A 144179-nucleotide genomic window follows, 5' to 3' on the forward strand; every position below is an offset into this window, starting at 1 on the left:
CAAAAAAAGATGAAGTTGAAGTTTTCTCATACCTGGATATCGACACTTAGTTGATGAATCTTTGAGCACCTAGACTTGTGAGTGACAGAAGGATGAGATGAGAGAGAAAAAAGATTTCTTGACTTAACTCTCAGGATTCAATAAGGAAAGTCTTAATATTTTTCCTTAGAAGGAATTAAGTTTGAAAAAGGAAGGAAAATAATTCTTTAAGGAAACAAAACTAAAACTGGAAGTAAACTATCTAATATACGCGGGAATGTGAACAACTGTTGCTGGGCCGGGTTAGCTCGAAAATTTAAAGCTGGGGCTGACTCATTTGATGGCATTTTTGATGGCCCATCAAAAATTAGACGGAGCTTCAAAATTCCTATCAGCCTTTACAGAATGATGTTTTAGTTTATTGCTTTGACGCTATTTCTCACGGCTTGTCATACTTGTGACAACCCATCAAAATTAGCATCGACTTTCTCAGGCTGACTGCAACTAGTTCAACTCCTTTGTACACTCTTAGCTACAAAAATTAAAAACCTAGTGCAATAAAATTAAAACATTAGGTTGCCTCCCAAATAATGCCTGATTTAATGTCATGGCACGACTAGGTTATATTGACTACTCAGACTTTGTCAAGATACCGCATCACTACCTCATTACCATCTTCCTGGAATACATCAACAACCGAGAAGATATTTATTTCTTCCAACTGCTTCATAGGAGGATGCATTTTGAATTTGGCCTCCATTTTTCCATACCTGAACTTTAGCTCATTGAGCTCCATATCAACCAATACTCTTCTCGTGGCTAATAGTGGTCTACCCAAGATAATGGGTACCTCAAAATCAACATCACAATCTAATATCATAAAGTCTGCTGATAGAATAAAATCATCCACCTTTACCTAAACATCATGAAATATACCAACTGGTAGTTTCACCGATCTGTCTGCCATCATAAGACGTATCGTCGTGGGGGTAGTTTCTCCCAATGCAAGCTTCTTGTAGATATCAAGCGGCATCAGATTAATACTTGCTCCTAAGTCACATAAAGCTTTGGTAAACTTCATGGACCCAACTGTGCAGAGTATGGTAAATGCTTCAAGGTTAGGCTTTTTCTGCACTAAGGATTGTGAAGAAACAACACTACAGTGGTGGATGGTATCCACTGGCTCACAGCTTACCTTTCGCTTCTTTGTCAACAATTCCTTCATAAATTTAGCATAGTTTGGAATTTGCTCAAGTGCCTCCATCAATGGCACATTCACTGTCAGTTGTTTCATTATTTCCATGAACTTGCTAAATTTTTTGTTATCTAATTTTTTCTTCAATCTCTAAGGAAAGGGAGGTGATGGTCTTGGCATTTCTTCCAATACCACTTCTCCTTTCTCTTCGACTTCTTTTTTTCAAAATATCAACTAACCCATCCAGCTTCTCAGACTCTACTAGATTTCTTCCTTCTGGTTCATCAACATTTTCCTCATTTTCCATAGCTTTGCCCATAGAAGGGCCAGGTAACATCTTACCACTCCGGGTTGTAATCGCCAAACAAGAGCCATCAGTCCATGGGTTCTAAACCATATCACTAAGTAAAGTGACACCTTTTCTTTGGTTCAAAGTAGCCAAAAGTTGGCTCATATGTTGTTCCCATTGCTTAATAGAAACAGATTGTGAGCTAACCAACTGACTGAGGATAGAAAATTTGCTTTTCATATTAGTTACCACTGAGTTGGTCACTTCAACTCCCTTCAACATCTTTTCCATCATGTTCTCCATGGTCATCTCACTAGAACTAGTAGATGCAGCATCCTGACTTCCAGGAGGAACATACAAACCACTTCTATCATTATTGTTTTGCCAATGTCCCTGCTTCCTATCTTTATAATCAGGCTTGTCATAGAAAGTCCGACCTTGGTTCCCTTGACTATCGCCTTAGAAACCCTCTTAATTACTCACATAGGTTGCCTTCGCATCTGCACCTGTAGAAGTAGTACCTTGAGATTCCACAACTTTTACCATTTCAGTCTTGCCGAATAGCAAGTGCTTGGCCAGCAAGTCCATCTGCGTCTTCAAATGGGCCATGTAATGATCTCGCTCATCCCTTCTATGTTGCTTCACAGTAATACTACCAGAAATAGGTAGGATAGCTACCATAGAATCTCTAGTGTGCTAAGCTCGACTCTGCTTGGTCATTCTATTCAGCATGTCAGCAGCATCTAGGAAAGAGAGGTCAATGAATGAACCACCTACAATGTTGTCAACAATAGGCTTTATCACAGAGTTAAAGGATCTGTATCAAGTCTCCATCAAGTGCAAGTCTTTCATATTATGGTTTGAAAATTATGCAAGCGTCTTCTTAAATCTTTTCCATGTCTCATACAATGCTTTAGTCGGAAGCTATCTGAAGTTGCTAATTTTGTCCCTCAATTGTACCCTTCTGGAGGGTGGAAAGAATCATTCTAGAAATGTATCTTTCAGCTGTCTCCATTTGATTATAGAATCGAGCTCTAACTCATTTAACCACATTGTTGCCTCCCCAGACAAAGACAAAGAAAATAATCTCAATCTGATCATATTTTGGCTTACTCCCGGATTGTCAAAAGGTTTGCAGATAGTGATGATGTTCACCAAGTGCATGTTTGGATCGTCTCTGGGTAAGCCTCCAAATAACCCCTTTAGATTCAGGAGTTGGATCATCGTACTTGTTATGTTAAATTTTTCTCCTGATGCCAACGGTGGAGGAATGTTAGCACCTATTGCACCAGCTCCGTCCATTCCTTCATCATCTTTATCAACCTCATATTGCATAGGCTGTTGCCTATATCTCCCTCAAATTAGATGATTTCTATTGACGTTTTGCTCCACTGGTGTAGCAACTTGCTCAGCTCGCCTTGGGTTTTGAGGATTTAGAAGTTCCTCATCACCCAAGTCTTCAACATGGTAACGTGCTTGTTGACCCAAATTTTGCATGTTCACCTGAGCCCTAGCCATAGCAGCTAGTTTTTCTGCTTCCTGTTGTTCAGCCATTCTACCTATCAGTTGAGGTTCCAAATTAATTGGTAATAGTTATTCTCTAAAACTTCTTGTGTTTGGCATAAACAACACAGTACCTGCAATAAACAAAAAAAACATATAAACGTAAATCAAGGAAACTTAACTATCAGCAAATTTTTGCGCACAAACTTTTAGTCTACAACCGTATTCCCCGGCAACGACATCATTTTTGATAACGCTCAAATTACACTCTTGAGTGGGTGTAAGCGATCGTTGTCAATATAAAACCCAACTAGGTTAGGGTCGAATCCCACAGGGAATAGGGTGTGAACTTCGATTTGTTTACGAAAGACTTTACTGGCTATTTCCAAAAGATAGGGGTTTAAGTTCACAGTGTGTTAAATATCACTTTCAGTACTTTAGTCTTTGTAATCAAGATAAATGGGAAACCAAAGCTATGTTCACCAAGGGTTTTGGGAATTGACTGATACTAGGTAATGCTAGAGATTCCCAAAATGAGTAGAACAACAAAATATCCCTGATGGTTATACTGTCTGACTTATCTCTCGACCTCACCAGATAATTTATTATCTAATTCTCTCAAACCTAGATAACTTATCTATTTCGAATAGGATGTTATCTCAGGTAGATTAATCTAGTTACGACATTAATCATTAAATAGAAGATTGGTAGCTTCTGAGTCCCTATTGATAATTCACGTCCCCTAGTCTATTTCTCCGTTAGAAGCAAATAAAACCTAAGGCATAATATAATGTTTGCAACCACTAGATTTCAGTTCAAACAACAAAATTTCAAGATGTTCTACTACAATTTGAATCCGTTAATCACCTAGCATCATATCAAACCCTAATCCATGTATCCCATAACCCCAGCTAATGGAATTAGCCGCTCATGATTTAATGAATAAACTCACAAGTTGAATTCGTAATGATAAGGATAACTTACGATTAGATGGAAAACAATAAGTAGTTTCTTCTATTGAATCACCATGTAGAAACCCAAAAATAGTTGATAAAAACAAGAAGAATAATTGATGTAAGAGAGCAATGTTACGTGCCTCTCTTGTCTGATAGCTAACAACAAATCCTCCTCAATAAAACCCCAAAACAAGTCTTTAAATATTAAATCCTAAATAAGGAAATAAAATTAAAGTTTTAGTTTTCTCTTCGGTTTAGATGAAGATGCTTTTGACAGCGTGTCAGATTCCTGATGACATGTGTGAGATGTCGTCAAAGGTTCCGTTGAATTTTTATCTTCTGCCTCTTTAGACGACAATCCTGAGAGTGTGTCATAATCCTGACGGCACGTGAAAACTGTTGTCACATCTTCACTGGGAATCAACATACTCTATCTCTAGTTGATAGAGATTTTGATGCCATGTCCCATATTTAATAGCCCTTCCAAATCACCATCACATTACCTTTCAACTCTTCAGGTTCTGTCTAAGCTTGACGGCAACTTTGACGCCCTATCCCATGTATGACGGTGCTTTAGAATTAATGTTAGCTATACTTCAGCTTATTTATATCATATGTCATCCAATTTATTCTTCTTTCCTTTGGTTTCCTTCCCGATCACTTATGTTTGCATTAACACACTAAAAGCAATCAAAAACAATGAAAGTTGCTTAAGACTTCACAATTATTCAGAGTTAAAAGCTTCAAATATGTTAGCATCGGCTCACACATCAATACTCTATCTTAGAATAGTCATATTCACAAAACTTTAGATAGTATGACTGGGTGGAAAGATAGGGAAATCGTACAAACTTAACCACCTAACTGCTAAACAAAATTCTTGGCTTATCGGACTAACTCATACTAAAAACTTATACTCAACTGGAGCATATTTTAACACTCTTTTTATAAAGTTCTACTGACTTTAGGGAGCAAGGAAATCTTGGCATGATCTGAATGAGACATCTAAATAAGAAATCACAACATGGCTAAAATTCTGTAATATGGGCACTAATAACTCTTACCTACTAAGGTCTGAGCTGGACTGAATTGTCCCACTATGTTCAAGCCTACTCAAATCTCCGAAATGCATTTAGACACTTACACATCAACATGACATTTAAGCCTATCTTCATAACTATAGCCTCACGTAAAACCAGCATACCATAATCTTTTCTTAACATGAAACATCTACTCTCTCCATTCTGAGTAACTGCTCATCACTACATTATTTCATAAGGAGTTCACTGAAGGTTAAAACATGAGGACCTGAAGCATGAATGGTAATATACCAAACTTGACACTTAACTGAGGCCAGAGTTACAAAAGACAGAGAAGCTCCTGGATCAAATAAGGCATGACTATGTAAATAGAAGATCTGTAACATGCCAGTGACCGCATTAGGAGTACTTTCCTAATCTTGTCTGGACGGAAGTGCATAAACCCTGTTTGGGCGTTGCCCACTAGTGGCACTGGAAGTGGTACCATACTGATTTGGGAGACCCGATTGAGCTAAAGGACGACTATGATAATTTCGTTGACCAGTCTTATGACATTCTCAAATTGTGTGGCTTGAATCACCACATCCAAAATATACATCACTGCCAGCCTTACACATACCCTGATGATTTCTACCATATTTCTGGCAAAGTGGGTGGGTATGAATTCTTTTCATGCTACCTTGAGACTTAGAGTCTGACGTGCTATCTCGACTGACATTTCTAAACTTTGGCACTGGAGCACTAGATACAGAAGGATTTGGGGCTGAGATTTTCTGATAGAATTGGAACCGATTACCACCCTCTGACCTTGGCCTAAATCCACTTGTTCTGACTCTCTTATTCTTTCTATCTTTCTTCCTACACTTCTCCCCTTACTTTGTTGAGTATGAACCCCAAGCCTAGATAGAACAATATCCTATAGATTTTTTTGAGCAACTACTGAATTGGCTAAAGTAGTAAAGGAAGCTCTGAATTCTACATGGGAGACATTTTTATCCAGGGGATCTTCCTGAACGGGTTGAGGTGCTGACTAATTTCTAGTTCTTCTTCTGTTAGTCCTTTTAGGAGGCATGTTCAATAACAAGAAGGAAGAAAAGGATTAGACTAATAGTTTAACTTGAGCTTATGCTCATTCACACGACATGAACACTGAAAGAAGGGAAACTTTTTCCTAAAAACATCTCATAGGCTCCTAGCCATACGTGTGGCGTGCTACTCACACATGTACAAAACTCTATTTGAAGCGGCTTTTAGACACCCTAGGATTCTATTAAACCATAGGCTCTGATACCAAGTTTGTAATGCCCTAAGTTTGTACCCTGGATACTATACAGTGCTTACGACCTCGAAGGACCACGCTAACCCATGACTGATATCTGCTGTGAGCACTGAATAATAATAATGACATAATACAGAAAATAGGCTAAAATGCCATAAGGTTTAAAATTCAAAAATATCGATAAATATAACATCTGTTAAAAAAATCTAAAAACTAAACACTGTCTGAACTGGTCTAGTCTAAAAAGCCTTTAACTAAACTATCTGAATGCGGAGTTAATGGGACAAGCCCCTAACTAACTCCAACTACTAAAATACTAAATAAAAATATGTCCTCAATAGATGAGGACTCACTACTAACTCTGACACTATTGGCTGAATTTGAATTTGCCTATTCGTGGTCAGGAACTTGGGCATCTGAACCTATGATATGAGACATCATAGCACAAAGAAAAGGTATGTGTTAGTACTTTGAATGTAGTGATATGCTAGATGAGGTAAGGCTGAATGCAAGAGTTTAAATGTATAAATAATAATTAACTGAAATGATATAGAGTAACTGAACATGAGAGTACATGGATAACTGAAATTGCTATAAATACCGAGTATGCAATACTGTGCATATACATATATGATAACTAAGCTTTTTTGAAGCTACACACTGAGTTCTGATACTTATTAACTGTATCTGACAATCCTAATTTTGTAGAACTAAACTGTGAAGACTGAAACTAAAACTGAAACTATGGGAGGTAATCATCCAACCGATATGCCCCTCTCTGAACTGATTGGGGTCCAACTTGTAACCCCACCTGAAAGGGTGCTAATACCGTTCCACGGGTACTAATATTGGAAAACCAGGATACCAAGCCCAACTGACGGGCGACACCTAGGTGAAGCCAAGCCTAATCTAACGGGTGACCCCTGGGAGGTATTCAAGCCTAGTCTGATGGGTGACTCCTCATCCTTCACTGGCTACACAATTCTTGAGTATAGGGACTTCTACTAACTACTCTGCCTCTTTGAAGAGAAAGTCTTCATAACTGCACTCGCTCAGTGCTAAATCCTACTCCCAACTGAAAGACACTAAACTGAGTATACCAAATTGGATTGGACTGATACTGAGTTTTCTTGAGTTCTGTAATTGATTGAGTTCTACTACTACTGGTCATGACATGACAGATAGTATTCCTTAACTGACACTGTCTTTAGGTAAACAGCTAGATTGTCGAGTATTAAATACCCCCAAGACTTGATAGCATGAAAGTAAGACATAACATGATCTTGAAAACCATAACAATGTTCACTTGTCATTATTCATTCATAGAGACATTTCATCAAACACTTGTAGGACATAAGCTTGTACATATACTAGCATGTCATGATTGCATCATTTAATTCACATGGACATTCTATCAAACATTTGAGGAGCACAACTTAATGCATATAATCAGGGATAACATATAAACATGACAACTACAATGCCCAAACTTGAAATTTCATAGGTTTAATATGCAATTTATATAATTCCCCCTAAATACTATTTTATTTTCTTGAATCTTATCATAATCATGGATTGAAAACCAAATTAACATCATAGATGCATTAATCACTTTGTAATTCAAAGGTTTATCAAGATAATCACATATTCATCACACATGCTATTCAATTTCATGAAACTTGCACTTAAATCATGGATTGAAACCCAACTAATATAATGAACATGAATTTAATCTAATTCAAACATGGGATCCATAAATCTGAGATCTTGTATGTTTATAAAAGGATTCTTGGACTCTATCGGTGAAAGGAATCCATAGATAAACACCTAACATACCTTAGAAGAAGAGTTCTTGGAGTTTCTTGGAGGATTTCTTGAGGATTGACCTTGATTCTTGAACTAGGGTTTTTCGACTTTTTGAGAGAATTTTTTATTCTTGAGAGAAACTGAGGAAATAATAAGCTAATAGATTATTTAGGGGTTTAGTTTCGTGTTTAGACTGATTAGGGCCATGGAAAAAGACCCAATTACCCCTAGAAAAGATATAAAATTCATCACTAAAAAACTCGATGGCACCTGGCGCAATACACCACTATCGGTCCAAGCCACTGGAAATTATTTGAAAAGGATGACTGGGAAATTGACCTTTGGTGCGACCCGGTAAAATCGCGAAGCACCACTGGAAATTTACAATTATGAAAATGACTGGTGGTGCGATGTGGTACAATCTCATTTCCACACTGGATGAGACCTGGAAGTTTGGCGTGATGCAGTGCAATCACGTTGGCTCACTGGTTTCTGACAATTGCCATTTGGCATGCCTCCGCGATGCGCTGAAGTGCCAGTTGGCACAATACTTTACTAAAATGGCTCTAATTCTTCACCCGGGTATCGGATTTGGGAAAATTTATATTATTGGAAAACTGACTAAATTTCTTACGCATTGGCATGCTCTAAACTAAAAAATACTAAGTATTTCAAAAATTTTAAATAGGATAACACATGGACTGAGAGTTAATTTAAGATAGGGAAATATGGGGTATTACATAGTAATACATGGGTGTACCCTAATGCCCATATTTACCCCTTGACGATGTGCGATGAGGGTACACCCGACAAAAGTTAGAAATGTAAGATCGACTTGGAAAAGACAGTATGCAGTGAGCCTGATTCTCATAGGCCAACCAACATGGGACCTCTTGAGGAGATTAGAGTAAATATTGCAACCATCAAAGAACTTGTGTCTAGTTTGCCCAAAGGACCAGGAGAGCCTTTTACCACTCATCATTCTTATGTGTCATGTACCAATTATGAGAAGTACAAGGAGGAATAAAAAATTAAGAAGATACCATTGATAAGCTTGAAAAGGCCTACTCCTCTTTAGTGGAGTCACATCGAGACCTTTGGATCATGCATGAAAAATGGTTACAAGGGAGAAGAAGAAGGACAAGTTCTTTATCTGGGTATGGAAGGGTTTGAAGGGCCTATGGAAGGTTCTAAGGCCCCGATATAGACTTCCTTATTCTTAGGTGGATAGTGATGATGATTCCCCAGCCTAGTGGTCAGATCTTGAGGAAGAGGGTGGTGATGTAGAGTCCAACAGTGATAGCAGCCCTTGATGCAGTTTCAGGGAGCACCCTTATCTCTTTTACCCTTTATTATTTATGCAGTGAGGACACTGCTATCTTTTCAGTAGGGGATGTATCCTTATTCTTATTCATTTAATTTGGGCCTGTATTATTGATATTTCTGCATACTTTTCTGCTCTTTTGGATAATTCTTATCTTTATTTTTGGGTTGTAATAATCGGGCACTCTGATGGTGCCTATATTTGCATAGATTAGCTATTTTGTTCTGGGTTTGTTACTTTATTTTAATTCTATTGTTAATATATTTCTAACCATAGGTGCAGGTGAAGTGAAGTACCCATAGCACCGAGTCCGTAGAATGCAAGGAAAGTTTGAGTACCTGTAGCATTGATAATTTGGGATTGCATCCACAGGTGAAGTCTGAGTAACCATATGGTGGGTCGCCCGTACTATGATTTTCAAAGTGAGACAATAGCTTAAGTGGTTACCATGATTAAAAAATTATGTGTGGTGCGAATACAAAATCCAACAACCCCATTCATCTAAAATTTTTGTAAAATTCAAAGGCATGGACGTGGGCAACTTTGTGAAAAATTTTTTCCCTCTCTCTATGATTTTGAAAAGTTGACTTTGAAAAAATAGTGAATACTCCATCTTTTGTCTCGAGACGGTAGAAAAATTGAACCCCCTGACAATATTCGCATGCTATGTATGTGAGGTTAATTTCTTCATCTTGTGTGTACTTGTACCATCTGGAACTATCCCCATTAGTCTTTCAAAGCTAAATTTTGATTGTGTTTTGTTGGTAAAATGATCATAGGCCATATTTCAATTTTGGAAGCCCACTCTAGACTAAAAAGCCTACCTATGCTTAATTATCCTTAGTACCCACTTTGAGCCTTTGGACCTTTTTTTGGCAAACTCATTACAACTCGTGACCCATCCTTTTTATCTCTCTTGTGAACCAAACCCTCCTTGAACTTAAAAAAGTAATTTGAGGCTAAAAGCCTAAGTTAGAAGTGGTAAAGGTTGATGGAAGAAAGTGTAAGGCCACAAAGTTATTAGTGAAATGCCTTATGATCTTGAACCGTAAAAATAAATAAATAGAAAATGAATGAGTCCATCAAAGGAATGAAGTGCACGTAAGTGGAAAGAAAAAGAAATAAAAGAAAAGTGGTGTAAAAATAAAGCTATTAGTAGGCATAGAAAAGGAAAGAAATTAAAGAAGAGTGGCCCTTATCCAAAAAGGAGGATTGAAAAAGTGTGATGTGAATGTTCAAGGAGGGGTGTAGCCATGTTATTCCCAAATGATATCCTACCCCAACCCTAAACCTACATTACAAGCACAAAAATCCCTTTGCGATTCCCAAACAAGTGTGGTCATTGTAGTGGTGATTGAAAATAGGGGAAAGCTTATGGGATGGTACTTGTTAACATGGATAATTTCTTGAGAGAGTGAGTGTTTGCACTTAAAATTCCTTGTTGCATGCTTGGTGACTAGGTGTGTGATTTTTCCTTACTTGTGAGGAGGCATGTGAACTAGTTGGGGTGGTTGATTTTGTCATCTTTCGCACAATGAGATAATTGGAAGTATTGTATGATTGTAGTCAACATGGGAGTCATTTCTAGAGTATTAGTAGTTGTTACATGGTTGCACCCTAAAGTATATTACATCCTTCACGATTTTATTTTATGATGAGGGAAGTCGTTAAAATCCTATTTTCCTATGTGTGAAAAGCTTTTGGTGGTAGAAATTAAGTTTGAGTCATCATGATCATTGAGTGATAGAATAAGGGCATACATATGAAATTGTCTCATAATAAGGGGTACCGTTGCTTGAGGACAAACAAGGTCTTAAGTTAGGGGTGTTGATGAGTGGTGATTTTACCACTCATTCTCAATAAGAATTTGCTTACATTACCTTATTTTGAATGAATAAATGAGGAATACTCATGAGTAAATACGATAATATCCACTCTTTGCAGGCATAGAGTTGATAAGACCAAAGTATGGATTAGAGCTGAAAATGATAAAAAGATAGTAAAGAAGAGTACAGCTGAAGACCTGGACTACATCAAACTCAGTTACCATACAGTGGTCCTCAATCCATAGTCGCGGTCAGTCAAGACAATCATCATAATACAATCGTGACACAAAATCACAGTTGCATGGAGGCGGTCGCAGATAGACATGCGTGATCACAGTTCAGCGGGAATATGCCTAGGGGCATATATGTAAAAATACTTAGCTGAATCCCAAATCATATATAAGCAAAAACCCTTTCTTCTTTAAGCATTGCTTACCTCATAAGATATCTTTGAATTCAGGACTTGAAACCCTAATTGGGCAAGTGTATAATTAACTTTGGAGGCTAAATTTCTTAGAATTTTTGTAAAGATTGAATGCTTTGGATAATCCTTATGGTATATCTCTCTTTACATTCTTCATGAGTTGCTAAATAATTTAGGCTTGGGATTATGTTGAACTAGAGTGTAATTGTGCGTGGGTATTTTTGTGTTTACATAGATTTTAGTTATTGAGTGTGGATTCCACCACTGCTTGAGCTTATGGGTTGGAATTTGATGGGTGAAAACCCTAAATCTCCAAATGGGTTTTATGGGTGAAAACCCCAAACTCTAGAAAACCTTTATCATCCTCAAAAGAGGGATGAATATGAATATTAGGTAACCCGTAACATCCTTGAAAGAGGGTTATAGGGGGACAAGGAAATGGAGGACAATTGAAACTATGGTTTACTACCTTTTACAATCTTTGAAATAAGTGTATTGGGAGTATAAATCATATCAAGAGCATCATCCTAGAAATAAGGATGCTTGATTGAGGTCTTGGGTGATTATGAAAATTTGTACACTTGTTAGGTGCTCGAAAGAGACAAAGAGTATAATTGTTGTGGTTTTGTTAAAAGATTGACCCCAAAGATCTTCAACCTAGCCTATCCTTTAGTTAACAACTAAATTTCATTATAAACCAATTTTAACCCACATGTATTACCTCTAGGCAGACATAATCCCAATATTTTCCCTCAAATCTTGAATTCTAATTAAAAGTTTCACTCACCAAGTTCTTGTTAAAGTTTGTTGTGAAGAGTTTCCAAAGAAATTCCCCTCATTTTGTTTTACATGTCATTTTTATTAGCATTTCGGGTAACCTCATAGTAATTTGAACACCCATAAGGTTTGAAGTCTATAATTCGCTCCTTGAGATTCGACCCCAATTCAAATTGGGTTACTTGAAAATAACCGTCTCACGCCTCAATTATGGTAGTGAGTTGAGCGTTATCAGTTGCCCATTTCCTTCTATATTATTTTTGTCTAGTCTTTCGCTTCGAGATAGATTGTATTAATAGTTTTAAAACAAGGTTTATATTTATAGTAGCTCTTTTACTAGCTTTACCAGGTCGTGGTATGGTTTATCTTTATCACTGACTTTCTCTTGTTTTCACTTTATAGCCTTGGTTATATATGATTTGAGTGTCTATTTCTACCCTTTAAGGTATTATCCACCAAGCTAACCCATTGCAATTAGCTCTGGGTTAGGATTCGGCTTACCCACTGGCAGGATTTAGTAGGTGCCATCATGACTCATAAATTAGATCATGATAAATTTGTATCAAAGCCTAGGTTTTACCAATATTATTGGTACAAGAGCAAGTGTCTATTAGAGTCCTGCAGATCAGAAAGATGACACCCATTTTTTTTCTTTAGGAGGCTATGGGACATTCTTAGGAGTTCTTCACTTCTTTCACTCATTTCGTGCTAAGTTTCTGAGTTGGTTTCTATCATATTTCTTTGGTTTCACTCTTTCGCAGATGGCTAGGACACGTGCTACTACTATAAGAAACAATGGTCCTGAGACCAGGCCTAGGGATTCTGTCATTGTTTGCGGATGACCTAGAGGTCATAGACAACCTCAAGATGTGTTCCCAGCTAGGGGCCAGGATAGGGGGACCTTCACTAGACCTTATTTTCGCTCTGAGTTAGAAGTTCTTCTACCCCAGCCAGCGGTGGTCCATGGACTAGCCGAGGATCCATTGGGGTTTATTTCTTCTTTAGTGCTTAGGGATGCTTTGGTTCAGCTTTTAGGGTTGGTTGGTAATACACTATTTGATGATGCACAGTGTACAAATTAGAGTGGCACTGAGGCGAGGGTGCAACCTATAGCTGTTGCTTCTAGAGTTGAGGTCCCTCTTGCATCGATAGTTGCTCTACTGGTAGTTACTTAACTAGTTATTTCCTAGCCTACTATGTCTGCTAAAGATAAAAATATGTTAGGTAGATTGTTTAGGTTGGATCCGTATAGGTTTTCTGGTGCACCAAATGAGGAAGCATATGAGTTTCTGATTGCTTGTGAGGATAGGCTTCGTAATTTGGGCCTAGTTAAGAATTTCAATATGGACTACACTACATTTTAGTTGGACATAGCTGCTCGACATTGGTGGAGAAGTCATATTGATTCCAGGATAGCTGAATCTTCTCTTTTGACATGGGCTTAATTCTCCGAGATCTTCTTTGAGAAGTAGATGCCTAGTAGCCTTAGGGATCATTTGAGAGATCGGTTCTTAAGGTTGGAGTAGGTATCCATGACGGCTGTGGAGTATGAGGTTCATTCCATGAGTTGTCTTGGAATGCTATGTCTATTTTGGGTACTGAGTATGAGAGGGTTTATTGCTTTGTTTGTGGATTAAGACTTCCCCTTCCTATGTTTACTCAAAGTTTAGTTGATGTGAGTAGGTCTTTTACTGAGGTTTCTCATCATGCTCAGGTGATGAAGGAGATGCATTATGAGGCTCAAGGGTGTAGCGATAAGTGGCTTAGATATCAGGGTAGTTTCAATGGGAGTTGTAATCTCTCAATTCAGAGGCAGTGGTTTCTAGGGTAGGTACCCTCCACATTAGTCATATCAGCCTCAGAGTCAGCCTAGCAGACCTATTCAAGAATCACTCTAGATTACTAATAGATATCAATCTTATGTTAGTGACTACCCAGGTTAGGGTAGCAGTCAGTCTTCGAGGAGTTCATCTTTTAGTTATTCTAGTTGTGGTGGATATTCTGGATCAGTTGGAGATTCTAGTTCTTGTTCAACATAGGCAACATGGTATAGTTGTTGAGCCTGTGGTCATTATTCACGAGTGTCATAGCCACGGGGTGATTATTATTTCAGCTCAGAGTGTTCCCCCATTAGAGCAGTTCATCCCTCAGTTAAAGGTGCTATGCATTGTTGTAGAGGTGGTCATCAGGGTACTCAATGGTTCTTAGATGGGTAGATAGGAGATCGTATAGGAGCCCAACTATCACGACCCAAGTCAGGACCCCAGCCACGATGAGCATCCCAAACCACATAGGCCCAGACGCCCTTATCTATCTGGTACCTCATGAATACCATTCATAAAAATAAAGAAAATATACAGAACATAAACAAACAGAATCATGGTTATGTTCTGAGTTCAATCTAATATTTTGAAAATAAGTAAATCCTCAATTTGACAACATCTGTTCCAATCTGTGAAATCTTTACTACAAAGAAAATTAACAAACTCTCTGAATCTAGGACAAGGCCCCCAGTGGACCTAAGACAAAGTAAATAACAAATATCTGGAAAGAAATAGGCCTTCCACAATAAAGAATCACAAAATTCACACTTCACTTCTATCAGAAAAATTCTACGGCTTAGCAGGACCTCTAGACTGAGCCTCAGACCCTGAAATATAAGGGGTCAATACAATTGTACTGGTATGAAGAGCAATCCAAAATAATGTGTATGACATCATACATGAAATAGTTAAAACACATGGGCAATTTCAATGATCTTAAAAACAATTTTGACAGTGCAGTTCTAATCTTTGCATTACTTCTGAGTTTGGTGGTACACACTAAAAGTCTACAACTCCACGGGCTATATAGAGTCTGCCCTTAACTCGGTAGACAAGCACCCAACCTAATTTTACCGCAAGAGTTGGCGTGTCTGAGTCTGATATGCCATTGAGCACTAAGCCAAAGTATAATCCCTCTAGGGGACATAATAACGCGTATCAGCAAGACACAATTTTAGGCAATGAGTTTTTTGAATTTGTGCCTTCTTTGGGTAACCACCTAACATCTCTTCATGCCCAATTTTAGCCTTTTCTAAACCTGCATCTTTCGAAAATTCAAAATTTGTATGTTTGAGTAAAACTTGATTTCTGTGCCTGTTATGGCATTGTCTGTTTTGGTATCGTCATACCAAGACTTGAAAGTCATATTTCTAAGCCATAAAATATTATGTCATAATCTTTTCATTCAAAACATAAAATTTGGACCACCATATCATTCAAGCAGTTCAAGAGAATTCATACATCAAAATATATGTCAAAATATGCAAAGAATCTTTCTTTTCAACATTTCAACAAACATGTGGTGGTCATGTATTTTTGACAATCCACGCAATTCTTTCATTATATGTCTTCAAAATTTAGTAACGTGTAAAACACCCTCTCTTTAATTCAAAACCATAATTAAGTCAAAAACAAAATCAATACATTTATATCATGCTCTCAACAATGCATCTCGAATATATCATATCTTACAAGAACAAGAAGTTTGCAAATAAGAGAGGGATTTCTAATATATCATGCTCTCGATTCATCATTCAAATTATCTAAACACAAACATATATATATACTTATATATGGTTATACACCAAGTTTGGGGGAAAGGCCTCAATACCAAAAAAATAATGTCATTAAAGAATTCATAAAGCAACATGGTAATATAAATTCTAAAACCCCTTCAAAATTCATGATTTAACAATGTTTAAATGTTTTTTAAACAATTTTCTTATTCCCATGTAGTTTATGAAAACCCCACGTACCTTTTATTACTTAATTAAAGAGTAGAACTTGATTTGTTCATTGAAAATCTTGAACTTAGAGGTTGGTTCTTGATTCCTTATTCTTGGGAAAAATCTAAATTTTGATGTTATGGATGAATAAGGAGTTATGTGCTTTGATTTGATGTAATTAGGTGTTAAAAGGGTGGAAAAGACCCAAAAATTCCTTTAAAAATGACTTTAGATCGCTAAATGGAGGTGTGGGATGGTTTGCACAATGAACCACCACCCTGGGGATGGACCGTCCCTCAAACCATAGCTTTGTGGCCAGAAAATGGACTTGCTGCCTCAGTTCTGACGGTTTGGGCGATGTTTCATCACTGGTGCGACCGTTCATCAGCCTTTCCATTGCACTTTGGCAGTTCGGATAGCTTACTGTAAAATGGCCATAACTTTTTATCATGATATTGAATTTAGGCAAAATTGGTGGAGTTGGAAAGAGAACTCAAATACCTTTCATTTGATATATAGTAGGACCTCTAATTTGTTATATACAAAAAGTTATGGTCGATTAAAGATGACCCAAGTTTAAACGCTCACCAAAACTCAACTGATAGGAAGGCTTTCAGCTCGTCCTTGAGTTAAGGGACCTCAATGATCGCAATTCATACTCAAATAGATTCCCACACTATATAATTGATTAATACACTACATTCATATTAGATATATTGCTTTTGGATCCTTTACGTGTAGAAATAATGGTTTACGTCCTACCCCAAAATACAGGGTGTTACATTATCCCCCCCTTGGGATCTTTCATCCCCGAATGATGACCCGGGACACATCAAGCATGATTTCAAGAGCTAAATAAAAGAAAAGGAGTAGTATAGGAATTATACCTTCTAAATCATCATCCATGGTCTAAAAAAGAGTCGGGTACCTCGCACGCATATCTTCTTCTGACTCCCAAGTAGTCTCCTCGGCCTTTTGATTTCTCCACATCACCTTGACTGAAGCTATTTCCTTACTCCTCTACTTTCTAACTTGGCGATCCAAGATTCCAATGGATTTCTCCTTGTATTACAAGTGTTCTTTCACATTGATCTCCTCTACAGGAAACACTAGGGAATGATCTCCAATACACTTCTTTAACACGGACACATGAAATACGAGATGAACAAAAGCCAGACTTGTGGGCAACTCTAAATCATAAGCGACCCCACCTATCCTTCTAATAATTTGATATGGTCCTATGTAGTGAGGACTCAACTTTCCTTTCTTCCCGAATGGCATGATTTCTTTCATAAGGGAAACTTTTAAAAACATCCAATCACCAACCTCAAATTCTATCTCTCTTCTTCTAATATCAGCATAGGATTTCTGGAGACTTTAGGCTATCTTGAGTTATTCTCTGATGATTTTCACTTCTCCATTGCCTGATGAACAAGATCAAGCCTAAACAACCGTGTTTTACCTACTTCATACCACCCAATCGGTGACCTACATCATCTCCCATAAAGTGCCTCAAAAGGAGACATCTTAATGCTGGCATGGTAGCTATTATTGTAGGCAAACTCTATCAATGGCAATTGATCTACCTAACTACCTTTGAAGTCAATTACACAAGCTCTCAACATGTCCTTAAAGATCCGAATGGTGCGTTTAGCTTGCCCATCCGTCTGAGGGTGGAATGCAGTACTCAGGTTCACTTGGGTACCTAAACCCCTCTAAAAAGATCTCCAAAACTGTGAAGAGAATTGTGTTCCTTGATCAGTTATAATGGATACCGATTCCCCATGCAAATTAACTATTTCCACAATGTACTGCTTGGCATAATCATCTCCCGAATAGTTAGTCTTCACAGGCAAAAAGTGAGCTGACTTTGTCAGTCGATCCACAATTACCCAAATAGAATCATATTGGTTTGTGGACCTTAAAATCCCCATGATGAAATCCATGTTGACCATCTCCCACTTTCACATGGGCAGGGCTATCTTTTGAGAAGTACCACCTGGTCTTAAATGTTCCACTTTAACTTGCTGGCAATTCAAACACTTGGAAACAAAATTAGCCACATCACGTTTCATATTATTCCACCAATATATATCTTTAAGATTATGGTACAATTTAGTAGAGCCTGGGTGAACAACATACCTCGAAGTATGAGCCTCGTCAAGAATTATTTTTTGCAATCCATCCATATTTTTCACACATAGCCTACCCTGATATCTTAAAATCCCATCACCACCAATTTCAAAAGACATCACCTTCTGTTGACCCATATCTTTCTTAATCTACATCAAGATGGGATCCTCAACCTGCTTCTCCTTAACTTCTGTACATAGGGAAGATTTAGCTATTTTATGTACAACTACCCATCCATCTTCGAAATCCAGAAGTCGCACCCCTAGATTTGTAAGCCGGCGAATATCTTTCACCATCTCACTTTTTACTTCCTCAACATGAGAAAGACTACCCATAGATAATCTGCTGAGGGTATCGGCCACCACATTCGGCTTGCTTGGATGATATTGCAGTCTTATGTCATAATCCTTTAATAGTTTCAGCCACCACCTTTGCTTAAGATGCAATTCTTTCTATGAGAAAACATACTGTAAAATTTTGTGGTCAGTGAAAATATCAACATGTACTCAGTGTAGATAATGATGTCAGATTTTAAGTGCAAACACCATAACCACTAACTCCAAGTCATGGGTGGGGTAGTTTCACTCTTACACCTTCAACTGCCTAGATACATAAGCTACCACCTTACTATGCTGCATGAGTATACTTCCAAGTCCCACTCGGAATGCATCACAATACATAACAAAACCCTCTGTACCCTCAGGAAGGGTCAAAATAGGTACAATAGTCAACTTTTCCTTCAATTTTTCAAAGCTATTCTCACAAGAGTCAGACCACACAAATTTTACCTGTTTCTGAGTCAACCTGGTAAGTGGAGAAGCTATCAAAGAAAAACTCTTTACTAACCTTCTGTAATATCACGCCAAACCTAAGAAGCTCCGAATATCAGTTAGAGTCGTGGGTCTGGTCTATTTTCTCACTACCTCAATCTTTGGGGGTCAACTTTAATCCCATCACTAGACACAAAATGCCCTAAGAAAGCAATAGCATTAAGACAGAATTCACACTTGGAAAATTTTGCATATAAATTATGGTCTTTGAGGGTCTAAAGGATGATTCGGAGGTGGCTGGCATGATCTTCCTCATTACTGGAGTAAACTAATATGCATCGATGAAAACTATGACAAACATGTCTAGAAACTAATGGAACACCCTATTCATAAGGTCCATGAAGGCAGCATGGGTGTTAGTCAATCCGAAGGACATGAATAAGAATTTATAATGGCCATATCGGGTTCGAAAAGCTATTTTGGGAATATCAACCTCCCTAACCTTCAATAGATGGTACCCCGAATAAAGGTCTATCTTTGAGAAATACTTTTCACCCTAAAGTTGGTCAAAGAGATCATCAATTCTAGGAAGAGAGTATTTGTTCTTAACAGTGACCTTATTCAGTTAATGGTAGTCTATACATATACAGAGGGAATCATCTTTCTTATGCACGAAGAGCCTAGGTGCACCCAAGGGAGAACTACTGGGACAGATAAAGCCCTTGTCAAGAAGATCTTTTAATTGTTCTTTCAAATCTTTCTATTCTGCAGGAGCCATTATATATGGAGAGATAGAAATAGGATGAGTGTATGGAAATAAGTCAATGCCAAAATCTATCTCCCCATCAGGTGGTATCCTTGGGAGATCATCAGGAAAAATTTCCAGAAATTCATTAACTACAGAGAGAGAATGGAGAGAAAGACTTTCAGTATTATAATATTTTACTCAAATCAGATGATACAAACAACCTTTAGATATAAGTTTACGAGATCTGAGATAAGAGATGGATTTCCCCTTAGGTGCTAAAGAATACCCCTCCTACTCTATCACTGGTTTATTCGAAAAGGAGAAAGTGACTTTTTGGGTCCTATAATCTAGAATGGCATTGCACGAATGGAGCCAATCCATCCCTAAAATAGCATCAAAATTAACTATATCCAGCTCTACAAGGTCTACCACAGTATGACGATTATAGATAGACATAACACAATTTCTGTATACCTTTCTAGCCACAATAGAGTTATCAACAGGAGTAGAAACAGAGAAGGGTTCTAGAATATTTTTGGGCTCAAAGACAAAACTGACTGCCATATATGGGGTCATATAAGACAAAGTAGACTCAGGATCAAGTAACACATATACAGAATGAGAGAAGATTTGCAACATACCCATAACTACATGTAGTGAGGCCTCTGTCTCCTGGTGGTTGGACAAGGTATATAACCAGTTATGATCACTTTCGGTAGCTGAAGTAGTGGCTTTGGGATACGGTGGTGGCACAGAAGATTTTCCTGGCACTTAGCACCATAAAGTTCCTTTTAGTGGAAGGATAATCTCTCTAGAAATAGCCCAACTAGCCACATACATAGCATACTAACGTGCCCAGCTGGCACTTTCCTGTATGATGCTTACCTTAAGTCTCACACAGTGGAAAGGTCCGATACAACTTAGACACACTACCCTGGGACTGAGTACCTTGCGCTTTGGATCTATGGTGAGGCTAAAAACTTTTCGATCACCAGTAAACTGGGGGTCAAGGTATTGGAACATTGGCTGCAGACTGAGCATTGCCCCAAAACTTTTTCTTCTGCCACTTGTTACCCCAATTACTACCCTGCAGCTGATTGTTGTTATGGTCTATTGTCCTGGCCTTCTTGGCTTGTCTGTCCTTCTCCCTTACTTCAGCAACCCTCTTTTTATACTCCTTAACCTGCTGCATGTGAATCTATAATCTGGATAAGTCCAAATCCCTGTTCAGCATTGCCCCTTTGAACTCCAACACCAAGTTATCCGAAAAGCCAGATGCAAACTTCCTCATACGGGTCCTTATATTTCCTGTCAATGTCGGAGCACAATGAGATAGTTGATTGAATTTTAGGTTGTACTCCTTGACGTTCACCTTCCCCTGCTTCAAATTCATGAACTTTTCAGCCTTGGACTCCCTCAACTTCTGGGGAAAGAATTGGTCTAGGAAGGCTTCCACAAATTTTCCCCATACAGAGGGCTTAGAACTATCCCCCCTTGAATCTTTTCACTTATTGTACCACTAATTTGCTACCTCCTTCAGTTGATAAGTTGCTAGTTCAACTCCTTCTACTTTATCAACATGCATCACTCAAAAGATTTTCTCCATCTCATTTATAAAATCTTGTGTTCCTCTTCTACCTTTGTACCAGTAAACTTAGGTAGGTTCAGCCTCATAAACTAACTCACCCATGTAGTCTCAGATGTACCAGATTCATACCCAACATCCTTCGATCGTCGAGCCTATGAATCCACCAACATGCGATTATATTAATTAAATGTCTGAACTCAACATTCGATATCTCTCTCTGGGAAGGTTGGGTGTGGTTAGTTATAGATAAGGGAGCCCTAGGTTCCCTGGGTAGACTGGTTTGAATAGGAGGGATTCTCAGAGCAGCAACATTTTCCTAAGTAGGAGCCCTGTTACCTGTTCTCATCCCATGGGTGGGGCGGACATCTTCAGTTTGGGAATTCTGTTCATTAAAGTAACGTGGAGGTATGATAGCTTTTCTGAAATACAAGAGACCATTGATTAGAGAACATTCAGACTCTATAGAACGAACTAAATCACAAGGAAGGAAGACATTCCTAAATGCCTAGTAGCCTCCTGCCTTTTAGCATGACACACTACACATCCATAAACAAGACTCTACCCGATGCGATTTCATAAACATCCTGGGACCATGAACCGTGCTCTGATACCAAGTTTGTCACAACTCAAGTCAAAACCCTAGCAGCAATGAGCATCCCGAACCACATAGGCCCGGCACCCCTATCTGAGTTCAATCTAATATTTTAAAAATAAGTAAATCATTAATTTGACAACATCTGTTCCAGTTTGCAAAATCTCTAATACAAAGAAAATTAACAAACTATCTGAATATGGGACAAGGCCTTCAGTGGACCTAAACTAAAGTAAATAACAAATGTCTAGAAATAAATAGGCCTTCTAGAATAAAAAAAGGCTCACCAACTGCACACTTCACTTCTATCTGAATAATTCTACGGCTTAACAGGACCTCTAGACTGAGCGTCAGACCCTGAAATATAGGGGGTCAATATAATTGTACTGGTATGTTAAGCAATCCAAAATAATGTATATATATAACATAAATGATAGCAAGTCTAAAACATCATGCATGAAATTGTTAAAACACATGGGCAATTTCAATGATCTTAAAAATAATTTTGACAGTGTAGTTCTAATCTTTGGATTACTTCTGAGTTAGGTGGTACACCCTAAAAGTATACAACCCCACGGGCTATATGGAGTGCGCCCTTAACTCGGCAAATAAGCCCACAATCCAAGTTTTCCGCAAGAGTTGGAGTGTCTGAGTCTAATACGCCACAGGGCACTAGGCCAGCGTATAATCCCTCTGGGGGACATAATAATCTATATCAACAAAACACAGATCAGGCAATGAGTTTTTTGAACTCGTTCCTTCTTAGGGTAACCACCTAACATCTCTTCATGCCTAATTTTAGCCTTTTCTGAACATACATCTTTCTAAAATTCAAAATCTATCGGTCTGAGTAAAATCTGATTTCTATTTTATTCTGTGCCTATTATGGCATTGTCTGTTTTGGTAACGTCATACCAAGACTTGTAATTCGCATTTCTAAGCCATAAAACATTATATTATAATCTCTTCATTCAAAACATAAAATTTGGACCACCATATCATTCAAGCAGTTCAAGAGAATTCATACATCAAAATATGCAAAGAATCTTTCTTTTCAACATTTCAACAAATATGTGACGGTCATGTATTTTTAACAAACCATGAAATTCTTTCATTATATGTCTTTAACATTTAGCAATGTGTAAAACTTCCTCTCTTCAATTCAAAACCATAATTAATTCATAAATAAGATCAGGACATTTGTATCATGCTCCCAACAATGCATCTCAAATAAATCATATTTTACAAGAACAAGAAGTTTGCAACCAAGAGAGGGATTTCTAATAGATTATGCTCTCGATTCATTATTCAAATTTATAAAAATACATACATATATAAATATATACTTGTACATGATTATAAATCAAGTTTGGGGGAAAGGCCTCAAGACCAAAATAATAATGTCATTAAAGAATTCATAAAGCAACATGGTAATATAAATTCTAAAAACCCTTCAAAATTCATGATTTCACAATGTTTAAATGTTTTTGAAACAATTTTGTTATGCCCATGTAGTTTAGAAAAACCCCACGTACCTTAGATACTTAATTAAAAAGTAGAACTTGATTTATTCCTTAAAAATCTTGAACTTAGTGGTTGGTTCTTCGTTCTTTGTTCTAGGGAAAACCCCTAATATTGATTTTATGGATTAATGAGGTGTTATATGCTTTGATTTGATGTAATTATGTGTTAAAAAGGGTGAAAAAGACCTAAAAATCTCTTTAAAAATGGCTTTAGATCGCTAAACGGAGGTACAGGATGGTTTGACCGATGAACCGTCACCCTGGGGATAGAACATCCCTCAAACCCTCACTTTATGGCCAGAAAATGGGTTCACTAGCTTAGTTGTGACGGTTTAGGCGGCGGTTCATTGCTGGCACGATGGTTCGTCGGCCTTCTCATCGCACTTTGGCAGTTTAGATAGTTTACTATAAAATGACCACCAATTTTTACCTCGATATTGGAATTATTAAAAATTAAAGGCATTGGAAAGAAGACTCAAATACCTTTCATTTGATATATAGTATGCCCTCTAATTCATTATATTAAAAAAGTTATGGTTGATTGAAGTTGACCTAAGTTTAAACGCTCACCAAAACTCAATCGATAGGAAGGATTTCAATTCGTCCTTGAGTGAAGGTACCTCTATGATCTCAATTTATGCTCAACTAGATTTCCATACTATATAATTTATTAACACACTATATTCACACTAGATCTATGGCGTTGGGATCTTTTACGCATAGAAATAACGGTTTACGCCCTAGCTTAAAATGTGGGGTGTTACACCATCTAGGTGAAAGGTGTGGTCAGTTGTATGTAGTACCTACTAGAATCGAGGCTGAGTCTTTAGCTATTGTTGTTATAGGTACAATTTTGGTATGCCATCAATCTACCTTTTTTTTATTTGACCTAGGATCTACTTATTCTTATGTGTCTGCTTATTTTGCTCCATAGTTAGAGTTATCTTAGGATTTATTATCTGTGCCCTTATGTGTATCTACTCTCATGGGTTATTCTTTAGTAATGGATTAGGTGTTCAGATCCTGTGTTGTAACTGTCAGAGATGTTCATACTCATGCTTATATTATTATATTGGATATGGTAGATTTTGATGTGATTTTGGGCATGGATTGTTTATCTCACTATTATGCGGTCATGGATTATTTTTCAAAGATCATCACCTTAGCCATGCTTGATATATCCCCAATCATGTGGCAGGGAGCTGTTAGTCGCGAGCCTATATGAATTATTTTTTATATGCATGCTAGGAGGCTTATTCCAAGTCTTATCTCACTTATATTCATGATGTTAGTGCGGAGAGTCCTTTACTTGACTCTGTTCATATAGTCTATAAGTTTTATGGTGTTTTCTCTATTGATTTGCCTTATATACCTCCTGTCCATGAGATTGAGTTTGTTATTAATCTTAAGCCTGGCATTCGAGCTATTTCTATAGAAACTTACCGTATGGATCCTGCCAAACTTAAAGGTCTAAATTCTTACCTTTGGGATCTTCTTATTAAGGGTTTTAATAGACCTATTGTTTCTTCTTAGGGAGCTCCTTTATTGTTTGTTAATAAGAAAGATGGCTCCATACGGATATGTATTGATTATAGGCAGCTTAATAAGGTGACAATGAAGAACCATTATCCTATGCCTCACATTGATGACTTGTTTGACCAGCTTTAAGGCACAATGGTGTTTTCTAAGATCGGTCTAAGGTCTGGTTACCATTAGGTGAGGATTCGAGCTGAGTATATCCCAAAGACAACCTTTAGGACCCGTTATGATTATTATAAGTTCCTCGTGATGTATTTTGGGTTGACTAGTGCCCAACCTTATTTATGGATTTGATGAACAGAGTGTTCATATCTTATTTGGATTCTTACGTAATTGTGTTCATCGACGACATCCTTGTATATTCGAGGAGTAAAGAGGAGCAAACACAATATTTAGGGATTGTGCTCTAGACTTTGAGAGAACATGTACTCTTTTCCAAATTCTCTAAGTGTGTTTTTGGCTTGAGTTGATGATATTCCTAGGGTATGTGGTATCTAAGAATGGGATTATGGTAGACCCAATAAAGATTAAGGCTATTCGTGATTGGGATTGACCTACATCTCTGATCGAGGTTCCTAGAATTATTAGTTTGGATGGTTATTATAGACGATTCATTAAGGGTTTGATTACTATTTCAGCACCTATGACTAGGTTGACTTGGAAGGCGGTTCCTTTTTAGTGGTCCGAGGAGTGTGAGTCTTGCTTTGGTAAGCTCAAGAAGTTTCTCATTCAGCTCCTATCTTAGATCTTTCTTTTAGGGTGAGGGATTCACCATGTATTGTGATGCTTTTGGTGTTAGTTTGGGTTATGTATTAATTTAATAGAGTCGTTTTATTTCCTATGCTTCAAGGCAGCTAAAGATGCACGAGCGCAACTACTTCACTCATGATTTGGAGTTAGCGGTGGTAATTTTCATGCTTAAGATTTGGAGGCATTATCTCTATGGTATGCATTGTGAAATTTTCACCAATCATTGTAGTTTTCAACATCTTATGACCTAGAGATAGCTTAATTCTAGGTAACATAGATAGATAGAGTTGCTTAAGGATTATGATATCTCTATCTTGTATCATCTAGGCAAGAAGAATATGGTAGAAAATGCCTTGAGTTAGAAAGTTGTGAGTATAAGTAGTTTGGCTTGTATTTTAGTTTCTCAGAGGACGTTTGCACGAGATATTCAATCTGTAGCCAACTTGATGGTTTGCCTTGATATTTTAGACCCTAGAAGGATTTTTGCTAGTATTGAGATGAGGGTCCTCACTATTTAAGGTGATTTGGGATCGTTAGTTTGAGGATAGTAGTTTGAGGATAGTAGACTTTGCATCCTCCATGATTAGGTGTTAAGTGGTGAGTCCAAGAGGGCTACCATAGATTTTAAGGGTGTTTTGAGATTTGATAGCTATATCTATGCTCTAAGAGTTGAGTATTTGATTTATTCCATTCTATGCAAGGCTCATAGCTCTAGATATTCTATTTATCTGGGTACAACTACTATGTATAGAGATTTGAGACATCATTAATGGTGGAGTGGTATGAAGAAAGATGTGGTAGACTTTATAGCTTGTTGTCTTTATTGTCAGTAGGTGAAGGCTGAGCATCAATGATCGGGTGGTTTAATTCATAGGTTGTGCATTCTCGAGCTGAAATAGGTTAAGATCACCATAGACTTTGTTAATGGTTTACCTCACACTTCTTATGGTTCTAATTATATTTGGGTCATTGCGGATCGATTGACCAATTCGGCATATTTCATACCTATTTAGATATCTTTCAATGTTGAGTGGTTAGCTGGTATCTATGTACGTGAGATAGTCTGGTTGCATGGTGAGCCTATATCTATTATTTTTAAACTGAGGTTCTGTGTTCAATTTAAGCTTTTAGAGGGCTTTTTAGGAGGAGTTGGGTACTTAGGTGGATCTTAGTACAACCTTCTATCCGCAGACCAATGGCCAATCAGAGCGGGCTATTTAGGTTCTCGAAGATATGCTTTAAGCTTGTGTTATAGATTTTTGAGGTCAGTGGGAGCACCACTTAGCCTTGATAGAGTTTGCATATAATAACAGTTATAATTCGAGTATTGATAGTGGCTTTGAAAATACGATTTTCATTAGTGGGACCCATATGAGATTTTGAGTTTTTTGTACCTGAAGGACTATAGTGCGATATAAGTATCATCGTTCTCATGTTAATGCTTAGAATATGATTCTTATAGCATAGCACTTTGTAGAAGCTTCTTGAAAGGGGAAATTGGTGATTTAGCAGAATCTTCGAGCTTTCTTCAACGTCCAGGTAGGCTAGATTTTTTCTTTTCATAGATTGAGCTAATTCATAGTATGATTATTATATTATATTAGATTTGGGATGGGCTTTGGGTGTTGGTGATGGAATTTGCAATACTTGGATTGGTTGGACCATTTAGGCCATTTGAAAATCGTAATTTAGGCATAATTGGCATAGTTGCTCATATTTTAAGAAAACTTATATTTTAGGGTTGATTTTAACTTAGTTTACATGTAAAAGTGGATTTTAAATACCTTAGCCTAGTCCAGCATAGAAGTTGCCTTGTAATGGATTTGGGGATTTAAAAGGGGTCCTTGACCCACCTTAGGCCAAGATTTGTGTTAGCTATTAGAAACCTTTTATACGCTTATTATACGTCTTGAAAATGCTTATTGAGGTAATATTTAGAAACTTGGGCATTTGTTGGTTATGATGGGTTGACAATGAGAGTCTATGCTCTTGATTATACTAGTGATCGTGCTCATGAATTATGTTAGTGATTATGCTTATTATTATACTAGTGATTATGCCTATGGATTATATTAGTGATTATGCTATTTTTTATGATAGTGATGATGTAATTGCCAGTTCGAGTCCGGAGGATGATTATGTTATTGGTTATATAATTATCGATTCGAGTCCAGATATTGATGATGATATTAATGATGTATTATATCTGGTTCAAGTCCGGGAGATGATTATAACATTGCTTATATATATATACACACACACACCTGATTTGAGTTCGAACGATGATTATGTTATTGATTACATACTTATCAGTTTGAGTCGAACTATTACTATGATATTGATCATGATATTAATAATATGTCATTGAGGACTTTGGGGTATAATAATTGAGAATAGAGATATTGGCTAAGTCTAAAAGCGATAAAATGATTATAATGAGGAATGATATGGATGGATTCTAGTTGTACCTTGGGATTAGAAAATGATGGTGCTTCATTTTATGCTTTACTTGATTGTACCCTCCCGACTTACGGGGGCCTGCATTGGATTGTTTACTTTTCCGCACTTATTGACTTATGAGGGCCAATTTTGTAGTTAAAATTACATGTGTTTTCTTCTTTGTGTTATGCTATTATTTCGATTATTTACTTATTCATGTACAACGATGTTAGAGTTATATCAGGTTCGCTTCCTTCCTTGACTTATTTTGTTACCCTGTATTTTATCATATTTATATCATGATTTAGCTCAGTTGGCTGATGATTCCTATTGAGTACCCGTGGTTTTGCTACCCATACTATACTTCTATACCTTTTTGGTGCAGATATGAGTACTAGCTGCCCTCGGATTTTTCTTCTATCTTATTTATGTCTAGTCTTTTTCATCAAAATAAATTGTATTGACTATTTTAGAATTTTGGTTGTATTTATAGTAGTTCTTGTACTTGCTCTACCATGTCTTGGGATGGTTATCTGTATTATTGACTTTCTCTTATTTTCTTTCTATTGCGTTGTTTAGATATGAGTTGAATGTCTATTTCTCCCCTTTGGGGTATTTTCCACCAAGCTAACCCATTGCAATTAGCTTCGGGTTAGGGTTTGCCTTATCTACTGGCATGATTTAGTAGATGCCATCATGACTCGTAAATCAAATCGTGACAGTGTCACATAAAATGAGACAAAAAAATATTTACTTATTTGGCTATATTGTGGTTGTGGTGTTTCCACGTATGGCAGATGTGCAACATCAAATGAATTTATGGTTCAAATTTTTGATAAGTTCATGCTTGTTTTCATCGAGTATATCTTTTTGATAGTAATTTATCTGTCCCAATTTATGTGAACCTTTTTTTTAGTTCGTCTAAAAAAATGTCACCTTTTATATTAAAAATAATTTAACTTATTTTGTAAATTTTATATCGAGTATAAGAATATCAAATAAATTAAAATGAAGGAAATATAATTTTGTATAATATAAAAATATGCAAGGCTAATACATTATATTATTTATAATAAATGAAAAATATTGTATAGTTTTATATTAAGTACTGAAAAATAAAAACTTTTGCAAGAGGAAAAAAGGTACAATATAAATATAAATTAAAAAATATACTATAATATAGTAAATGCAATTTGTTGAACTAAATGGTAGTATGTTTTAAGAAGTAAGTAGTACAAAGTAAACCTGAGTAAGCAAGGAGCAAGATGACAAAATTGAATAAAACATCATTTTGTGGGACCCACATTTACTGCCGAAATGTGGGCTATGAGGATGATGTAAATTTGTCATTCCCACTTATAATACGTAGTAATTTTTTATCATTATGTTTTCGTATCCAAAATGTTATCATATACATCTTGTATACTCTTTTCTTTACAATGCATATACAGATTATACACATCTTTATCAGTACTCACTGTAACCATTGTAATCCTCCGAGCCTATTTTTCTATACAATTTATTTTTAATAAATGTATACTTAGTTTATAATGTATACATACTAGTTATAGACATATTATACATGTTCTAGGATTATTCTTGAAGGCAAAAACCGAAGATGAAAACCATCACTATCACAATAATAAAGCTAGTAATTGCACTCTTTCTCCTTAGCTTCATCATCTCCGAGAGCTTAAGATAGATTACAAAGAACAATAACAAAGTTGAACAGAGATCTATCAATGGTAAAGGATCATCGTCCTTTCACGCATTCCAGCCAATCCAAAAGAACTGGCTAGTAACGATGGAAAAAATAAAGTAAAAAAGGAATAGGGGAGAGAGTGCATCAAAATTTGAATGGATGAGATAATGTTGTTTTTGGTCTTTTATTCAAAAATTCTGCGTAGAACACTACAAAGGACAACGGTCATCATTTAAAAGTTTGTGCATATGAAGAAAAATAGAATGAGAGATGAAGAAGATTGAGAGAAGAAAATTAGAATGAGAGATGAAGAAGAAGACTGAGAGTTTAGAGGAGAGAAGGGTGAGAGATTTAGGAGAATGAGGGATGAGGTGTGGGGTTCTGTCATGAGAAAATATGGAGAGAAGGATAACCATTTAAGGTTGTTTTTATCTAAAAATTACATATATACACAAGGTAACTATTACTTATTACATAAAATCCCTTATTTGAAAAGAAATTACAAAAATTCCATTTTAATTACATGGTATCCCTACTTTTATTACTTTCTCTCTCTTCTCCCTCATACATCCCAATACTTTCATCTTTTGCTCCTTTTTTACTCCGATTTTTTCTCCATTATTGCAATCTTTATTGCACGCTTAATTTTAAGCTACGTGATTTGGAAGGTTTCAATTTTGTCAGTTATCAAGCATCCTCATCACCTTCTTCATTAATTTTGAGGTTTTTTTTTCAACTTTACCAAATCTCAAAATCCGTTTTGATTTTTTTTTGGATGCATATATGTATTAATCAAATTATCTGCTTTTGCAATATCATGCCAGTGTGATAGTTGAATTTTTTTTGTCTTTTTTCATATCTTACAAGTCAGATCTTTGATTTTTTTTATTCTTAGTTGCAAGTTTTTAATCAACAAAGTATAATTTTTGTAATGGAGTCTAGTCCAAGCTTTAGTTTAGGACTTAGTTAGATAGTCAAGAACAAACTATTCTCATTGTTGGTTTTGTTACTAGAATTTTTGATTATGAAGAACTCAATTTTGTTGAGAATCGATCTAAGCACCGAGACAATCCAGTAAGCATGAAGAAATTGTGGGAAGTTGCCCGTTCAAGTTCAAGCAAGTCAGCTTCAAAATCATCAAGTAAGAAGAAAATCCATGATTTAGGACGACCACGTCTACCAAAGGTATAGTTTTTATATTACTTTATTTTCTTCAGTAAATGAGTAATTATATGTTGATAAATATATTGTGGGACTGTACAGTATGAGAAGAATTATATTATACATTAACAAGTTTATATTACATATAAGATGTCTTTTATGTATGAGGTTTCATTATACATCTTTAAATTATCAATTATGTATAAGGTTATGTTATTATGGAATTATACAGAATGAGAAGCATCTTTCAAGATGTATAATGAAATCTCATACATAAAAGTCTTTTATGTATGAGGTTTCATTATACATCTTGAAAGTATCAATTATGTATAAGGTGTCTTTTATGTATGAGTTTTCATTATACATCTTGAAAGATATTCTTTAAAATATGTATAAGGTGCTAATATAATTTGCATAATGTTTCATTACACATTAAGCAAGATTACTTTATAACATGTGTAAGGTGTACACCTACATGTGAAAATGTTGTATCATGTTATCTTTAATAACAATATAAGTTTGTAGCAATATTTTTAGCCTGAGTTTGTGTAATGCCCCGAGATCCTATCCCGAGACGTCACACAGTTCTTATGGACCTGAAGGACCACAAGCTAATCCTTTACTAATATTTGTACCTGTACACTGCATAATATCTAAAATAAATATGAAAACTGGCCATAAGGTTCAATATATCTGCACATACTCAAAACTGAAAACTGAATACTAATATATCAACATCCGTTTGAAAAACCTCTAAACTGTCTAAACTGTGGAGTTGATGGTACATGTCCCTAACTAACTCCGTCAACAAAAAATATAAACAAAAGCTGATGCAATAATAGTAAACTGAGATTCATCCTCAAAAGAAGAGGACTCACTGCTACTGCTGCTGATCGGGACTAAATTGATGGGGATACTCTGGATCCTGTGCCTCTGAACCTATGGTGTCAAATAAAACACCATAGTGCAAATGCTTCAGTACAAAAATGTACCGAGTATGTAAATGAGGTAAGGCTAAATTCAAGGGCTTATGCATGAACATAACTTAACTGAATAATAAGCAAGAGCTGGATTAGCGTACATAAAGAATCTGTAATTACTGAACATACTGCGCATACTGTCACTGAGCATACTAGGAGTAACTCTGGTAACTGGTACTAAATATACTAAATTCTGAAATTTCTGGACAAACTGAGACTACGAGTATCTGAAGCTTCTGAAACTGATAACAACCCTAGCTAAACGGTTGTCTCCGAATCTACTAATAATAAGAATGATTGACTGAAATTGAGATCAACCCTATCTAGCAGGTAGTCTCTGAATTTGTGGATAATAATACTACTTGATAACTGATTTTGAGATCTGATAACTAATTTTGAGATCGGCCTATCTAGCAGCGGATCTTCAAATTTGCAGGTAATCATACTTGATGGCTTGTATCTAACAACCTTGTATTTTGTACATGAGCTGAGCTCTTTCTTGAAGTCTGAGACTGATTCTGAAACTGAGACTGTGGGAAGTAGTCTTCTAACTGACATGCCCCGTCTAGCTAAGTTGGAAGGGTGTCAGTACCGCACCACTGGTAAAGACAACTTTATTTGACCCTCATCTATAAGGTACTCAAATAAGAACGGTGGAGCCCTCATCTAATAGGTCAAGCCACCTCATCTACCCTCAACTAGCAGGTATGATGTCTCAACCTACGCTGGCTACGTAGTTTGAGAGTGCAAGAATTGCTTCTAAGAATCACACCCTTTACTAGTAGGTGAGTTCCCATCCTTGAACTCACTCGATGCTGAATCCTACTCCCAATTAAAAGACACTAATCTGATTCTTAACTGAACTTAGTCTGAGCTGAATCTGATACTGATCATGTTTCTCAAGAGATCTGACTGAGTTACGCTGAGATTACTTAGTTCCATATCTGATGGAAAAAAGGTATCGAATCATGGTATCTGACTGATGATACAGAGCTTGAATAGATTACTCAAATCCCTTCTGAGATTAGAATTGAATCATTTGAATACTATTAGATCTGAGCTAATTTACAGGACTGAGGCTAGATTACTAGCGATACAGTGATTATAGAGATTTCTGAGATTACAGAGTTTTTTTATAGTCTGCACTTGTTTGAGGATACAGAGTTCTATAGTTCACTGAGTTCTGAGAATCGTGGCTCGATTGGAATTATCGCACAACTGAAACTGGCTCTAGACAACAGCTCTATTATTGGGTATAAATACCCCCAGGACTCGTAACATAAAAGTGAAACATAATCATGCTTGCATCATCACGATCATCCATTCATCATCAAAATCATTCATTTATCAGCACAAGCATTCAAGAATTTCTCCAAGTAATTGGGAGTCATAACATCCTTTCCCCCTCAAAAATCCTTAAGGTATCGCATCAAGCGTTTAAGAAACATAGTCCTCTATTCAGCATCACAATAACCAAAGGGTCGCTTTAAGCATCTTAGAATAATAATCATATAATAACATAGGGAAAACATGCTATTAGATCTTACTCCAATCAAAAAGATTTTTACCTCAACTATTTCATACCTATATCAGTCTTGACATATGTTTGGGTATCACATGGCTTAGAGAAACTTCATACTATCATGTCATAACTTACTTGCTAACCACTTGGCATGTATTAAAAACTTAGCATATGTCAAAGGGCACATAATTGGGGAATTTACTACTATCACATCTCCACTTGTTTACTAAGGTCCTTCAACAAACACTAGACATGCATATGTTCACACTTATTTGGGGATTTCACACTATCATCGTACAATTCATTAACTAGGGTATTTCATGACACTCATAGTTCTCAAAGTCTTATACATGGAGGGGAGTGCATATAATAACAAGCCGTATGTCCATCGACCTAGCTTCACGAATATTTCATCAACAACTATAACACATAACAATATCTTAGAAGTCATTATTTTCATAAGGGTGTAGCATGCATTTGTCATTAGATCACAATTTAACTACAATGCCTGATTTCTAGTCTTTTAGATATTTTATCAAACACCTCACATGCACAACTTAGGCATAAGTATAATAACCCAACTACTCATCATGAAAAACCAAATTTACATGTTTCCAACTCATATATTATCATAGATTCATAAAAACCACATAAATATCCCATCTTGGAGATCATTCAACATCAACAACAAGTACATAATCCATTTACCACACAAATACCACATGCTAAGGCCAAGACTTGATTCTTGTAGACAAACATGAATCACAACTCACAAGAATCATTAAAAATTTATAAACATAAATCTTGGAGATTTAGAAAAGGGTACTTGAGCTTCTTGAATTAAAGGGACCCAAGAATCGACATCTACATACCTTGGAAAAACTTCTTTCTTAAACGTTCTTAGAGATATTCTTGATTTCTTGACTTCTCTTGATTTTTCATGAAGAAGAAATAAGAGTTTTGATCTTGGAAATAAACCCTAATTTGATGTTTTGGATGAAGGAGAAGTTATGAACTTTGATTTGGGGTGATTGTGTATTAAATAGGGTGAAAATTGACCCAAAAATCCCTTTAAAATGGTGCTTTAGCGCTGTCTCAGACAATTCTGATGGTCAGAGTGACGAACCGTCACTCTGATGACTAACCGTCATTCCCACCATCACTTGTGGTCTATAAAAGGGCCTTAATTCTTCAGTTTTGATGGTCAAAGTGACGGGCCATCACTGACTTGACGGTCCGTCAGTTTGTCCGTCACTCCTGGACAGCTTGGATAGCTCTCAGTAAAACGACCATAACTTATTACTCTAATATCGGATTTTGATGAAATTAGTATAGTTGAAAATATAATTCAATTATATAACTTTTGGTAGGTCATGATATCAAAAATTCTTTGTATAATGGGAGATATTCTCGTTTGAAGTTGACTATGGTAATGTCTTTCTCAAGAATTCAATCGGTAAGGGATGTTTTGATATGTCTAATAGCTAGGACATATTTAAGGCCTTAATACGCATCAAACTTGATCATAAAACTACCCAACTCACTAAGATTTATTTAACATGAGCTTGAATCATGGTTCTACTATCGGTTGGAATTCTCGGGGTATTACAATTTGTGTTTGCTATTATTGTCTCAGGGAATGAACTATCGTATGACAAGGTTTTGTCTCACCCATTGCATATTTATAGCACGTGTAACCAAAAATTCAAAGAAGACATAAAGAATTATTTTGGAGAAGAAATTATTGGGGCATTTAGAAATATAATCTTTGGGGTATTTCTCAACATGCCTCAGTGCAATTGGATAGGGCAAATAGCCAAATGCCTTCTGATGCTAGAAATCCAGCAGGATAAACATGATGAGATTTATGTTTATTTATAGGGTAAAATCTTAAAATTTTCTATGCTTGAGTTTGCCATTATTACCGGTCTTAAATGTACTGGTAATATTGATGAATATATGTACAGTTCATCGCCTAAATCAGCTTTGATGTTGAAGTATTTTCTCAACGCTAAAGCCAAAATAACTAAGCAAATCTTGATTCAACGCATGAAGATGGGGAATTTTGATAACTCTCAAGATGCATTGAGCATTGCAATACTTTACTTTGTACATATATTTTTGTTAATATCGTGAATCACCTATTAGTTTAGCGCACTTTCAGATGGTTGAGGATGATCGTTATAGGCATTTTTCATGGGAAAAGATTACATTTGAGAAGTTGATGAACTTATGGTGACAGTATTTCTTTATCGCAAAATAACTACAGTCCTTGAGTGGAATGCCACACGTTTTCAATATTTGAATGTTTGAGTGTTGCTCTGAAGTCGATAAGAAAATTGCGCTCCTCCAGAGAAATAGCATTCAAAATTGTCTGTAGAGTATGTGAGGCCTAAATATGAGTTCTTTATGGATGGAATATTCAGCAAGGTTGATGTATAACCTTTTCTTTATTTTTTTATTTCATTTTCTTGAAGTTCTAATACTTTTATATGGATTTTCACTTTAACAATTTGATTACAAAAATTTACAACCTACAACTGAAGAAGTTCAAAGGTTGAATTTTTCATTCACAGAGGATTTTGAGATATGTGATCGACTTCCAACACCTGATGCTGCCACATTTGCTGATCGTAAGCTAAAAAATGTGGCTGGTGATTTTGATGATTTCAGCACTATACCACCGAGGGAAATCTTGATTAAGGCAGGATTATGTTTAGGTTTATCACCTAAACAAGTATCTAAGATAAGAAAAACAGTGATGTTTGAGGAAGACAGTGCAGGGGTGAAAGATGATGAAGGTTCTACACGTGCTTATTCAGTAGGTGATGTACCGATGTCTTTTTCAAAAAATCAAGATGCACTAATAGACAAGACATCATTCCAATTTTAACATGATCAGCAAGGATAATTTGCTGCATCTCTGGAGCTTGAGCAAGTCAAGAATTTTGCTTCATCTTCCTCAATTCATCACGGGACTTCTAAGTTGAATTCAGACTTAAAAGAGATAAAGTCTTACATCAAGTACTATGTAAGTTAACTTTCTTATTGATATATTTGTTTTAAAATATAGTGTGGTTACTAATATTTTAATTTTGTGTACGTACTAAGATTGATAAAAATATTGCTGACCTGATAACAGTAATATCAAATATACCAGCTGAGGTTGTTAAAGTTTTGAAGAAAGAAGAAAATAAAGAATCACCGGTATATCCATTTTTATACATTTATTTTTTAATTAGTGTTGTAAAATATTCATAAAATCATCCTATTATTTTATATAGAAAGAGAAAATTGATGATAAGGAACAAGATGGCAAAGAAGAAATGAAAAAACATGACAGTCCAATCACAGTGGAGATACTGATATTTTTTATAAATACATGTGTTTGTTAGTATAAGTTTGTGTTTTTGCCATTGGTAAATATTTTTTTTCGTTCTTAAACAGAATGAAGATGAAGTCAAGGGTCAACTAAGTGACACCCTAATTGATGGTCCTATGGAAATTCAAAATGTGGACATAGATCTAAAAGGATGTGTTAATGAAAATACTGAATGTCTAAGAACAAATAATGTTCAAAGCCAATAGAAGGTATTTTGAATTTATTTTTTCATATTTGAATGGGAGAACTGATATGTATAGGAGAATTATGTCTATATTAGAATTATAGAACTTTATTTGTTTTGTATTTTGATCTTATATAATAGGTTTTAGAACTAATTATACGTATTTATTTTATTTAAGACACCTGCTTAATCAGATAAATGTTAGGTATTAATTATTTTAAGTAGCTATTCATAGTTTACTCCTATGTATGAAACATCTTATACATATATAAGTTATGTATAAAAAACTCAATAAATACATTTGTTATGTGTTACAGGGAATTTCTGATGCTTTCTAAATATTTGTAAATTTAAATATTAAGTTTGTGAGATTTGCAACTGTTTAAAACATAGTATGTGTTTGCAATTACATATAATTATATATTTTATGTATTGGTATTTGATGTTTTTAAGTACCAATTATTTACTATACATTTTGAATATTTTGAATTTAAAATGAAAAAAAGATTCATATCATAAGAATTTACATTTGTAAAGTAACTATGAGAAATTTTCTTGTTATATATTTTTCATCTAAGATTCTTTGCACTCCATTTATCACCACATAACACATTAATGTATATATATGTAGGATAGTGTAACGATAACAGATTTAGTTTAAAATATTGTTGATGCACTCTTCTTTCATACCAAATACAGTGATCGAGAGCCAATGAACTCTTCTCGACAGTCAGTTTCTACCTGATTTTCCAGATTATCAAATTCGAGAATGTGATTCCATGAAAGAATGAGTAAAAAGGAATTGAAAGGAGCCCAAGATTTTCAGGTCACTGTACCTAATGAAATTTGGTTTAATCTCAAAGGGAGAGGGTAGTTCAGATAATGAAGAGAAGCAGAAGTATGCATTCGATAGTTGTACCTTTTCACAAGAGTTGCCTATGAATTAATGTTGGATTACTCGAAATGAATTGCGAAAAGGTTATTGAATTATCATGCTGGCAAGTATGAAATTTGAAACCTTTTTTTTTGTAAAATAATAAATAGTATGTCAACAAAATTATATGTAATATTTATACATTGTTACTGCTACAGAAAACAGACCGACAATCACTATTTGAAAAATTATTCCGGCCTAGGTTATCCAGAGTGGAACTCCATCGTTGCACATAGTCAGTCAAAGAATTGATTCTACATGATGTCACAATCAAGCACATGCTAGAACGATGAGGTAATTTAAACTAACTTTCATTCGATATTATAGATAAGTATCCTAGACATAATGTTGTTCGACTGTAAATGTCTTTTTTTTTGCAGTGTAAATTATATATATGATGATAAATATTAAACATAATGGACAATGTATTTAAATTTCCTCATACAATAATGTGAAAATATTTTTACTTAAATCTAACAATCGAATCAACTTGTATCATTCATAAAAATAAAAGTATAATACTCTCTCTTACATATAACACATGTTATTGTTGGAGTGTAAATCATACATATAACACTTACATCATATATAGAAAGTAAAGTATAATACATTATCATACATTATTGTAACATGTATAATATTGTGACAGTTAACTGGAACATTTGCATCATACTTAGGATGTAAAGTATAATACACTCTCATGCATATATAACATGTTGTTGTTGGAGTGTAAGATCATACATATAATACTGACATTATACATACAAAGAAATGTATAATACATACTTATACATATAGTATATTCTAGAACGACTAGGAAATTAAACTAAATTCCGACTAGGAAAATAAACATATTACAAAGTACTATATAAAACCTCCTCCTACATTAATTTTTTCAATCATTGCAAATTATCCAACTTTTTTTTAATATGTTATTTTGGGTCTGTCATGCATATGGTAGTGTTTTGTATCATTATTTTTTTTTAATCTCTTTTCTTTTTGTATATATAGCATTTAGATGTGATCTTTTACAATTTGAGAAAGAAATCGAAACTGCAGCTTAATGAAAATTATAGATATACAACAACAAGTTGCTTCTTCAAAATGTATATAGAGAAAATATATTATAGATATTATCTGGATGCTTCATATATTCAGACCTCTATGCAAGAATACTATGCAGAATCATATGTTGTGGCTAGAAATGAAGAATTAATTACCAACACGATTAATAAATTTTGTATTCCTGCGGGTTTTCCATGACATATGGTTGATGAGGTTTATATTCCAGTTAATTGTTACGAAGGATTTCACTGGGTGTTGGTTGTAATTTTGTTGAAGGAGAAAGTGATACATTTCTATGACTCATTATTAGGTACAAGAAAAAGGGACACATCAAAATAAATACACAAGTTGGAAGTGATGCTGCCTACTTACTTGTCAGACAGTGAATTTTTTTAAAAGACAGAACGTACTGACTGGGCAACACTGAATACGTACAAAGATAAGCTTGGTCAGTGCACTCAATTTTTCAATAAAAAACCATTTGATGTTCACTATTTGCAAAACATAGCACATCAAGCATCTGCTAGTATGTAAGCGCATTTGGTTTCTACTATTTATATGTATAAACATGGATTAACTTCTGAATGGCTTGTTAAATCATATTTTTTTCATTTCAGGGACTGTGACATTTTTGTTGCTGCATATGCAGAAATCCTAAGTGAAGGACTAGAAGTGCATTCATGAGATTTTGACACACAAGCTCAATGTGCACACTATGCCTCTTTACTATGGAATTATGGAGTAACCAAGGCAATGAAAGGATACACAAGTGATAATGGTGATCCTCCGTGTTCAAGAAATTTTTATCTCCAATCGATTGATGAAAGTGCAATAGTTACTTTAGAGTAGCACAGTTTTTTAATCATTTTGCATTGAGATATTTAATTCTTGTTTTAGTAATGGATGTTAAATAATTACATCACTTGTTAGTTTTTGTTGTTGGTTTGGATTTTAATTTTTAGTGATCTCTTGAAACTTCTTATACATACATAAGTTATGTATTGTTAGAAGCATTGTTTACTAGGTTCATGTTTTTTTATTTTCACTAAGTGTATTGCAATGACGTAAAATCTGTTGAATTGATTTTTTTCAAACGTTACAATATTATTTATACATTGCAATAACTAAAAGACACTACATTATACATTTAATTTTAAATTTTTTTATAATATTATTATAAAATTAAATTTATATAAATAAATTGTTTAATTAAACCTTATACATAAATGTGTATAAATACTATCTAAGTTTGCAGACATTAAACAGTCATTTATATCTGTATACAAACAATTTTACTTTAAACTGTCAGTTCTATCTAATGTATAACAAATTATTAAACACTAAATGTTAAAAGTTTATACATTAAAAGCATAATACATTAAATATGTCTTTATACATAAGTATGTTCGATAATATTTTGATATTTTACTAACTATATAATATACTAACATTGTACGTTTCTTATGTCGTCATACATTGAACTACAAGTATAATAAACCCTCATATTATTTATTTTATAACGTAAAGTAGGAAACAACAGTATAATACATAAATCACTTATGTGTTAACCAACTTAGACATATTTATGTAACATAAATATGAATAAATACTTTACCAAATGTATAATCAGATGCCGAAAAATAATGTATAATAATATTATACATTACGCAAAGATTTATAAATTAAAATACATGTATAGAAAAATCTCATATAAATAGTTTGATAACACAATGTACGAAACAATAGTATAACATATAAATCATTTATGTATGATCAAACTTACACTTAAGTGAGTAACATAATTAAATATAAATACTTCACCAACCTTTTTTATCAAATTCCTCACATTGGATAACTTTATAATTTATTTAACTAACCTTAGAATGCGATATGATTATACATTACATATGCGATTATAAACATAGTTTCCTTTCATCAAATTTAAATGATTACTGACTGTAAAATGTAATAACAGTACATATTCATTTATGTCACTATACAATTGTGGAGCATCAATCTTATACATTAAATATATAATACATTATACATGTGTATACATAGATACATTTGATCAAATTTTGATATTATACCGATTATATAATATAATAACATTAAACGTTTCTTATATCTTCATACATTGAACTAATATATAATAAAACCTCACACTCTTTGTTTTACAACGTAAAGTATGAAACAAGAGTATATATAATATATAAATCATTTATGTGTTAACCAAATTATACATATTTACGAAATATAATTAAAAATAAATACTTCACCAAAAAATTTAATCAGATTCCGAATAATATAATGTAATAAAATTATACATTACTTATAGGTTCATAAATTAAAATATATCTATAAAAAAATCACATACAAATAGTTTAATAACACAATGTACGTATAACATATAAATCATTTATGTATGGTACAACTTATACATATGTGCGCAACATATTTAAATATAAATACGTCACTAACCTTTTATCAGATTCCACACATTAGATAGCTTTATAATTTATTTAACTAACATTAGAATGCGATATGATAATACATTACATATGTAATTATAAACATATTTTCCTTTCATCAAATTTAAACAATTAATGGTTGTATAATGTAATAACATTACATATTCATTTATGTCATTATACAGTTGTGTAGCATCAATCTTATATATGTTTAAGATAAAAATCACTTATCTATAACTTATGTTAAACATTCACACAACAAAAATTTTCGTACCATAAAATAACAATACTCACAATCGGATAATTCAAAACACGAACTGACAATCTCAAATTATAATTAAGAACTGAACTTGAATTAACCTTAAAGCTAGTTCAACAATTATCCAGATTATCTGAATAAATAAAGTAAAATGTTTTGTCAAACGAAACCAAATTAAAGGGTCATCACTTCGATAATCAAATTTTCTTTGAAAAAAAATCGCAGGTGTGTTGGTTGTGACTTGAACGTCCGCATTTATCGCAACAATTTAAGTTTGAAAAAAGTGATTCACTTGATTTCAAATTCCTTTCTTTTTTTGTTCTACCCAGAGGTCTTCTGTATTTGGGTGGTACTACTACTTCATCTTCTACAAATTCAGGAACATTTCAATCCTTCATGTCTGTCATTGAAACTATAAAAAATTCATACGTCTTATAATGATTTTTGGCCACTAGAATTTCGAGTAGTAAGGACCATAATCTTCTATATTTTAAATCTTCAATACAACAATTGTGTGGGGACAGAGAATTTTATTAATTTGATAACGGCCACAATTACACGTGCCATCTTCAATATCAACAATATACCTCTTTCTGGATTCATGTACATAGTAAAAATGACTTACAACTGCCTTAACCTGTTAGACACATGATTTAATACTTATGGTAAAATAAAAATTAATAATTAATTAAAAATTTTTTTATTTTCATAAATATTCAAATGTATACTGTCATTCGTAAAGCCTTAACCCCTTAAGGGTCAGAATGTCTTCAAATCTTCTTCCTAATGTTGTGTTGGTATATAATGCAATTTTGTTGTTCTTACAATCTCATGCCCCAAATAAAATTCTAAAATAGAAATTTCTCTAGCCTCTACCAAGCTACCATTAATACATTCGTCTATATTAGAGGTCATCATTCTACCTCTATTAACAGGTGAGTGACACCGAGATCATTTTTCATATCCAGCTTCTTCCAGATACTCCTGAACACTATGATTAATATTAGAAATCTTTGACATAATATAATCAAAATCTTTTTTCCTATATGCTTTAGCCATAGAATAATAAAGGTCACTAAGTCTATCTTTGCTTTTTCTAATATGTGTGCAAATATTTTTTCATAAATGCAAAATACATGCTAGATGCGAGACATTAGGATACACAATGCTCAAATCTTTTATGATACTCTTGTTTCGATCCGATACAACAGACATGTTATCCCCTTTGCCAAATGCTACCCTAAAATAATGAATAAACTAAGTTCACGCACTGTCATTCTCAGAATCCACAACCCCGTAAGCTAATGGCAGAATACAACCTAATTTTCCATAAAAATACATCAATAATAACCTAATAAATTATTTGAATGTATTCCATATACATAACAGAGTAATGCCAAAACACATCCGAAATATAGACTTATGCAAATGCTAAAATATTTAATAAAAGAGAATAATACTACCTGGACAATTAATTGTGCTTGCTGATAGAAAGGTTCCTTTGTATGGTCTTCTTAAATGGACACCATCAATAACTACAACAGGCCGGCAAACCTGGAAACCCCTTATCATGGGATTTAAGACAATAAATAAGTATTTAAACTCATTATCCGATGCCTTATGCATCCTAATGTGCGAGTCTGGATACACTTTTTTAGCATATAAATCTATCGCGACATTTTTCGATATCCACCAGCTAGACATTCCTTCTCTTTTGCGCGCCGCCTTTATGTCATTAATATCAACTCTATACATGCCTTCATCTCTTCAATTATGTCTGTCGGTGTGTGTATTCTCTTGTGATTAACTAATTTTGGTGCTGTAAATTCACTCACAAAATTTATTGTAGCAACCAGATTTTCAATACTCTATCACTAAGACGGAAAGTATGTTCCAAATCAAATCAACAAATCTGAAAAATATCCAATTCATTCATACAAGACACCTTGAGTACCCATTTGGATTCTTTGTTACGACAGTGCAGGACATAGCTGCATAAAAAATAATCAGGAAAATAATGTATGATGATATAGTTATCATGTCAAAAGTTTTCATCATACATAAGTCCATATGTATGAGGAGTCAGTATACAATAATAATCTAGAATTTTTCACATTTTAATGTATAACATCATCCAATACAATAGTACTTACAATAGCCGCAGTACCACATACCAACATAAAATTCTTTGATAACTATAACAATCAAATTTTTCATATTTATTCAACGTATAATGTACTACAATACATATTAGAAAAAATTAATAAACTAACCAAATAAAATACGAAAACTGTAATTTCTGTTAATGTTTTGTTAAGTTATAAAGAAACTATACAGATTCAAGAACTGTAAATCTAATATTAGTTCATACCTTTGTTTGTCATATTATTTAGCTTTGGTGTTGAAGCCATTCGCTAATGCATATTTTGGCATTACCGCAATCAGAGTTTGTTTATCCTTATAAAACTGATTTACCTTTATTTCTATGTTCTTGCAATTAGTTATGAAGTTTTTCACTTCCAATTTTGGAATGTATAACGAATACTGATTTTGTGTTTCAACCACCGTTAATGCAAAAGCATCAGATTTAGTTCCTTCAACACAAAGAACAACACCGATTTTACGATTAAAATTAATCTCCTTATTGGACTTGTCAAACGTTGTAATACACAACAGATAATTAACAAATCTTGAAAAACTTTTATTCAACTCAATGTCCACTCTTACTCTATTATCATTCCTTATAGTAATTGGAGAGGAATAACCTTTAACAATGTACTTTACTTCAATTTTTTACGACATTCATCGATATTCAATTCCGTAGCAATCGTCGAAATCAATTTCAAGAATGTTATACTTTTTGAAACTATAATTCCATCACTTTTGTATTGCTCATAAAGAGTTTCAGACTGCCAAGAACGGGAATGCCGCAAAAATATAGCGATGTTCATATTAATTTCGGACAAAAGAAGAAAGAAGATGTCTACTAGTTTTTTTGCAGTTTGTATTCCAAATCCTAATTCCAAAAAAAAAAAATTGTGCTGATGTTTGAATTTGAATTTCAGTTACTATTTTTAAACATCCACAAAATCAAAAAATCAATTAATGCCGTAGATTAAGTAATATAATAATAGTATTTGATATTTCTTTTCATAAATATACGCCAAATGGTTTCATCATACTTTGGAGCAACATATGAGGATGAACAACATGTATATATGTGTTTTACAAAACCAGGAAAGAGAAAGTGCATCCGGTCTATTATGTAATTAATTTCATTAAGGAAGAGATTTATGTTGTTTATACTATTTTTATAAGCGAGAAGAAGGGAAAATCTAAAAATTTGCTACAGGGTTTTGAGGTACTAAAATTTAAAAATATAACAGGGCCCGAGTCTAATGGTTCAAAGTAGGGTTATTTCTTTAATTGACAGTCACACCATGCATGTCTTTTTTCCTATTTAAAATTCGACAACAAAATATAAAATACATGTAAATATGGGCAAAGCAGAGCTAACTAATGGACATGATATTGTTAAACTTAAATAAAGTAATCACTTAAGGGGGAAGGATAGACCAAATCCTTAACGGTGAAAGATTTAACTCCAAACCAACTACATTCTTATTGACCACTATTCTTTTTGATCTTTTCTTCTTTTCTATCTCACACACTTATTCTCTCTACTAGAAGCAAAGGTGGATCTAGGTATGAGGTTAGGGGTGCCACGACATCTGTATACTTCAGTTGAAACTTTATCCATATATATGTGTGTGCATGAGCATGCGTGAATAACCGAACTATCTTTGACCTAATTGGCCGAGCTATGACCAATGGTATGTCAGCACTACTTTAGCTGGAGCTACACCTCCGCTACCAAACTCGTCATGTCATCTACTTAATTTGCATTTGAATTAACTCCATTAAACCAAAACAAAAATAAAAAATAAAAATAAAATATATATTGCTGGATTTTAAGTATTTTAATATTAATTTTATAATATTATAATGTTTTATATTGCAGACTGTGTCAGAAATCTATTCTCTTAGAGGAATTGTACACTTACTCTTAGGGGTCGTTTCGTGTGAGGTACTAAAATATATAATCTTGGGATAAAATAATAGTTCCGAAATAAAATTTTTAATATGTTGTTTGGTTAACAATATTCGGGCTAACTTATTCCGAAACTAATAAATAGTATCAGGAGAAGTTATCCCACACATATGATGGTATAATGATCCCAACATAATTTATCCTTTGAATAAAACTATAAAATGAAAAAATTATCCCCAAATTCTTTGATTGTCACTTTTCATTATACAAACATACACACACACATACACACAGACGCACGCACACACACAGAGATATATCTATATCTATATCTATCTATATCTATCTATCTATCTATCTGTCTGTCTGTCTGTCTGTCTGTCTGTCTCTCTCTCTCTCTCTCTATATATATATATTTACGTTACTACTATATATAAGAGAGAATGTGAGATTTTGGTAGTGCTCACATCAATTTTTTAATCTATTTTATCCCTAATTTAAATTTTAATTACTCTACAAATGTTCATTCATTTTGATAAATTGAAATAATTATATGAGCTTATTAAATGCTACAAAAGTGATGAGTCATGGAAAAATCATAGTGACACCATAAAAACTATTTATACAATCAAATTTAAAATTGATGCAAGGGTTTATTGTCTTTCTATTTTGTAGAAATGTTTATTAATCTTACTTTAGATTTTCATTTTTCCTAACAAATTTATCATGGACAAGTAATTAGTATCTTGACATTCGTTTTCTAACTTAGTACATGCTTAATTATTAAATAAAAAATAATTTTTTATATATAGCTAAAATTATTTGAAAATTTAAGTTTTTTAAAAAGTATAATTTAACTCCCAAATACGACACTAAATAATGAAAAATGAGAGTAAATTGTTTTTCACATTTTTGGATGATAAATTATTTTAACAAAAAATGGGATTATCAATATTTTATAAAATCTAGGACAAAATAAGTAATTTAACATGAAATATTAAAGCTTCATACACGTTTAAGAAATATTAACATAAATTTCTTAACATGTGTTTTTAGAAAAAAGAGACTGCTAAAGTTAAAAAAAAAATTAGTAACTTTTCAATTTTTTTTGTATGGTTTAATATGAAGGAAAATAATTAAGCTAAATAAGGTGAAGGGTATTTTTGTAAACAAACTATCAATTCTTAAAAAAAAAATGCAATGCATATTATTTTTAATACCACAAACCAAACAACTACTAAAAAATAATATCATGATAATTAATCATAGGACAACTAATCCTAATATAACTAATCCCAACATTTTGTTTCCAACCAAACAACCCCTTAATTCATTACATTTGCCGCATTGGGAAATAACCTACTTGTTTTTCATTGTTGAGCATCACTTGTACTTTATTGTCATTATGTTAGTAATGGTAAATTGTCATAATGTTAGTAATGGTTTAAGCAAATTACAATAGTAATTGTGGAACATTTGATTCCTTGACTGTGACAAATGAACTTTGACCATTATTTTTTATTGAAATTCATGTAACTTCTCATTTTTAATACAAATTTATTTGTGGAACATTTGATTCCTTGACTGTGACAAATGAACTTTGACCATTATTTTTTTTATTGAAATTCATGTAACTTCTCATTTTTAATTCATTCATTATTTTTTGTAACTCTAGTAACTTATTTCACATTTATCTTCCCACTACTTCTTCCTATTCATTGTAAGGAAGAGTTTCTTACCTATAAATAGTGGTGATCTTGATTATTTTTTAAGTATAAAAAAATATTTGATTATTTTTTAAGTATAAAAAAATATTAAGTGCATAAAATTAATAAAAAGTGAGTTTATTTAGTTGAAGGGAGGTGTTTTTTTTATGAAAATTTGAACTCAACTTCTGATGAAAATATTTACTGCGGTGGATTTGAATTTCCTTAAAAAGAATGAGACATCTTACCTCAACCAAGAAGAAGATACTCAATTTTATTTATTATTATATTTTCAATTATAATTATTATAATATTTCACCATCATATATTAAGTATCGCATCCAAAATAACAAAAAGTCGAAGGATGTTAATGAAAAAGGCGGTATGTACCACCCATGCAGCGATGGATCGAATCTTCTTTACAACGCAACTACTTTTGGCTTGTTGGAATGGGCGCTCTCTTTCATTTTTTGTTTGTTTCATTGATTCTTCTTTACTTCCATTCTTTATATTTTGCTTCCTAGAATGGGCGTTCTCTCTTTCATTTTTTGCCTTTTTCATTGATCTTCTTTATATTTTGATTCTCGTTTAGGTGGCACCAACAAGATCCAGCTAAGGTAAGGAAGTGTCGCGGCTGCTCCGTTCCGCTGTGCTGCGGTCTCATGAACTGAACTTCATTGCCTTCCCGCGCGCAAAGCGAATGGGCGCTGTGCCGTTGCTTAATTTCGGGGTGGGGAGCAAAGAGAGACCAGAAGAATGATTCATTTGGATCGACGAGCTTTTTCAGCCCAAAACTCAGAATCAATGTTATGTCTGTCTATCCATGAACATCTATTCTATCTATATATCTAGGGGATCTCTCTATACATATACATTTTTTTTATGGAATGATATGATCGGCTAGCCGTAGCCGCATATCAGCTACGCTCAATGCGGAATTTCTGTTGGATCAGATCTTTGGGAAGCTTTTGGACCTAGCGAAAAGGGCTCTTCTTTACAGCGCAAATACTTTTGGCTTGCTATTTTTCTTGCTGGAATGGGCGCTTTCTTTGATTTTTTGTATTTTTTTATTGATTCTTCTTTACTTCTATTCTTCATATTCTTTATATTTTGCTTCCTGGAATGGGTGCTTTCTCTTTCATTTTTTGCCTTTTTTCATTGACCTTCTTTACTTCTACTCTTTATTGATTCAAACTGATTTTTTTATTGATTTAATTAATTTTTGACTTCTTTTATTTCCACATTCACTAAGGCTGCATTTATTTTTTTTAAAGATTCAGACGTCTGAATTGAATGCACGTCTGAATGATTAAGATGTTGTCTCTATATCTGAAAACTGAATTATTAAGATTGTTTGTTTTTTAACATCTGAATGTACAAAAAAAAAATTATTTGTATAGATAATAAAATAAAAATACAATTCAAATAAGAAACTAATTATATATCAGAAAAGTATGTAATTTAATACAACAAAATTATTATTTGATTGAAAAAAAAATATTTATGCTTGTTAGTGATAGTGGAGATGGTTTATAGTGGTAGTTACGATGACAATAATTGATGTTGGTTATTAGTAATGTTAGTGGTGATAGTTGTGATGGTTGGTATTGTAGTGACTGTTATGATGGTGGCGATTGATAGTGGTGATGGTGGTTGTGATGTGACGCTACTTGATGTTAATAATTGAAGGTGTTGATTGTGATGGCTAAAAAATGAATGAATGATGGTTGACAATGTGTTGGTGCTAGTTGGAGATATTGTTAGTTATGATGGTGGAGATAGTTGTTAGTAGAGATAAATTATAGTGATGATAGTGATTGAAGTGATGGTAGAGGTGGCCGCCGAAGAATGTGTGGAGGTTGTGATGTATTAATGGTAGTTAGTGGTGGTGCTAGTATTGATAGATGAGTTGGTCGATAGTAGAGATTGACCAGTAGTGGTTGATGATGGTGGTGTTGTTGACGGCGGTGGTGGCGTCAAATATAATTAAAATAATAGAGGTAGTAGGTGTGGTAGCAGTTGACAGTAGTGGTTGGTAGCGATATTTGTTATCGATGGTGGTTGTGATGGTGGAGGTGGTTGGTGGTGGTTGACAATGATGGCGGTGACAGAGTTGGTGACTGATGATTATGACTAGAGTGACGATGAATATTATCCAACACCAGAACACTTCTTCAGACCTATTAAGACTTGATTCTAGATCTGAATGATTAATACCTGTTCAAACCTATTCAGAGCTAAAATCTTAATAAAAAACAAATGCACTTAATGGTCTGAAGTCTGAACCATTCAGATTCAGACCTTCATTAAGTGCAAACAAATGATCCCTAAGTACTATTAATCTCTTGATTTCACTAAGTACTACTAATCTCTTGATACACGTGTTTTGTGCGTATCCCATAATAATGCATTTCCAATTTTAAATGTCACATAAGTATTGATAAACCTATATTTAAATAATAATTTTTTTAAAAAATTATTTAATTTTTATCAATGATGATATTAATATGTTAGTTTTTTAGATTTAAAAGTTATTTTGATCTTTCACCGGCCTTTGCCTTAGGTGAAGATAATTGAGTTGAGGCTGCAATTCTTGGTCTTTGAGTACATAAATACAATGAAATATGAACATAACAATATTAGATGATTTATACAAGTTGAGTTTTTGATGTCTAATTTTTTTCTCAATTTTAGAGGATAAGGCCTCTTATCCTACCACAAAAATGGACTCCTTAAGTACATAACTTTTAATTCCAGATTATCTAAATGAGCACATTACTAAATATGCATATTCAATCTTTTGTCAATAGTCCTCGAACTTGGCTTTTAAAATCAAACACCCTCTTAACTTTAAAGCATAATCATTCTTCCCCATTTATCCTAATTAAATTTTCAAAATGCCTATTTTACCTATGTATCTACCTTTTGTTTTTCTAAAAATACTTTTATATCACAATTTTGTTTTTTTAATCTATATAACATATTTTCTATAAATAGATTTTATTTTTTGATAAAAAAAAAGATAAAAGTGAGAAATGCTAATTAAGTAAATAAATTAATGATGTTCTAATAAATTAAATGAGAAAAGTAAAAAAAATAATTTTATTAATAACAATAAACAAAAATCTAATATCTATTTATATAAATTAAAATAATAGGTAATTATAACTTTACAAATACATTTTAATGCAGGTAATACAAAATAATTATAAAAATAGAGGTATATTTATTACATCTAGAGAGTAAGAGGGAATTAAGAATATGCATCTATGTGTGTGTAATTACATATATACATACATACTTAATGCATGTAATATAAAAAAGGAAAAGTTAAGTGGAGTAGAAACATCAAGTCATAATATATGTGTGTAAGATAAAGTGAGAAATGCTAATTAAGCATATAAATTAATGATGTTCTAATAAATTAAATGACCAAAGTAAATTTTTTATTTATTATTATTAATAATAATAATAAAAAATCTAAAATCTATTTATATAAATTAAAATAATAGGTAATTGTAACTTTACAAATATATTTCAGTACAGATAATACAAAATAATTATAAAAATAAAGGTATATTTATAACAACTACAGAATAAGAGAGAATTAAGAATATGCATATATGTGTGTGTATGTATATATTTATATTACATATATACATACATACTTAATGCATTTAATATAAAAAAAGAAAAAGTTAAGTGGAGTAGAAAACATCAAGTCATAATATACATGTGTGTGTAATTACATGTATACATACATACTTAATGCATATATTATATATATAAAAAAAGTTAAGTGGACTAGAAAACATCAAGTCATAATATATATGTGTGTGTAATTACATGTATACATACATATTTAATGCATGTAATATAAAAAAGGAAAAGTTAAGCGGAGTAGAAAACATCAAGCTAGGTGTAGCTAATATTTAAAATAATTAACATTTGCAGCTAATGAATAGATTAAGAGCTAAATATACATTTTTTTTGTATTTATTTATTTCGTGGTTCATATACAAATCACTAATTTTAGGAGTACGGGGGGGGGGGGGGGGGTGGAGCTCATATACGTTTGCATTGTATACAAAGTGAATTTCGAGGCTCATATGCAAATCTTTAAAAGTTTGTGTTTGTATTCAAAACGAATTTCGGTGCTTACATGCAGTTTTCTAAAGCGAATTTGTATTTATATATACAATCTATAATTTATTTTAGCTACTAAACTGTAGCTATGTTCTGTAATTAGCAACTTTAGTTATTGTGCCTCATTTATAACTTAAATGCTAGCTATTTATAAAATTTGCCATATGAATATCAATCATAAAAAATACCATTAGATTTTATGATATATATATATATATATATAAATTATTTTACTAAATAATGTTAATGAATTTAGGAAAAAGGGTCAAAAATAATTCTTTACCTTAGTATGTTGACTAAATTTAATCTTTGTTATATTTTAGAGTCAAATATATCTTGTCGTTGACAAAGTATACAAATATACCCCTCTTTTTAACGATAGTCCAGCATGGCATGTCAAATGGATGAGCTGGATGACACGTGACATGCCACCTATCTTTTACATCTTAGATTTTTTACTTTTTGTTTTCTTTTCTTCCTTTCCCTCCTTTACAGTACCTTTTGTTTTCTTGACCCAATCAATTTCACATTTTCTACAATAGACACATCACGCAAAATCATCATTCTTTAACCACATAAAAAGAAAAAGTCAAAGTCTTTGGATTTGACAAAGTGATACAAGTTAACTCGGTATCGAACTTTCAAGGACTATAATCCAAGGTGGACACGAAGGTACCTAAGCCATGGTCATCCATAGGAGACACGTATATGTTTGGGGAACCCTTTTTGAGCTCTCAAGATGTTAATACAATGTGTGGAGGATAACTTAGAGCCGAGAGCTGAATTCATCCCAAAACCTCAATAAGCAAGCCCAAGCACTACAAACATTCCCATTACATTGAAGAAGTTAGATGTGTTCCAATCCATATATATACCATTTAAGGAGTATTTTTGTAATAACCCGTATTTCTCTAGCTAAAATTAACTCTCAGTCCATGAGTTATCTAATGTAAAAATTTTGAAATACGTAGTATTTTTCAGTTTAGAGACTGCCATTGCGTAAGAAATTCAATTAGCTTTCTAACGATATAAATCGCCCAAATTCGATACCCGGGTGAAGAGTTAGAGTCATTTTAGTGAAATAGTGTATCACCTGGTACTTTAGTACGTCGTAGAGGCATCCAAATGGCAATTGTCACATTCCAGTGAGCCAACGCAATACCACCGCATTGCGCCACCAACCAATTTTCCAATTGTCACTTTTCTAGTATTGCTCTGTGATAGTGATACATCGTACCAAGGCATAGATTTCCATCCAGTGAGGCACCGCAATGGCGCCGCATCACGCCACCAACCCATTTCCCAGTTATCCACTTTCCAGTGAGCCGGCGCGATTATATCGCGTCGCTCCAGGGTCAAAACTTGGGATTTACAGCTTTCGTTATTTAATTTTAGGGGCTTGTTAGTCAATTCTCAAAACCCCTAATCAACCTAAACACAAGATTTATACCCTAAATAACCTAATATCTCATTATTCACTCACTTTTCTCAAGATTTAAAACACTCTCTCAAGAGGCAAAAACCCTAGCTTCAAGAATCAAGGTCAATCCTCAAGACATCCTCCAAGAATCTTTAATAAATCTTCTTCTCAGGTATTTTAGGTGTTCATTCATGGGTTCCTTTCACCCATGAATTCCAAGAACCCATTTTAAACATACAAGATCTCAGATTCATGATTTTCATGTTTGAATTAGATTGAATTCATGTTCATAATACTAGTTAGGTTTCAATCCATGATTTAATTGTAAGTTTCATAAAAATTGAATAACGTGTGTGATGAATATGTGATTATCTTGATAAACCCTTGAATTTATAAATGTATTAATGTATCATGATGTTCATGTGTTGGCTATTATCATGTAATTAATCCATGCTCCCTAAGTGTTTGCTAAATTGACTATGTGAAGTAAATTGTGGAATCTTAACATGTTATTAAGTGGTCCCAATCATGTACAAGCTTATGCCCTACAAGTGTTTGATGAAATACTTATGTGCATGGACTAGTGAAAGCATGGCATGTTATTATGTGATCCCATTCATGCACAAGTTCATGTATATAAAATGTTTGACAAAATGTCTGAATGAGTGCATTATTAGAAAGCAAGTATGGTTATGCCTTTATGATCATGTTATACCTTTTTTATGCTATCGAGTCTTGGAGGTATTTAATACCCAATAATCTAGTTGTTTACCCAGAGCCAGTGTCAGTTGCAGAATAGTATCAGTCATATCACGATCAGTAGAATTTAGTCAACTATAAAACTCATTAGGACTCAATCAGTTACAGAACTTAGGAAAACTCTAAAAACTCAGTATCAGTCCAGTTCAGTTTCGTATACTCAGTTCAATGTCTTTCAGTTGGGAGTAGGATTTATCACTGAGCGAGTGCAGAGGTGATGCCTTTCTCGTCAGAGAGGCAGAGTCTTTAGTAGTAGTCCCTGTACTCCAGAACTACGTAGCCAGCGTAGGATGAAGAGTCACTCATCAGACTAGGATTGACTACCTCCCAGGGGTCACCTATTAGATTTGTCTTGGCTCCGCCCAGGTGTCACCCATCAGTTAGGCTTGGCATTCTGGTCTTCTAGTGTTAGTACCCGTGGCACGGTATTAGCACCCTTCCAATTAGGGTCATAGGTTGGACCCCTATCAGCTCAGATTTGGGGCATATTAGTTAGATGATTACCTCTCATAGTCTCATTTTCAGTCTCAGATTATAATTTAATTTATTTTTACAAAATCAGGACTGTCAGATACAGTCAATTAGTATCAGTAAATCAGTTATCAGTACTTCAGATATCAGTTACTCAGTTATCAAAACTCAGTACTTAGCTTCTAAAAATCTCAGATACTGTATATATTTATGTATTTCTACAGTATTGCATACTTAGTAATTTCAGTAGTATCAGTTACTCACGTACTCTTACATTCAGTTACTCTATATCATTCAGTCTGTTATTATTCATGCATATGAACACTTGCATTCAGTCTTACCTCATCTAGAATACTAGTACATTCCACGTACTGATGCATACTCTTTCTTTGCATTATGATGTCTTATATTATAGGTTTGGATGCTCAGGTTCACATCGCACTTAGATAGATCCAGTCAATAGTTGCAAATTTAGTAGTGAGTTCTCTTTTATTGAGGATGTGCTTTTATTTTAGTATTTCATTTTATTAGTAGTTCAGCAGTTGGAGTTAGTTGGGGGCTTATCCCATCAAATCCATATTCAGATAATTCAGTTAGAGGCTCTCAGACTAGACTAATTCAGACAGTGTTTAGTTTTCAGATGTTTCTACCAGATGTTATTATTTATCAGTATTTAGATTTTGAACCTATGCTAATTCAGCTTAATTTCATATTTATTTTAGTATTATTTTTCAGTGCTTACACTAGATATCAGTCATGGGTTAGCTTGTGGTCCCTCGGGACTGTAAGCATCGTGTGACATCCAGGGTGTACTCTCGGGGTTTTACAAACTTGGTATCAGAGCTTAAAGTTCAACAGATTCCTAGGGAGTCTAAAATCCACATCTAGTAGAGTCTTGTACATGGGTATGTAGCGCGCCACACTTATGGACAGGAGGTTATGAGATGTTTTTAGGAAAAGTTTCCCTTTTTTTAGTGTTCATGTCGTGTGAGCGAGCATAATATCAATTTAAACTCTTAGTCTAATCTTTTTATTCCTTCTGTTTCCAGAACATACCTCCCAAAAGGACTAACAAAAGAAGAACTGGAAATCAGTCAGCACCTTAGCCCATTCAGGCAGATCCCCTGGATGAGCATGTGTCCCATGCAGAATTCAGAGCTGGCTTCACTAATTTAGCCAATTTAGTAGTTTCTAAGAACAATCTATAGGCTTTTGTCCTATTTAGTCTTGGTTCTCATACTCAGAAGAGCAAGGGGAGAAGCGTAGGAAGAAAGATAAAAAGAATAAAAGAGTCAGAATAAGTGGTTTTAGTCCATGGTTAGAGGGTGGTAATCGATTCTAGCTTCTTTAGAAATTCTCAGCCCCAAATCGTTCTGTAGCTAGTGCTCCAGTGCCAAATTTTAGAAATATCAGTTGAGATAGCACGTCAGACTCTAAGTCTCAGGGTAGCATAAAAAGAGGTCGTACCCACCCACTTTGCCAGAAATGTGGTAGAAATCATTAGGGTGTGTGTAAGGTTGGCAGTGATGTATGTTTTGGATGTGGCGAGTCAGGCCACAAAGTTCAAGAATGTCCTAAGGCTGGTCCATGAAGTCAGTAAAATCGTCCTTTAGCTCAGTCCAGTCACCCAAATTAGTAGGGTGCCATTTCTAGTGATGCCAGTGGGCAACGCCCAAATAGGCTTTATGCACTTCAGTCCAGAAAAGATCAGGAAAGTTCTCCTGATGTGGTTACTGGTATGTTACAAATCTTCTATTTATATATTTATGCCTTATTAGATCCAGGAGCTTCCCTGTCTTGTGTAACTCCTTGCATAGCAGTTAACTTTAATTCAGACTAGAAATCTTAACAGAACCTTTCTTAGTGCTTACCTCAGTAGGTAAATCTATTCTATCCAGATGAGTATACAGAAATTTCTCAATTACAGTATTTCAAAAAATCCCTTTAGTTGAGTTCAGTAATAGAGTCATTCCATTTCAATTTCTTGATGAACCAGTCCTTGAATGAAGGGGTAATACCTCAATTTTAGATGATTTAAGGTTGAATCTTTTAAGATTAAGATAGTAGAAAGAACAGTTAAGAATTCTAAGATAGTTAGTGTTGAGGTTACCATATGATGATTGTTGGGGCAATAGAAAGTTAAGAATTTTGGTGTCAGAAGGAAGTACTAGTAGTGGACCTTATATTATCAGGTGTAGTCCTTCAGGATGAGTTTAGTATTTATGAGTATTATTGTATCTCGGGCACTACTGTAAAGTAGTTTCAGTTCAATTTAAAATTTATTAAGAGGTTCACAGCCTTAGAATAATAACTTTAAGCTAAGGATGGATGGTAGAACAAGTAACCAAGTTGGACTTTTCAATTTTAGTAGTAATGTCAGTATGTGTAGAAAAACAACAGGAGAGATTGATTCCTAACCTGTCCTTACCTCAGTGCAAAGTTTTGCACTTTAGCTATCACGATATCCACTTATGCCTTACATGTCAGCTCTATGATCATAGTTCCTATTCGTGCATATTATCAAAAATCATGTACTTTTACAGTTTCTAGTATAAGGAGTTCCAATTTTCTCAATGTTATGAATTATGTTCAATTAATACAGAAACTCCAAACTCAGGTCCTGCAGCTCATGACTCATTTACTCATGTCTTACAGTGTGCTCAATTTCCATGACTTATGCTATACTCCTAATGATCAGATAAATTCAGATTTATGTTATGTATATCCTCAGTCTAGGTATCTTGATAAATCTATGATGTTTATATTCTATTTGTCAGGCCTCAGTTAAGTGTCAAGTTCAGTATAGTGTCCATTCATGCTTCAGGTCCTCATCTTTAGCTTTTAGTAAACTCTCCTTATTAAATGATGTAGTGATAAACAGTTGCTTAGAAAGGAGAGAGTAGATGTTTCATCTTAAGAAAAGATTATTGCATTCTAAGCTAGTTAGTGTTGAGGTTGCTATATAATGATTGTTGGGGCAATAGAAAGCTAAGAATTTTGGTGTCAGAAGGAAGTACTAGTAGTGGACCTTATATTATCAGGTGTAGTCCTTCAGGATGAGTTTAGTGTTTATGAGTATTATTGTATCTTGGGCGCTAGTATAAAGTGGTTTCGATTCAATTTAAAATTTATTAAGAGGTTCACAGCCTTAGAATAACAGCTTTAAGCTAAGGGGGGATGGTAGAACAAGTAACCAAGTCGGAATTTCCGATTTTAGTAGTAATGTCAGTATGTGTAGAAAAACAACGGGAGAGGTTGATTACCAACCCATCCTACCCCAGTGCAAATTTTTGTACTTTAGCTATCACGATATTTACTCATGCCTTACATGTCAGCTCTATGATCATAGTTCCTGTTCGTGCACATTATAAAAAATCATGTACATTTACAGTTTCTAGTATAAGGAGTTCCAGTTTGCTCAGTGTTATGAACCATGTTCAATTAATACAGAAACTCCAAACTCAGGTCATGCAACTCATGACTTATTTACTCATGCCTTACAGTGTGCTCAGTTTTCATGACTTATGTTATACTCCTAATGATCAGATAAATTCAAATTTATGTCATGTATATCCTCAGTCTAGGTATCTTGATAAATCCATTATGTTTATATTCTATTTGTCAGGCCTCAGTTAAGTGTCAAGTTTAGTATAGTGTCCATTCATGCTTCAGGTCCTCATGTTTAACCTTCAGTAAACTCTCCTTATTATATGATGTAGTGACAAGCAGTTGCTTAGAAAGGAGAGAGTAGATGTTTCATGTTAAGGAAAGATTGTTGCATTCTAGTTTTACACGAGGTTGTGGTTATAAAGATAGGCTTACATGTCAAGTTAATGTGTAAGTGGATAAATGCATTTCGCAGATTTGAATAGGCTTTAACATAGTAGGAGAATTCAGTCTAGCTCAAACCTCAGTAGGTAAATTTATTAGTGTACATATTACAGAATTCTAGCCATGTTGTGAATTCTCATTTAGATGTCTTATTCAAACCATGCCAAGATTTTCTTGCTCCCTAAAGTCAGTAGAACTTTATAGAAAGAGTGTCAAGGAATGCTCTAGATAAGTATAAGTTTTCAGTATGAGTTAGTCTGTAAAGCCAGAAATTCAGTTTAACAGTCAGGAAAACAAGTTCGTACAATTTTCCTATCTTTCCACCCAGTCGTACTATCCGAAGTTTTGTAAATATAGTTATTCCAAGATAGAACATCTTAGTACTTACGAATTCATCCCAGTTCAAGTATCATGCCTCAGTTTTAGATCCTATATATTCAGTCATGAATCAATTCATAGGTGCCTGTGCATTATCTCAGTTTTCCTCAGTATCTCAGCCAATTCAGCATTCTTCAAGGGATATAATGTCCCAAGGGGGAGATGCACTATAAACCCTAAGCTTTCATATCCTAAACCTTCCATTCTCTCTTTATGTAACAATATCCAGTTTAAAGTAATAGTTAATCATAAGTCGACTCTCTCATTCTAATCTTAGCCATATGACCATTCCTATGGCATGACATGTATTCAAGAAAATCAATTCAGTTCACAATATTCAGTTCATGTATCATGTTTCAGACTCAGTCATGTTCTCATATTCCCGTTCATGCATGTTCAGTAAATGATCTTAGATTCATCAGTATTCTCAGCTTAAGGTGACAATCTTCCTTAGCTTTACTCAATTCCATGTCCAGTTACAGTTATAAACTTGGTATCCATTACTATTACATATTCAGTCATGCATTCATGAATCAGTTCAACCATGTACTCATGCATCAGATATGCATGCTCTATATGAAAACTCAGCTTATCAGTAGCTTCAGTCATGTATTCCATGCATCAGATATGCATGTTTAGTATAAGGACTCAGCGTATCAGTAGTTTCAATCAGGTAGTCATGCTTCAATCATGCATGTTCAAAGTGTAAACTCAGTCTATCAGTGTTCCTCAGCATAATCAGTCTTATTCGAGGACGAATGTTCCCAAGGGGGAGATATTGTAATACCCCATATTTACCTAGCTGAAATTAACTCTCAGTCCATGAGTTATCCAATCTAAATGTTTTGAAATACCTAGTATTTTTCAGTTTAGAGCCTTCCATTGCGTAGAAAATTAAATTAACTTTCCAATGAGATAAAATTCACCCAAATTAGATACCTGGGTGAAGAGTTAGAGTCATCTTAGTGAAATAGTGTACCACCTAGTACTTCAGAACATCGTGGAGGCAGTCTAAATGACAATTGTCATTTTTCAGTAAGCCAGCGAGATACCACCGCGTCGCGCCACCAACCAATTTCCCAATTATTAATTTTCTAGTGTTGCTCTACTATAATGGCGCATCATGCCAAGGCCCAATTTCCCATCTAGTGATGCACCGCAATGGCGCCGCATTGTGCCACCAGCCCAGTTTCCAGCTGTCCACTTTCCAGTGAGCCGGCACAATTGTACATCGTCGCGCTGGGGTGAAAAATTGGAATTTCCAGCTTTCGTTATTTAATTCCGAGGCTGTTTGGTCAATTCTCAAAACCCCTAATCATCCTAAACACGGGATTTATACCCTAAATAACCTAATATCCCATTATTCACTCACTTTTCTTAATATTTAAAATATTCTCTCTCAAGAGGCAAAAACCCTAGCTTCAAGAATCAAGGTCAATCCTCAAGAAATCCTTCAAGAACTCTTCTTCTCAGGTATGTTAGGTGTTCATTCATGGGTTCATCTCACCCATGAATTCCAAGAACCCTTTTTAAACATACAAGATCTCAAATTCATGATTTTCATTTTTGAATTAGATTAAATTCATGAGCATGATATTAGTTGGGTTGCAATCCATGATTTAATTGTAAGTTTCATGACAATTGAATAACATTTGTGATGAATATGTGATTATCTTGATAAACCATTGAATTTACAAATTGATTAATGTATCATGATTTTCATGTGTTGGCCATTATCATGTAAATAATCCATGCTCCCTAAGTGTTTGGTAAATTGACTATGTAAAGTAAATAGTGGAATCATGACATGTTATTAGGTGGTTCCAATCATGTACAACCTTATGCCCTAAAAGTGTTTGATGAAATGCTTATGTGCATTGACTAGTGAAAGCATGACATACTATTATGTGATCCCATTCATGAATAAGTACATACATATCAAATGTTTGACAAAATGTCTAAATGAGTGCATTGTTAGCAAGAAAGTATTGCTATACCTTTATGATCATGTTATATCTTTCTTTTTATGCTATCGAGTCCTGGGGGTATTTAATACCTGACAATCTAGCTGTTTACCTAAAGCCAATGTCAGTTACAAAATAGTATCAGTCATGTCACGATCAGTAGAATTCTTTCAGCTATAGAACTCATAGGACTCTGTCAGTTACAGAACTCAGGAAAACTCAAAAAATCAGTATCAGTTCAGTCTAGTTCCATATACTTAGTTCACTATCTTTCAGTTGGGAGTAGAATTTAGCACCGAGCGAGTGTAGGGATAAAGACTTCCCCATCAGAGAGGCAGAGTCATTAGTAGCAGTCCTTTTACTCCAGAACTGCATAGCCAACGCAGGATGAGAAATCACTCATCAGACTAGGCTTGACTACCTCCCAGGGGTCACCCGTTAGATTAGGCTTGGCTCCGCCCAGGTATCACCCGTCAGTTAGGTTGGGCATTCTGGTTTTCTAGTATTAGTACCCGTGGAAGAGTATTAGCACCTTTCCAACTGGGGTCATAGGTTGGACCCCTATCAGCTCAGATTTGTGGTATTTCGGTAAGATGATTACCTTCTACAGTCTCAGTTTAGAATTCAATTCAATTTTACAGAATCAAGACTGTTAGAAACAGTCAATCAGTAACAGTAAATAAGTTATCAGTAACTTCAGATATTAGTTACTTAATTATCAGAACTCAATACTTAGCTTCAGAAAAGCTCAGATACAATATATATTTATGTATGTCCACAATATGGCATACTCAGTGATTTTAGTAGTATCAGTTACTCACGTACTCTTACATTCAGTTACTCTATATCATTCAGTCAATTACTGTTCATGCATATGAGCCCTTGCATTCATCCTTACCTCATCTAGCATACCAGTAAATTCCACATAGTGAAATATACTATTTCTTTGTACTATGATGTCTTATACCATAGGTTCAGACGCTCAGGTTTTCGACTGCCCTTAGACAGATCTAGTTAGCAGTCGCTGATTTAGTAGTGACTCCTTATCTATCGAGGATGTGTTTTTATTTTAGTATTTCAGTTTATCAGTAATTTTACAGTTAGAGTTGGTGGGGGCTTGTCCCATTAACTCCATATTCAGACAGTTCAGTTAGAGACTTTCAGACTAGACCAGTTCAGGCAGTGTTTAGTTTTTAGATGTTTCTACTAGATGTTATTATTTATCAGTATTTAGATTTTGAACCTTTTGGCAATTCAGCTTAATTCCACATTTATTTTAGTATTATTATTCAGTGCTCATAGCAGATATCAGTCATGAGTTAGTTTGTGGTCCCTTGGGACTGTAAGCACCGTGTGATGCCCAGGGTGTACTCTCAAGACATTATAGTTTTAGAGTGCCCAAATTATACGATAAGGATCAAGAGGCCTTGGAGGGGTCAAATGAGCATAAAACGGGGCTAAAAACCCATTAGTGAGGACCTACAACCCATATATTCCTCATGTGTGCCTAAGTGACCTACTTGAACAGGTCAAAATAGTAACATCGGCTCCCAAGGTATGCCCAAGATATGCCCCATCTGCATAAATAGATGCGAAAGCAGGTAGAATTGTGTGTTTGGTTGATTTGGGTCACTTTTGAATCCACTTATGTACTAAATAGACCAAGGCTATAAATACAAGCTATCATAGGTTATTTCCTTAGTTTTTTAGATGTTGATCAACAGTTTTGAGAGCTTGGAAAAACTTATGTTGAATTTCATTTAGAAACAGTGGTTGTAAGGATATTTTGATTTCTTTTCGGTCAATGTAAAAGGCTGGTGATTGTTGATAATCGAATTAAGAGTTTTTGTGTTTAATATCATTTAGAAACAGTGGTTGTAAGGATATTTTGATTTCTTTTCGGTCAATGTAAAAGGCTGGTGATTGTTGATAATCGAATTAAGAGTTTTTGTGTTTAATATACTCTATATTTCTTAATTATCTTATCTTCTTTGTGTCTATATTTCTATCCTTATCAATTATCATTGATCTTTCATTTTCTATAATTAAATTCTCGTTAGCTTGAATCATATCATTTGGTATCAGAGCCGAGCTTAGAATTATCCTCACGATTTGAGTCTTGGGTTTGTTATCTTAAAAATCACAAAAAGAAAAAGTATTGTTCACAGTTTGGTCATCCTTGAAATTTTGAGTTTTTGATTTTTGAGTCTTTTTGAGTTTCCAGTATTAGAATCTTGTTCCCTAGTACTATTAGAGTCAGAATCTAAAAGTCAAGCTTATATCTGAGTGATTTACCATTGTTGGAGCTTGAGTTGAAGAAAATTAGAAGTGGATTATCAAATCTCAATTTGTTGGTTGAGCTTTTCAGCTTAAAAATATTTGGGCTATGTTTGGGAGTTTGAAGTGAGCTTGGGAATCAAATTTCATTATATTCCGAGTTCGTTTGCTCAAGGGTCAAATTTTGAATGTTCTTGTATTCTTCATAATCTTCATCTTATTGAAGAAGAATATTCAAATAGGGTTAGTTTGATCCAAAAGAAGTGAAAGAATCTTGTTGTACTTGTTTATACTAAGGAATATTCCAATCTTCCAAAAGGAGAGAGGATAAAGTTAGTATCAAAAGGGAATATTCAAAAGAAGAAGGGACAAAAATAGAGTACAAAGGGGGGGGGGCACTAATAATTCAAAGGCTTCTAGAGCTTGAAGAATTCTATTTAGAATGTCATGACCTGATTTATGATCATGATGACACCTACTGATTCCCCCCATTAAGTAAGCCAATACCATACCTCAGAGCTAATACAATGGGTTAATCCGGTAAGAAAGGCCCGACATGGATCAAGTTCGATAACATCATTTGTAAACATAATGGTTCTAGAAAGAATAAGTAGTCATACACGATACCAATCCCAAAACCTAGTATAGTTAGTACAAGAGCAACTAATAGTATCAATACAACTCCAAGCCTAGAATAGTCAATACATCTATCTCGAATACTAAATACTAAATACAAGGGATATAAGGAAATTAGGTGACACAAACTCCAAAAGCTCACCCTATTTTTGAAAATCAATCACCGCACGAACCATGATCAACCATGATAGTTAATACTCGGATCTGCACCAAAAAGGGTACAGAAGTGTAGTATGAGTAACAAAACAATGGGTACTCAATAGTAATCATCGGTCGACTGAGCTAATCATGATATAAGAATGATAAAGCACAAGATAATCAAAACTAATTCAAAGTACAAAATCAAACCTAAATCATCTCAAGTAATCCCTATGTATATTAGTAAGCAATTCAGAATAATAGTATAACATAAGGCAGCAACACATGCCAATATCACTGTACATAATAAGCATGAAATATCGAAATCATAATGTATCATAAGACATCAACACATGCCAATATTGGCATACATAACAAGTATTAAATATCGGAATAACAATGTAACATAAGGCATCAACACATGTCAATATCGTCGTGCATAAGAAATAAATGATTTGAAATCATAAAGAGACACAAGTGCAATCACAAGCAAACACAAGTACAAAGTTGGCGCCCATACACCAACTAGTAAAGTAAAGAACCCATCATGGTGAACCATACCACCGTAGATCACACCCAAGAGAAACATAAAAGAATCAAATCATCAATATCTCTAAGCTTTCTCCTTATTCAAAGTTTTCTACAATTTTCATCAAACGATCATTTACCAAAATTCGTAATCATCATCAATAATCATAATTGAATAACATATACCAATATACTCATAACAGTAATCATACCATCATATAGACGTCTATCTCTTCAATACACCCTATTCACTCATTATTAGATAGCCAATGCTTATTACTAAACCAACTACTCTCTAATCATCATATAACCTCTAATTATTATATATCTATAATTTATCACATAATTACTATTCATGGGTCATCGACTAACCATTATTCACCAACTAGTAAATATCTAGCATTTAACCAAGATTCACCACTAGATCATATTCACCAAATAACCAATATTTATTTCTAACCATCATAATTACGCTGCGCCCTCATCTAACAAAAGTCCGCCAATCACTATTCATTCATTATCCACCTATCAACTAATCGTTTATTAACTAGGATTATTAATCCAAAAATCCTCATTTAACAACTAATCAGCATCCTTAACCTAGTCATCAATAAAAACTAATCATCACCATCACTAAACCCATTATCACTAACCACCATAATGAAATAATAATCACTATTAATAACCACCAATGCCACTAGTCCTCTTTATCACTAAGGTTCACAAATCCACTAGTCACTATTAGCCACTTAGGTAATATCCACCACTAAACATCTTTCATCCTTAAATCAACCACTATACCGTCTTTCATCCTTAATCATCACTATTAATAACCACCAATGCCACTAGTTCTCTTTATCACTAAGGTTCACAAATCCACTAGTCACTATTAGCCACTTAGGTAATATCCACCACTAAGCATCTTTCATCCTTAAATCAACCACTATACCACTTTATAGCTTAACTTATTAGAAAAATGTAACCAACATCTCTAGTATCAGTATTATACTCAACTACACAAGAGCCTAAATAAATATATGATTGCCATTCATAGGTCTAGCCAGATTTGATCTGGTAGATGTACATATAGGCATATCAATAATCATCCGTTGGCTATGCTAGGCATCATAAAATCATCATAGTATCCTTTGGCCTTTTTGGGCATTAATATAATATTACAATATCCTTCGGCCACATCGGGTATCATCATATCATCACAATATCATCCGGCCGCATCGAGTATCATTATATCCTCTAGCTTTGCTAGGTATCATAATATTTGTTGGCCTTGTTGGGTGTTATGGTATCATCATAATATCCTCCGAACAAACCGAATATCTTCATATCATCATAATATCTTTTGGCCTTGCTAGATATCATCATATCATCATAATATCCTCTGACCTCATCGGGTATCAATTTATTACCACAATATCATCACAATATGTAAATTAATATCGTTAATAAAGAACAACCCCTACGAGGCTAAAGTAAATGACAAGCTCCATAAGGGCTAAAGTAAATGACAAGCCCTACGGGTGATAAAGTAAATGACAAGCCCTATGAGGGGTAAAGTAAATAATTATAAAGGAGAACTGAAGAAGAGCATACCTCCATAATCCAACGTTTATCATCAATACCACTTTATCAATGGATATACGTATATGTAACGTGAATAATTTAAACTATCATTGGGTTTTCCTAGAAATATAATAAGTGGCAAAAGCATTAGTAGAAATATCATATAAGGAAGTATCTTGAGTAAAAACATAATCGATAGAATATATTTACATAGTCAACAAGTGTTCCTTCTAGCATCATTAACATCATTTTTTCCAATATTAACACTAAGGAAGATTTCCAATATGATTTATTAGCGTAATTATAAAGCATGATCATAACTTGGGAAATAGTATAGTAATGGTCCAAACAATAGCCTAAATAATAGCCTAATCAATGATGTAGATATGTCTTAATCAAGAGTATAATCAAGGGCTCATCATTAAATAGTCCATAATCTATTCATTTAGACCATAAGCACAACCATAAGCTATATAACGAACAATGACACATTAGTAGTATATTCATTGGCCTAATATTGACCTAAAGATAATTTATCATTCGCATAAACAATGGCTTAATATATATCTTATTCATAGCGTGGTCAAAATATCATTTATGGATTAGGCCACATTATAGTCAAGGGCTAATTCAAGGACATGTTTGTTAGCCCATACAATAATCAATTACAATAACATGATCAATAAATCGACATAGCTTTAGCCAATAAAATGTACAAAGGCATAACCAATTAGGAATTACTCCCAATGGTATTTCTCATGACCAACAAGTACCAAAATTCATCAATATTGTTTCAAAAGGGCATTCTCTAGTCAATTACTGAGCATAAGGGTTCAAGAGAACTAATCATACGTTTTACCTCAAGGTGGGTTAACAAGCCCATATCTAAACCCCGAATGCATTTCTAAGTCAATTTCTACCCTAGACTAGGCTATGGTATCTAAATCAACTCTTAGATGTATACCAAGCCACCACAAGCCCTAAGGTAGGTATTCTTACTCAATAACTTTTATCAAGTCCAATGGAACTAAGGCAACCTCCTCTAATATTAATAACTATGGTCAACTTACATTAAGTATGAGCAACTAGAGAATTTCACCGAATATATAGTATTCTAAGGCATTCTTATGCTAAACATGAGTAATGAAGTCTATTCCACCTAAGTCAAAGGGAAACAAGTCAAATTTTTAACTATAGAATTCACATAACCTAAATGTTCCAACTAACCCATGTCTTGTATTTTATCAATCCAATGCTTAAAATCCATTCCAATATAGACATATATCACAATTCTACTATAACATAGCTCAATCTAGCTTACCTCAAATTCAAAGAATTCTTAATAATCCGCTAAACCTTTGCTTTTTCCTTCCGAGAAGCTTCTTCAAGGTACCATGCTATAAAAAACACATTCTATACATCAATACAAAAACATCAATACCCTTATTGCACTATTGAGCTTTAGGTCTAAAAACGACATCAAAAATCCCAAGTGGGTCCCACATATAGAAAATATATTTTTGAGACCAACCAAATGCTTTACACCATTAGGGAATCACAACCCTTAAGAAACAAGTGAAAACCAAGTTTATTTGGGCTAAAATCATGCCCTCAAGCTAATTGAGGTTTTTGTCAAATAATTAAGAAAATTAAATCTTGAAATCAAGGATGGTTACCTCAAATTTGTTGTTAATCATGAAAATACATATGTTAAACAAGCTTTCAACACACACCCAAGACTCAATTTGAAGTTGACACATTATTCTAGGGTTTCTAGGTCTCAAGGAGAAGTGAAAATGGCTAAATTCGGGACTAAAGGGCTTGTTTATAGCCCCTCTAAGTATGGAGGTGCTGCGATCGCCATCATGTGGGCCGAGATTGCCATGCTCTAGTACCAACAAAGTCAAAACCTATTTTTGACCTCTGAAACTCATTTAGACTACGATTTTCATAAATAAACTATGAAACCCTACTAAATTTAATGTTTCAGACGCATTGATGAAGTCAGATTTTCGATCCAAGGTCATTTAGACCAATAGGTTGAAATGGTCCTAGGAGAAATAGGACCCAAACTAAAGATCTACCTAGCCTGATATCAATATTTCAAATCTGCTGGCATAGTCAAAATTTGCATCCGAGATTGTTTTACTGAAGTTTTCTCCTAGTGGCCATTTAGAACCCGTGAAAACTCCTATAGAAGAAATTGTTTCTAAAAACCAAATGAACTACCCAGTAATCAAACAATTAGTTCTAGCAATTCATAAATGACTTAGGGCCATGATGGATAAGCTCTAGTGGGCAAAGATACGTGAAATTATGAAAAATGACCTGGAGGGTCATTACAATATCCACTATTAATTTAACTTTTATCCCCAAAATTTAAGAACTAGGATGTACCCAAAGTCTCAAACAGGGGAGGAGACTGAGAACGCATCTCGCTCTCAATCTCCCTAGTGGCCTCCTCCATTATTAGTGTCTCCACTGAACCTTACCAACTAGAATTTCTCTAGTTTGCAATCGTCTTGCATCATCAGCCAAACCGAGCATAAGTTTCTCAATAAAGGTCAAGCGCTTATCTAGCTGGAATGAGTCCTATCTAAGCACATCAGAAGGATTGGGACTAAATTGCTGCAACATAAGGACATGGAACACTACATGAATAGCAACAAATTCCAGAGGTAAAGCTAACTCATAAGCTATCTCACCAACAATGTGGAGACTCTTAAAGGGTCTAATATATCTCGAACTGACCTTACCCTTTATACCAAACCTCATTACACCCTCAACGGGAGAAACATGGAGGAATGCACGATCACCAACTCTAAATCTCAAGGCACAAAGCCAAATAATCTGCATAGGCCTTCTGCCTACTCTGAGTTGCTCTTTACCTATCATAATCCCCCAACTCTATCCAAAAACTCCTGAAGCATAACCACACTATGGGGGTCTAACCTAAAAAGTCTCAATCCATCGAATCAGAGAACGATGTCTCCTACCATATAAAGCTTTAAATCAAACTTAGAAAACACAAATACACCCTAAACCTAGTCAAACAAATCATGAATGTGAGGCATAGGATTATAGTTCTTCACTGTTACCTTATTAGGTTGCCTATAACTGATACACATACTTAATGAGCTATCTTTTTTATTCATAAATAATACAGGAGCACCCCAAGGGAGCACGCTCAGTCTAATAAAAACCATACAAGAAAATCCTGAAGCTTAAAATTCAGCTCCTTAAGCTTGGCAGGAGCTATATGATAAGGTGCCACAGAAATATGTTTGGTGATAAGATCGAGGTCAATAGCAAACTTAATCTCATAGATAGGGCGTAATACCAAGAAGTTCGGTAGGGAATACATCAGGAAACTCACAAATAATAAGAACAGAGTCAAGTGACCAATTCTCAACACTAGCATCACAGACATAAGTGAGATAAGACTACTGATCCCTAGAGATAAGTCTCCTAGCATGAACATAAGATATAATCCTCATTGGATGGAAGTTAACTGATCTCTACCACACGATCAGGGGTACACTGGGCATGGGTAAGGTAATGGTCAGGGTAAAACAGTCTATGACTGCATGATGGTGGGATAATCAATTTATGCCCATAAATCGCATCAACACTACCATATCCAGAATAATAAGATCATCATAAGTATAAACATCACTGACATTCCCAACCCATGATCTGAATACTCGATCTACTACTAAAGAATCACCCATGGGAGTGAATATGTACAATAGTACAAATAATAAATCAATAGATAACTCAAATCGAGGTGCATAATATGCAGATATATAAGAATAATTGGACCTGAGATCTATAAAAGAAATGGCCTACTGGAAGTACCCCAGAATCTTACCTATAACTATAATATTCAAAGTCTGAGCCTTGAGTCTAGAAGGTATTGCATATAACTAACCACGCCCGCCACTTAGATGGGTACCTAACTGACCTTCTGTCCTACCTGCCTAAGGACCTCCTTGAGTACCCTAGAAACCACCTCTATGACTACGAGAACCACCTTTAGATAAGGGATGAACTTCACTAATACCACTCTGAGCTAAAGCAAAAAATGCCTCATGAAAAGGAAACGCTCGAGAATAATGACCACAGCCCCTAAAACTATAACATGTTCCATAAGTAGAACCAGAACCAATAAATCCAACTGAGCCAAAATGAACACCATGTCTTAATTGACCAGATAATGAACTCCTCGAAGGCTGGCCACTGCCCTCACTCAAGTGATCTCTAATATTAGACTGACCTCTATCAATAATCTAAAGAGCTGCCTAAACTGGTCGATTAGGCTAACTCTGAGGCTGAAAATATGGATGTAGATAGTACCCAACAAGAGAACTATTAGAATATGAGTAGAAATAGGAATAGTATATAAAAATCCTACTTGGAAAAGACTTGTACTATAGTATCGATAAATAGGGTCTCGATGTAATTGTGTAGACACATAATTTAATAATATTTTTCTCTATTAATTTTCACATGGTATTAAAGAGTTGGTGAGAAATTTTAGAAATGAAAACTCAGTCACCGTGCATCAATTTCGATGACTGATTTGTGTTTTTTTATTTTATGGGTTGTGTGAAAAATACAATAGCACCAAGAGGATCGAGAATATCAGGCAAAGAAAACCCAACCAAAATCACTGGGAAACTACCAACCACGCACCAACATGCTTCTACCAGAATTTTGAAATTTTGATGAGATCTGGTCACGCACCAGCGCGTGAACCCATTTCTGGTTGAATTTTTGAGTTTTTCTTTTTTATTGGGGTCGTCGATCCATTTCGGTCTGACCAGTTACTTTTTTTCCTGAGTCCAGCAATATTTAAAGATTCTAACCACCAGAACCCTAAGTCTGGTGACATTAGATTTTTTTTTCTTTTTTTTTTTCAAGTTTTTAGACATCCAGATCCTGTATCTTGATGTTTTTAAGTTAAAATTTCCAGGATGTCTTTTGGGTATGATATTTTTGGACCTAAAACTACTGGAATCGGAAGTTCAAGTCCTATGATCACTTTCGAACCATTAATGGAAATTTTAAATTATATAGCCTGGGCTTCGTCAGTTGAATTGCGATGCAATGGTCAAGGTGTCCAAGATCACTTAACGAACAAGGCTAGTTTGGTAGATGAAAAGGTAAAATCTAGCGCGAAAGATATGAAAGCTAAAGAATAATGGGAGAAAGTTGACGCTTAATTATGTAGTCTCTTATGGCGATCTATTAATTCAAAGTTGATGCCCTTGTTTTGTCCATTCTAGATGTGTTAATTAGTTCAGGAAAAGGCTCATCCTTTATACACTAATGACATATCTCATTTTTATGATATGATATTTTAAATGACCAACTTAAAGAAATAAGAATCCAATATGTCTACTTACTTGGGACAAGTACAAGCAGTCATGGAAGAATTTAATATATTAATGCCCATCACCGTGGATGTGGAAAATCAACAAGAGCATGGACAGTTGTTGTTTTTATTTCTTACACTTACTGGACTTTCTACTAACCATGATGCTGTATGTAATTCATTATAGTAATTCAGTAGATTAGCATGATTCGTAGTGGAGTTGATCACTTAGTGTTTTATCGATATTCTCAACCAAATCAGTGTATTTATCTGGTGGTTTATGTTAATGATATCATTATCATCGTCAATAATGAAGATGGTATCACTAAATTAAAGCAACATCTCTTTCAGCATTTTCAAACCAAAAACCTTGGCAGACTGAAATATTTTCTAGGTATTGAGGTTGCTTAGTCAGATCAGGTATTGTTATTTCTCAATGTAAGTATGCCTTAGATATTCTTGAGGAGACAAGCATGATAGGATGTAGACCCATTAACACTCCTATAGATCCAAATGATAAAATTCTACCAGGACAGGGAAAGCCACTTAGTGATCCTGAAAGGTATAGATGATTGGTTGGAAAGTTGAATTATCTCACTGTGACAAGACCTGACATATCTTTTATTATGAGTGTTGTAAGTCAGTTTATGACTTCCCCCTGTGATAGTCATTAGGATGCAGTTGTTCATATTTGGTGATATATAAAGTCAGCTCCAGGTAAAGGACTACTCTTTGAGGATCGTGGTCACGAGCATATCATTGGATACACAGATGCAAATTGATAGGATCACCCTCTAATAGATGTTCTACTTCCAGATATTATGTTTTAGTAGGGGGTAATTTCACATCCTGGAATAGTAAAAAACAGAATATGGTTGCTTGATCTAGTATGGAAAAAGAATATCGGGCAATGGCTGTGGCAAATTGTGAGCTAGTTTGGATCAAACAATTGCTGAGAGAATTAAAATTCGGAGAAACCATTAAGATGGAACTTGTGTGTGATAATCAAGCAGCCCTTTGAATAACATCAAATCCAGTGTTTCATGAGAGGACTAAACACGTAAAGATTAAATGTCACTTTTTCAGAGAAAAGATACTCTCAAGAGATATTATTACAAAATTTGTGAAGTTAAGTGATCAACTTATAGATATCTTCACCAAGTCCCTCACCAGTCCTCATATTAATTACATTTGTAACAAGCTAGGTATATATAATTTGTATGCACCAGTTTGAGGGGCGGGAGGGGTGTTAGAATATGAGTAGAAATAGGAATAGTACATAATATCCTACTTGGAAAAGGATTGTACTATAGTGTCTATAAATAGGGTCTCGATTTAATTATATAAACAAATAATTTAATATTATTTTTCTCCATTAATTCTCACAAGAACTACCACCTCTAAATCGGGAACCACTACGACTCCTACCGAATCTATCTTGAAATATAGGCCTCTTATTATGGCCCTTATGACCCTTACGGTGCATCTCCTTCATCACCCTAGCATGACAAAAAACCTCAGCAAAAGACCTACTCGCAACGACCAAATTCTAAGTCGATATGTGGAAGGTATTAGTAGTGCATTCATTGGCCTACTATTTTCCAAAAGATAATTTATCATTCGTATGAACAATGGATAGAGCATGACATAAAATATAGCTTATTCATAGTATGGTCAAAACATCATTTATGGCTTAGGCCATATTATAGTCAAGGGCTCATTCTATGGTATTCGTTAGCCCAAACAGTAATCAATTACAATAACAGTAATCAATTCTAGGGCTCATTCCTCACAACCAACAATTACCAAAAGTCATCAATATTTCCTCAAAAGGGCACTCTCCTGTCAATTACTTAGTGTAAGGGTTCAAGAGAGCTAATCATAAGTTTTAACTTAAGATGGGTCAACAAGCCCACATCTAAACCCCAAATGCATTTCTAAGTCAATTTCTACCCAGGACTAGGCTACAATATCGAAGTCAACTTTTAGATGTATAGCAAGCCCACATGTAAACCCCAAATGCATTTTGAACTTGTGCAAAGTATAAAAAACTAGAGTATTTCACCTAATATATAGTATTATAAGGCATTCTCATGGTAAAAATGAGTAATAAAGTCTATTCTACGTAAGTCAAAGGGAAACAAGTCAAGCTTTTCAACTCTAGGATTCACATAGCCTAAATGGTCCAGCTAACCCATGTCTTGAATTTCATCAATATAACACTTAAAACTCATCCCAATCTAACAAGATATCACAATTATACTATAACATAGCTCAATATAATAAGGAGTAAACCTAGCCTACCTCAAATATGAAGAATGCTCAACTATCCGATAAACCTTTGCTTTTTCCTTTTGAGAAGCTTCTTCAAGGGTCCATGCTACCAAAAAAATATTTTATACATCAATACAAAAACATTGGTACCCATATTGCACTATTGTTCTTCGGGTCCAAAAGCAACATAAAAAACCCTAAGTGGGTCATACATATGAAAGACACATTTTTGAGACCAACCAATGCTCATACACTATTAGGGAATCATAACTCTCAAAAAACAAGTGAAAATCAAGTTTATTTGAGCTAAAATCATGCCCTCAATCTAATTAGGGTTTTTTTTTCAAATAATTAAGAAATTAAAGCTTGATAATGAAGTATTCTTACCTTATATCCATTTTTAATCACGATAATATATGTTTAACAAGCTTCCAACTCACACCCATGACTTAAATTGAAGTTGAGCCATCATTATAGGGTTTTAGGTCTCAAGGAGAAGTGAAAATGGCCAAATTCGTGACTAAGGGGCCTATTTATAGGTCCTCCAAGAATAGAGGTGCCGCGATCACCATTATATGGACCGTGATCGCTATGCTTCAGTAGAAGCAAAGTCAAAATTTGTTTTTGACCTCTGGAACTCATTTAGGCTCTGATTTTTGCAAATGAACTATGAAACACCGCTAAATTATATATTTTGGATTCTTTGGTGAAGTCATATTTTCTATCCAAGGTCATTTGTACCAATTGTGGGCCCGACACCTAAATTCTCAATTTTCAACTTTCTAACAAATATGTAGAAATGGTATTAGGTGCAATAGGGCCTGAACCAAAGGTTTATCTAACCTAAAATTGATATTTCAAAGCTACTAGTATAGTTGGAATTTATATCCGAGATCTTTTACTAAAGATTTTGCCCGGTGGCTATTTAGAACTAGAGAAGACTCCTAAATAAGGAATTGGCTCTAAAAAACAAATGAACTACCCATTAACTGAACCATCAGTTCCATAAAGTTTTAAATGACTTAGGGAAGCTTTGGATAAACTCTAACAACAAAGATAAGTGGAATTATGAAAAATGACTCATTACAAAGAACCTCCAAGCTTTCAAATTTTTTCCAAGCAGCCTCAACAACTCAATCGTCTGGAGATAAAATACTTGATGACTTTATTGACAAAGCCCCAACTCCATTGATGAGTCATGAAGGATTTGATAGATCATCAACCCTTTGATCAAGTTGGAACATCTGTTTTAAGCTCATTTTTAAATCCTAGTTTCTTTTCTTGATTCTTAATCCTATTTCCTTTGATTCTAAACAATAATTAACAACTAATTATCAACCTACTTAGTTGTGATTAGTGCTTGAGTCCATTTTATTTCTTCATTCTATTTATTTTGTGGTTTTCTAGTTTTTATTTCATTGTAAATTTTTGATTCAAGTCCATAAGTAGTTTTCTTTGAGTCATTCAATCAAGAATACATTCTGACCACAAGTAGATATTGGAATCTTATGTACCACCAAAGTATAAACAACTTTTAACACTCACTAATCAAAGTGTGAGGTCTACAAATGTGAAAATCTTATGAGTGTTGGTAAGGAGATTTTACTACTAATCTTATTTGTTTACTTTTTAGGTACAAGGAGTTATAAGAAAGTATGTCTCTAATGCCTACGAATACTAACTCTTATCCTTCTTGTTCTAGTACTAAAATGTTAGGAAGTGGAAACCAAGGTGGATATGAAAGGTTTAGTAAGAGTCTTAATTTTTCTAGAGAATCTCTTCTGATTTTTAAAAAAGAATGAGATCCAAAAGTTTATCTTGATTGGGAATGGAAATAAGAAAGGATCTTCAGGGATTATGTTATGAACGAAGCTGAACAAGTCACATATGCGCTTAAGAATATTCAAGCTCCGACATTGAGATGGAGGGAACTTTCAAGAAATCCAAATAAAATATTGAGTTCCTTGAAAGAGTTTATGAGGTCAATCCATGTGCTAAAGGGATACATAAAGCTTTATAATAGTGATCCAAGAAGACAAGTTTACTCAAGATAGGTAATAATTTGTGGAGTTATGAGATGTGTTCTTATTCTTGATGATTGGTGTTATGCAAACTATATCACTCCTTCTATGGTTGACTATCTAAAGATACCTCGAGAGTCCATGATTTTCCCTTACTTCTTAGAAGGCTATTGAGTTTTTGAGAGCGTAAAGGTTTCCTTTACCCAGGATGGGTACTATGAAGAGGTTTGGCGTGATATATTCCCTTTAGAATTCGGACACTTATTATTGGGTGCCATTTGGTTTGTAAAATATTAAGTTCCGAATGATAAAATTAGCCTAAGATTATATGGACCAATGGGGAAACCATCTTTTTCCACCTAACCAACCCTTTGCAAACCTTAAAGAAATGAATTCATTTACTTCAAATCCTTTGATGAGAGAGAAAAGATTGAGAAGAAGTATAGAAAGTGGGTTACCATAAATAAAATCTAACTTCATTTGTCCTTATCATAATAAGAAAATTGGTGTAGGTACAATGATGGATGATGAAGGAAAACCAACTCCAAAAGAGAAGAGTACCTTTGAAAAGATGTTAATTGCTTTTAACCAAGCTAGACAAAAAGTTAGATTGACACATATTCCAATACTATGATGACAATTTTTCCCCAAGTTAATGAAGAATCTTCTCATGAGCTTTAGGGTAACATAACTAACTCTTGCACTTTGGTAAATATAATGATCATTGTGAATCTAGTAGCCTATTAAGTATGAGTGATAGTTTATACTTATATGAACCTAATGATTGTTTTTATTATGACGATAATGTACAAGTTGAGAGCATAGATACACTAGTTGATCCTATTGATGACCAAATTGATTCTTCCTGTAAGATCAATTTGTGTCCACCTAGTGTTGAAGCTATTATATTATAATAGTAGACTGTCCTGTGGAAATTATATGGACACACTTATGTGTGAACGTATTCCATCATTTAAGGATGTTTATAATGTGGTTAATAAAACTCAGGTGAGTGATGATGTAGAAAATGTTGGTCAATCAAATAGGAGTGACCTTTACACCTTATAGTAAAGATCCTATTATTTACTTTTCCCATAGGGATGACTATGTGTTTGAAGCTTCTTTGAACTTTTTAGTTGTCCTTTTTAGTGTGATACTTACATGTTCTAATTCTTCTTCATGGATCTTTAAGTACAATATCTTTTTTAAAGATGATAAAATCACTTCTAGTGAATTAACTAGTAGGGTAGATCATATCGATGATATAGTTTTTCTTGAGGTATTACTCTAAATAACAGCCTACTATGGGGTGATGCCAGTCCTCCACAAGATAGAAATCTCTTATTAGAAGATGAGAATACTCTTATGGGAAAGGAATTTTAAGGTTTGAAGGGTGATCTTTGTGTACCAATTGCCTATTCTTCTTTGAGTGTTCCAATTCTTGAACATACCATTGATAATGCTCTTGGTCATCAAAGTAAGCATGTTCTTCATGACATCATTGAAGAAATCAATTTGTATGACACCTTTCTTTTCTCTCTATTTGCATTTGATGTTGCTTTTGCTATTATGGAGAGTATATCCTTTTGTTTTGGTGATGCCTTTAGGGAAAAGACTGTTGTCTAAATCCATGTCTATGGCCACTCTATGCATTTGACCCCGGTGACAAATTTAAATATGGTGATTGTTATACACCCACTTTAGTGCTTGGTCAATATGAAAGCAATGTTTTATTGAGAATGTTGGCATCATTCCTTATGGTTGAATGTCTTTCTTAGGGATTCATAATCCACTTGATGGACCAATACTATGTAAGGGGAAGATTTCCAATAATTATTAGTATTTTAAAGGGTTTATGCACTTATTTAGACATGGAACCAATGTGAGCCTTCATGAGTGGTTGATTGATTACCATGGTTCCTTTAGCTTTATCCATTGTCCAAATCTCTTGAGTGGAAAAGTGGTTCATATTTTTTAGGGTTATATGCCATTAATTAACTATTTTGATACTTGGTTATATGTTAAGGTGTTCCTCCCTGGCTTGGTGAGCAGTTATTATTGCTAATCCTAACCCTCATGCCATGAGGATATAGTCTTTTCTTATTACCCCTATGTCAATCAACGAATATGCCTTAAAGATTCACTAGTTATCTCGTTATGCTCCGAAGTTGGTTTCTAGCATAAGGGATATAATGAAATAGTTCACTTTTGGGTTGTCTCGAGACTTAATTTTAGGGAGCAAGGCTGCCTTGTTGAACAAGGACATGGACATCTCCAAGCAAGTCGAGTATATGCAACAAGTGGAGGAAGAGAAGAAAAACCAAGTTGAGATTGGGGAAGGTTAAGCAAGAAATTCAAACATTTAGGTTAAGAGGGAGATCAACAGCAGAGCGTCCAGGATGGTGAAAAGTGGTCCAAAAAAAGTGGGAGAGTTTTGTGTCCTACTCGACGGCTAGTGATCCCTACCCAAAGCTATTTGGTGACAGATATTTTTAGGGTGGTGATAATTATAGGGCATAGGGTGCTCAATCTCAGGCTAGTGAGGCCTTATTAGCTCTATCATATCCTTTCTATAGATTTTTTGGTTGGTTGTATCAGTGTTTCTATGATGAGAGAAGGGATAAATGTTTCAATTGTTCTCAGCCAGGGCACATGCTTAGAAACTATCCAATGACTAGGGTTACTTCTGGGGCAAACAAGGTTCTGATTGCCTCTTCATTAGCTCTAGCACAAAAAGGTGCACCATCTGACTCTGGCACTGGTCTAAACTGACTCTCTACTCTCGCTACCTTTTAGGAGTCTAAGGCATCGCCTGATGTCATTACTGGTTTGTTAAAACTCTTTTCTCATAATATGTACTATTTACTTAAACCGTGGTCCACTCTTTTTTATGTGACCCCATTTGTGGCTTTGCATTTTGGTTTCAGTATCGATTGTATTTTGGACCTTTTTTTCTATTTCTACCTCATGGGTGACTCTATGGTTTCCAGGAGAGTCTATAGGGGTTGTGTGGTATCTGTGGGTGGTCAGGATACTTTGGTGGATCTATTTGAATTAAACATTGTTGATTTCTATGCCATATAGGGGATGGATTGGTTGCACTCATGTTATGCTTCTATAGGCTATCGGACCTATAAGGTCATCTTTAAATTCCCCAATGAGTCAGTTATTGAATAGGAGGTTAGTTCTCTAGAACCCAAGAGAAGGTTCATATCGTACCTTAGAGCCTAGAGATTAATCTCTAAGGGGTTTCTCTATTATTTGGTATGGGTTAAAGATTTTAACTCAAAGGTCGCTTCTTTATATTCTATACCAGTGGTAAATGAATTTCCTAAGGTCTTCCCTGATGTCCTTCCTGGTGTCCCTCCTGATAGGGAGATTGATTACGAGCTTGATCTTGTTTCGAACACTTGTTCTATCTCTATTCCCCTATATAGAATGGCTCCAGCTGAGTTACAGGAGCTTAAGAAGTAATAAAAGGATCTTTTAGACAAGGGTTTCATCCATACTAGTGTGTCTCCATGAGGTACACCGATATTGTTCGTGCGTAAAAAGGATAGTTCCCTTCGTATATATATTGATTACCGACAATTGAATAAGGTGATGGTAAAGAATAAGTACCCTCTTCTGGGGATAGATTATTTGTTTAATCAGCTTCAGGGTGTAAAGTTTTTCTCCAAGATCAATTTTTGATATGGGTACCATCAGTTAAAGATTAGGGAGGAGGATATCCTTAAGACTGCCTTCCGTACCTAATATGGACATTTTAAGTTCCTTGTTCTGTCTTTTATCTTAACTAAGTCCCCTGTGATATTTATGGACTTTATGAAAAGGGTTTTTTGTCAGTTTCTAGACTTGTTTGTCATTGTATTCATAGATGATATTCTGTGTACTCTAAAAATGAGATGGATCATGTCGATCACCTCCGTATTGTGTTGTAGACCTTGAAAGATTAGCAATTGTATGCTAATTTTTTAAAATGCAAATTTTGGTTGAACACTGTCTCTTTTTGGGTCATGTCATAACTAGTAAAGGGATCATGGTGGAATTGACTAAGATAACTCAGAAGAAGGTAAAGTTCTTGTGGTCTGATGCTCTTGAGGGTAGTTTTGAGATGTTGAAGGATAAGATGACTTCATCTTTGGCATTGACTTTTTCGAAAGGCACTGAGGGGTTTATAGTTTATTGTGATGTATCCCGTATGGGGCTTGGGTGTATTTTGATGCACATGGAAAGGTGGTAGCTTATGCCTCTAGGCAGTTGAAGGTACATGAGAAGAATTATCCAACTCATCACTTAGAGTTATTGGCCGTGGTGTTCATATTAAAAATCTGACATTACTATCTATATGGAGTGCGTGTGGACATCTTTTTAGATCTAAGATCTTGTAGTATATGTTCACCTAGAAAGAGCATAACCTCGGCAAAGAAGATGACTTTAGTTGCTCAAAGATTTGACATAAGTCTTCACTACCATCCAGGTAAAGCTAGCATGGTTACTGATGCTCTTAACAGGTTATCCATGGAGATTCTAACACATGTGGATCAGGATAAGTAGGAATTAGTGAACGAGATTCACTATTTGTCTAACCTTGGAGTTCGTCTCCTAGACTCAGAAAATGGTGGTATGTTTGTTTAAGAGGTGGCAAGGTCATGTATTGGTGCTGAGGTAAAGAGAAATAAGTATTGGATCCTATCTGGATGCAAATCAAGGGGGATGTAGGTGGGTATAAAGTGATGGCCTTTGAGATTAGTGGTGATGGTACCATGCAGTACCAAAGGAGATTATGCATCCCTAATAAATATAAATTATGTGAGAGGATCTTGGTCGAGGCTCATGAGTCGCGTTACGCCATTCATGCTGGTTCGACAAAAATGTATCATGACCTTAAGTATATGTATTGGTGGAACAATATGAAGTAGGATGTGGCTAGTTTTATAGCTAAGTGCCTGGTGTGTCAGCAAGTGAAATTTGAGCACTTGAGGCGCGGAGGATTGTATCAAGAAATTAAGTTGCACGTGTGGAAGTGGTAAGTGATCAATATGGATTTCGTTATCGGTCTTCCTTGGTCTCAGAATTAGTTTGATTCAATTTGGGTCATTGTGGATAGGATGACAAAGTCTGCTTACTTCTTGTCAATGAGTACTAATATCTCGGCAGAGGAATTTACAAGGTTGTACCTTCAAGATATTGTGTAGTTTTATAGGGTACCTATTTCAACAATTTTGGATTGTGGTACGCAGTTTTCATTGCACTGTTAGTGATAATTTCGGAGAGGTTTAGGGACTAAAGTGAGTCTTAGTATAGCTTTCCACCCACAATCGGATGGACAAGTAGAAAGGACTATTCAGAGATTAAAAGTTATGCTTCGTGCTTGCGTGATTGACTATGGTGGTAGTTGGGTTGAACATTTGCCTCTTATAGAGTTTGTGTATAATAATAGCTACTCCTCTAGCATTGGGATAGATCTATTTGAGACCTTATATGGTAGGAGGTGTAGGTATCCTATTGGGTTATTCAAGGTTGGTGCAAAGATGTTTGGCCCAGATTTGGCTTACCAAGCCATAGAGAAGGTGAAGGTGATTCGGGATTGGCTTAAAGCCTCCCAAAGTCACCAAAAGTCCTATGTGGATATGAGGTATAGGAAGTTAGAGTTTGAGGTTAGGTATATGGTGTTCTTGAAGGTATTTTCAAAGAAAGAAGTGATGCAATTTTCCAAGAAAGGAAAGCTCAGTCCTTGGTATGTCAGTGCTTATTTGGTTTTGAAGAGGGTTGGTAATGCTACATATAAATTGGAGTTTCCCTCTATCTTGAGATCCGTTCACCTGATGTTCCACGTTTCTATGTTGAGGAAGTGTGTGGGTGATCCATCATAAATTGTGGCTATCAAGGATATGGGTATTTTAGATTCCTCATCTTATGAGGAGATCTTGGTTGAAATATTTGATCGACAAGTTCGTCGGTTGTGAACCATAGAAATAGCCTCGGTAAAGGTTCTTTGGATAAACCACAAGGTTGAGGAGGCTACTTGGGAAGACGAAGAGGAAATAAAGTCAAAATATCCATTCCTGTTCCCTGTTCTGAAAAATCGTACTCAAGGTATGTGTTGTTCTTAACATCTTTGTTTGCTGCCATTGTTAAAGGAAGAGTTGTAGATTCCTTGGTAATTTGTTTCTGTCTTAAAGGTAAGAGTAGAGATGCTTGGGGTATAATCATGCTAGTAACTACCTTATCCCACCTTTTAAGGATGAATGATCCAAGTGGGGGAGAATTGAAACACCCAAGATTGTTGGCCCTTGGAGATTTCCTGAGCTTTGAGCTCATTACCTTGATTACTACTTGACCATATGAGTCGTATGGTATCTTGATGGGTCAGGTGACCCTAGTCATTGGGTGTCAAGTAGATGGTTGTTGGGTTTTCTATCTTAGTTACGACTTGGTGGTGATGAGTTGTTAAGGGTGGTGACGAGTCATTAGGACAAACCTTAACCAAATCAACAACTCAGTGGCTTGACTTGGCTTTGAGTACGAGTGTCTCACTAGGAGCCATGAGGATAGGTTACGAATCATATGGTGAAGTCATAGGTTGTCCAGTGTCTGACCTATTTGTGTACTGTGTTGGTCATGACTGGACTCTACGTATCGTAGGGTCAGTTTACGAGTGGGATCATGGATTCGTAAGGTGGACAGTGTATGGATGTCTAACTCACTGTTTAGGATACGACTCAAGGCTATGAGTCATATGATGTGGTGACGAGTCAATGGGTTGACTCGTAACCAAGGATGGCTTTTTACAGTCTTAAGTTGGGGGCATTTTTGACATTTCCCACTTTAAGTCTCTTTGACACCACGACTTAAAACATCATTGGAGACCTCATTAAAACATCATTCCTAATAAAACATTCTCAAAATTCTCTCTCAAAATCTCTATTCAAGCTAAGGCTATGGTTTTAAAGAAAGTGATCATCTAGGGTTCTAACGGTGCAATCTCACCCAAATTCCATGGTATTTCAGCCATGTCACTCCTCCCTCATTGTTATTTTAATTAAAGAACATGTTTTAATGTATGGCTTTCATGGTATTATTATGGTTTGAAATAAAGTTTGGGGGTTTTGAATGCTTATGGTTGAATAATGTTTTCCCATGGTTAAATTATGATTTTCTATTTTTTAAATATGGTTCTGAACATATGGGTGCATGGGTATGGTGGTAGAATTTGATAATGGTAACTTTCTCTAAAATTGTGACTTTTGAAGTGGTTATGACCCCAACCCTATATTGTAAAATTGGTTAGTAGTTATGAGAAAGGTGGGAATTTGAATTAGGGGTACAATGGAATCCCCAAAGTATTTAATTTGACTTATTTCTTGAAACTAATGCATGGTATAAATGGTTAAATGGTTATGGATTGTTTTGAAAGCCTTGTTGGTTACGCGGGAATCCTCCAGTGATTATATAATGAAAACCTTGCGGGTTACATAGGAATCCCCCAAGTGATTTTAGTTGTGGAGTCTGCAGGGTACATGAGAATCCCCTAAGTGTTGGCTTATGACCTTGCTTGCAAGCTATAGTAGGTATGACGATATCACTTAATCCAAAAACTTGGTGGTACCAGTACCAAAGCTACTAATAATATAAGAGTACAAAGTGAAGTTCAACTAAATACACTTGTATAACTTATCTCCGAATACAACATAGAGACTAGTCTAATACATAAGAGAGAGCTAGGTAATAATTCAAACGTTAGGAGCTCACTCTAAGTCTCCGAACCATAGCTGCCCCGCAACATGCACATATCAATGGTGATAACTTGTATAATAATTTGTAGGTTGCAGAAGTGTAGTATGAGTACCATAACAATGAGTACTTAGTAGGCATCATTGGTTGGGTGAGCTAAGTCATGATATAAAGATGATATAATGCAAGATAATCATAACTATGTCAAGGTACAGAATCAAACCCGAATCATCTCGATCATCAATATATTTAATAAGTAATCAAAATTGAATAACAATATAACAAAAGGCATCAACACATGCCAATATCATTGTACATAATAAGTAATAAATATCAGAATAAGAATATAACATAAGGCACCAATGCATGCCCATATCGCTATACATAAGAATTGGACAATTCAAAATAATAATGTATCATAAACGATCAACACAAGCAATTGCAAGTCCAAAGTTGTCTCCCATATGCCAAATGACACATAAAGTAAAGAACTAATCACAGTGTCCCATATCACTGTAGTGTACACCTAAGAGAAATGTAAAGGAATCAAATCAACAATATATCTAAACTCCATCGCTATTCATCGTCATTCAACGCTTACCATAAATTGATCAATTTATCATCAACATTCCACATTTATCATCAATTAAAAGTTCACCGACCTTCCTAAATCATCATCAACATTTATAATTAAACAACGTATGATAATGTATGCATAACTATAACAATAACATCATCTAGACAACTATATCCTCGATACACACAAATAGCTCTTTATTAGCTCACCAATGTTTATTTACTAATCCAATTACTCACTAGTCATCATATACCTTCTAATTGTTATTTATCAACTATTCACCACATAATCACTATTTATGGGTTAACAACTAGTTATTCTTCACCATCTAGTTAATACCTAGTACATACCAAAAAAATTCAGTATTAAGCCATATTTAGCCAATATTTTTTTTAGCCATCACAAACTCACTAATCACCATTGATCCAATAACCTCTAATCACCAATTATTCACTATTCAATTTATGGACCAAGCACCATTTAGTAACTAGCATCACTAATCCATAAATCCACATTTGGCAACTAGTCATCATCATAGACTAAATCATTACTATCAACTCATCATCATTTTATAAGTCTTTATTTACACTAAACATCATTATAGCTTAATCATCATAATTAGCAGTCATTAATACAACTAAACCTCATTATTACTAAGATTAAACTATCCATGGATCATTATCAACTATTTAATTAATATTCACCACTAATTATCTTTTCAACCTTAAATCAACAACTATACCATGTTATACCTTGATCACTAGAAAACTATGGCCGACATCTCTAATATCAATATTATACCCAACTACACATGAGCATAAATAAGATATAGTTGCCAAACATAGGGTGAGCCAGATTCAAATTGGTAAATGTACTCATAGGCACATCAATAGTCATCCTTCGGCCTTGTCGTGTATCATCATATCACTATAATATCCTTTATACTTACGGGTATCATCAAGTCATCATAATATCCTCTGGTTGTATCGGGTATCATCATATTATCATAATATCCTCTGGCCTTTTCAGGTATCATCAAGTCATCATAATATCCGTCGACTACATCGTGTATCATCCTATCATCATACTATCCTCCGAACTTGTCGGGTACCATCATATGTAATTCCTCGAGACTACCCCCTAGACATCACACAGTGCTTAGAAACACATGTAGTATTTCACCTACATGTCACAATCTGAGCTAATGGGGTCCAACCTATAACCCCAATTGGAAGGGTGTTAGTACCTTGCAAAGGGTACCAACATTGGTTGTGTGGGTTCACTAATCTGATGTCCTAAAAAGCTAGGGTGTCAGTCCTCTACTGTTAGGTGGTCCTTAAGTTATTGTCAGTCTTTTACTGGTTGGTGACCTCTTATAACCTACATTGGATATGTAGTTCTATAAATTAGGAACTTCTACTAAAGGTCTCAGTCCTCAACTGGCTGGTGAGCCTTCATCCCTAGGTTCGCTCTGTGCTAAGTTTTACTTTCAACTAAACTGACACTAATACTAATAAAAGTTTATTCATGTTTTAAACTGACAAGTGCTCAACATGATGATGATCTAAATATAATAATAATAAACATGATCTGAATGACTTATATCTTAAAATCTATAGCATGCATGACTATATAGGTATTAGGTGTTCATAACCCGCTAGCACTAAAAATACAGTAAATACAAAATCATCAAAATTATAACATAATGGTGAAATTTTCATGACTTGAACTCAAGAATTTTACGATCTTATCAATATTGAGATATAATATAGTTGGGATACTGAAGCATGTTTAAACTTATAGAGAAATACATATTCATGGTAGAATTCAAGAGCTAAATCGAAGAATTGAGAAATCCATGTTTTTCTTGGAACCCTAAATCAAAAATAGAATTAAACTTGATAATTTGGAGAAACTTTGGGCTCAATGTGTGAAAGGAGCCCATTGATGAATATCCAACATACATGATTTTGTTGAATTCTTGAAGAGAACTTGGATTTGGTATCTTGTGAGTTGAATTTTTGGAGAATAATCCTTATTTGGTGTTCTTGAGTATTTGGGAGGAAAGGGATTGCGTATTTTGGTATATATGGGGTTATGGGATGATGAAATCACTTTTATATCAGTTATCAGATGATTTAGGACGTAAATGATTAATTTACACTCGAAAAACTAAAGAGAAATGTGGGTTTTAATGTTTTTGAAAAATAAGGGTGTGCCACGTCAAAATTGCAGAGAACAGAGAGTATGCCATGACCTTATCACATACCCTTACTGGTTTCTCATGGAAATTCTCATAACTTTTCGCTCCGGTATCGAATTAAGGTGAAATTGGATGTGTTGGAAATAGGACTCAATTTTCATTAATTTAGTGGGTTTTAATATCCAAAATTTCATATATTACATATGTTATATACGTTAAAATATGACTGTGGTAGGATCGAATACCAAAATTTAGTCTATAAAAATAGTTCTTAACTCAGGTTCACTCTAAGTGTTTTCTATGAACATTCTTCACTCCAAAAGATCTTTACACACTAGGTAAATTATCATGATACTTATATGTATATACAAATCTTTGGATTAGAGTTTATAAACGTTGGAATGATGGTTCAAATTCTAGGTCGCAAATAGGGGTGTTACATTATCTCCCCCTTGGAATCATTTGTCCTTGAATGATGGGTAGGAACTTATTGAAGCTTTAGAAGTAAGTAATAAAGTATGTGACTCCACATTAGGAATTCTCCCTCAATAAAAAAAAATTAGTAATCCAAAGAAAATGTCTTTATGGAATTACTAAGTAAATTATATAAGCACGATCTTACATATAGACTACGGAGTGATAGTTGATGCAATAAAAAATCAAAGAGTTACTAAGAATGAAATATGATTTTCCTCAAACTTTCCTTATCATAACTTCTAATAACAATCTGGGGAAAGAATTTTGGGCATGATCTGGGTATGGAATTTAAGTAAGGAATCGCAACATTGATATAACTCTGTAACATGGGATATAGGAATATAATGTAGAATATATAATAGGATTACTATGTCTTAGGCAATGCAACTGTTAACTTTCAACCTTAGCCACAATTCTCCATGACTCTCTCAACTATACTTATCTTCTTAAATACTATGCTCATTTGATGCAACTTATAATTCTCACATGGGTACATATAACTACCCCAACTAAAGTCTAAATTGAACTACATACTCTTACCATGTTCAAGCCTTACTCAAAATCACAAGGTACTACACATAACATCATAACACTAGTATAAACTATCGGTTTCAATTCCTTATGTCTTTTTAAAGCTCTCATCCTAAACATAACATACCTTACCACTTCAACGGCTGACTATAAACTCTTATTATGAATTCACTAGCGCACAGTGTATTCATCCACTTATATATCAACATGACATTTAAGCCTATCATTATAACGACATATGAACTTTTAGTCAACTATCCCACCTATAAATTTTCTCATACTCCCTAATACCTTCATCAGTAACCACTTTCATACACTATCCTTAAGAAGATATACGTCGAATTCTAAACTGACTATGACATATAACAAAGCTTTGCCTCAATCTTCCTTTACACTTATAGCTTATATAAAACAATCATACAACAATCTTTCCATAATAAGGAACATTTACTCTCTCCCATCTAAACCATTGCTCATTCATTTTCTTCACCACTATCTTTACATAAAGGGAGGTCACTAAAAGGTTAAAATATGAGGACCTAAAGCATAAAAGAATACTATAACTTTGACACTTAACCGAGGCTAGAGGAACAGAGTATAAAAGGCATGGATTCATTGAAAAGATCTAAATTGAGAACATACATAACATAAGAAAAATTTCACTAGTCATTAAGGGTGTATCATGAGTTTTGGGAACTTAGCATACTTTAAAACATGAGTACATGGGTCATGAATTGCATGACTGGAGTTGGATTTCATAACATCATGGAATATAAGTCATATTTTTGAGTGAAATGGAACTCCTTATACTAGGAACTGGGAGCGTACTTGATTCTATATAAAGTGTATAAAATATAAGCTATGATCATAAGGATGTCTTCTAAGGCATAAGTAGATGTCGTAATGACTGAAGTAAAAATTTTTGCATCGAGATAAGAATAGGCCAGACATCTTCCTCCCCTAATGATGTTCCATAACACACTAGAATCACTACTAGAATCTGAGAGCCTGACTTGGTTCATTATTCTATCATCTCCCTCTGGATGACTATATCTTAAAGGTAAAAACCACTGCTAGTACTTTCTTCTGAGATACAAATCTTAACTTTCTATAGCCTCAATAGTCATCATATAATAACTTAGAATCTTTAAGAGTATCACCATACCATGAGTTCACATTTTTTCCTTCTAGAATTGCAAACTCTTCTTTCTAATTGCTTAATCATCCACTATTCAATCTTAGATTCTAATACTTAACATAGATATCCCCAAACTTGTAATGAACTATAACAATTTAGTAATACTAGATAAGAATCATGAAACACTAGTCCACTCAAAATTGTATGAATATTCCTAACTTTAATAAGCTTCTCTATCTTTCTTTTTGGTCGCTACCTAATCTCTATCCTGACTAAAATATTAGAATACTCTAAGTCCCCTTAAATTGTAAATCTCTCTCAAATTGATATTAAATAAACCACATAACACCTTTCTAGATTCGTGGATACATAATCTACTAAATCTAGATAAACATTATCTCTACTTTACTACTGCTAAACTTCTAGGCTCAAGCTTCTAATTCTAGGTTATGTGGCCATAGGATTCTAAAGAGGGATCTGAGGGAACATATTACTTTATATTAGGGCATGATTTTCATGAACATGAATGAACTTTCTCAATGATTGGAACTTATAGGCACTAATGGGTTCCTTTAAGGCCTGCGTATAATCACATAATTATCTGTAAGGAATGTTTGAGAAAACTTTATTTGTAGTAATTTAAGATTGACTATTTTTATTACCTCAAAAATAATGCAGAGTTGGCATGAATGGAGTAATGTAAGAATCCATAGAAAACCTCTATTGCAAGATCTGAGATATGAAAAAAAAGAAATATTTCTCAAATGCCCTATAGCCTCTCAAAGAAAAGTACAAACATCTCCGTACAGTTCTACAAGATACTACTAGACACGTCTTCATAAAAACACTAGGACACTTGAAATTTGTGCTTTGATACCAAGTTTGTAATGCCCAGAGACTACCCCCTGGATGTCACACGGTGCTTAGAACCACAAGTTATCCTAATTAACCCATGATACTAGTATAATTCGTGAACAATTGAACAAATACATAAATAAAAAAAATAAGCAAAAGAATGTAATTAGCTAAACTTGTCCAGTACAAAACTATTCAAAACCTTACAAAACTGGATATACAAAGAAAACCAAAACCAAATATATCAACTCTGACTAACTATCTATGAAGCCTCAACTAATACTGACTATAGGTAGCCAGGACATGACCCCTAACCATCCTTAATCAATACGACTAATTAAAAATATAATACTGGAACTAGAGTTAAATTGAGTCCTCAAATCAAGAGATCTCATCACTTGTTGTCTGGAAGTTGTATTCTATCTAGTCATGGTGTTGTGGGCTACAACTGGTACCAACATCATAAAGAAATGTAGCCACAGACACATATATGTGGTCAGTACTTTTGAACTGAGTATGTGAGACATGCACAAATCATAAAAATACTTAAAATATTGCTTTAAAATGGAGGACATAAACCATTTGCTAAAATATGCATATAAAACATATTTATACGTGAAAATTGTAAGGCATAGTGAAATTTCTAAATAATGAGCTAAAATATTTCTGTAAACTAGGAAGTAGAAAAAACATGAATACCATATGTAAATTTCAAGTTAAAGCTGAATAGGCTGTAAAACTATACTGAGGATCATATATGAATACTGAACATGAATGCATGAACATATAAAACAAATGCAAGATCAAGCATAAACATGTACTAAAATTATTTGAATAATAGAATAACTAATATTTGGTCATGCAAACCCAAACTGGTGTAATCTTAATACTAAAACAAAACTGTGTGAGCTAAAATTTAACTAACATACCCCAATCTGAGCTAATCGGGGTCTAACCTATAACCCCAGTTAGAAGGGTGTCAGTACCTTGCCAAGGGTACTAATACTAGCTGTATCGATCCACTAATCTGGTATCCCTAAGGGATGGGGAGTTAGTCCTCTAACAATGAGTGAGCCTAATAGAATGTCAGTCCTCTGCTGAAGGGTGACCTATCTTAACCTACGTTGGCTATGTAGGTCTGGAATTTAAGAACTTCTACAAAAGGTCTTAGTCCTTAACTGGAGGGTGAGCCTTCATCCCTAGGTTCTCTTGGTGCTAAGTCTTACTCTCAACTGAACTCACACTGGTACTAATAAAAGTTTATTCATGTTTTAAAATAACAAGTGTCAACATGATGATAATATGAATATAATAATAATAAATTGATCTGAATGACTTGTAACTCAAAATTTATCATGACTATCTAGGTATCGAGTGTTCATAATCCACCAGCACTAAAAATACAGTAAATACGAAATCATCAAAATTATAACATAATGGGGAAATTTTCACAACTAGAACTTAAGAGTGCTATGATCTTATCAATATTGAGATATAACATGGTTGGGATACTGAAACATGTTTAAACTTATGGAGGAATTACTCATGGTAGAATCTAAGAGTTAAATCAAAGAATTGAGAAATTCTTGCTTTTTATGGGATCCTAAATAAAAATAAAATTAAACTTGTTTGGGAAAACTTTGGGACTTAATGGGTGAAAGGAGCCATTGATGAATATCCCGCATACCTAAATTTCTTGACTTCTTGAAGGGGACTTCGATTTGTGACCTTGGGAGTTGAATTGTTGGAGAAGAACCTTTGTTCGGTGTTCTTGAGGATTTGGGAGGAAAGGGATATTTGGTGTATTTGGGGTTATGAGATAATGAAATCACGTTTATATCAGTTATAGGATGATTTAGGACATAAATGACTAGTTTACCCTTCAAAAAATAAAGAGAAAAAAGATTTTTAGCATTTATGAAAATAGGGGCGTGTCACATAAAATCGTGGAGCACAAAGGGCGTGTCACGCCCTTATCGCGCACCCTTACTGGTTCCTCACAAAAATACTCATAACTTTTTTCTCTGGTATCAGACTAAGGCAAAATTGGATGCGTTGGAAAGAGAACTAAATTATATTTAATTTAGTGGGTATGCTCTAAAATTCCATATATTTCAGAATTTATACACATTCAAAGTTGACCCTAGAGGATAGAATAAAAAAATTTGGTCCATAAAAAAAGTTCTTAACCCAAGCTTACTCTATGTGTTTTCTATGAAAATTATTCACCCTGAAAGCACTTTACACACTAGGTAAATGATCATGACACTTATGTTTATATACAAATTATTGGATTAGAGTTTATACACGTAGGAACAACAGTTTGAATTCTAGCTCAAAAATGCAGGGAGTTACATCATAACATTCTCCGGCCTTGTCGGGTATCATCATAATATCCTCTAGCCATGCTGGGAATCATCATAATATCCACATTAATATCAAAAATAAAGAGTAAGGCCCATGAGGGCTAGAGTAAAGAACAAGCCAAATGAGGGATTAAGTAAATAAACATAAAAGGAGAAGCAAGAAGAGCATACCTCCATATTTCCTTATTCATTATCAATATCACATTATCAATATATATATATATATATATATATATATATATATATATATATGCAACATGAATGTTATAAGTGATAAGTCAATAATCTAGTCCATTAGACCATGACCATAACCAAAAGCATTACATGAGCAATGGCCCACAAGTAACCTATTCATTGGTCCACTATTAACATAAAGAAAGTTTATAACTAACTAGAGCAATATCAAATATATGGCATAATCTATAGCTTATTCATAGCATAGTCGATGTCATACTTTATGGCTTAAGCCATGTTATAGTCAAGGCCCATTCAACAAGGTGTTTGTTAGCCTAATTAATAGACAAGCAATAGCCTGATCAATAGTCTGAGTAATAGCCACATCCATGGCTGAATGAATAACATAGCCATGGGCTTCTCTAATATCATACACAATAGCTCATTATGATATCATCAATAAATTTATTATCAAGGTTTCTCAATATTTTGTTAAGGGGCCTTTTCTAGGCATTTCATAAGCATCTATAGGTCTCACAAGGACTACCTCAATATTGGATTAAGGTGGGTCAAGGACCATTTCTAAAACCCCTAATATACCTTCTAAGTTCATTTCTATCTGGCCTAGTCTAAGGTATCTAATTCAACTATTAGATGCATAACATGCCACCATTAAATCTAAGGTAGGGATAGTACTTAAATACTATCACTATGTCCATTAGAATTAAAGCAAATTCATTAGATTAAGCATCTAAGTCCAATTTTTCCCTAAGAATGAGTGAAAATCTCACCTCATATAACTAGAGTAGCTCTAAAAATTCCCATGCCAAGCATGACACATTAAGTCTAATCCATTAAGATTCAAGAAAACAAGGTAGGCATTTCACTATATGGGTCCAAATGACCTAAAATATCCAACTAACCACAAGTCTTGAAAAATCATCAACTAATTCCTAAAACTTCTCCCAATCTAACAAGATATCATAATTATACTGTGATTAAGCTTAGCCTAATAAGTGATAAACTTAACCTACCTCAAATCTGAAAAATGCTCATCAATCTGCTAAACTATCATTTCTCTTTTTGAGAAGCCTCTTCAAGATGCCAAGCTACCAAAAACATAATTTATTCATCAATATGAGAATAACTATACCCAATTTACACCATTGTGCTTCAAGTCCAAAAATGATACCAAAAAATCCAATTGGGTCCCACTTATAGAGAACACATTTTTAAGGTCAACCCAAAGTTCATACACTATCAAGGAATCATAACCTTCAAGAAATAGGTGAAAACTAAGGTTATTTGGGGCTAAAATCAAGCCCTCAAGCTATTTATGGTCTTGGTAAAAAATTCCAGAAATTCAAGGATGGATTTGAAGGATTCTTACCTTAAATCTTAAGATATTCATGTTAAAAGATATTAATCAAGCTCTTAAGTTACCGACAAGACTCAATTTTGAGTCATTATACCCATTTAGGGTTGTTATCTCTCAAGGTTAAAGAGAAAATAGCTAAATCGTGAATTGTGGGCCTAATTATAGCCTATTCAGGCATGGAGATATCACTATCGCAGTCCTAAGGACCGTGATCGCACTATTGCAATCGTAATAGTTCATTGTGTGATCCGATTTTCCTAGTACCAATAAAGTCAAAAACTTATTTCTGACCCTCAGAACTTATTTGGACTATGATTTTCATAAATGAACTATGTAACCCTACTAAATTTAATATTTCAGATACATTGTTAACTTGTACCATCCAAGGTTGTTTAGATCAATTATGGACCCCACACCCATATCTTCTGTTTTCCTAATTTTTAACTTATAAGTCAAAATAAGCTCGAGTGCATTGGGGCCCAAAGCAAAGCTCTACCTAGCCTAAAATCGATATTCTAGATCTGCTGACATAGTTAAAATATACATTTGAGATTTTTTGACTGATGTTTTTGCCTGGTAGCTATCTGAAAAGAGCGAAGACTTCTAAATAAGGAATTTGTTCTAAGCACCAAACAAACTGCCCGATAACCAAACTATCAGTCATAAAAAGTCACAAATGACTTGGGGCAACTACAGAGAAGCCTAGCTATGAAGATAATTAAAAATATGAAAAATAATTAGAAGGGTCATTACAATCAGCCACCTGGTGGATTGATTTAGAGATTTCCTATTCCTGAGTGGAAGTAGGAGTGGATTACCATGGACTTTGTTAGTCATTTTACTTGTACTTTCCATAGTTCTAATGGTCTTTAGGTCATTATGGATTGGTTGACTACGTCGGCATGTTTCATCCCTATTCAGATATCTTTCGGTGTTGAGAGTTTATCCCATATCTATATTCGTGAGATAGTATATTTACATGGTATGCCTATATCCATTATTTTAGATCAAAGTTCCATGTTCACTTTTAGATTTTGGAGAGATTTTCAAGAAAAGTTGGGTACTCAGAAGGATCTTAGTATAACCTTTCATCCCTAGAAAAATGGGTAGTCAGAGCGGATTATTTAGGTTTTTAAGGATATACTCCAAGCCCGTGTTTAGGATTTTGGAGATAAATAGGGGCAATACTTATTCTTAGAAAAGTATGCATATAATAATAGTTACCATTCGAGTATTGAGATGGTGCTTTTTGAGGCTTTGTATGGTAGATGATATCTTTCATCAATTGGATGGTTTGAGACTTCTGATATTAGACCCTATGGGATTGACTTGCTTTAGGAGTCATTAGATAGAATCAGGGTGATTCAGTATAGGTTGAGAGCATCTCAGAGTAGGCAAAAGGATTATGCAGATCATAAAATTTATGCCTTGAGATTTGGAGTTGATGATCGGGTATTTATCTATGTAGCGCCCATGAAGGGTATGATGAGGTTCGGAAGTAAGGGCAAGCTCATCCCATAATATATTGGACCCTTTGAAATTCTTTGCATAGTGAGTAAGGTGGCTTATGAGTTTGATTTACCCCAGATTTTGCTATTGTCCATCCAGTTTTCCATGTTTTCATGATGCGGAAACATATTATTGATCCATATTATGTGCTTATATAGGACTCAGTCTAGTCGGATGAGCGTTTTATCTTCATGGAGAAGCCTGTACTCAGTTTGGATAGTGATGTCAAGCGGTTGCGCACTAGGGAGATTCTTGTAGTTAAGGTTCAGAGGAGGCACTGCCTAGTAGATGAGGCTACTTGGGAGATAATTAATGAGATACGAACATAATACCCAAACCTTTTTGAGGCTTCAGGTATATCTTAAATTATTTACTATCACGAATGGAAGTCCTTTTAGTAGTGGATATCATAATGACCCTCTAGGTCCTCTAAATTATTTAGAGCATTCCTATAGCTTCACTAAGTCATTTATGACTTGTGGGACTAAAAATTTAGTTATCTAGTAGTTCGTTTGGTTTTCAAAGCCAAATTTCTATTTTGAAGTCTTCACTAGTTTAAATTGGCTACCAAATAAAAATTTTAGTCAAATGACCTAGTATACCAATTCTTACTATTCCAAAAGCTTTGAAATATCTTATTTTAGGCTAGATGGACCCTTGGTATGGGTCCCGAGGCACCCAAGCTCATCTTGAGCTAATGGTCGAAAGTTAAGAAAATGGCAAATGGGTATGGGACCTACTTTTTGTTGAAATAACCTCGGATGGAAATTTAAACTATGAGATTGAGTCTGGAATATCAAATTTAATAGGATAACATAGTCTATTTATGTATACGAGATTTTGGATGAATATCTAGTGGTTGGTTCCAAGTCTCAATGGTGTTGGTGCACCCGCATCTGCGAGCCTCTAATAACTTATGCAATCTGCCAGACACCAAAAAGTATTGTGTAAATGATAGTTTTAGTCACATAAGTGACATTCCTGATATCATGGCAAGCGTCACGTATGCGATGGTGATGTCGCGTAAGCAACTTCTGCACTTTTGGCTTGATATCGCGTATGCAATACTCGTGTACTAGGAAATGATATAAATACCCCTTTTAGCCCATTTTTCTCCATTACCCATCCATTTCTAAGATATTTAAACCCTAAAGAGTGGGAAAACTTGGGGATAGCATTTTGGGGGTGATTTTGAAGCTTGGATAAAGATTATTTATGTGATTCTCCTTCAAATTTTTGGTAAGGTTTCTTCATTTTCATGGTTGACTTTTCCATTCTCATATAAATCTCAAAAGTCTTGGTGACTTGATTTTAGCACCAATATAGCTCGTAATTCACCCATTTTTTAAGTCAAACATTCCTAGATAATAGGGGTACGTTGAGTTGGTTTCGAAAATGTGATTTCTGTAAATGGGTCTCATGGGAATTTTATATAATTTTGGACCCCAAGAATAATAGTGTAATATGAGTATCATTGTTCTCATTTTGATGAGTAGATTATGATTTTATTAGGATACACCTTGCAAAAACTTCTCAAAAAGGGAAATTAGTGATAGCAGATTTTGTAGGCTTTCTTCAATGCCTAGGTAGGCTAGGTTTACCTTCTTCATATATTGGGCTACTTCATGGTATGATTATGATATTGTGCTAGTCATGGGGTGAGATTTAGGTGTTGGGAGTGTGAATAAGAATATTTGGTTTAATTGGACCAATACGTTATCCTAAAACCATACACTTATAGTTAGCAGAGTTGTTCATGGCTAATGTAACACCCCATATTTTCATGCTAGAGTTTAGACTGTCGAACCTACGTATATAGATCCGAACTAAATTATTCTTTATTAACATATGTGTGGTAAATAGTCCTATCGTAATGCCCCATAAAATTCTCGAGTCGATTTCATTTTTAGTGTTATGTTTGAGGGGCTGACAACTAGAATATTTTTCTAAGTGTAATGAGGACTTAGAGTCATTTTAGCTGGCAATCTTTGGGATACAACTTTTCAAACTTGACGATATCCTTTTTTAGATTTTCAAGTTGTGTTACGATCGGGAAAGCTCATAGTACATCTCGGATAAGTTTTGGAATTTTTCGAAACGCAAAAGGCTGCATTTGGATTTCAAAACAGTAGCAAAACACATAGCCTATTGCCCAGTTTTCAGCATTTCAGGGTCAAATTCAAACGATCATAACTCTCTGAATATAATGAACTGGGAAAGCTTCTACCTATCAAATGAAATCTATTTGAGCCTTCATTCCAATGCAACTGGTTTCATCTAAATCCAATATCTGAGTAAGGAGTTATACCCATTTTACTTCAGCCTGTTAGCTTGTCAACTGAGGGACAGTTTCGAATTTGTTTGTTTTCTTAGGGGCATTTTAGTCATTTCACCTTACCCAAATTTCGTCTATAACACCAAATTTAGCCCCTAATTCATCAAAACTTAATCCTTTTATCAAATTTTCTCTCAAGAACACCCCTCAGGGTTTCAAGATAAAAACCCCAATAACTCAAGATTCAACCATGGGTTTTCAAAATAAATTAAAGATTTGGAATCCCGCAATGTAGGCTTCAAGAAGCACCTATCATATTCACATATAGAGGTACGTGGGGTTATCTCAAAAATCTCATGGGCTTAAAAATTCATGTTTTAAAAATAGGGGTTTTGAAATTATGAATATAAACATGTTTCAAGAATCTTTATGATATTGATTTGGTCTTTAAGCCTAATTCCAAAGTGATTTGATATATGATATATGTATATGCATGTATTCCAAAAAAATGTTAACTTGAGAGCATGAATTATATGGAATCCCTCTCTTGATGTGAATTTGTTTTAAATGTTCATATGATATAAATTGTTTGAAAACATCTTGAAAAGCTTCACATGAAATATTTTGAGAATTGATATGATTTTGACTTGAAAATGAGAGGGCTATTTATGTTGAAACATGTTGAATACAATGGTTGAATGAGAAGAATGATGTAATATTGATGGATTGCAAGTCGGATATGACGATACCCAACAGAATATGATATGTGATTGAATCAAATAAAATTTGAATGCACTGATTTTTCATGAGATAGGTGGATGCCCGAAGAAGGCGTTTGAGTGTAAGGGCTCATCGCTGGAAACCGTGTTTTCTGACATGGAAATTTGGTACCTTGCTTGGTGATCTTGCGTACCTGACTTTATGTCATTCACAAATTGGGACTATGGTTAAGAGCCCTGCTTTGTGATCTTGTACACTATCATTGGGTCGGGACACCTCGCTGTGTCATCTTGTGTGTCTTTCCCTCACTTATACTCCAATCTTGGTGGCAACTGAGGTTTAACAGTTGGTGTAAATGTGATATGTAGGGTATTCCATCTAGCTCAGCTGCATTACATTGTTGTTGAAAACAATTACACTACGCCCATGTGTTTTCAAATAATTTGATATGAAACTGCTTTATAATGGCTCTCAACTATATTTTGTAAAAATATTATGTTTTCTTTTGATATCTCTACGTACTAGTACTTTTGTATTGACCCCCTTCCCTCCCAGGTTTGGAGGCACAATCTAGGGGTCTAGAAAATTAATAGATTTCCTCAGACAGATTCGCAGAGTCACTTGGTGAGCCTTCTATATTTTGAAAGGCCTAATATCTGAGAGTTTCATTTATCATTCATTAGTTTTGGGTCTACTGGGGGCCTTGTCCCAATTTTCAGATAGATATTTATTTCAGTCATGTAGTAGAGATTTCACAGACGTTATAGAGATGTTGATTGAGATTGTGGTACATTATTCCCCATTATTGTTTTTATATGATTCTTGACCATGTTTCCATTATATAGTGTATCTTCCGCATTTTTTTCATACAAGTCATGTGCATGATTACTAGATAGATAAGGGGTGTTTCGGGCCTTGATGGTTTGGAATACTTGTCATGGCTAGGGCCCCAGTTTAGGTCGTGACAAACTTGGTATCAAAGAACGGTTCGTGGTCCCAGGGTATCTACGAAATTGCGTCAGGTAAAGTCTTATTGATGGGTGTGTAGTGCACCACACTTATAAGTAGAAGGCTACCAGGCGTTTAGCAATGTCTCTCTTTCTTCATGTTCTAGTCTGTGCAATAGAGTCGGAATGTTCCCCTTTTATGATCTAATTCGTGCTATGGTGTCTCCTATATGAAAGTAAAGTCATCCTAAATTCTTTCCTTACTCTGATGTTCTCAGACATGTCCCATTATTGGGCTGATTCAACTGCAAAATGTTTAGAGTATACATGATATAGTTCTTTCTAATTGAGTCCTATAAGATTTTAAAATTGTGCAAAGACTCGATAGGAGTCTGTTAGTGCATCAATATGTGTTGATTTTGATGTAAATATTGATCCTAATGGAATTGTGCATTCCAGCTTAAGGTATTAAGTGTATCTAGTCCCTCTCAAAATCTTGTTACAGATGTGGACAATGTATAGCAGAATGTTGGAACTGTATTTCTACCCAAATAGTAGCATAAGTTAAAGTGTTGTTTTCATGACCTATTGGTAGTGATATTGGATCAAGAAGTTGGTGATGTAAAGTCACAAAGTTAGAAGTCAGAGTGAGGGTGATTTTGTTTAAATAAATATTTCAGTTGAATAACCAATATTTGAGGATATTTACCCCTTTATAGTGATAAACTAATGTGGTAGCTAGCAACGTGTGTGGACGGTATGGTAGTCCATGGAGGAAGTGTTTTACTCAGATTTTATATATACAGAATAATATGTATATTCTTAGACCATTAAATATTATGTGTCAATTTTCTATCCCTTGTAATATGTATCTTGTTATCATGGTGTTTTTGAAAAAAATAATTTAAATTCTAGTGAAGCGTGTGGGGCTCTTTCGATTCACTATCATAGTTGCCTTGTCATCCATCTCATTTTCTTGTTCAAAATAAAAACCAAAGTCTAGTGAAGCCGTGTGAGGCCTGTTTCGATTCACTAGCAACTTGTTGTTCTTTCGTTGGTTTAATATATGTATGGCTGAATCTGTTTGCATGAGATTGAGTTGGTAAAGAGGTAATTCGTCCTTGTGAGTTAGTTTAGTATAAGGTAGAGAAGGAGTTTTTAGTCAAAGTGATTTGTTGGTTGCTTGAATGTGAAAATGGCTAAAGTAGCGAGTAAGTTATGATTATAGACTCATGGTTGTTTGAGGAATTTGAAGGCAGTCTAAATGTATGATTGAGTGAGTAAGTATGAGGTGAGAAATCTGTATAAGTAGAAAAGATTGTATGGGGTTATGATATAAGATTAAGGTTGATCATGTCTATTATGTGACCTTACCCTTTGACCTTTTTTTATTGATAGTTGTAAACTAGTACTACTTATGAGAAGGTATGTAGCAGATTTTGAAGTATTTGGGATAGAATATTCCAATTTGATGGATTAATATATTATGTTGCACTCGTCATTGGTGGTAGATGATTAATGCTAGACCATTGTCTTGAATTTAATGTAGGATGTGGATGTAAGAATAGTGGCATGAGATTAATGATGTATATTTGTGGGAATAAATAATAGTAGGCTTGATGTGTTGAAATAGTACGTGATAATGAGTTATGATAAGGAAGACTGTAAGGTCAAGGTCGATTATTGTTGTTACAAAGTTTTAGTGTTCTAGTGTTTCTTGATGTTTATTTCATGGTTTCCAAGTGAGAATCATGCGTAAGGTTGGGTTGTAAAATCATGTTTAGCACTAGACATTAAGTTTGAACAGTTGAACTTCATAAAGGTGGATGTGATGATTTCTTGATCAATGATGTTAGTTATATGAAAATGATCTAATAGTCTTGAACAGTGTATGAAATGGCTTAAGTTTAAATTGATTCGTAATGAAGTATAATGTTGTAGGTATGGTGTAGAAGTATGCCAAGGTGATATGAGGTTGCGGCATATTTTTCTAAGACTATTACATAATTTATGTGGCTAGTGGTACCAGTGAATTGTTAAGTGGAAAAAGACTAGTTAGATAGTATATGGTGATCTAAATAGCCATGTTAAGTGTTAGAATCTAAGTTTGAGTTTTGAAGGTTGAACCGATAGAAATAAGTATTGGTGGCTTTAGAAAGATAAAGTGTATCCCAGAAGGTAGTCGTTCGGGTTAAGTCTACGATATGCATGTATTATCATTTTTTTCTTTCAGACCCTAGAGTGCAGTAAGTGTAGTTCAGTTAGAATCTAGTAAGGGATCTCCCAAACTCTAGATGATGACTTGAAGCTAAGTGGGAGATGATAGAATGAATAACCAAGTAAAGATCTCAGATTCTAGTAGTGATGCAGTATGATTTAGAACATCAGAAAGTGAGGGTGAACCCATTCCTACCTCAATATTTTTTTTTAGTTATTCGGATGCTTACTCATGCCTTACGATCCAGTTCCATGATCGTAGTTCATGATTCCTGTATATGATAAAGAGTCACGTACTCTTCCAGTTCCAAGATAATGAGTTCTAGTTCATTCAAGTAGTCGGAATCACCTTCCTTATGTTATGAACTTTAGTTGAGGTCATGCAACTCATGACGCATGTACTCACTCTGTATAGTGTGCTCAGTCCCGTATAAAAATCATTTCATGCTTCAGGATCTTATGTTTTAACCTTTTAGTGACCCTCCCTATACAATGATAGTGGTGATGATGTAAATGTTCTTGTTGATGGAAGATCACAGTATGCTTTATTAGATAAGGCCATAAGTATGAAGTAAAAGTTGGGGCCAAGTCTTTGATACACGTGATGGTTAGTGGAAAAATTTGTGTGTGTATGTCTTAGGGTAGCGCATGGGAGTTATATTGACAATAGTTTAGAAACTATGTGAAGCATGTATTTATGGGTGGTTGCCTTGAAGTCAACATGTGGTTGTAAAATAGGCTTGAATGACGTTTTGGGATTGTAGTGGAAGGTTGCATTATACATTAGCGATTTCATATTAAGAGTTCAGAGTAGTCATTAAAGTGGTAAGGCATGTTATTCTTAGGATGTGATCTTTAAAAGAGGTATAGAAGGTGACATCATATGGTTTAGAATAATAGCGTGGTGTAGCATGTTGTATTTTTGTGACTTCGAGTTAGCCTTGATCACAGTGTAAGGATCAAGCTATTTTAGACATTAGTAGAAAAAAAATTGTCAATGCTCATATGAGAATTTTAAGCTGAATTAAATGAATATGATATTTATAGGGAATAGTATAGTTAAGGGATATTCGAGAAGTGTGCTAAGCTTGAAAGTAAGAAGTTATATTGCCAAAGGTCTGGTAATTTTATCCTAATTTAGGAGTTATATGTCCATATTCCAGACTACAGAGTGCTGTCATTGTGATGATTCCTTAGTGGGTGTCTTATGTAATCCATACCCAAGATTCGTGGCTCCCTATTACTGCTAGAACTTCCTTATAGAGAGTTTTCAAGAGAATACTCAAGTTAAGTATGAAGGTCCAGCATAATTCAGTCTGTATAGTCAGTAAGTCAATTTAACAAGCAGATTTGCATGGCTTGCTTTCTCATATTTTCATTTATTCATGCTACCCAAAATCTCAGACATGCTACTATTCCAAGATAGAGTATACTAGTAATTGTGAGTATAGATTAGTTCATGCGTCATGCATTAGATTCAGATTTCAGAGGTTCAGTTATAATTCAATCCGTAGGTGCCCTGTGCATCACCTTAGTTCCCCGAGTATCTTAGTGAATTGAGCATTCATAGAGGGACATAGGATCCCAAGGGGGAGATACCTCTTTCAGTTGTATACATAGATTCTTATTACAAGCCTCACACCAGCTATCATTGCGTATTCAACCATACATTCATACGTCAGTTCAGTTAGATATGTATGCATTAGAAATGCATGTTCAATAGAAAAAGTTCAGCTTATCAGTGTATTTAGTCCTGCGTTCATGAGAACAACTCAGTCACAGATCCATGCATCAGATATGCATGTTCATTATGATAATTCAGCTTATGAATAGCTTCAGTCGTGTATTCCATGCATCCGTTATGCATGTCCGGTATAAGAATTTAGAACATCAGTAGTTCCAGCCTTATAGTCATGTTTCAGATCAGTGTATTCTTTCTTAGAGAAACATATCATGTCCGCATTATTCCATACCTCTAAGCTTCAATATGTTCATACCCATCATTCGAGGACGAATGATCCCAAGGGGAAGATAATGTAACACCCCGTATTTTTAGGCTAGAGTTTAGACTGTCGTTCCTATGTATATAGACCCAAACTAAATTATTCTTTATTAACATACGTATGGTAAACACTCCTATGGTAATTACCCATAAAATTCTCGAGTCTATTTCATTTTTAGTGTTATGTTTGAGGGGCTAACAACTAGAATATTTTTCTAAGTGTAATGAGGACTTAGAGTCATTTTACCTGGCAATCTTCGGGATACAACTTTTTAACCTTCCCAACATCTGTTTTTAGATTTTTAAGTTGTGTTACGATCGGGAAAGATCATAGTACATCTCATATAAGTTTCGGAATTTTTTGGAACGTATAAGGCTGCGTTTGGATTTCAAAACAGTAGCAAAACGCATAACCTATTGCCCAGTTTTCAGCATTTCAGGGTCAACTTCAAATGATCATTACTCTCTGAATATAATGAACTGGGAGAGCTTCTACCTATCAAATGAAAGATCTTTGAGTCTTCTTTCCAATTCAACTAGTTTCATCCAAATCCAACATCTGAGTAATGAGTTATACCCGTTTTACTTCAGTATGTCAGCTTGTCAACTGAGGGACAGTTTCGAATTTGTTTGTTTTCTTAGGGGCATTTTAGTCATTTCACCTCACTAAATTTTGTCTATAACACCAGATTTATCCCCCAATTCATCAAAATATAATCCTTTTCTCAAATTTTCTCTCAAGAACACCCCTTAGAGTTTCAAAATAAAAACCCCAATAACTCAAGATTCAACCATGGGTTTTCAAAACAAATTGAAGATTTGGAATCCCCGCAATTCAAGAAGAACCTATCATATTCGCATATAGAGGTATGTGGGGTTATCTCAAAAATCTCATGGGCTTAAAAAGTCATTTTTTAAAAATGGGGGTTTTAAAATTATGAATATAAACATGTTTCAAGCATCTTTATGATATTATTTGGTCTTTAGGCCTAATTCCAAAGTGATTTGATATATGATATATGTATATGCATGTTTTCCAAAAAGATGTTAACTTGAGAGCATGAATGATATGGAATCCCTCTCTTGATGTGAATTTGTTTTAAATGTTCATATGATGTAAATTGTTTGAAAACATCTTGAAAAGCATCACATGAAATATTTTGAGAATTGATATGATTTTGACTTGAAAACACGAGGGCTATTTGTGTTGAAATATGTTGAATACAATGGTTGAATGAGAAGAATGATATGATATTGATGGATTGCAAGTCGGGTATGACAATACCCTACAAAATATGATATGTGATTGAATCAGATAAAATTTGAATGCATTGATTTTTCATGAGATAGGTGAATGCCCGAAGAAGGCATTTGAGTGTAAGGGCTCATCGCTGAAAACCGTGTTTTCTGACATGGGAATTTGGTACCCTGCTTTGTGATCATGCGTACCTGACTTTATGTCATTCACAAATTGGGACTATGGTTAGGAGCCCTACTTTGTGATCTTGTGCACTACCATTGGGTCGAGAGACCCTGCTGTGTGATCATGTGTGTCTTTTCCTCACTTATACTCTAATTTCAGCAGCAACCGATGTTTGATAGTTGGTGTAAATGTGATTTGTTGGGTATTCCACCTAGCTTAGCTGCATTACACTATTATTGAAAGCAATTACATTACGCCTATGTGTTTTCAAATGATTTGATATGAAACTACTTTCTAATGGATCTCAACTATATTTTGTAAAAATATTATATTTTGTTTTGATATCTCTGCATACTAGTACCTTTGTATTGACCCCCTTCCTTCTCAGGTTCGGAGGCACAATCTAGGGGTCCAGAAAATTAGTAGATTTCCTCAGACAGATTCGCAGAGTCACTTGGTGAGCCTTTTATATTTCAGAAGGCCTAATATCTGGCAGTTTCATTTATCATTTATTATTTTTGGGTCTACTGGGGGCCTTGTCCCAGTTTTCAAATAGATATTTGTTTCAGTCATGTAGTAGAGATTTCGCAGACGTTATAGAGATGTTGATTGAGATTGTGGGACATTATTCCCCATTATTGTTTTCATATGATTCTTGACCATATTTCTGTTATATAGTGTATCTTCTGCATTTTTTTCATATAGTTCATGTGCATGATTACCAGATAGATAAGGGGTGTTTTGGGCCTTGATGGTTCGGAATACTCATCACGACCAGGGCCCCGGTTCAGGTCATGACAGCTTAGGTGAATTGAACCATTTGATGTATATTTAGGATGGAAATTCTTTAATTACTCAAGGTAGGTTAAGTTTCCCTAGTTAATCTTGTTAGAGTAAAATTGTCCTTAGTGATTTAAGTTAAGAGAAATGCCTTAGTTTCCATCATGTGGGTAGGATTTCCTTAGTTGCTCATGTGGGAAGGATCAAAATCTTTGGACCAATTATGGATTACTTAACACCTAGGAGTGAACTTAGAAACCTTAGCCTAGTCCAGGGTAAAAGTTTCTTAAATGGACTTTTGGGGATTAGACGTGGGCCCTTCGGTCCACCTTAGGCCAAGACTTGGATTAGCCTTATGGGCTTAGCTGCAAATATTATACCTTACTATCAATGGGTTTGACAGTCAAAGAGTTTAAATATATTCATTTAGTATGTTAGTTGGATATTGGAAGATTAATGCTAGTTTTGGGTAGTACTAGTGATATTGCTTAAATATATGATGAATGACATGGCTTGCATATATATGATTAGTGAGATGACTTTCGGACATGACTAGCGATATGAGTCGTAGATACATAAATAATGATATGACTTGTATACATACATGATCATTGATATGGCCTCTAGATATGGATAATAATATGGCTTATATGTGTATTATGGCTCATAGATATGATTAAGGCCTCAGAGATGTAATATGGCTTATGGATATAATTTGGATTATAGATGTGGTGTGGTCCATATATATGACTAATGGATCCTAGCCGTGATATGACTTATAACTATGAGCTTTGAAATAACTTATGATCCTGACTATTGACAATATGAGCACTGGTTTAATAGCGACAATTGATTATGACATTGATGATATGAGCACCAATTAAAGTTCAACAATTGATTATGACGTTAATGATATAGGCATCGGTTCAAGTTAGGCAATTGATTGTGATATTGACGATATGAGCACCAGGTTAAGTCCAAAAATTAAGGGTTGTTTTATGATGCATCATGTGTCGGATGGATACTGGGTTATGGCATGACAAATTGGTGACATGGATTTTTGATCGCGTAGTTCCTTAATTCTACCCTCTAGGTTTACGAGGGCCTACATTGGGTTATTTTTTTTTTGTACTTATTGGATTATAGGGGCCAACTTGTAGCTTTAACTGTGTAATCTTTAAGTTATTGTCCCGTATGCATTTACTTGTTTATATACAGAGGTGTCGGAGTGTATTTCTAGGTTTACCCCTTTTACATTGACTTAGTTGATCCTATCTTATGTCTTACCATATTTGTATCATGATTTAGTCAGTTGGCCAATGATGCCTACTGTGTACTCGTAGTTTGGGTACTCATATTGTGGTTCTGTACCTTTTTTTGGTATAGATCCGAGTACTAGCTGTCGCTGCTAATTTGATATTTGTGTATAGTTGATTTCAGAGATTAGGAGAGCTCTTAGAGTCGGAGTTACCCCTTTTTTATTCTATTTACTATGTCTCGTCTTTCATCTTTGAGATGGATTGTATTTGACTATTTATTACTCATATTTTGTTGTAGTAACTCTTGTATCAACATTGCTGAGTCTTGAGATAACTATTGGTCTCTATCTGTTAGAGCCTTATGATTGTATTATTGCTATTTGAATATTTAATTGTAAATTTTTGGCTTTTAGGCCATTTTCTACCAAGTTAGCCCATTACATCTAGCTCTAGTCTATGGTCTAGCTTACCTACTATTGGGATATATTAGGTGCCTCACGACTCATAAATTGGGTTGTGATAGTAGTCTGTGATTTATTATTATTGAGATTGTTATTTATTTTGTGATGCCCATGTGAGGCATATGTGAACTTCATTATGGAATTGAGTAATTATTTATGATCATGTGCCCAAAAGGGGATTATATGCATATTGATTTTGATTTGAGAGGATATACTATTATGATGCCTGAGTGGAGGCTTGACTTGATGTTATTAGTCTTGTCTTGTGCATTAAATGCCTTACTTATTATTAGTTTGCTCGAGTGGGATATTGAGTTGATATTGTAGGTTTATATGAGCATCTAATTTCATATTAATTATAATGATTCCTGGATGGGGGTTGCAATGATAATGTTGATGGCTACATGACTATTTATTCTGGTGGTGCTAAGTGAAAATTGATTTCATAAGCTATTAATACATTGTGTTAATACTAACCTTACTTAGGCATGTATTGAATGGATTTTGATAACTAAATGGTTGTGAGTATTACATCCTCGTATCTCTCAAGAATATTCATGAGACATTGGTACTGTGAGATATTTTGATTTTTGTAAGAAAAAGTGGCACCTTATAAAATGCATATACTAAGGGATGTTCCAGTAAGGTTGATTTGAGACATGATATCGAGATTATATGAGTGTATGGGCTACGAACCCCCCATAGGTCTTACATAATAACTATGAGCTCAGTGGGTGTATACAGAAAGTCATGAAATGACTTTTGCCATTCATCATCATTCCATCATCATTACTACATTACATTGCATAATTTATATTGCATTGACATTCCTTGGTATGATTCGGTATTGTGTTAGTATTTACTCTTGTATTATATTATTCTGATAAGACCTTGTTTGTGATATTGTGTTTGACCATTCATTTCAATTCATTACATTGTCTTATTTCATCTTATATAGGAGGTTGAGGTATTATGAGACATAGGGGTATAATATTGTCTTGATCTAGAAGATAGATGAGCAACACCTTTTAGTAGCATTGGATATACCCTTGTATATGCTAACTCTCCCTATCTTATTTCATATTACTTTTTGGTTGTAATTGACTAAGCCTGATATATCACATTGGTGAGTTGTCTTCCTAAATGAATTCTCTTATTATTGAATATAAAATGAATAATATTAAACCACCTAGATTAATGTTCCTATGTTGTATATAATATACCTGTGGACATTATATTGGTTACCCTAATAGGATAATGTATTGTATTTGGCAGGTTATGGGTTTTTTCAAATACCTCAGGTACTTGGGGTGGTGGTTCTCACCATCGCTTTAGATTAGGGTCGATTATCGATGATGTTTGCTGAGTACAAATGGTTTCCATTTCACTCTTGCTTCACTTTTCTTTTTCTTACTTTCTACACCTCATGTAGGTATTGGGCCAAATAGCATCTTGTAGATTGTTTTCTTCCAGCATTGACTTTGTAGAAATTGAGATAGTTTTGGGGACTGCAATCTTACTCGAATCCATCTTTATTTATTTTATGCTTACCCGCATTTAAGATACTTTAGCTATTATTATCTTTCTATATTTAGAGTTTGTACCAATAACAACCAAACTTGGAATGTATTTTTGAGACTTGTGTCTCGTATATATATACACTATTTGGATTCTTCTATTTCTGCTTTGGACTCTCTTTAATTCTTGTTCCATAGGTTGGTTTAGGCCTACTTTTTTAAAGGGTGTCACAAGTTCCATCACATGCCTATTTTTGGATCATGATAAATTAATATTAAGCTCCATTGTAATGACCTAAAAATTTGATGAAGTATGTGAAATTTACAATTTTATACGATTTGACTATTTTACCTCTCTCCGGAGTTGCATTATGGTATTGATGGGGTATGGGATTAATTGACATGGTTTTCGATGGATTTTGGTACCATTTATGAGATATTGTGATTTTTGATGGCTTTGAGAGCCTTATTTTAGACTTATGGGAATATCATTTGATCCGTGCAACAGATGGCTGAATGGACTACACCAACAGCTCTGAAATATCAATTTTTGGCTAGGTAGACCTTTGGTTCGGGTCCCGATGCACCCAAGCTCAGTTCGACCTATTGGTCGAAAAGTTGGAAAATTAGAAATATGGGTGTGGGATCTACATTTGGTCAAAACAACCTTGGATGAAAAAGCTGACTTCGCCAGAAGACCCGAAATGTCAATTTTAGGGTGTTGGCATGTTAGGTATGATTTTACGGCTTTTAAATCTCATTTTGACCCTCGATTTGGAAAATTACAATTTTGGGTTTCGGGGGTCGACTTTATGAAAATGATGTTTTCAAAATTCTGATATCGCTATTGAATTTGGAGCATCGAATTTAGTGTGGTTATATAGTTTGTTTGTGTATATCTAACTCCGATCAAAATCCGGGTACCCCATTGAAGTCCGCTTCAACTTAAAAATATCTGGTGCACTAGGATGTTGGTGCAACAAGATACATAAATGGTAAATCGGGATTGAGGATTGCAATTTATGTGTTAAATGTCTGGTAACTCGAGTACAGTATAAATGGCCTTTTTTAGCTGATTTTTGCTCATTCTTTCACCTTTCTCTTGAGAGTTAAACCCTAAAATAGTATGGGAGCTTAAAAGTGAACCTTGTGGGATCTTGGAAAGCAAGAATAACATCTATTTCTTGATTCTATTACGGATTTAAGGTAAGAATTCACCCTTTTTCTTAGCAATTTCTTGATTAATTTCTAAAAACTCCAAAAATATTAGGGCTTAATTTTAAACCCCAATTTCACTTTTTCACTTAAATAATACTTTTATCTTATAATTACTAATTTTTCATCAATTTAACCTTCAAAAAAAATTTGATTCTTGATATTAACCCGAATTTTAAAGATTTTACCTGATACAACTCAAAAATAATTTTTCTTCGATATGAACCTCGTTTTTGACTCGATGTGACTTGTGTTTTCAATAGTAGGTTCCTAAAAATATAGGAAATATGTTTTTAAAAGTTTTGATTTTGCCATTCTTTTTCAAAAACCTATTCTGGGGATTCGTTTTGACCGCGAACCAAAAGTAATCAATACAGGAATCGTTGGTTTTGTTTTGATGCATAGATTCCATATTTGATATTTGTAGAGGAGTTTGGGATCATTCGTGGGAAGTAAGATCGTGGGTTCAAAGTATAGCGGACCATTTTGAGCTTTTGAGGTAGGTTATGGATTAACTCTTTCAAACTGTGTTGGGTAGTAAATAATAATATAAACTGCATGTTAAGGGTGGGAACTAATCATAAAAAATGGTTATTTATGTGTTGTACCCGTGTGGGGGTCTATATATAGTGTAATTATCAAAATTGAGTTATTATGTGATATGTGTGATCGTGTGAGGTGGTCCTATATGATATTAATAGCCTTGAATACATGTGAATAATTATATTGTATCGTTAAGATGCTTAATATGGTACCATTAGTGTATTGTGACTATACTCATACTTTATTGGCATATGAGACATGCGGAATTTCATGGATGAAACTGAAATAATGAGTGGATATTGGCTCACGTGACTGTGGAAATATATCATTGTGGTTGGTTGTGAAAATATATCATGTGGTTGGTTGTGAAAATACTCATTGTGATTGGTTCGGGGCATTACATCCTCATATCATACTCATTTATGAAACATTGGTACCACCGTGACAATATCTGAAAAACATTGGCAACACTTTTTTAAAACCCTCCCTGAGGAATGTGTTGGGGAGGAGATATTGTAACACCTTATAAGACCCTTTCTAAGGGATGTGTTGTAAAGAAGATATGAGATATATGGATTATATACGAATTTACGAACCCCTCATAGGTCCTGCATTGGAAAGCTTGCCTCCGTAGGTATATACGGGGATTGTGTGATGATTTCAGAGGTTGTACAATAACCTCATGCATCATCATCATCGTCATCATCGCTATCATATACATGTCACTTACTTTATTGTGTTGTATTTCCATATTGATATGCCCTTTATGTAATTGTCTTATCTTCTTTTACTAGTATTTGATGATCTTGTACATGCATGTTCCCCCTTGTTCTACTTATATGTGATATAATGCATACTTGTGTTCTATCTGGTTGTGATGTTGCAATATATGTGATATATTAGAACTGTTAGGGATAGTGGTGTGGGATACCATTGTGGGACATTTTCTTATTGCAGGTGACGTGCCCTTAGTGTATAATTTGTATGCTTTATTTACTACTTTGCTTGGTATTCCTATGATACCTACTGAGTACAAGTGGATCGTACTCATCCTTATTGTGCCCTTTCAGTGCAGGTACTAGGTCGAGTGTGCCTCAGCTTGCTTGACTCGAGTGATTGTTGGAGATTCTAAGGTAGTAGTTAGACATTCATGCGTCCGAAGTTCATCTTTATCTTTCTATAGTAGTTATGATGACTTTATTAGTATTTAGAGACAAATATTATTCCTTCGTGTTTTATTTTTTGATATATTTGACTCTTGGATTGTATTAATAGTTCTTACACTATTGACACCTAGTTTTTGCCATGATTGTTATTTTGGATAAGTTGTTTCCATATTGTTATGATTACTTTTATGGTTTGGATTCGTTCTAGAAGCCTTACCTTGAGCTTTTCTATCCTTTCCTTTTTCCTTCTTGTATCAGTTTAGGTGATAGGCTTACTTGTCAAGGTACGCCGAGACAAGTGCCATTATGACCCTTATTTTTGAATCGTGACATCCATATTCATTGGTCGCATTGGAACAAATTGAGTTGAGTAGAGCCTTCCAAACCAGTGTAGAGATATCTTCTATCTATCTTTGAGAAGCTACATGACTTTAGGAGAAATTGATTTCTTTATTCTATTTCTTGTGTTATGACCTTGTAGAACTCAAAAATCTCTTATTCACTCTCTCACAGATGGTGAGCACGTGTTATTCCTTGGTTAAATTTATAGATCCCATTCTTTCGATGTATTGTATAAGTAGAGGTCACATTGGAATATTTGGACCAGCTAGAGGTCAGGTTGGGATTGCCTCTTCAAGTTTTAGAGTTTCTAGTGATGATAGGTCTTTTAAGAAATAGGGGTTGAGACTGGTGCAGACATCACCTGTGACCAAACCAATGCTTAAAGATTGTTTGGTACGACTATTACCCTTAAGAGAGTGACTTCTACTTTGATTCAAGATGCTACTTTGGGACTTTAGGATCCAAATGCATATTTGACTACATATTCTCCAAGGGTTGATAAGGTATTACCAGAGATCGTAATAAATCTTGTGACCTTACTCTTTATGTCCACAGAGGGACAAAGTAGGTATATAGAGCTCATGATGACATATCCCCCTTGATTTGATAGAGATCCTAGACTCAATGCATATATGTTTTTTATTAGGTACATATTGCATAGGTTGGGCTTGTTGGATTCTAATGTAGTAGATTTCACTTTTTTTTAGTTCTTTTGCCCAGATAGATAGTAGTGGAGGACTTTTATAGAGAGTAGATTGGCTGGATCACCTCCTCTCTTATATGATCAGTTTGATTGAGATTTTCTAAAGGAGTTTGTGTGAAGACATGAGAGGCTTATGGACCAAAGGCTCATAGATTTGATCATGATAGAGAGTGCTTGGTAGAGTCTAGGATTCTTGTTGTTATGCTTGGATAGGGTTGGATCATGGTTGTTGTTTAGGTCCTTCGAGCCTATCCCATCGGGATCCTACTTTTCTGGGTTGCTTCTTATGTGGAGATCTTGGGTAATATAGGAAGGATTGTCTACAGCATAGATAGAGAGATGCTACACCCGTTGCTCCAGAAGATGATAGATCTCAAGGTTATCCTCCACAGAATGGACTCAAGGTAGGAGTTTATGGTACAATAGCCACAAGTATGGTTTTGGTACTCCTTTAGTTTGTTTTAGTAGTGATTGATTGTGGTTTTACATTATTCTATGTGTTCATTTATTTAGAATTGAGTCTTGAAATGATTAGTAAGCTTTGTTGGATCTATTGATAATTTCTACCCCATAGATGTTTCCTTGTTAGTGGATCGGATGTACTGATCCTATGTTGGGACTCATTTAGAGTATATTGCTAGACTAGATTTGATTTTTATGGATATTGTAGATTCTGATGTATTTGTGAGTGATTTTCTTAATGGTTATGTTGTGGAATAATAGTGGATCGATTCTAGGTTTTGGTGTAATTTCGTATTCTAATAAGTACCATTTGATCTAGCCACCTCTTGAATATGCCACCCTCAGTTGGTTTTAGTAATACAATCCAAAGTTTAAAAAGCATGGAATCATTGTAAACTCATCATGTAATGCCCCGAGAGTACACCCTAGGTGTCACACGATGCTTACAGTCCCGAGGGACCACAAGCTAACTCATGAACTGGTACCTGTTGTGAGCACTAAATAATATAATAACATATGCGGAAGAACAATTGATAAGCCATAAGGTTTTAGCAAATAAGTATCTGGAAATAACTGTTTGAAACTAATAAAATTATAACAAAACTGATTGACTGTCTGTATTAGTCTGGAAAGACTCTACTGACTGACCGTGGAGTTGATGGGACACACACCCAACTAACTCCGTCTGAATGGAAAATACTGAACTAATGAAATAACTGAGATAAATAGACCATGTCCTCAAAATATGAGGACTCACGACTGATACAGCTGAAAATCTAAAATATCTATGCGCGATCTAGGAGCTGAGCATCTAAACCTATGATATGATACATCATAGCACAAGAAACGAGTATGCGATCAGTACTTTGAATGTACTGGTATGCTAAATAAGGTAGGCTGATATGCATGCTTCCATGTACAGGAGTAATAACTGACTGAATAAATAGCATAAAGTACTAAATAGAATGCATGAAATCTGTAAATACTGAGAATGCAGGACTAAGCATAAAATATGTTCTAAATATAATCTGTATGCTGAAATACTGAAATCTGGTAACTGAATAACTAATATCTGTATTCTATGGTCAATACAAGCCTGAACTGAAGTATACTGAATACTAAACTGAGAATGTGGAGCTATCATCCAACCGACATGCCCCAATAAGCAATTTGTGGTCCAACCTATGACCCCAGTTGGAAGGGTGTCATTACCGTGCCATGGGTACTAACATTGGTAGTGTGGATCCACTTAAATGCTGTCCCGAAGGACTAAGTATTACTCTCAACTGGCAGGTACTTGTATGAGATCAACCCTCAACTATCAGGATAATATCTCAACCTACATTGGCAATGTAGTTATGAAATGTAGGCACTGTTACTGAAGGTCACACCCTCAACTAGTAGGTGATCCCCCATCCCTGGGTTCGCTCGGTGCTAAATCCTACTCATAACTAAACTGACTCAGAATACTGAACTGTTCTAAGCTTAACTGATTATGATAACTAACTGAACTGATGACACTCTTGATTTATCTGAAACTATTCTGATGATACTGAGGCTAAGTAAAATGTTATGTTTTTGGGTATTCGTAACCCCTGGGACTTGATAGCAATAATAGCATTATAGTACTAAAACTTTGGGAAATAATATGAAAGCATTTATTCAAAATTCATTCTTGTAGTCATTTCATCAAACACTTGATGTTCATAGTTTAATCTAAGCATGGAAATAGTTTAAATCTTAGAGTAATAGAATGATTCGAACATCAACATCACTAATTATGAATTAAATCAACGAATAACATCATTAAAACACGTGGGGTTTAATAACAACAAAAATGTCATGTAAACATGGTATAGAATTAAGATTCATGGGGATTCATGGTATAAATCGCATTTAAAATCACAATAACTTGTAAGGATCATGAATTTATATTTAAAATTTGATTCTTGGACTCCATAGGTGAAAGGGACCTATGGATGAACATTTAACATATCTGGGTTGATGAATTTGTGAGAGTTCTTGGCGGTTTCCTTGAGAATTGATCTTGAATATTGAAGGCTAAGGTTTTTTTCTTGAGAGATGATGAATTTCTTAGAGAGGAATTATGAGTAATGGGGCACATAATGCCCCTTTAGGGTTGTAATTACGTGTTTTGGATGAGTTTGGGGCTATGGGAAATGACCAAATGGTCCTTGGAAATTAAATTGCAAAATTGGAAAAATCCCAAATTTTGGCTCCGGGGCAACGCAGTGCTTATCGTGTTTGACCACTGGAAAAGGACAATTCTCATTGTGTCCAATGGTGCGATGCGGTGCTATCGCGTTACGCCACTGAAAATGGACAATTCTGAAATGGAAACTTGGCATGACGTGATGCCATCGCGGTACCCTACTAACACAAAATTTCCCCTTGGCGCGACATGGTGTTATCCAGTGGTCCACTGGAAAGGACGAACGTGATTTTGGCTATCACCATGACGGGGCCTTATCGCTTTAGGCTACTATTTTTCACTAAAAGTGCCCTAACTTCTCACCCAAGTATCGTATTAGAGCAAAATTGGTATCGTTGGAAATCTAATTCAATTTACTACAATTTGGTAGGTCTTGATCTTGAAATTTCTCAGTATAATAAATGATAACCTAGTTTGAAGTTGACTAAAGCAACATTCTTCTCGAAAACTCAATCAATAAGGAATATTTTAGTTTGTCTAATAGATGGGAGTTATTTGAGGCCTTAATATACACCAAACTCACTTGTAAAACTATCAAAGAACTACAATTTACTTTGCATGAGCTTGAAACATTGCCCTAACATAGGTTTGGATTTTTGAGGTATTACACATCAAGACTCCACCAATGATAGTGACAACTACAACCTTAGTATTGGCATTCAAGGCTCTAAAGAAGATCTCAATGAAGTTTATACCCACAATCCTGTGATTTGGTACATTCTATATATTCTTCTTTAACCTCAACCATATTTCATATTGTGCCTCTAAATGCAACTATTAGAAGTTATATATTTTTTAATTGCAGCATTCTAGAGTGCGAGAAAAATTTATCCAATAAGTAAGAACTCAACTTATTCAAAGCTATGATAGATCCATGAGGCAACTTCCCTAACCTTATAGTAGCTTCTTCTATTATAGATAATGGGAATAATCTCAGTCGTATCACCTCCTGACTTACTTCAAGAAGATTCCATGAAGTGCAGATCCCCAAAAAGCTCATTATAAACATGTTTACATCATTAGTAGGTAGGCTAACAAACACCCTATTCAAATTTATCAGTTAGATCTTTGTACTTGTGATATAAAACTTAGTACCTTAAGGAAATTCTAGAGGAATGATTGCACATGTTTCAACAGGTTCAATATACCCTAAATCTTCCTTTGGATCATCATAAACTAGTAGATATTGGTGGAAGGGTTTGTTGTCTTATATTTTTTTCTCAATCTATCCTTCGCATCAAGTGTAGTTAGATGATCTACCTCTTTCTTCCCTTGCTGCTCGTCGGGCAGTTGCTTGCCTAGTATTTTTCTCAACTATTAACCGAGCAGTAATTTGTTTAGTAGTTTAATAAATATCATGTTGAACTATTGATTCAATGATATTGGGTCATCATGAACTCCTTTGATTAGGTCTCCTTGATCATGGACTCCTTCTATTTCCATCCTTTGATTTTGTGTCAAAGTTCTCTTAAGTTCAGGATCAAATGGGTCAAGGGATTTCCTTGAGTCTAAGTATTGGGCATACAAAGGCGTGTATCCTAGAAATAGTAGAAAAGTAAAATCAGCAAACAAAATCAACAACCCAATAAACACAATAATTAAACTCCATAACTATATTCTCCAGCAACGGCACCAAAATTTGATGTCGTGCAAATTATACCTCCCAAAAATATAAAGCAATCACCGATCAAATATAGAACCCAACTAGGTTGGGGTAGAACTACAGGGAATATGACTAGATTTGATTAAGTATTTTTCTAAGTAATTGCTAAGTAAGTATAAGAGGGGAATTTTGTGAGACAAAATATCAGTAGTAACGATGGTTGATTTGTTGGATTTACAATTAGTATGACAAAGACATTAGGACTGTGTTCTCCAATAACATCATAACTCCATAGGTTCTTCGTACATTAGTAAACTTTTATGGTATTCAGCATGCAAAATTGATAAGTTATGTATCATCTAACAAACTATGTTTCATCCCTTATAGATTACTATCCCCAAGCACAAAGATTAATGTGTCATGAGCATTGCAATTTTGACCCCTATCAGTGATCCCAATATATTCTTTCTCATTTATCGAATCAAGTCTAATTAAATGACGATAACTCCAAGTCTTGTTGTCGATTCACTATTATAATTCATCTACCCTTGCTATATCCCAGGGAAGAGATAAGACAAGTCCCAATGTGTGCACTCATTTAAAACCAATCAAATTAGAAAGAACAACAATACATGCCCAACTACCCTTGAGAATCACCTTGTACTATGAACACTACTTCATTAATTCGACATGATTCCCACAACTCTAGTTATGGTGTTTAGCTACTCATGATTTCAAGAAATTAAAAGAATTTTAATAACAAAGAATAATTTTACACTTACAATAATAAGATGAAAAACTCTGAAATCTCAATTTGAATTAAAACCCTAAAAATTGATGTTTGTGATTCCAAGATCAAGAATGTGCTTTAGAACCTTACAAAAATGTAATGGTGTGTAAAACAGTCATAAAACCCAATAGAAGAATTTATAGATACAACAAGAATCCTATCCTAAGCTGCTTAGGAGAAGCAGGTCGACAAGTTCCTATGACTCGTACACTGAAGTCATGGATCAGTCTTTTGATCATAGGTTCGACTCATGGAAATTAGATTGTTCTTATTTCTACAATATCTATTTCATGAAAATAGTTCATGATTTCTAGGTCAGGCCTATGAGTTGTATATCTCCTATAGGAATCAAACTTTTCGCTACCTATAGCTTCTAATTCACGATTTAGTTCGACAGATTGTAGATCAAGTACACAAATTGTGGACCATACCCATGGAAATCAAAATTTTACTTCATCCTTAGAACCTTTTTCAAGAATTCCTTCCACTGGTTGTGGTTCCGATTCACGAGTTATAGACCACACCTATGGATGTAAAAATTCTTTCTTACTTCATAAATTTAGATCCTTTTTCCTCCATTCTACTTCCTAGCCCTGTGGTCCTGCACAGCATCACAAAAACATATCATAATACCCAAAAGTACCTAAGTTCTTGTATATTTTCCTCATTTTAAGCATCAAAATTTCCATGAAACCATGGCACATTACTCTCGCAACTTTCCAAAGGTGTATGATGTTAATTTTTCTAATATGGTGGAAGATACTTTGGAAGTTCTTATGCATGACTTATCTATGTTAGGTGATGTTTTCAAGGATTGCTTGGCTATTATTACCAATGCCTTGTATAGGTGTGAAGAGTTGAATCTTGTGCTCAACTAGTAAAAGTGTTATTTTATAGTCAAGCAAGGAATTGTATGAGGGAACAAGATTTTAGCAAAAGGAATTCAAGTAGGCCAAACCAAAATAGAGGTTATAGATAAACTACCTTCATTAATCTCTATGAAGGGAGTTAGAAGAATGTCGGTTATGTTGGTTTCTACTGGAGGTTCATTGAGGACTTCTCCAAAATTTCTAATCCATTGTACAAATTAATGGAGAAGAAAGCTCAGTTTGTGTTTGATGGTGACTGTGTGAAGGCATTTGAGTGCCTTAAGGAAAAGTTGGTAGTTGGCTCTATAATTATTTCCCTGGATTAGTCTTACCAGTTTATAGTGATGTATGATATGAATAAGGTACACTTGGGGTTGTTCTTGGACCAAAATAAGATAAGATTTTTCATCCCATTCACTATGATAGAAAGGCATTAAATGGGTCATAAAACAATAACACGAAAATTGAATAGGAGCTATTTGCAGTTGTCTATGATTTTGAGAAATTTTGGGCATACTTACTTGGTACTAAAGTTGTTGTACATATTAATCATGTTATTTTGAGGCACTTGATAGAAAGAAATATTCCAAAACTCAATTTATTAAATGGATGTTGTTGGTGCAAGAATTTGATTTTGAAGTGAAAGACCAAAATGGGTATGATAATCTGATAGTAGACCATCTATCTAGACTCGAGAATGAAGTGAAAAATCTAGACAAAATGGAGATTGATGACTCATCTTCAAATGAATAGGTACTTTCTATTGTTCTTGATCTTGTACCCTGGTCCACTAATTTTTCTAACTATTTGGTCAATGACACGATACAAAAATATTGGAATTTCAATCAAAGAAAGAAATTTCATCATGATGTTAGAAATTATTTCTTGGATGAGCCTTATCTTTTTAGACTTGGTGTTGACAATATTATCAAAAAATATAAGCCAAAGGTAGAACTGTTAGATACTTTATAAGCTTGTCACTCATCCCCAGTAGAGGGGACGTCATGTGGGTGATTGCATGGCCAAGAAGTATTGTAATATAGGTATTGTTTGACCACAATCCAAAAAGACACCCATGACTTTGCTGAAACTAATGATCAATGCCAACAGTAGGTTTCGATCTTCTAAAATTGGAGATGTCTATGTCAAAAATACTAGAAGTAGACTTGTTTGATGTGAGGGGCATTGATTTTATAGGTTTGTTTCTAAGTTCTCATGGTGACAAGTACATCTTAGTAGTAGCAGATTATGTATCCAAATAGGTAGAAGTTGTGGCCTTAGTAGACAATGAAGGTAAGAGTGGTGATGTTTATGAAGAAGAACATTTTATCTCAGTTTAGCACCCCTCATACTATCAAAAGTGATGGGGGATCCCATTTTAGAAATATGGTATTTTGTGTAGCCATAGATAAATATGGAATGAAATAGCACAAGGTGATTTCTCCTTATCACCCACAAACCAGTGGGCAAGTGAAGGTGTCAAATCGAGAACATAAAATGATATTGGAAATGTTTGTGAATACTAATCATAGCATTTTGTCCCATAAACTTAATTATGCACCATGAGCTTATCACACTACTTTCAAAACACCAAAAGGTATGTATCCTAACCAACTCATCTTTGGTAAAGCTTATCATTGGCCATTTAAGCAGGAACCCAAGGCTTTGTGAGCTGTCAAAAAGCTTAACTTGAGATGGAGTGAGGTTGTTATTTGAGGTTAGAACAACTAATAAGATGGATGTGTTTTCACTTTGAGCTTATGAGAGGGATTCTCTCTACAAAGAAAAAATAAAACAATACCACGATAGGAGAATTTAAAAGAGAGAATTTAAAGTAGGTGACTTGGTAGTGTTGTTTAATTCAAGGTTCAATTTTTGTAGGGGCAACTGATCTAAGGTTGATTAATGCACCTCAGTGTTGTTATCGGGACTTATTTAGCCTTGTTTTGAGGACTCCTTGTGTGATTAATGAGTTGTTAATGATATAAGAGAAAATACGTGTTAAACTACTTGAGAATAATGTTTAAGGTGTGTTTCAAACAAGTTTATAATAAGTTTGATCACTTAGAATTTAGACAAGAAAACTAATGTTACTAGCTTGAGCTATGTGTTGTTCTAGTTGATCTCGATGGATTATGGTGTGTGTAATGAGTTAATAAGGGTATTATTATGTCATTATGTGTGAAATAAATTGTTTATATTTTTTACGGTTTAATTTAAACAAGCCAAGAGACAAAACACTAAGTTTAAGATCAAAAGACAAAAGCTAGTACTCTTAGCTTAAGTTACTAGTTCATCGTCTTGGAATGTGTGTGGTTTTGAGCTTTAATCCGTGGTGTTTGATCATATAGGATTATTTTTGATTTTATCATGATGTATATGGATTATAAACAATATGGAAGTCAATTAAAAACATCACCACAAAGCTTGGAATGGATGGATAATAGCATGAGACAAGATATGACAAAAAATGGATGTTTTGGAGTCATTGACATACGACAGACCTTAGCCATAGCATTAAGGCCATTCCACATACTTGGGGGAATCATAAATGACCAATTCCAATGTGTCATCATGATAATTTCATTCCACTGACACTAGGCACTGCGATATGGGCATGGCACGCCGCTATGTCAAAATCAACAGCTTGTGTCCTCCTATAAATAGGTTCCTTAAACATTAGGTTACACATCATGGACGACCTTGAAACTTTGATGGGGACATATAACACTTCAATTAGGGTTTTTTTTTCATTACTTTGGTTTGTTTATGGACTTTAACGTGTATTCAGTCATTGCAAATACAATTAAGTTCATGAGTGGCTAAATACTCTTTTCAGGGTTAAGGCCAAGAACATGATTACTTTTCTTATCATATTTGGTTGTTTATTTATTATTTTTATTACTATTGTAAGGATTCTCAACCCTTATAATACATCCATTGTCATCTTGTAAGCCTAAAAGGAGGAACAAGAGGATATAACATGGGGTAAATGGAATAGAATTGTAATCTTCTACAGAATAAAGTTATAATTTGCATTAGGATAGAAATATACCTAAATACCCTATTTGTTTCACTTATTGGATGAAATATTAATTCATTTAAATTAGTTCTTACATCTCCACTAAATGATGTACTTGTGGGTCTAAGTTAGATAGGTGATTAAAGGCTCGAAAGATCATAACCCTAACATCAACCCTGTGAATTAACAACCAAGATAAGTAACATAACCAATGAAGTTTGATAGCATAGTATGATTGTTCGCATAGCCTTAATCCTGTATTTCTCCCCATTAATTGTCTAAGAACTTTAATTTCCCACATTATTTTAGTTTATAGTTAGTTATAACTTCCGAACTCCTTTAGCTACCTTTACACCAATTTAATCTTAATAGTTGAACTTGAATTAGATAGTTTTTAACACAAGTCCCTGTGGGATCGATATTCATCTTTATATAAGGCCACCATATTACTTGGTGAGACCACATATACTTGTGTTTGTGCTTGATCACAACAAGTTTTTAGCACAGTTGTCGGGGACTTGTAAATAGGCAACTATCTTAAATTTAGTTTAGCTATATTGAGTTTTACACAGTTTAGTATTTTTTATTTTTATTTTCTTTTAATTTTCTATCATACTTTGTGATATGTTAGCCTGGGATAGATAGTTTGTGAGTGATGGTGATCATGTTATTTTTGTGGAGAACCCCATCGAGAGGGTTATTCTCCAAATTTTCAGGGAACGAGTGTTGGGAACTTTACTAGATAAAGTGGATACTATCCAATATGTGGAGCAAATATAAGAATTTCGGCCATTCAGTTGTTATCTTTTTCTTAAGACTAATATTGAGACGGTGAATAAAAGTGCGTATGTTGTAGATGGTGTAAATTTAAAAGTGGGATTTGTTATTCAAAGCACTTTTCTATATTATGTTCAGATGATGACATGTCTTTGGAGTCATCTAAAATAGTGGAAGGGTGTGAAGATGAGGAACAAGAATCCTATATTCTTAAATTTTCACCAGACAAGAAACACAAAAATATGCCTCCCTTCAAGGCCGAGTGGTTTACCATGCACCATCCATTACTCAGTTCCTTCATCTTTATACCACTACCCTATGAGCAAAGCAAAAAGATGGATGTGAGATTGGGGGTGAAATTAATATTCTCAAGGTGAAGGAAAAAGTTGACATGGGCCGTGTTGCGACACTTAGGAATGGCAATGGTGCGGTGTTGTGCGGGTGCAGTGCGGGTTTTTTCTAAACCAATAAGTTTTAAAACTGCACCGCACCGCACTGCACCGCATCACCTTTAAACCCGCATAAACCCGTCCCACACTCATACCTACGCATAACCGCACCGCACCGCCCCATGTTTTTATTTTTACTTTTTTTGAAAAAAATTGTAACTCCATTGAAAGTCATAATATTTTTAAATCTAAAACTAGGAAATAATAACTAATTTCTATTATATCACTTCTCACTAAAAATTGTCAAAAAGTATAACGTGTACAAGTAATGATCAAATAGCATATTTTTATTAAATGAATAGAGATGTTAAAAAAGCTACTATAAAATTATTTATTTGTAGTGTTATACATGTCATTTTAAGTATCATCAATTTTTAAGTAAAGAATACATATAATTTTAGGTATATTCACGAGAACAATACTAATTTTTATCTATTTTTTTTAATTTAAACCCGCAACCCACACCACACCGCACCATTTAAAAAAAATTACTTGAACTCGCCCTACACCGGCACCGCACCGCACCGCATAACTTAAAACCCGCACTGCACCACACCCGCACCGCCTCATTGTCATCCCTAGCAACACTAAATCAAGCGCTGCTTGAGAGGCAACCCAAGTTAAGGTAGGTATTTATTTTTTCAGTAATTTTAGTTTTTACTTCACGTAGTTTTTTTATTTTTGTTGAGTCCAGGGTTGAAGGTAAGTCTGAGTACCAAAAACCTAAGCTAAAGAGCATGGCAAAGACTAAGTGTAGGTTCCCAAGACCCTCTTAATATAAGAAGATGCTACTAGCTAGGCCTAGAGGCCTCAGGAAGTATTTTTATCTCTACTTTTAAGTTTACTTTGGGGACAAAGTATATTTTAAAGTGTGGGGTGGAGAAATTCCTATTATTTCGGGTGAAGTGAAGTTGTAGGGTCTTGAGTCTTAGTTGTCTTTCTATTTTTTGGGTAAATTTGAGAAAAATTACAAAAGATTTTCTCTTTTTAGTTTTTAGTTTATTTGGGTCAGTCTAGTAGGTGCACACTTCGCCGACCCTATGGGCACACTTCACCCACCCTATGGTTGTTCTTTTATGTTCTTTTCTACTAGGCGCCCCTTGAACCCAGTATTTTTTTTCTTTTTATGAGTAATTTTACAATTTTTATGATTAGGTAAGTGAGATATTCTTGTTAGTGCTATGTGTGACTACATAATGCAAGTGGTATTATTTGTAAAAGAATGTTGATTGTGTGAATTACTACATTTGAGACTCCTACGCTCTAATTTATGACTCTTGAATATTTTTGGCTTAATTTTGAATTCATGTTGTTTCTTGGTTGAGAGTCTATGATGATCCTTTTTTATTTGAGCATATGCCATGTGTTTGTAAGGTTGTTGTGTATTCCTTGTTGAATTTGATGTCTAGAACTTGCCTGGTGTATGTGCAAAATGAAATAAAGAGTGTGGGCTTAGGAGATGATATAGGCAATTCTTCGATAGCCTTGTTTTACACCCTCTTTTACCTACCCTTATACATAATCCTAGTTAACCATATTGAGCATTTATCTTCTTCTATGGTAGCCTCATATGTAGCTTAATCCCTTTCCTTGTTTGACCTTAAATTGATCCAAAGATCCTAAACGCATTAGTGAAAATTTAATGAGTTAAGGAGTGTGAAAAAAAGGAAGGATAAAGGTGAAATTGAAGCCCCAAAGTAATAGTTATTGGTGTGTACAATTGATGTGTTGTGATTGGGAGTGAAAGAAATTTGTGCTAAAAATTGAATTATGAATTATAAGACAATACTCTGTTCCATATTGTATGTGAGCGAGCTTAATGAGATGGAGTAAAACAAAAGGCGTGTGTAGAAAGAAGTTTTGAAAGTTTTTTGTTAAAAGTGGATTAAATAAAAAGTGTAATGTATTAAAGCACTTAGGGAAAATAGTCTCTATTACTGGCCAGAATAGTTCCTACCCATCCCTTAGCATACATTACAACCCTTAAATACCTGCTTGATTTTGAGATTTAACATTCTGATATTAGTGGAGTACTACACTAAGGGCAAGGTTATGCTTCATCTTGTGTAAATTGTGAATTCTTTGTGAGAGTGAGCGTAGATTGATTCTTATACCTAGCTTGTAATAAATTGCATCTATGTTAGTGATTATAGGTAACTCTATTGTAGTGAGGGAACATATTTGATGATAGTTTGGTGACTTGTCTGATCTCTTGGATTAATTACTATGCATGAGTTTGCCAACTTAGTGAGTCAATTCTTGAGGATAGTATATTTTGAAGTAGTATTTTTGAGCTTACACTTGTGTATATAACATGCGTAGTGTAAAAACTTATGTTCTGTGCAGTCATTGTAGTATTAGCTTAAATTTATTGCTTGTTTTAGAAGTATAGAGTCTTATTATATTATGATGCTTAGAGTGGAAAGTTGTTAGAGAACGAACAAGGCTTTAAGTGTGGGGTGATGATCTGGGGTGGATTTAGTGTTGTTATCTGAACTTATTTAGCCTTTTTTTTTTAGGACTTATTATGTGGTTAATGAGTTGTTAATGATATAAATGAGAATATAAGTTATAAAATACTTGAGTATAATGCTTAAGGTGTGTTTCGAAAAAGTTTAGAATCAATTTGGTCACTTAGAGTTTAGACGAGAAAACTAGTGTTACTAGCTTGAGCAATGTGTTATTCTAGTTAATCTTGATGGATTCTAGTATGCGCAATGAGTTAATAAGGGTATGATTGCATTATTATGTAATTGCATTATTATGTCTGAAATAAATTATTTATAGTGTTTACCATTCAATTAAAACAAGCCAAGAGACAAAACACTAAGTTGAAGATCAAAAGACAAAAGCTAGTACTCTTAGCTTAACTTACTAGTTCATCATCTTGGAATGTTGTTTTTTTGAACTCTAATCCATGGTTTTTTATGCTATAGGATGCTTGATGAGTTGATAATTATGATATATGGATGATACAAAATCTGGAATTCAATTAAAAATATCACCACAAAGCTTGGAATGGATGGACAAAAGCATGAGATAAGATTTGACAAAAAAAAATTGACGTTTTGGAGTCATTGGCGTGCCACGGACAATAGCCACAGTGTTTGGGCAGTGCCACACCACTGGGAGCATACAAAATTACCAATTCTAGTGTTTAACCTCGATTAGTGCATTCCATTAACCCAATACACCGCGATATGGGCATGGCACGCCGTTATGTCAAAATCTGTAGCTTGTGTCCTCCTATATATAGGACCCTTAAGCATTATGTTACACACCTTGGAAGACTTTGAAACTTAGAGGGAAGATTGATAACTCTTTAATTAGGGTTTTTCTTCCATTAATTTAGTTTGTTTATGGATTTACCATGTATTCAATCATTGTGATTGCGGTTCTGTCCATGAGCAGCTAAACACATATTTTCGGGGTTATGGCCAAGAATATGATTACTCTTGTTGTGAATTTATTTTATTTTTGACTATTTATAATATTTGTTTGTTTATTTATCCTTTTTATTACTATTTTAAGGATTATCAACCCTTAGAATAAACCCACAGTTATCTTGTGAGCCCGAAAGGATAGAACATGGGTATATAGAATAGGATTGTAATCTTCTACAGAATGAAGTTATAATTTGCATTTAGGAAAGAAATATACCTACTTGCACTATTTGGTTTACGGAATGAAATATAAATGTATTTAAACTAGTTCTCACATCCCACTAAATATGTAGTTTTGGGTCTAAGTTAGATAGGTAATTAGAGGCTCAAAAGACCATAATCATAATATCAACCTCGTGAAACAACAACCAAGATAAGTAACATAACCAATGAAGTTTGATTGTATAGTATGATTGTTCGTAGAGCTTTAACCCAAGATTTCTCCCTATCGATAATCCAAAAACTTTAATTTCCCATATTATTTTAGTTTATATTTAGTTATAAATTCCATCCTCTTTTATCTACCTTTGCACTAATTTAATCTTAATAGTTGAACTTGAATTATATAGTTGTTAACATAATTCCCTGTGGGGTCGATATTCGGCTTTTTATAAGGCCACTATATTTCTTAGTGAGATGACGTACACTTGCATATGTGTTTGGATACAACATCAACCTAAAATATATTGGAAAACAAAGCTAGAAGCTATTAAAGGTAAATGGTCAATGAGTCAAATAATATATTGGAGTGCTAGAAAAGGTAAGATTTTCACTAGTGTATCTTGATGAATTTTCAGTATTAGGATAATTAAGTCGTGTCGCTATATTAAATATGGTGCTAGCTAAAGGCACCACACATCATATTATTATAATTTAATTTTTATCATAGTTTTTTTATTTAAACATGGTTAATTTGTGTGTGAAGTGTGCAGGAAAAAAAAGTATAGATAATGAGACAAGGAGGACATTTTATTTGAGAGGGATGATTTTCCTAATGAAATGTCAGAAGATGCAAAAATCGGCAAAGTAAATCATCATGGAAAGAAGGAAAAGTGCATATATTAGCGGGCTAATAGCTCATGTGAATAAATGTCCCCTCGATGATGAGTCATCCACATGAACCATCATAAAGAAGTAAGAAAAATGACAATTTAGTTTAGGATGACTGTTCACATAGTGACAATCAGCACTCTAAAGAACCGTCAAAGCCTAACGTCAAACTTAACATATTTTGGGGTCCATTATTCTTAAGAACAATGGTGGGGTTGACGAACCATCACTTACTTTACAAACCTTTACAAGTAGGCATTATTGACATCTAATTTTTGTCCTCCACGGCTAAATTTAATCCTGAGTTTCCTCAATTTTTTAAATAAAAATTACAACATTTATTTATCCAGATAAAAAATTTTTCAAAATATTTATCTGGGTAAGTTTGTCATTTTAAGTAGCGATTATATATTATCGTACTCAATTATACAAAGTTATATAATTTTGTTACTTAGATATCCATTTTTATAAAATATCAGATTTTAATCAAGGTTTGTCTTGAAATAAATTTAAAGGATTAAAATTATGATTTAATATAATTTATTATCAAAAAAAATTATTTGGATAAATATGTGTTTGATTTTATTAAATCAAGAAGCTCAGGATTAAAAGAAACATTAATTCGTATCTCATTTCAATTTAATTTAGCCAATCCATTAGATTTGGCCATAATTGAAATTAAATTGGTCATAATTGCAATGCAATCCGTCAATTGATTTTTAATTTGGTCAAAATTAAATGAATATGTCTAAATTTTAAATTCCAATTGGGGTGATATTTTAAATAACCCCAAAATTTCCAAAAACTCTCATAACTTTTACCCAATTCCCACCAAAAAATAATTTCAAATTGTACTACATTGTACTATTTCCCCCCAACTTTGTCCTTTCCCATTTTTGAAATTCAAAAATTGTACTACATTGTACAATTTCCCTCATATTATCCTCCACCTCACCTTATCTTCAATTTTAAAATTCCAAAAACACCCCTAAATGTCTTTTCTCCCACATTGGTGGATGACTAAAAATAAATCCTCATCCTTTCCTATAAATACCTTTCTCCCACATTGGTGGAGAAGAGGAAATAAAACCTCATTTTCTCCTATAAATACTACAAGTACTTTAGAAGAAAAGGGGGTTGAAAAGTTAAAAAAAAGGCCAGAAATGTGAAAAATCCTTTTGAGCAAAATAATTATTTTTATTTAGTAAAAATTTTTGTTTCATAGCTGTAAGATCCTGCAAAATCCTCTATAGTTTGAGACTTAGAGCGTGTTCAGTAAAGTGTTAATCCGGCCCTAAAAGGTTGAGAAGTGTCTTCCTAAGTGACAAGTATTATGAACCATGTATAATTTAATAACCTTTCCGTCGATACCAAATTTTTCCAAATCCGACACTCAGGCAAAGAGTTAGAGCTATTTTAGTAAGACAGTGTGCCACCTAACACTTTAGCATATCTCGGATCCAGCCAAAATGGCAATCGTCAAAATTCAGTGAGCCTCCGTGATTATGGAATCATGAAACTAATTTCTGAGCTTACTTGATTGGCTATAAGGAGATGATTCATGTTGAGAGTTTAGAACTGAAACGACCTGAACTAGGGCCTTGTCGTAATGGGCATCCCAAATCCAACCTGGACTAGAGACCACCATCGTTACCCAACCCAACTGACCTACGCACATACTGAGTCAGATAAATTCTGAAAATATAACAAGATAGCGTTATTGCATAATCCAAAACTCTAGGATAGGTCTATATCTATGACCACCCAAAAAAGTCCAACCATCCAATACCCAAACGATAACCAATACCAACCAAACCATAATCCAAATAATAACTATATGAGTTCCATAATAATTATATAATACCAAAATAAAAGAGGATGGAACGGTAAAAAATTTAGTCCTATGGTATCAGCCCCAATACCAATGCCAATACCAAGGCTGACACCAACACCGATCTTGTCCATACTAACCCATAGCAGTTCAACAAAATCCTCTAACCAAAAGAATACCAAAATTCAGTCGGGACATGCCCCCAACCATAGACAAAACCAATATCCAAAACTAAACCAAAGTATAAAATAACATCCATGAAATAGAGCCTTCTAGAAAGATAAAAGCTCACCACTTCAATCCAATAGTTGATCCCGAAGTCCTATTGCTAAGCAGAAGGAGTAGAACGATCGATTTTTGCATTACATGGGAATACAGTCACCTAAAGATGGGTTAGAGAGTGAATGCTAGCATGAACTCAGGATAAGAATAAAATAATGCCATTCAACAAAACCAAGTAAACCATCCATATACATACAAACCATACATATATATAACCATGCCGGGAAAGAAAATTGGGTTTAGCATGAATTTAAAACCATTAACCTGTGTATATGAAGCTTAACCGTCCTTAACCACCCATGGGCGATATGGGTCCAGTGTAACCCCCTGAATGATCCTCGATGTGTGTAGCCGCATGAACCAAAGATACCATAAGAGTAAGGGATTCCCAATTACCCTTTATGATACATATATACAGTGTAATTAGGGGATTACCATGTACCTCGTAGTATCATATAAGGTCACCATGGCATACCTTTCATGTTGGCAAACATAAGTTTCCAATGTTCATCTATTGGACTCCCACATTTATGGTTAGCTATCACCCACCTTTATTTACCAATTAAAACCATTTCTAACCAACCAAACCACTTTTATTAATTGAGGCTATACATAGTGGATCATAATACCGACTATAACTTACAAGTATTGTCCTCAGTCAAACCTTTTAGAGATTAAGGGATTCCCATATACGGTTAGATCACATTATCCAATTAACATGGGGGAGTCCCATGTACCCCACAAGTGTTACATTATTATAATTACTTAGGGGATTCCATTGTACCACTATGAGAATGATTGTTAAAACCTAAACCATTCTATTTTGATCATTCTAAATCATTTAACCTTTTAGGTTTCCATTGCCAAGTTTAAACCATGCATAAGTTTCATTAAAAAAATCCAACAATGTAGTGAAAACATTCTTATATGCATTTTATCAAACACATTGGAGGCATGATATTTCCAAAACCAAAGCCAATTACCAAGTACCCATACCCATGCAACCAATTATCCAAAACCACCATTAAAGCACATAAAAGCATAATTAAAATGTGGAAAAACCATAACCAAGCATTTATAACAAAAACCCCCAAATTATATTTGAAAATCCAAAGCCATACAATAATGAAACCATGAAAACATTGTATGAAACCATGCCTTTAGTTGGAACTAACAATGAGGAAAGAGAACATGTCTTAAACCAAGAAGATGATGGAGAGAAATCACCAACACAAGCCCCAAATTAATCCTTTAGTTGATGGATGTATTTGTTTTAGCATGTAACGTTGTTTCTGTTATGTTGGAAAAATAAATATTTTTGTTTGTGTCCCCTTAATAAAAATAGTAATTGGTTAAGTCAAGAATTTGTCATTTGCTTGCTAATTATTTTAATGGATTTCAAAATCCTCATATAAGAGATGATGTGCTAGCTTTATTTTCGTCTAAGTTTATTCCTCTTTTGTTCGTATTTGTCTTGTTAAAATGATGAGAAACTTCAGACTTTTGTGGCTAAATAGAATTATTTAGATATTTTTTACTCATACATAGTATGATTATTGAACATATTTAACTTTTAGAGATGCTAAACTTTTATTCTTATTTTCTTACTCTGAATTATTATATGTGCTCCTTGTGTGTGTAAAGACTTGATTCATGTCTCTCTTTTATTCATAATATCAAAAGAGAATCAATGAAGTCTTAGAAATATAAATCATAGGTTGTTACATGTTTTTTCATAAAATATTGTTTGTAATTTAGATGTATGAATTTTCGTTAATATCGCCTTAAGTGAAATTTAAAGAATTCTTTTTCTTGAAAAGTTAACCTTTATTTTCTTTTGTTATATGAATTAGTATCTATGTTTGTTTGATTTTAGAAGTCATGAGTATTTTTCTTGTTGCCTCACCCCTTTACTTTCACAAGCTTACGTTGTTTGTTTCTCGCATTAATTCATTGAATATGGCTTTCTTCCTTTTACCTTTATTAATTCTTACTATGAACATAAATCATGAGGCATGCAAGTGGATGTATTTGCTTTGAATTTTATCTATTGACTGTCACTCTTGTTATACGTGTGCAAGTGTGCATATCATTGTAATTCAAAAATTGATTCTTGATATTTTCTTTTGCTTTGAAATATGTAAATATTATGCCTTGAACGTATATTAATTTCTTTATCTTTTCTTTCCATGCAAAAAATATCTCCAAATGGACTCCTCTCCTATTGCATTTCATAATGGGCCAATGAGGCTCACCTCTTCGAGTAAAGCCCGAAGTTTAAACTCAAGGTCCACTACATAGTGTGCCAGTACTAGAAGATAGACGAAGAAGGAAAATGGGTCAAAACCCATTGATAAGGTCACAAAGAGACTTGAAAAGTCTCAATTTTTATTATTGTCTTCTTTTTATTTATTCATTTAGTCATTTATGTATTCATTCATTTGGGCCTCAAAGCCAAAGCTGTATTTTAATATAGGTGACGCGGATTTTGGGCCTCAAAGGTCCAAAAACTAGCTTAGGACAGGTTGTGCGACAAAATCCCAATATTTCGATTAGGACAGGTGCAAGTGGGCCAAAAGCCCAATTAGATTAGGGCAGGGTCAATTGATTTGGGCCCAATGGCCTAAGTCTTTTATTTTCTCCCCTTCCCCTTTTACATGCTTTGTTATTAATTTATTTAGACTTAGTTAAAATTCCTACTGAGTCGTCCAAATCTATTTTACACAAGTATTTTTCTAAAATCAATTACTTTTCAACAATCAATCTTTTTTTTAAAGTTAGTCAAAAGATATTTTCAAACAGTCCGGATAATCGTAAGTTGGTGGATACTCTTGGTGCCTGAATAACCTTCCAAGAGTATTAATAGGAACTGCTTACTTAGAATCTTCAAACTTAAATGATTTTTTTTGTTTTGGATTGTTTAAGTAACTGTTAGAGGTTTTCTTAATTCCTTTTAAAAATAAATTAAGTGGCAACTCTTAAAAGTCAAAATTTCCGCAAAATAGAAACGACGACTCTGCTAGGGATATTTCACTAGGTTCTAACCAAATATTTGATTTCATCTTTTGACTAACTGTTTAAAATGCTTACGTGTTTATGTGTTTCGATTTTTGCTGAATTTAATTATTGCATTTTATGCCATGTTCCTGCATTGATTATTATATTATTTTGGTGTTTCGTGGATGTTTTAGCCTTTGTTGTTCAATTCCAAATAAAATGTTGGAAACACAACAGCTTACCAGTATGTTAGGCGATCAGAGGCTGTTCGTGTTTTCAAACTCAAGTTGTCCACTTAGGAACCCAGTTTAAACCGACTCTAGATACCCAGGATAGAGCTAAACCAAAACCCTTTTAGGCATAATCTTAGGATGACCCAATACCCGAAGGGGGTATTGGGCTCATTAGAAAACACTTTCTATGTCTATTGACCCCGAGTCAATTACAGATGAATCATATTTATGTGTTAAAGAAATATATGTTTGTTTAAACCAATCCATTATTCTTTGGGGGTTGGTAAAAAGCTTCCTTTGCTTACTTTCGTATAAGGGTGCCTCAATCATACACCAATTGAGGGAGGAATTGAAACAAGTCAAGCAAGGAGTTGATCGATTTGGACGTTTGCACCTAGAGCATAGTTATACAAAAATTGCGTGATCATCTACAGATGTCGTCAATGACAAGAAGTGGACAAAGCTAAGAGAGCGAAGGCCGATAGAAAAACATTCGTGAACTAGTATTTCCTATCCCCTGAGCGGGACATTGTTCTTTTTCTCATGTTATTTTTTTCCCTCTCCCTAAAAATTGTATCCCTTTTATGTAACTTTTGTAGGCATTTATGTCATTGAAGGTTTCGGGGGATAATGGATTGGCTTTAAAAAGGTGTATATTTTCTTCAAAATTCATTAGGCCTAAACCCTTATCTCAAAAGGGTCACCCAAGTTAGGATACGTGTTATTATAATGATTTTATGCGATATAACTATCTTATGTGTTTATGTGCGTTTGTTTAAATCAAAGGCAAATTTATCCACTATAATTTTGTGGATCAATTTGGCTATGACAAAAACAACTCTGCGTGGTTAGTTCTTGTCAAGTATATTGTATTACTTATCACACATACAAAAACTAACACATCTGCCTTTGAGTTATTTTACTTTACAGATAATTGAAAACTACTCCGTGTTGAAACAAACTGGCAGAACATCCTTACTTCACCCGGTCAAAAGTTTATAAAATTTCATCCTCTGACCATCATTCAAAAATGACTGGAAGCGACGAAGAAATGTGTTGAACATCAGGGTTAATGTAATAGTGGAACAAAGTGAGATGATTGTTAAACTTGCGAGAAAATTAAAAATGCTTCAAGATGAGATGCATCATACACGAGATTTGGCTAACTTGGCCATCACTGTTAACGCTCCCACTCCAGGAGGACATTCTCCTCAGCATGCCTATTCTTGGGGACAACTTGAATATCATATCGTCCATCTCTGCTCCTCAACTTGTCCAAAACACCAATCGAGAAAATAACCCAGATGCTTACCATCTACAAAATCCATCCCTAACCCCACAAAACTCGTCTCCATATCCGCACAGTTCATTCCCAAATTCCCAAAACCCATTTTCAAACCCACAAAATTCTCTCCTAAATCTACAAAGCCCATCCCCAAATCTACCAAGTCCATCTCCAAATCCACAAAATTCATTTCTGAATTGCAAAATCCTTCTCAGATACCCCCAAACTACTCTCAAATTGCATAAAACTTTTCCAATTTCCAAATTGTCCTTCCCACCTACCAACTAACCTCCTCTTATCCTCAAAATCAAGATATCTTTCCAAATCCTCCTCATGTCATCATATCCCCTGACATCTATAATTCCTTTCCTAATCCCAAGATAGACCATTATGATGAGAAAGAAAAAGAAAGGAAGATCGAGCATGAAATAAAGTTGTTGGCTATGAATGAAGAGATTATGAGGATCAAGGAATCTAATGGGGCGAGGGACAATAATGGTCTAGATTACGATGATCTATGTGTTCACCCTCGAGTAGATCTACTAGAAGGATATAAGGTCCCTAAATTTGAAGTGTTTGACGATAGTGGAAATCCAATGGCCCATCTGATAAGGCATTGTTATCAAATAGTGGGGGTAGGAGAAAATGAGGCATTATTGATGCACCTGTTCAGCCAGAGCTTAAACGGCGAAGCCTTAGATTAGTTCACATCTCAAAAACTAAAAAGATGGACTAGTTGGAGGGCATTGGCTAAAGGTTTCCTTGATAGGTTTGCATTTACCATTGAAATAGTCCCTGATTGATACTCATTAGACTGGATCAAGAAGAAGAAGAATGAGTGTTTCCGAGACTATGCCTTCCGTTGGGTAAAAAAAGTTGCAAACGTACAAACTTCCATGTCTAAAGAAGAGATAGTGTATATGTTCTTTCATGCTCAGGAGGGAGAATTTTACACTAGGATGGTATCTGCGGTTAGGGTAACTTTCATAGATTTGGTAAAAATTATGGAATCGCTAGAGGAAGGCATTTGAACAGGAAAGATTGTCAAAACCCCAACATCATCTGGGTCTTTCATGTTTCCAAAGAAGAAAAGAGAGGACGTCACTACGGTCTCTACTAATTTTGTTGATAAATTGAAGAGGAAATTCAAGCCTAGGAACATTCTTTCCTCACTACCGTCAGTAGGTTTTTAGCCTGTATTCTATGCCCAACCCCAATATCAAGCTCCTCTTCTAAATATTTTACCCTAGTGTCATATTCCACAGGCAAATTATCAGTCTCATGTTCAAGCTACTCTTCCAAACAACAAAATAAATGTCCAAACATCTCCAAACTATCATCCAGTACCTCCCACTGCTAATCAAAATCAGTATAACCCCCCACGTGTAAACCTCAAAAAGAAGCCTCCTAGAAAATTCACTCTATTGGTTAAAAGTCATACCCAGCTCTTTGGAAGGTTAATGAAAGCTGGTTATTTATAGACTATTCAATCAAAACCCATCAATCTTAATTCCTAATTCTTCCAGGACGATCAAGTCTATGCTTATCATTCAGGAGCGCTCGGGCATAATACTAAAGATTGCATCAATCTAAAACATAGGATCCAAGACTCGATTGATCAGAAGATAATCACTCTTCAGGCAAAGACACATAATATCAACAGTAATCCATTGCCTAATCATGAGGGATCCATGATTAGCATGATCAAAAAGTAGGTGAATGGATATTTAGAAAGACTATTACTAAGGTGGATTCAAAAAATTCCAAAAAGACAAAAGGAGTGGAAAAGATAGAGAATATCTTGGCTGCCTTGAGTGTCTTGATTAAGAATTTGGAAGGAATTATTGAACCCATTATGGTCCCAAGAAAACATCTATTTATGAGTTAGGATACCAGCCAAAAGAGGAGGATAAGATTGAGGATAAGTCAAAGACGAGTCTGCCTAGGCCCTTGCCACATGTATCAATCATTTCCCGTGCGTGAGATATAAAATAATAATGGTCTTGGGGATGGGATAGAAAATTTGTTCAAGGTATGTGATGTTGTACCAGACGATTTTCCGAAGTCCAGTGAAGTGAAAAAGGTTGCACCAGGAGAGGCTTTGCAAAATTGGACCTCCACTCTATTCACAACTCGTTGGTCGTCATGATAGATAAAAGGGAAATTACTAGAAGTTTTAAAAATTGGTGATGATCCAGCGGAGGCCCCATGATCCACCCTTTTATGTCTTAAATTTTTATTTCATGTTTTACAGCTTTTAAAAAGGCATGGGCCCGCATTTGCATGAGTCATGAGCCATAGATTTTATTTATTTTCCAAAAGGCCTCCCTTCATATAAGAATTTACTTTTGAAATATAATTATATTGTTGTCTTTTATTATCTTATTATCATCTAACTTGGTTTGTTTCAAAATGGTAATTTAAATCCTGCCAATGTCATGTTATATCAGGGGTTAGACGAACAAAGCGAGGGGAATGATGATGAATAGAAAAGGTAATGAGGAGCAGTTAGTGGAAGATATAGAGGAATTTCAAAACCAAAAGAAGCCCAACCTGGAGGAGTCTTATCCTACCAAAGATGGATGGTCAAGAGTGGACCAAACCAATCATTTCTGATACAGTAAAAAGATAATGTGTTTGTAATATGTTTTATCTTTTGTTTCCCTGGCTTATTTGTAATTGCATTTATGATAGTATCTATTTTATGATGTATAATTTCCTAAAATCCCTTTCTTTCATGTACGAACTACGTTTGACCTGAATTCCTAAGAAAGGGACATATAGGCAGCCTATATCAGCTTCGGTCAACCCCTTAGGAAAATTTACATGATGACCAGAATTCCCAAAAAAGAGATACGCAGGTGGCCTATGTTGTCTTCGATCAACCCATTATATTTTTCTATATATCCTTATCATAGTCCTGAACTACGTGTGACCTGATTCTTGCTCCAACGGGATATGTAGGCGCCCCAACGGCTTGGTCATATAACCCCAAGAAATGGAAACTAGGCAGAATTTTTGAGAAAAAATCTTGAAAATTCACAAGAGGAAGATCATCAACCAAAAACAAAGAGAACAAAGACTTCGGATCCCCCAGAGCTGAGATCATCTCAAACAACTTTAACTGGGGCAGAAATTTTGAGGAAGGCCTCAAAATTTCCACTAAACACTGCAATATATTTCAAATTTCCCAGCACCAGAGGTCAAAGTCAAACTTTAGAATTCACCAGCTGTGACAGAGTTTAGATAAACTAAATCTCCATCTATGACAGAACTTCTGATAGAGAGCCTCAAAAATGATGAATCCTTGATAATCCTCCATCAAATGTCAAATTTAGTCAAGACCAAGAGAAAGACGTTCGTTGAGATAGTACATTACATGACTGGCAGAGATTTTCTAAATCTTTTACAGAAACTTTCAAAACTAGTTTCTAAAATTAAGACTACTTTGAAAAATCTATACAAATCTTTTACTTAGTGATTACCTAGGCGTCTATTGAAACGATGAGTCAGGGTGGAAGTCACAATATAATGGAGTACCTGAAAGATGGTGAGTGAGAAAATCAAGGATCGAAGAAGGTCATCACGGAATAGTTTCACTCAAAACTAATTGTTTTTTTGTGGATGTAGGGATAAGAACACAAAATGGGAATCTTCTTCAAAATACCCCCCAAGCGAGTTGCGATCCACGCCAGATCATATAATGCTCAAGAACGATAATTTCGGGTACATTCAAGAGAGTCGACACAATAAATACAACAATCAAAAGGATTACTCTATAGGAGGAAGAGCCGAAAGTAATCCTCAAAATTTACCTTTAAGCGAAGTAAATGGTATTTGAGTAATCCTCAAACATGGGTTTTTCCCCATTTACTTGATTTCGGTGAATTTGCTATTTAATTATTTCTTCAAAAAGAGAAGATTAATAGGAGGATACGTCATTCAAATTATGATGCTTAGTATTTGTCATTAAACTATCACAAAGCATGATTGTGGTCGCCAGTAAGAGTGACATTGTGTCTACTAACTGTCTACCTTGAGTACAGGTACACGCAGAAAGCAAAACACAAGCAAACAGACTTAGGTGAAAATATTTTCAAATCACCAGAGGAACCATTTCATAGCATTACAAAGAAGGTCATTTCATCTCATTACCAAGAGGGCCATTTCATGCCATTGCCGAGAGGGTCATTTCATATTATTGCCAAGAATACCATTTCATGTCATTGCCAAGAGGGCCATTTCATATCATTTCAAAGAGGGACATTTCATGTCATTGCCAAGAGGGTCATTTCATGTCATTGCCAAGAGGGCCATTTCATATCATTGCCAAGAGGGCCATTTCATGCCATTGCCAAGAGGGCCATTGTATTTAATATTTATTAACATGCCAGATAGAAAATGCTAGCATCGAGGATTATCAGCATTTAATATTTGTTGACATGCGAGACACAAATACTGGAATCAAGGATATCATCAGCATTTCATATATGTCAATATACGAGACACAAATATTGGTGTCAAGGATATCATTAGCATTTAATATATGTTGACATATAAGACACAAATGCTAGCATCGAGGATATCATCAGAATACAAAATCTATTGACATGTGAGACACAAACACTAGCATCGAAGATATCATTAGCATCTAATATTTGTTGACATGCGAGATACAAATACTGGTGTCAAGGATATCATTAACATCTAATATCTGTTGACATGTAATACACAAACACTGGCATCGAGAATATCATCAACATTTAAAATCTGTTGACACGCGAGACACAAATGCTGGCGTCGAGGATATCTCATTATTTTATGAGTTAGCATCTGAATTCATCAAGAGCACACGATTTGAAAGGACGCCTTTAAGTCGCTATATGAAGGCGAGTGATATATGAGATTTCCTAGAAGTTGACAATCTGAGGGTCATCTATAAGTCATATTATTTGAAATAGGATAGCATGCAAGATTACCTATGAGTTGATAGCTCATAGATCATCTGTATGCCACAACAAAATCTTAACTAAATAGTGTGCAAGGTTACCCAAAAATTAGTAGTCCGAAGGTTATCCATAAATCGCAACTAAATCCTTACCGGAGAATATGCAAAATTATCAAATTGATAAGTCCAAGGGTTCTTTATAAACCGTGTCATGTCCAGGATCGATTATGTGCAGGACTACCCAAACACTAGCAATTTGAGAGATATTTATAAGTCATATTATATCCAAAGTCAGATGATGTGCAAAAACACCTGAGAGCTAGCAACTGGAGGGATATCTGTAAGCTATCTCTTATTCAAGGTTGGATAATGTCCGGTATCATCTCGAAGCTAGCAATTCAAAGGATATATATAAGTCGCCTCATATCCAACATCAAATAATGTGCAAGATTATTCAAAGATTGATATTTCTAGGGGAATCTATAAGTCGTATCGATACAAAATATACGCAGGACTTACCCGAGGTCACATGAAAAGATTATTGTCAATAACCAGAAATTTTATCATAGGCAACCAAAATAGTTCACCTCAGCATAATATTACACGGTTGTAGGGACTGTTCTGCATAAAGCGTCATCAGTGTCCAAAATGGTCACCCCACTTTAAAGACGTATTCAACCAACAAATGAGATAATTATGCAACAACCAATAGAGTTGTTGTGTCTATTGTTGCAAGTTATTTACATCTAAATAGGTACCTGAAAGGGATGACTTTGTTTTTCAGGCAATAACTCACGTGGAGATATGGTAAAGACTATATACCTCTTTCATGAATTATGTTTAGCACTAACACTTTTGTTTAAGACATTTTTGAGAGCATCCGAGAGGATGAAAATCTCAAATCAAAACCACAGGTGCGGACGAATCTAGATAGGACACAACACAGCGCGAAACTCTTTATTAGCAGTAAAATTGGACATAGTATTGAGAGGGACGTCAAACTCTCTGAACGCGAGATAAAGGATGATAACCACCACCATCTAACCATATACCTATTAGATGGCATATGGGAATTTTTGGGATATTGTGGTTTCAGCTTCACCCTACGGTATATTTCTAAACTCATATCGAGGGTAAACTTCTATTTCTTTTAAATTTCAGTGATAGTGCACCTAGAGTTTTGGAAATTATGTTCAGGTAAGTTCTTTCCTATGGATGTGAAGGATTCCACACTCATGTTTAAGAGGTTACAAGCCTATTTTTTGCAACTCGATTAACTTATCACTCATCTTGAGCCAAGATCATCTAAAATAAGAGACTATCTTTTCTATTGATCGAGTCAAACTACAAGCAGTCTAATCTACTAAGTATAGGGGATATATAGGCTGGGATCTATGTAGAAAACTTGACTACATTCCAACTTTCCCCCAAATCCCCTCTTTCTTAGCTTCTCGGTTTTATCAAAAACTCTAAAACTGAGATAACGTGTGAATTTTTTGAAATCATGCTTTAAATCAAGCTTTGTGAACTACAAGTGGCATGAATTCTCATGTAACCTAAGATATGTAGGAAACCTAATACCAAGTTCTGGCCATAATTTCAAAACTCGTGCAAAAGCCAACCCTTTCAGATTTGAATTTGTGGTCGGATAAAAATCAGGGATGTCAACCTCCCTTTGTCCAGGATTACTTTCATCCACCCTACCCAAAGGGAGGAGAAATTTGTTGAAACCTAATTTTTCCCTCCACGACTAAATTTAATCCTGAGTTTTTTTAATTTTTTAAATAAAATTACAATAATTATTTTATTCGGATAAAAAACTTTTCAAAATAATTATCTGGGTAAGTTTGACATTTTAAGTAGTGATTATATATTATCGTACTCAATTATACGAAATTATATAATTTTGTTACTTAGATATCCATTTTTATAAAATATCAAAATTTAATCAAGGTTTGTCTTAAAATAAATTTAAAGGATTAAAATCTTGATTTAAATATAATTTATTCTAAAAAAATTATTCGGATAAATATGTGTTTGATTTTATTAAATCAAGAAGATTGGGATTAAAAGGGATATTAATCTGTATCGAATTTCAATTTAATTTAGCCAATCCATTAGATTTTGCCATAATTGAAATCAAATTGGCCATAATTGCAATGCAATCTGTCTATTGATTTTTAATTTGGTCAAAATTAAATGAATATGACTAAATTTTAATTTCTGGGTTTATATTTTAAATAACCCCAAAATTCTCAAAACTCTCATAACTTCTACCCAATTCTCACCAAAAAATAATTTCAAATTATACTACATTGTACTATTTCCCACCAACTTTGCCTTTTCCCAAATTTGAAATTTAAAAATTATACTACATTGTACAATTTTCCACCACATTATCTTCTTCATCTTTTTCTTCTTCATAGTTCGTAGTTATAATTTTATTTGCTGGGATTGTTTGCTGTAGATGGCCTTCACGTTGTGATATTGATATTATAATTATTTTTATGCTCATGATATAAAAATGATCTAGCAATAGTTGTACGTGCCTTTTTTGACTTTATTCTTTGATTATTATAGATAAAGTTTCAATATTTGCTTACAAGATGTACTTATGCTTTGTTTAAACTCATTGTTGGTGGATATGTTTATTTTTAGCATGTAAAGTTTTTTTCTTTATGTTGAAAAGAATAGTTAACCTTTATTTTCTTTTGTTATATGAAATAGCGTCTATGTTTATTCAATTTTAGAAGTCATGAGTATTTTCCTTGTTGCCTCATCTCTTTACTATTGCAAGCTTACGTTGTTTATTTCTTGCATTAATTCATTGAATATGGCTTTCTTTATTTTATCTTTATTCATTCTTAATACGAACATAAATCATGAGGCATGCAAGTGGATGTCTTTACTTTGTATTTTATCTATTGACTCTCACTCTTGTTATACGTGTGTAAGTGTGCATATCATTGTATTAAAAAATTGATTTTTGATATTTTCTTTTGCTTACAAATATGTAACTACTATGCCTTGAATATATATTATTTTTTTTATCTTTTCTCTGCATGAAAAAAATATCTCGAGTTCAAATGGACTCCTCTGCTCTTGTATTTTGTAAACGGTCAATGAGGCTCACCTCTTCGAGTCAAGTCAAAAGTTTAAATCAAAGGTCCACTACATGACATGCAGGTACTAGAATTAAAAAATCAATGATGATTTAAAAAAGGCCCTGTGATCCACCCTTTTATGTCTCAAATTTTTATTTCGTGTTTTACAGCTTTTAAAAAGGCATGGGCCCATATTTGCGTGGGTCATGATCCATAGTTTTTATTTATTTTCCAAAAGGACTCCTTTCATTTAAGAATTTACTTTTAAAATATAATTATATTATTGTCTTTTATTATCTTGTTATCGTCTAACTTAGTTTGCTTCAAAAGGGTAATTAAAAGCCTGTCAATGTCATGTCATGACAAGGGTTAGACAAACAAAGCGAGGGGAATGTCGATGAATGGAAAAGGTGATGAGAAATAGTTAGTGAATTATATAGAGGAATTTCAAAACAAAAAGAAGCCCAACCTGGAGGAGTCCTAATCCTACCTGAGATGGATGGTCAAGAGTGGACCAAATCAATTATGTCTAATACGGTAAACAGATACTGTGTTTAAAAGATATTTTAGTTTTTGTTTCCTTGGCTTATTTGTAATCGCCTTTATGATAGTATCTATTCTATGATGTGTAATTGCCTAGAATCCGTTTCTTTCATGTATGAACTATGTTTGACCTGAATTCCCAAGAAAGGGATACATAGGTGGCCTATATCAGCTTCGGTCAACCCCTTAGGAAAATTTATCCTTTCCTTTCATGTATGAACTATGTGATGACCTGAATTCCCAAAAAAGAGATATGTAGGTGACCTATGTCATCTTCAGTCAACCCATTAGATTTTTTTATATATCCTTAGCATAGTCCTGAACTTCGTTTAACCTGATTCCTGCTTCAAAGGGATACAAAGGCGCCCCAATAGCTCAGTCATATAACCCTAAGAAATGGAAACTGGAGCTGAATTTTCAAGAAAGAATCTCAAAAATTCACAAGAGGAACATCATCTTCCAAAAATAAAGAGAACGAAGACTAACAAAGACTTCGTATTCCCTAGAGCTGAGATTATCTCTAAAAACATTAACCGGGTCAGAAATTTTGAGGAAGGCCTCAAAATTTCAACTAGACACTGGGATATATTTCAAATTTCCCAGCACCAGAGGTCAAATTCAAACTTTAGAAGTCCCCAGCTGGGACAGAGTTTTGATAAACTAAATCTCTGATTATGACAGAACTTCTTATAGAGAGCTTCAACAACGATAAATCCCTGACAATCCTCCATCAAATGTCAGATATAGTCAAGACCAAGAGGAAAACATTTGTTGATCTAGTACACGACATGAATGGCAGAGATTTTCTAAAGATTTTATAGAATCTTTTGAAACTAGTTTCTAAAATTAAAACTACTTTCAAAAATCTATACAAATCTTTTAGCTAGTAATTGCCTAGGCGTCTATTAGAACGAGGTGCCAGGGTCGAAGTCACAACATAATGGAGTACCCGAAAGATGGCGAGGATCAAATCAAGGATCGAAGGAGGTCAACACGGAGTAATTTCACTCAAAACTAATCATTTTTCTGTGGATGCAGGGATAAGTACACAAAATGGGAATCTTCCTCAACATACCCCCCCCAAGCGAGTTGCCAGCCACTCCAGAGTATATAATGCTCAAGAACAATATTTCCAGGTACATTCAAGAGATTCAACACAATAAATACAAAAATCAAAAGGATTACTCAATAGGACGAAGAGTCGAAAGTAATCCTTAAAATTTGCCTTGAAGCGAAGCAAACGGTATTTGAGTAATCCCAAAACAAGGGTTTTGCCCTATTTTCTTGCATTCGGGGGATCTTCTATTTAATTGTTTCTTCAAAATGAGAATATTAATAGCAGAATACATCATTCAAATTATGATGCTAAGTATTTGTCATTAAACTATCATAAAGCTTGACTGTGGTCACCAGTGAGAGCGATATAATGTCTACTAACTATCTACCTTAAGTATAGGTACATGCAGAAAGTAAAATGCAGACAAACAGACTCAGGTGAAACTATTTTCGATCACCAAAAGAACCATTTCATATCATTTCCAAGAGGATCATTTTATATCATTGCCAAGAGGGTAATTTCATGCCATTGTTGAGAGGGCCATTTTATATCATATCCAAGAGGGTTATTTTATGCCATTGCCGAGAGGGCCATTTCATATCATTGCCAAGAGGGCCGTTTCATGTCATTTTCAAGAGGGCCCTTTTATATTGTTGGTAAGAGGGTCATTTTATGTCATTATCAAGAGGGCCATTTCCTGCCATTGCCAAGAGGGTCATTTCATGCCATTGCCGAGAGGGCCATTGTATTTAATATTTATTAACACGCCAGATAGTAAACTCTAGAATCGAGGATTATCAGTATTTAATATTTGTTGACACGTGAGACACAAATAGTGGCGTCGAGGATATCATCATCATTTCATATCTGTCGACACTACACAAACACTGGTATCGAGGATATGATTAGAATTTAATATCAATTGACATGTGAGACTAATGCTAGCATTGAGCATATCATCAACATGCAAAATCTGTTGAAATAAGAAACACAAGCGCTAGCATTGAGGATATCATCAGCATCTAATATCTGTTGACTCGCGAGACACAAACATTAGCGTCGAGGATCTCATCAACATCTAATATATGTTTACACGCGAGACACAAATGTTGGTATCGAGGATATCATCAATATTTAAAATTTGTTGACACGTGAGACAAAAATGCTGGCACCAAAGATATCTCATCATTTTATAAATCAGTATCTGAATGTATCAAGA

Source organism: Capsicum annuum, chromosome 10 (assembly GCF_002878395.1).
Source record: "Capsicum annuum cultivar UCD-10X-F1 chromosome 10, UCD10Xv1.1, whole genome shotgun sequence".
Classification (NCBI taxonomy): domain Eukaryota; kingdom Viridiplantae; phylum Streptophyta; class Magnoliopsida; order Solanales; family Solanaceae; genus Capsicum; species Capsicum annuum.